The sequence below is a fragment of the Tasmannia lanceolata genome, unplaced genomic scaffold (assembly GCF_043159265.1).
Source record: "Tasmannia lanceolata isolate RefF3 unplaced genomic scaffold, GAP_Taslan_0.1 ptg000003l, whole genome shotgun sequence".
NCBI lineage: Eukaryota > Viridiplantae > Streptophyta > Magnoliopsida > Canellales > Winteraceae > Tasmannia > Tasmannia lanceolata.
The window spans coordinates 20,605,182-20,749,360 of NW_027518680.1; the positions used below are offsets into that span (position 1 = coordinate 20,605,182).

The 144,179-nt window shown below is 37.9% G+C and overlaps 4 protein-coding genes across 15 annotated transcripts; all 4 read right to left on the reverse strand.

Annotated features, from left to right (window-relative positions):
* Nucleotides 1-21,784: 21,784 nt before the first annotated feature.
* LOC143853739 (proline-rich receptor-like protein kinase PERK3) lies at nucleotides 21,785-61,231 on the reverse strand. Of its 7 annotated transcripts, none has more exons than XM_077363497.1 (16): nucleotides 60,491-61,231; nucleotides 53,086-53,308; nucleotides 52,930-52,977; nucleotides 39,718-40,104; nucleotides 38,831-39,629; nucleotides 35,764-35,855; nucleotides 28,363-28,720; nucleotides 28,193-28,278; nucleotides 28,031-28,101; nucleotides 27,820-27,899; nucleotides 26,234-26,384; nucleotides 25,976-26,122; nucleotides 24,689-24,822; nucleotides 22,326-22,476; nucleotides 22,071-22,220; nucleotides 21,785-21,944 (listed from the first exon to the last, which is right to left on the reverse strand). In XM_077363497.1, exons 7-13 carry the CDS (start codon nucleotides 28,641-28,643, stop codon nucleotides 24,715-24,717), a joined length of 924 nt encoding a protein of 307 aa, XP_077219612.1. In that variant the 5' UTR covers nucleotides 28,644-28,720; nucleotides 35,764-35,855; nucleotides 38,831-39,629; nucleotides 39,718-40,104; nucleotides 52,930-52,977; nucleotides 53,086-53,308; nucleotides 60,491-61,231; the 3' UTR covers nucleotides 21,785-21,944; nucleotides 22,071-22,220; nucleotides 22,326-22,476; nucleotides 24,689-24,714. The 7 variants fall into 7 exon arrangements, with proteins under 7 accessions (XP_077219612.1, XP_077219599.1, XP_077219616.1 ...); XM_077363484.1 differs by adding an exon at nucleotides 29,070-29,148 and having other exon boundaries at nucleotides 21,785-22,220; XM_077363501.1 differs by having other exon boundaries at nucleotides 21,785-22,220; nucleotides 26,243-26,384.
* On the reverse strand, nucleotides 29,968-32,445 carry LOC143866987 (uncharacterized). Its single transcript, XM_077376055.1, has 4 exons — nucleotides 31,519-32,445; nucleotides 30,639-31,419; nucleotides 30,349-30,553; nucleotides 29,968-30,247 (listed from the first exon to the last, which is right to left on the reverse strand). The coding sequence occupies exons 1-4, from the start codon at nucleotides 32,443-32,445 to the stop codon at nucleotides 29,968-29,970; spliced, it is 2,193 nt and encodes a 730-aa protein (XP_077232170.1).
* On the reverse strand, nucleotides 48,181-49,053 carry LOC143867003 (uncharacterized). The gene is made up of 2 exons (XM_077376056.1): nucleotides 48,662-49,053; nucleotides 48,181-48,571 (listed from the first exon to the last, which is right to left on the reverse strand). The coding sequence occupies exons 1-2, from the start codon at nucleotides 49,051-49,053 to the stop codon at nucleotides 48,181-48,183; spliced, it is 783 nt and encodes a 260-aa protein (XP_077232171.1).
* Nucleotides 61,232-94,301: 33,070 nt separating the features above from the next.
* Nucleotides 94,302-107,691, reverse strand: LOC143853774 (uncharacterized). Of its 6 annotated transcripts, XR_013237291.1 has the most exons (9): nucleotides 107,462-107,691; nucleotides 107,308-107,353; nucleotides 104,896-104,986; nucleotides 99,945-100,062; nucleotides 99,687-99,833; nucleotides 98,395-98,541; nucleotides 97,038-97,186; nucleotides 94,933-95,023; nucleotides 94,302-94,610 (listed from the first exon to the last, which is right to left on the reverse strand). XR_013237291.1 is itself a non-coding variant. In XM_077363519.1 (8 exons), the coding sequence occupies exons 5-8, from the start codon at nucleotides 99,819-99,821 to the stop codon at nucleotides 94,593-94,595; spliced, it is 447 nt and encodes a 148-aa protein (XP_077219634.1). In that variant the 5' UTR covers nucleotides 99,822-99,833; nucleotides 99,945-100,062; nucleotides 104,896-104,986; nucleotides 107,308-107,353; nucleotides 107,462-107,691; the 3' UTR covers nucleotides 94,302-94,592. The 6 variants fall into 6 exon arrangements, 4 of the variants coding, with proteins under 4 accessions (XP_077219634.1, XP_077219641.1, XP_077219622.1 ...); XM_077363519.1 differs by lacking the exon at nucleotides 94,933-95,023 and having other exon boundaries at nucleotides 97,040-97,186; XM_077363526.1 differs by lacking the exons at nucleotides 94,302-94,610; nucleotides 94,933-95,023 and adding an exon at nucleotides 94,623-94,798 and having other exon boundaries at nucleotides 97,040-97,186.
* Nucleotides 107,692-144,179: the final 36,488 nt, after the last annotated feature.

Consider the following 144,179-nt stretch of genomic DNA (forward strand, 5'->3'; position numbering starts at 1 on the left):
GACATTTGATCCAACAGCAGCTCTCAAAAAGTGAGCTACTGTTGGATCAAATATCAAGGGCGGTACCCCTACCGTATTGTTGTAAGGCCTTACACCATATAAAATCTCAATTGGAGAAATTATATGGTGTAAGGCCTTTGTACGGTGGAACTACCACCCTTTACATTTGATCCAACTACAGCTCTCAAAAAGTGAGATGCTGTTGGATCAATTATTAGTAATTATTTAAAAAAAAACACGAGAAATTTATGAGACCCTAACCCTAGATCACCAAATTTAGTGGAATCAACAAGACAAAATATTAATATGGAGATTAATAACTATTAGTATAGAGAATTTACGAATCGAAGGAATGCAGGCAAATTTCAAAATACAAAATTACAATTAATTGTAAAGGGAGACGAGAAAATATGGAACAAAGATCAATCGATCAAAGGGTAAAAGAAAGCAAAATAAAACTGTAATTCTCGTAAACCTTAACCCTAGAATCACAGGAATTTAGCTAGAAGCAGACATAAACCAACACAGAAGTAAGGAAAGTTTGAGAATTAGGAAAAAAACAAAGAAATTAAAGAGATTATGGTAACAGAAGAAGAAAATAATCTATCAAACTTAGTTGACCACTTAGCTGACCAAAACCTAATCAAATCGTAAACCCTACCAAAATGAAGAGAAGAAACCTAGATTTCACAGGTTTTTGGCGGAACCACATTCGTTTTTTTTCCTCAACCCTTCACATTAAAATTCCAATCAATTGAAAAGGGAGAGACTAGAAAATATGGAACAAAGATCAATCGATCAAAGGGTAAAACAAAAGCAAAATGAAACTATAAACCCTAACCGTAGAATCACAGAAATTCAGCTAGAAGCAGATAGAAGCCAACACAGAAGGAAAGAAATTTTGAGAATTAAGAAAAGAAAAACAACGAAATCAAAGAGATTATGGTAATAGAAGAAGAAAACAATGTATCAAACTTAGCTGAGAAAAAACTGACCAAATCAGAAACCCTACTAAAACAAAGAGAAGAAAGCTAGATTTCAGAGGTCGTCACATTCATTTTTTTAAAGTCACAACTCTTCACATTAAATTCAAAGGTTGATTTTGGGAGAAAGGTGATCAAAAGCCCTTAGGGTGTGTTCGGAATCCACACCTCGACGTGATGCTCATGGCGATGTTGCATCATTTGATGAATGTTGCAAATTCTCACCTCCACGTGATGCTGGTGGCGATTTGATACCATTTCGGGAACAACACTAGATCCATACGCTGACAAGAACACATGTATGAATAAGGAAATCCACAGCTCCAAAGATGGCTAGAATCGCCATTGATTACAGATGGAGGAAAGATAGAAAGATAGAGATGGGACCTACAGAAAATATGGAAGCGAACTTTAAAAGGGTGATGATATAATTCGCACCCGCTGTAAGATGCCTCGCACCCCTTATAACGTGATTTCACGTTAAAAAACTTTATAAGGGGAGCAAATCTTCGTATAGGGGTTGTGAATTTATCACCTCCCTTTAAAAATTTCAATGTGAAAGTGACATCGCTTGTTTTTTGTACTTTTGAGTTTGGCACGTTATCAAATGAGTTGGCCCCCAGAAAAAGACGGAAGAGATTTCCCCCCACTCTAGGATAATGCGCCCCTTGTTAACGTGATTTGACGTCAGAAATCGTTAAAGTCTTCTCACAATTCACTTAAAAGGGGGCGCATCCCAATTAAAAGAAGGTTATTTGCTTTTTGTATTTTCAATTCGGCTGTTTACCAAAAGAGGAGAAATTATATGGTGTAAGGCCTTACAACAATAAGGCTTTTGAACGGTGGAAGTACCACCCTTGACATTTGATCCAACAACAGCTCTCAAAAAGTGAGCTGTTGTTGGATCAAATACCAAGGGAGGTACCCCTACCGTACAAAAGCCTTATTGTTGTAAGGCCTTACACTATATAAAATCGCAAGAGGAGAAATTATATGGTGTAAGGCCTTACAACAATAAGGTCTTTGTACGGTGGAAGTACCACCCTTTACATTTGATCCAACAACAGCTTTCAAAAAGTGAGCTGCTGTTGGATCAAATATTAGTAGTTTTTTAAAAAAAAACTCAAGAAATTTATGAAACCCTAACCCTAGATCACCAAATTTAGTGGAATCAACAAGACAAAATATTAATATGGAGATTAATAACTATTGGTACAGAGAATTTATGAATCAAAGGAATGCACGCAAATGTCAAAATACAAAATTACAATTAATTGTAAAGGGAAAGACGAGAAAATATGGAACAAAGATCAATCAATCAAAGGGTTAAAAAAAACAAAATAAAACTGCACTTCTCGTAAACCCTAACCCTAGAATCGTGGGAATTTAGCTAGAAGTAGGCATAAGCCAACACAGAAGGAAGGAAAGTTTGAGAATTAGGAAAAAAACAACGAAATCAAAGAGATTATGGTAATAGAAGAAAAAGACAATGTATCAAACTTAGCGGACCAAAACCTAACCAAATCATAAACCTTACCAAAATGAAGAGAAGAAACCCAGATTTCAGAGGTCCTTAGCGGATCCATATTCGTTTTTTTCCTCAACCCTTCACATTAAAATTACAATCAGTTGTAGACACCCCATTTTGACCGAGTCTTAATAATTTGGTTTGGGTTGAAACCCTAGTGAATTAAGGTTTTTGAGTCCCAAACTCTACCCTAAGCTAGGTTAGGGTCTCACCAAGATCCCCATAAAATTTCGTCAAAATCCGAGCGCGTTTGTCTAACGAACTAATCGAGACAATGAGCGTAGTGCAATTGCAGTAGGGGGTGAATTTATCCTGAAAGGGGGGTGAACTCATCCTGTGAGAGACGAATTAGTGGGCAGATGGGACACGAGTTGGTCGTGCGCCCATCACTTTCTCCGCGCAACCGCGCGCCAATCAAGCGGGAGTGCCAATATCGATAACCCTATTTGGGTATAAAAAACCAACGAAAGAAAAAAAAGAAAAAAATTCATTTTCGTCGAAAATTTTTAGAGGAAGAGAGAGATCTGAGAGAGAAAATCCTCAAATTTCAAAACCCTAACCCCTTCTTCTCTTCTCCGATCGATTGCCGATGAGATTTTGGCCCGATTTCTTCCATTTTTCGCTGATTGGTAAGCTTTTCTCCACCTTGTTTTCATTCATTTTTCTTGCCTTCTCTGTTTCATTGATCTCAAATCACAAGCACTTGCTTGAAATCTTAGCTTTACCCTTGTTTTGATTGAGCATCATCTTCTTTGGCGAGGAGCATTTTTTCAATCATATTCCCCCAAAATTCTGGCCTAATTTCCATGGATTCGAGCTTCAACAGATCTGAGGTTGTTCATCTTAAATTTTCTGTAATTTGCTGGCTGTGTTGAAGAGAAGATATTCTTGGCGTAGCAAGGATGTAAGATCTCCTTTCTTTCTTAAATGATTTACTGATAATATCATGATTTACTCTATTCCAGCACAGATCTATGTTAATTAGTCGATTCGCATACACTATTTTGATTTTTTAGTTTAGTTTAATTTGTACTTTGTGATGATTTGTAATGGAGTTCTTTCGGTTTTTTTTTAAATTGTTGAGAGTAAACAATTTCAGAATATGATCTTATTTGATGCGTAATCCACGTTATATTTACTAAAATTTTGTTCATAAGTAGTTAAGTGTTGGCATTAATACCCCTATTTTGGATAAAAGCCTGAAATGATGATATCTTGTGTTTTCTTTATAATCTGTGTAAAGTGCTTTGGATTTTGGTGATCATTGTTGTTTAAGGTGTAAATCTTGAATAAGTTTTGAAATGAAATAACTGAATAGTTTGGATTGTATCTATGATATTTGCGATTAGTAAAAGAAAAAAATAATAATAAATATATGTGTAAGTGTTCGTGAGTTCATCTTTGATTAAAATTTTAAAATTTCGTCGGCACCTTAGGCAACATTAGAGTTCCCATTTGGCCCATAAGACTGGATTTGAGTCCTTTCAATCCATTGATATGTGTACTATCTGTATTTGTACATTGAAATGGATATGTATGAAAAGTGTTAAATTCTTGTGGCATAGAATTTATTTGAATTTTTGGGCCATTTTATCAAAAGATGGGATGGGCAGATATGTGTAGTTGTATTTGATATGGCTGATTTCATCCTTTAACTCACCCCTGCGTTTTGTTTAGTACTTTTATGGTTCAGCATGTGTACGTGTACGGTTCAATGTTCATGTGATTCTATGTTTGTTTAGTGCAATGATATGTTTCATCTACTGTATTGATTGATGTTATAAGTCATTTCTTAAAGTTCAATTTATTTGTCTGAATGTTTATCTTTTGTTAAAAGTAAAAAATAAAAAAAAGAAATTGTGATATTCTTGTTAAAATTTTGCCAAGTCCTTGTGCTAATATGAGAGTCAAATCATTGATTTCATTTTATTTAGTTATTTTTTTAAATGCTTACGGGATTTTCTTAACTTGGGCAGTAGTTTAAAGCATGGAATAATGAAAGGTTGGATGAATTAGGCTATTGGTCATGTTGGTTTTCAATTGATAAAATTAATACTATCAGACTTGGGTTTGTTTTGAATTGAATATTTGGGTATGGAAATTGATTTATAAACCTGAGCATTTTCTTTACGGATTTGTGGAAGCTTATGGACAGTAATTGAATCTTGGCAAATCTTTCTCATATAGTGCTGCTAATGATAAGTAATTGAATGTGAATTAGTGTATCGTAATCTGTTGTGCTGGTTTTGATAAAAAATAAATAAATTGGCTTGTCTTTTGGATACTCAATTCAATTCATTAGAAGTTATGACAACCAAAATCTGCATGTATTATTTTCATTCCGTTTAGGCTTTAATAAAGAACCTAAAGACCTTGTTGTATTAGAGTAATGTAAAGAATGAGGCTTACATTTGAGTGTCTGTAATGAAAATGTTATTTTGTTCTACGTCAACTACTCTTTTGAATTCTAGTATATATGCCTGGATAACTTGGACATGACATTATTCCCTGATTTGGTTCTCATTTGTAAAATTTGAGGGGAGTAATACTTCATATTTTTAAGAACATAATGATCACTGAAAACTTTAGTGTTATATGTTACCCGTCAGTGATCTTTATCCATATTTTAGTCGTTGATACAGTTGGTAATAATCTGAAAGAGGTTTGTGACTCTCTTTTTTTTTTTAAAAGGTACATTTGCTATTGTGTATTGATATAAAAGTAGCAATTTAGATGGCCATTGTGAAATTATTATTGGGAGGTAGTGATGTGTACGCCTGATTATTATGGATGCTATCCTACTTATGAAGTTATTTAGGCTTAATTTGCTCTTTGACGGTTTGAAGAAACCATTCTAGAATTTGTCAATATACTTGAACATTCTTAAGTGGCAAGAGGGTACTTAATATCATACAACGACTGAATAGGTTCAGTATGAATATTAGATAAGAATTAAAATCTGTGTATTGAAGAAGATAAATTTCATTACTTTTGTACAGATTTTATCAAAGATAATATAGAAATTTCCATTTGATTCTGAACCATATATACGAAAAGAGAAGTCATGAAGTCTTGATGTTGTATTTAGATGTGCCTTCATTTAGCTTTTATGTTTGAATACATGTTTATCATATTCGTTAGTTCAGTAGTGATTGTTTCACATATAATTGAATGTATTATTTGTATAAGGTCTCATGCTTGTTTTCTACTCATATGATTGAATTAGAATGTGAAGGGATTTTGGTTGCATTGTATTATAAACAGAATTATCATGCTAGTTTTCATAGATACTTTTAATACAAAGCTTTCAATTAGGGGACCACCATGAGTCCTATAAGTTACATCCCTTTTTAGGTTGAGGACTAATTTAGCCTATTAGTTGCTTAAGCCCTTTTTATCATTGTTAGGGCAATGAAAGAGTCATCTAGAGCCCCCACTAGGAGACACCATCTGTCTCATTAAGGCAGTTCTCATTTGGAGACAAGTCTTGTTGTTTAGAGCCTATCCCTTAGGGAGTAAACCTTGACTTTGGTATAGAGTTAACCCTTAGGAGGCATGGCTTGCCTCATGTATAGAACCCTTTCTAAGTTGTACCTCAACTTGTCCCCCTACTAGTTGAATACCAACTTGGTCTGTTAATAGTCTAGCACTCTTGTTTATGTTCTTTGTGCATAGGAGACTTGCCCAGTCTCATTTAGAGCCCTGATTTGTCCTTTTTGTATGTTATTCATATTTTGATAGTACACTCTTTGAGAGTTATTAGGGAGTCTTTGACTCATTTGCTCCTTCTTTAGAGTGTCTTTGACATACTTATACTCCCTCTTTAGTGCGCTTGTTTAGGAATTTATCCCTTAGTTTTAGAGTTTATCTTTTAGATAGGTGTTTGTCTTTAGTATTGTTGTAACTCCTCCATTGCTAGAGACTATCTTAGTCATACTAGAACTTTGCTTGTTTGGGATCTTAGATCATTTCATTGTCTTTAACTAGCTTACCCGGTTTAGGAGTTTCCCCTATTTGCCCTAGGGTTTGGCCCTAGGGTGTTGCTTTGTGTATTCCCTTAGGCCTTTGACAACAGGGTGAAAGCATTTAAAAATCCAAAAAACATCTAAGACATTTAAAAATCAAAAAACATCTAAAACATTTTAAAAATCCAAAAAACATTGGAAAAGCTTTAAAATCTAAAAACATTGAAACGTTTAAAACTCAAAAACATTTGAAAAACTTTAAAAATATCAAAAACACTGAAATATTTGAAAAAGTCAAAAAAAAATTATAGTTTTAGGAGTGTAGTTAGGAGAGTTTGTTTTCGAACTACGTTGGCTTGATCCTCTTTCACGAGGTACATAGTGTAGCTTGGGATCTTTATCTCAAGTTCAGCCAAACTTTTGAAAATAACATTTAAATTTTTTTTGAATAAACAACTTTAAAATCTTGTTTTCAAAAAGCTCTTCCTCTAGAGTTAGGAGTTTGTTCTAGATAAAGAGTTTTAGAGTTAGGAGTTTCTCCTTGATTTGTTGTGTGTTTGTGTTAGAGTTAGGAGTTTGTTGCGCCTCCGTCCGGTCAGTTGGCGATTCACATCGCCGACTGATGACTAGGTCTAGGATGTGTTAGTGATTCCATTGTTTTTCTTAGGACACATTGCCTGGTTACACATAGGTTGTAGGAACCACTTGCACTAGCTTAGGACTAACCTGCATTTAGTTAGGGCATATAGGGTGTCCTAAAATCCACAATCCACTGGAATTTAAATAATCGCACAAGAAGCTTTAATAACTAGCCCGGTCTTTTAAGTCGAGTTTAGGATAGAGGTCTAGATGTCTTAGGCATCATAGTTTAGAATAGGCGCGAAGAACTGCGTGACACTGATTCTCGTGGAGGCGGGGATACGTAGGCGGCTTGGATGAACATCAGACCATTCAAGAGTCGAGGAGTACGTTTAGAGTTTAGGATTTGTCATATGTGATGTCGAGTTGTGTTATATATTTTGTTATGTTTTCTTACTTTCCTCTACAGACCTTATACCTTTAGCTGTAGCATGCATGTGTTTGTTCATCAGAACTTAGACATCAGTTAGGCATGACACTTATAATCTAGCTGTGCTTAGGTGACACTTCTTTCATTATTTTGTGTGCGCTTATTCTTCCATCCCCGAGTCATGCATGTTTAGGTATACGTCCACTCGGATGTATTTGTTCTCATTTCACATGATTTTCGTCCGAAACTCTTCGAGGTTAATAATAAATGACATAAGAGACCAAGTGCTTGCACTCGGACGAATTGGGGGTGCTCTTCAGACCTTCTCCATTCGTAATCAGGCACGAGCCCATATATATTTCTGGTTATCTATTGCACAGAGAATTAGTTTTTGGGGTTCCATGGCCCATCCATGGATGGCGATTCTAAGTTTGTTTTAGGTACGTCTTGGTTTGAGGATTTATCCTTGGATCAAGAGGTATCTCATTTCTCGTCACTCGTGCTATGCTACGAGCGTGGGATCCGTTTCGAGAGTTCCTTGGTAGAGCTCTCCTTCACATGTGAATGATCCAGAGGCCGTTGGGGGCTCGTCCCCTACCTCTCCCTTCGGATCGGGGTCCACATCAGTTTAAAAGGGAGAGGCCAGAAAATACGGAACAAAGATCAATCGATCAAAGGGTAAAACAAAAACAAAATAAAACTGTAAACCCTAAATGTAGAATCACGGGAATTTAGCTAGAAGCAGATAGAAGCTAACACAGATGGAAAGAAATTTTGAGAATTAGGAAAAAAAACAACGAAATCAATGAGATTATGGTAATAGAAGAAGAAAACAATGTATCAAACCTAGCTGACAAAAAACTACCCAAGTCAGAAACCCTACTAAAACATAGACAAGAAACCCAGATTGCATAGGTCCTCACATTTGTTTTTTTTAAGTCTCAACCCTTCACATTAAATTCGAAGGTTTTTTTTTAGAGAAATGTGATCAAAAGTCCTTGGGGAATGTTTGGAATTCTCACATCGACGTGATGCTCGTGGCGATATTGCATCATTTGACGTATGTTCGGAATTCTCACCTCCACTTGATGCTAGTGGCGATTTGGTACCATTTCAGGATAGCTATAATCGCCATTGATTACAGATGGATGAAAGATGGAAAGACAGAGATGGGACCCATAGAAAATACCAAAGCGAACTTTAAAAGGGTGATGATATAATTTGCACCCGTTGTAAGATGCCTCCCCCCCTTATAACTTGATTTCACATCAAAAAGACTTTATAAGGGGAGCAAATCTTCGTATAGGGGGTGTGAATTTATCATCTCCCTTCAAAAATTTCAATGTGAAAGTGACCTCGCTTGTTTTTTGTACTTTTGAGTTCGGCACGTTATCAAATGAGCCGCGCCTAGAAATGTACGGAAGGGATTTCGCCCCACTCTAGGATAATGCGCCACCTGTTAACGTGATTTGACGTAAGAAAGCATTAAAGTCTTCCTACAATTCATTTTAAAGTGGGCGCATTATCTTGTAATGGGGCGAAAAAATAATTTCCAAATTAAAAGAAAGGTTATTTGCTTTTTGTGTTTTGAGTTCGGCCTTACAACAATAAGGCCTTTATACGGTGGAAGTACCACCCTTGACATTTGATCTAACAACAACTCTCAAAAAGTGAGCTGCCCTTGTATCAAATATCAAGGGCGGTACCCCTACCTTATTGCGTAAGGCCGAAGCACCATAGAAAATCACAAGAGAGATGAGCCCCCACAAAAGTAATAATTTGGCTCCCCACAGAAGTAATAATTTTTAATCTCCGTTAAAAGTTTGAATGTTAAAATGGAATTGCTAGCGTACATAGCAGAAGGCATTTCTAGGTTCGTAGAGTTTGTCTCCACTCACGAGGTGGCTAGTCTGACATGCGACACACCAGCTGAGAAATGCCTTTTGCAATGGACCCTAGCAAATCCCATGATTGAAAAGGTTAATGATTGCTTTTTTGTGTTTTGAGTGCGGCACGTTCTCAAAGGAGGTGGGTCCACAGAAAGTGATTACTTTTTGTATTTTCAGTTTCGGGTGGTTATAAAAAAAGGTGGGCCCACAGAAAAGTAGGGAAGGGATTTTAAAAAGTTGAATGTTAAAAAGGGAGATTATGCTTTTAAATTAGTCTCTGACCTTCATTTAAAAGCAAAAGCCAATCAATTGGACTGTTAACCTATTTATGAAGAATATTTTTGGGACATAACCTATTTACGCGGTGGCTCTACAAATGGACGGTTTGGATCATCCTATGAAATAGGCCGTACAGTGCTTTTTGAAAAATAATGCTTTATAAAGCCATCTATCATATAAAATCTCATGGTTTAACATTCCAATATTGGTGATAATATATATCATTTACCTTTTTTAATGACGCCCCGTCCATCGCACCGGTTGCCAATATTGCTATTTCTTTTCATCTTCAAAAGTGGTCCTTTATTCACCGCCCCGTACATCGGACGGGCCTGCAACTAGTTTATTAGCAAGAGAAAATTTAGCACCGGAAAAAATAATCAGTCCCTACCGATATTAGTAAGATGGAAAAATTACAAATCTGCATGGGGAAATTGTGAAACTCCCCGTTACTCCAAAAGCTTAAGCAGTTGGAGAAGGCGTTATTTAATCTTTTATACTTTAACACCAAATGTTTTATCGACAGAATAAAAAAGTCACTAAGAACATATTATTTGCATATTAAAATATTAAAAAAATAAAAAAGAACATTTTGTGATAGTTTTTTAAAATCCATCTTTAATAATATCCAGCATGAATATGAACATTTTGTGATGGTTTTTGAAAATCTATCTATAATAATATTTTAGGTGACAGATTCGAAAAGTTCATTGCTAATTTTTCATTAGTGGAGATCGACGGAACTAAATTCGGCCGCTAAAAATCCTTTCTTGCTATGGATTTATCCGGACGGTCCATAAATCTGCTGATTTGACTAGTCAAGGGCTTGAAAGGATGCATTTGAATATCCAAGGGCTATAATTATCCGATCATGGTTGTAAGGTGGAGATGAAGTGGGTTTCAGTGATTCAATTTAGTTGACGTGGATGAATCTTGAGGGGACTAGGTGAGCTTTCAAGCAATGACACCGACACTATGAAGTTTATATTTTTAGGGGACTGATATCCGCACTTCCATATTTTGATATTGAGACTACTCTGTTTTACAGTTTTTCAATTACCTTTCGGGGACTTGGTAGGCAATTTCACGGAAAGCCATTTTCGCGGCTGGCTTTTTTGCATGTGAGAACTGCCATCCCATATGAATTAAATGAAGGGAAAATCATTAAAAAAATGCAAAGTTTATGCGAAATTGTGAATAAAGGGTAGTGATTTGAAAATTATAAAAAAGGTGTTGTCATGTGAGAGAAGATGGCTTTTAGGACAAATATATCCCTTCTAATGGTTCCGAGGTATAAAATGTGGTTCCCTAATAGTTCCGAGGTATAAAATGTGGTTCCCTAGTGGTTCCGAGGTATAAAAAGTGGTTCCGAGGTAGAAAATGTGGTTCCCTAGTAGTTCCGGGGTATAAAATGTGGTTCCCTAGTGGTTCCGGGGTAGAAAATGTGGTTCCCTAGTGGTTCCGGGGTATAAAATGTGGTTCCCTAGTGGTTCCGGGGTATAAAATGTGGTTCCCTAGTGGTTCCGGAGTAGAAAATGTGGTTCCGGAGTATAGAATGTGGTTCCGTAGTGGTTCCGAGGTATAAAATGTGGTTCCCTAGTGGTTCCGGGGTATAAAATGTGGTTCCCTAGTGGTTCCGGGGTAGAAAATGTGGTTCCCTAACGGTTCCGGAGTAGAAAATGTGGTTCCTTAGTGGTTCCGAGGTATAAAATGTGTTTCCCTAGTGGTTCCAGGGTAGAAAATGTGGTTCCCTAGTGGTTCCGAGGCATAAAATGTGGTTCGGTAGTGGTTCGAGGGTATAAAATGTGGTTCCATAGTGGTTCCGAGGTATAAAATGTGGTTCTGTAATGGTTCTGGGGTATAAAATGTGGTTCCGTAGTGGTTCCGAGATATAAAATGTGGTTCCTTAGTGGTTTCGGCGTATAAAATGTGGTTCTCTAGTGGTTCCGGGGTAGAAAATGTGGTTCCCTAGTGGTTCCGGGGTATAAAATGTGGTTCCCTAGTGGTTCCGATGTATAAAATTTGGTTCCCTAGTGGTTCCGGGGTAGAAAATGTGGTTCCCTAGTGGTTGCAATGTATAAATTTTGGTTCCCTAGTGGTTCCGGAGTAGAAAATGTGGTTCCCATGCCGGGACCCGTCTCGACCCGCGTGTCACCCGAATTTTTGCCGTATTTTTTAAGATGTTTTTGGGAAATGTTATCCGCACTACCGTATTTTGATGAGGACACTCCTCACTTTATTAAAAGTACGGTGTGGCCTTGCACCATAGGATGATCCAAACCGTCCATTAGATGGGCCACAGCCTAAATAAGTTATGCCCCAAAAAGCATTTCCGTAGGTTTATCCTAACCCTCTGATCAGAATGTTAGAAGGTTGGTCCTAACCCTCTATAAATCGGAGGGTTAGGATCAACCTGTGGAAATGATTTTTGGGACACAACCAATTTAGGTTGTGGCCCATCTAATTGACGCTTTGGATCATCCTATGGGGGGCCATACCGTACTTTTAATTAAATGAGGAGTGCCCTCATCAAAATACAGCAGTGTGGATAACATTTTCCTTTTTTTGTATGAGAATTTGCTAGCCACCTTTGCCGAGGCAACTTCTCGGCTTGTGGCCCATCCTTTGATGCAAAGATTAGCAGAAGTAATATGGGTGCAAAGGTGGCTAGCAAAAGCATAATTGCAAAAAATAGTAATCATTAATTGAAAAAAAATAGTAATCATTAAGGATTTGTGGCTGAAGTGCTAAGTTTTAAAGCAAAGTATTAAAATTACGAAAAAAATACCAAAAGGATGCACTAACATATGACAATTACCGAACTACAAAGTTTGACTGTCTTCCTTCGGAAGTCCGAACAAACCTTCGGACTTCCAAATGGAACCAATATTTTGGTTATATATACTGGCTTCCATTCAGAAGTCCGTAGTTTTGTTCAAACTTCCGACGGAAGCCAGTAGAATAGGGATAATTCCAAAGATTTTTATTTTCAAATTGAGTAAAAATTCGAAGGATAATATGGATATACATTGTGATCTTAGTGTCATGCAGACAACCATAAATTGAAGCTTGATTTTGATGTTTTAGAATAAAAAAATACAAAGAAAATGGATTTATCTTGAAGATGGGGAAAATAACAAAATTCAGTTTTAAGCTCAAAATTTATTTTCTTTGCATTTTGTAACACTCCTTCGATAAGTTTATCATGAATAAACCCTCATGATTACCAAACCCTGTTGTAAATGGCAACCTTCAAAAACCTTCCATGGAGTTTTCCACGTTAGAAAAGTCTTGAGGAAAAAGAAGGTGGTAGGTGAGAAGGTAATAAGTGCATAGAGATAGGTGCAAAAAGGTGGAGAGAAAAAAGAGGTAAGAGGGGTATATTTGTCCTAAAAGCCATCTTCTCTCACCTGACAACACCTTTTTTATAAATTTCAAATCAATACCCTTTGTTCACAATTTTGCATAAACTTTGCATTTTTTTAATGATTTTCCCTTAAATGAATAAGACAAAATCTGCCAAAAATTCAACAGTTATTCTCACATGCAAAAGCCAGCTGCGAAATGACTTTCCACGAAATTTCCTAGCAAGTCCCTACCTTTGGGCTGTACTCGAGATGCTATCAACATCTAATGAGAAAAGTATAACACAAAGTGAGTAGTGCCATTATTGAATTATGATAGCGGAGATGCAGTCCTTTATTTTTAGTTAAAACTTACAATATTTTGGAAAGCCTACTCGAATTGGCACTACCATATTTTGATAATTGCACAAATGAAGCTTGTCCTTTTTTAACTGGCTTTTGAGAGCTTTTTGGGAACGGTGATAACCCTTCACATGTGTTTAAATAATAAAGAAAAATACAGATACACACCTCTAGTTTCTGACACATTCAACTCTAACCCCGACTTCCAAAACGTGACAAGTACACCTCCTGAGGTTTTTTAACGTGACGAAGTAAAAGGCGAGGCGGAAATGACCAAAATGCCATCTTCTTCCCCAACTGAAAATTAGGATTTTTATATTTGAAAATTGAAATTTTGGGTTTGATTCAAACCCTTGTTTATTTATGAACATAAACCCTCAATTTAAGAGTTTTATTCGTCTTCATTCACATCATTATCATGATTTCCACATAAACCCTAATATTATAGGTTTTATTTTTGTTTTTATCAATATATTGTTTTTTTCTTGAAATGCGGGTTTGATATAGCCATGGGATGGGGTTTCATTGTCTGTGGTGGAGGTGACGTCGGTGGTCGGAGATGGCGGCGGCGGCTGAAGGTGCGACGGTGGCATAACCCTAATCCCTTTGCAAATGAGGGTATTTTTGTGCTCAAAATATTACCCATGGTTAGTTTCAATCTTTCCGTCAGGTTAACCTGACGGACCGTTGACGGAGGGGGTCTACCTTATACAAATTGAAACTTGAGGGGGTGTGCCTCTCTCGTTTTGAAAGTCAGAGTTAGAGTTGAATGTGTCAGAAATTAGAGGTGTAAATGTAATTTTCCCTAAATAATAAAAGACAACATGAGTTAGTGCAATTATTAGAACATGGCAATGCAAGCCTTATGGAAAACGACATCAATTCTACTGTGGCGAAAAGTGATAAATTTGTGAGGGTTCCTCATACTAACGTCCAGTGTAAGCTTCTAATGGGTATATATCTCTACCGTACCTGTGGGTTTGAACTGAGCTAAAGAAGCCCGATCCCCCTCTACGTAGACTTCCAACGTTAGGATGCCCACGAGATTTAGATTTGGATTTCTCACATTTGCAGTTGAGATTTGGAAGATCCTTAGATTTCCAAATCAGCTACAACAGTGAAAAAAAATCCAATTTTCAAATATGTTCAGGGCATTATTAGGAAGTCAATAATTTGTGGCAATTACCTTCACCCCCCCCCCCCCCCCCTCTCTCTCTCTCTCTCTCTCTCTCTATAGATGAGCATGAGGATGATTGATGTATTTTATATCCAAAACTCAAATCAAAATATAAAAACATGAATCATGAGGTATCCAAACGTGGCCTTACTGAAACTAAAAAAACAAGGGGACATAACAAGATCAATGATTGACATAATTTTAGGATCTCTAAAATTATCAGATGGACACTTCAGATCAAGCAACGGGAGTGTCAACTGTGCTGTAGTCAGGCGTGCCCATTTTATTACAATGAATTGGCCCCAATTTCTGTGTTTTCATTCAAGAGAGATGGTTTCACCACCATTGCTACTAAGGTTTGCCGGCTCCAAATCAGCCCCTCTACTTTCTTATAAAGGGCTTTGATTGAAAAACCTATTTCCAGTTAAAATAATCCCAAGCATTCACCAAAAAATGAATTGGCTTATATGAAGGGCTGAAATTGGAACAGGATTTTTAGTGAGACTAATCTCAGCCCTTCATGTTAGAGTGAAAGGTTGATTACCTTACAAAGTCGTGGGCATTATTCAGGTCATTGTTGTTGTGAAGCTAATGAATATTGTGACATGCATGGTCATAAGGAGTACTATAATAAGAACTAAATGGAAGTTCAAAATGCTTAGAGCTATGACATAAATGATACTCGGGAGGCTTGTGACATGAGACGAGAATATGAGTGTCAATCCAACCATAGGCCATAATAGTACAGCCAGTGAATTTCCATGAGTGTTTAACCTTGGCCAAATCCAAGTGGCTTATTTTTCCCGGGGCCGTGTAAAAATAAAATTGTCTATAGGAAAAAAAATTCCAATTTAAGCTATCCTACGACAACTTGTGAAAAGATGAGCAACAATGTCAACAAGAAAGCCACATAAAACACAATCCTGATCCACACTCCTGATTAATTGATCCTAGTAAGAATTTTTTATAAAGTGAAGTCAAAAAAAAAGCCACTCTTGGTGAAGCCAATGATTTCCAAATGTTGGGAAATCACAGTCCATACAGTGGAGTTGAAATTTGCATAGAAAGGCTTCACCTAGATAGTTAATTTTTTCTAAGGTCTAAATCAACTTATTTAAATTTGCATAGAAAGACTTCACCTAGAAAGAGTCTATCTTTTTCTAGGTCCATATCAACTTATCATCAAAGTCAACGCATGAGAATTAATGACTGATAATCCTAGTTGAAAGGTTTGAAAAGCTACTGAGAGAATCTCCTTCACTTAAGGAGTGATTCACTCTACTTCTACCAGATCCATCTACATAATCTGCAGCCAAGGCGCAAAGGTTACAAACCCTACTTAGTAACCTAAGGTCACCACACCACCTATCCAGTCAAAAAAGACATTTTCCTTAGCAACACTCCATAAGATAAAAGGCCCTTCTAGTTCTTCCATAAGTGGGACTCGACCATAACACACTCCCACTGTAGTTTTCATGAAACATTACTTATATGATTTCTACTTTCTTCGAGTTCCCCAAAAAATATCGTGTAAATCTATTGAGAGCTTTGAATTTCCATATTTCTACACTTTCTAATTCCAAAATCTCCAGAATTCACAGACCTATCCCAAAACCTTACAGAAATATTATACAGTACAGAGACATCAAGAAGCAGAGAGACGAGAAGAAACAAACTGTTTTACCTGAGTTAATCAAAACTTTTGACTTTCCTTTGTTTTGACAACATCAATCAAGTACTCGAGTTGAGTAGTATTTCCTATGGCCATGTTTTGACCTACATTAGCATTTTGAAACAATTACTTTTTCATTCCAAGTTAAACTTTCCTTCAAAAGGAGAAGTGCAAATTCTGATCACCCACATGAAGGTCAATTCATTTTCTTCAACAAAAGTCATGAACATGCTAATATCTACATAGAAAAGAAGAAAAATACAAACCCTAATCCACCTACTGAAACAAACCCTAATAACAGGGTCCAGATTAGAAATCAACAACAACAACTACTACTACAATCAAATATAAGCTTAAGAGAGTACAAACCCTAAAAATAGGGTCCATATTAGAAATCAACAAAAGAACAATTACATTCAAATACAAGCTTCCATTAATGTGGGCACATCTTTTTCATCCTTATCTTCCTCAAACCCAATGATGATATTCCTCCCTAATCTCCAACCCATGTAACCAATCCACACAGGCCTTCAAACACTCTTCTGATGTTTCGTTTCTTTATGAGTCCAAATGGGAAACAATTTTATTTTGATTTTATTTCCTCTTTCTTTTAGGATTCAGTTGCTAAAGAATTGTTATTTTTATAAGTTTGAATTTATCTTTTGAATATCTTTAGTAAGTGGTATCTTTAGGAGTTGGTTGTTTTAGGAAGATATCTCACGATATCTTTGGGTGTCCAATTTTAGGAGTTGGCTGTTTTGAGAGAAGAATGAAAACGAATTGTAATGATCATCTTTTGAGAAATACAAAAACAATTTAATGAGGGTACCCCCCTACGTGGGATTTGTATAGCAATTCTTGCACTCTTCTTCAATTAGCCTTATCATTGGCATCAGAGCAGCCATCCTAACCTGTGAAGGGAGGTGATAATGGTGGAATGGAATAGAGCACAAGATACTAGACGCCTCGAGGAGTCAATTAAGCTGCTTCGAGAGAGTTCGGAAAAACAAGATCTTAGAGAAAAACAAGCTGAAGCTATGACAGAACTTAGGCAAATGGTAGCCGCCATGAATCTAAAATACGATCAATTGGTGACGAATAGTTCTTCATCCCGATACGCGAAGATTGATTTTCCTTGTTTTAATGGTGTGGATCCCAAGGGTTGGACATATCGGTGTGAGATATTCTTCGACTTCAATCATATAGAGGAAGCTCACAAGGTACAACTAGCCTCTATTCATTTGGAGGATAAAGCCCTGGAGTGGTTCCGTTGGTATTAGAAGACTAATGGATCAGTAAGATGGTAGGAGTTAGTGGAATCCTTATGCCTCCGTTTGGGCAAACGGCGTATGAGGATTCCATAGGGGAATTGACCAAGTTAAGGCAGATCGGGTGAGTAAAAGCATATCAAGAGAGGTTTGAGGAGCTATCTAATCGCATTCACGTCTTTGTGAGCTGCTTCGTTAGTGATCTGAGAGATGAAATCGGGGCGAGGGTTCGCATGTTAAAACCCACAATAATCGACCAGGTCATCGGCTTGGCATGATTGCATGAGGAGAGTATAGAAGTTGTCGGTAGAAGGGCAAGGGTTTCTGATGAGCATATTTATGTGTGAATTGTAGGTAGGAAAGGCATGCATTTTTCTCATTTTAAGTGGTGCTACTAAGGTATCTTCCTTGTTTTTTGGTGTTTCAGGATTCTAATTGGAGTTTTGAAGGAATTGAAGCTAAAAAGATAAAAAGGGCATCGGTTTGGTCGAAAATCAAGAAGTTGGTATAAATATCACTTCTCTTATACAATGATGGGACCCATTTACACATCAGCTCTCATCATCCTCACCCACGTCGCACCAAGGGCCCACAACGAACTAGTCCCATTTGCTATTTTCATCTTTGATGCAGGGACAGTTCTGTCACAATATTGCTGGTCCGTTTTTCAACCACATTTTTACGGTATTAAATGGCAGAATTAGGGAAAGTGGTAAACTACAAAATTTTAGGTGTTCTCAAGATCTTTCCAACAAGTACTTATGGCCAAGATTTGGAGCAGCGATTAAAAAGTTATTGCTGATTTAGTAAGCTGTCTGTGTGCAATTATTGGACGGTTCGGATTACCCTATGAGAATGATTTAGGGGCGTCATTTATTCATGGTCCACTAATTAGACGGCTGAGATCATCGTATCATGTATGCCATACAACGACCTTCTCTTTCTTCTCTTGTTCACTAAAAAAGAGCTTACCAATTTGAGTGGGTACGCAATCATTGGAATGTGAATTTTGTCTAACTTGGATTGGGCCCACTACGAACAATATAAATTTGGGGAGAGAGAGACATGTTCGGTTAAGGTTGAAGGAAGGGACCCACCCTTGGATTTAAAAATTCAATTTTCTAATCTTAGAATGGGTTGTACTCTTTCTTTTGGATGGTTTGGATTTATTCTTGATGAGCAATTTTGTATTATGTAACAATAAACCCATACACTAACAAAGAGAGCACAAGGCTTGCATGGATTTGATGAGATCAATATGCATGGAAATAGTGTAACCGAGCATGCAAGGCAAGAAAAAAGAATAACCTACTATACTTGCATGGGGTGGATAACATGCATATGCATACAAGTGGCAGCATGGACATTTGATAATAGAAGGTTGATTTTTTTTAGTAACAAATGTTGGTCCCACTTGCTATTTTGTCTCTTTAGAAAACGTGGGGTCCACTATGATGAGAAATTTGGAAAGAGGTTTTCATGGGCAGCAGCTCTTCACTTTAGGAATTGTTGAAATTAGCAACCAAAACGTGTAAGCGTGCAATGGCAACTGAATTGGGGTGTTGCCAATTTATAAATTCTACTAATGGCAACTGGATAAGAAACAGTAGTTTTTAAATGGACAAGCAGACATGTTTTCAACAAAGTGGGACCCACTTGGAAGCTGGAAATGGAATTGTTGCTGAAATTTCCGAGAGCAAGTTGTAGAAATGGCCGAATTTAAAAGTCGCTGGAATTCAAAGAATGCTGAATTAGTAATGATGTGGCGTTTTTCTTTGGAATGTAAAGATACATTCGGTAGTTTTCTTATTTTAAAGGAATTGGGGAAGAAGAGACAATCAAAATAGTAGGATGTAAAACCCACCATGGTATGTGGCTGCCAGGTGTCAAATATTTTTGGAAAAAAATAAGGGACGGTCGGTTGCTAAAAAATTTCACCAAGTTATTTGACCTCCTTGTTACTATTTTCAAGGATATAGGATGAGTGGCAATTGATATTTTGAGGATAACCAAAAATATATAAATTCAAGAGTGTCAACCAACTCTTCTCTCTCTCTCTCTCTCTCTCTCTCTCTCTCTCTCTCTCTCTCTTCTCTCCAGCCCTCTTGAATTTTCCGTCCCGTTCTTTTCCTCTCCCTCTCTAATTTTCGTTATTTTTTTCTTCCCATTGGCTTTGAAATTTTCACCCACTTCTTTCTCACTCCTCACATTCTCTTACATACTCTCTCCCTCTCAACTTTCTTACAATTAGATTTCTTCTACCCTATTCTCTCATATCTTCTTTTTATTCTTTTCATCCAATCATAAGATCCTACCGTCCACAATTCGATCCAAGGTGACACCAAGGCTTGAAGCAAAGCGATCAAGGATTCAACTATTGCGAAGAGGAGAAAAAGTCTAAGTATTCTTTAATTTTTGTTATTTCTTTCAAATCTAGTTCAATGTATTTTTGTTTAATTTCAATTGAAAGAAAAAGTACTTTGTGTATTATTTTACTTTTCAAGTTTTTAATGACAATTCTCTACTCTATTCTCTCTATTTTCTATGTTTCTTTCCCCTTCTCCGTGAGTAGCTAAAGCCACTATACTTAGGGTTTAGATGAAGCCATGAGGAAGGAGAAAGAGAAGTAATTAAAACAAGTGGTTCATATAACAAATTATGTAGGATTTTATTTTTGTACAAATCTCAAGCATCCATGCCATTGGCTTTCTCCTTTCGTATGGATGATTGTTGATTAACAAAGATTAAATTCTATATAATTAATATAAATTAGAGGGTTAATTTGATTAAATACTCATAAATAATGACATCTTTTATATCTTATTATTTATTGACTGTTTAGTTGGATTTTAAACCTAATTCAAATGATTGTTTTAATTAATCAATTTTATTCAAACCCATGGTGGATTCTAACCCTAAGTACTCTTTTATATTGAATTAAGGATTTCTCAATTCACTTAAGCCCTTAGAATTTGATTTTCTAATTAAATTAGATAAGTAGTTAATAGAGATCATTAAAATTTGGTACACTTTGCCTAAATTAGGTTTTTAAATAAAAAATATCTTAGTTGAATTTGATTCTTAGATTGAATAGAATATACGCTTATATATAGTGTTGACTCCGAGATCTAAGTCCACAGAAATCCTAAGTTCATTCCAGGCAACATTATAACATAACTAGTATTCTAATCGGTAAAATAATAGGATTGACAACTAGATTTCTCTTCCCTGAGTTCGACCCGTATTTACACAATCCGTGCACTTGCGGTTATTTAATAAATCAAACATTTTCCTCCAAATCGCAAGATAACATTAGCATCAAATCCTCCCCTTCATCTTTTTTACCCCCTCAAGTTTGAAATTCCGGACAGAAATTTTGTAACACTTTTTTTAAAGGCATTTTCTCGAAATTTAGAACCGAAATTCTGAAATTTGGTAAATGGCAAAATTTCTAATTTTGCCAAATTTCAGTTTCGGTCCCCACCGAAATTTCAGATTTCAGTTGAAATTTAAAACCATGTTACCCCTTATACGAGAAGATCACGCAGACGCAAATGGATGAAAGGAGGGCAAAGGGGCTACGCTACAATTGTGGTGAACGATATACTATGGGGCACAGATGCAAACGACAACAAATTTTCTTATTAGATGAGGAAGCGGAGGAACCACCTGATGATTCAAAGAAAATTGAGGAGCCGCCCACAGAGGCACTTGAGATTTCAGTACATGCCTTGGCAGACTGTACGTCCCACACCGTACCATGCGGATCAAAGGGTACATAAAAAAATGTCCCATTGCAATACTAATAGATTCTGGATGTACCCATAATTTCCTAGATCCGGAAGTAGCCAGGCGAACCAGGTGCAAGGTGCATCCAACCAACCCTCAGGATGGGGGGGATTTTCCACGCCAGCATGAAGAGTGAAACCCCCATCCTGCTATATTATAATGTATAGATTTGGGATTTGCTAGGGAGCATCGCATAAGGCATTTCACAGTTGGGCTCTCAGATGAATTAAATGAATAGCTCAGAATCTGAGGCTGTGGCTGCTCTCCCATGCAACATCCCAGCCGCGAAATGCCTTCTCTGATGGTCTCTAGCAATTCTCTTAAAATTTACAGTCAAAATGACAAAAAGCATTTCATTTTCTCCTTTTTTGTTTTGATTTTATCATGATTTTATTGCAAATTGAACCCAAATCGACCCAACCCTAAAAAAGATACACTTTTTCGTATGTTCACTATAACTATTTTTGTCCCAGTCAAACCTTCAAACCTAAACGGATACTAGGTGCAGAATGTCAGAATAAGAAAGAAAGAGGGTTTAATAGATAATACATGTGGCTTTGTTCGTCTCCAATACTGACGGCAGCGATGTTTAGAGGCAAAAAAACTTAGTATCTCTAGATGTTGAGGCACCTGACGCTGTAATGCCTTCATTCAGCTGGTTTAGGGACAAATTCCCTTCTAGAAACCGAACAATCGGCACAATTTTAGATTACAGAAGGAAGATGTTTAAAAAAATATTAGAACTCTAAATGCTTGAAGGATTTATTTCTATTTACCTAGTTATATATTTATTTTTTTTCATACCTTACTCATTGTCGGTCTACCTTGACGTCAAAGATTCATGCAAGGAGCTGCACAGTTGACAAAACACCTCATCTCTCTAGCATTGTAGTGAGACTTCAACGTTGGATCGACGAGCTTCTTGTAGTTTTGAGCTTCCAGTAAGGGTGTTGCCTGCAATGCCATGCAATTAATCTGTCAATTTTCCACGACACATAGCTACCAAAGCTGATAGGAACTAGAGACATGCAAGGAAAGAGAATCATTTAAGATACTAACCCAAAACACCAAGTTATCTCCTGGCGGGGAGGAATCAGCCCAACTAAGTGCCTCTCGTCCAGAAATAAGCTCTAGAAACACTACCCCAAAGGAGTACACATCTGACAGCTCAGTGAATCTTCCAGTTGAAGCGCATTCCGGGTTCATGTACCTCTCATTAGTAAGCACGTTATTAAATTAAGAAACTGAGTGTCGTCATTAGATATTTGAATAACAAGACATTGCAGATTAACAACCAATCACTATAAGACATGCACGTTTATGGTTTTCGCATAAAAACTCGACCTGACATGACCCAAGACAATTTCTCAAGTAGGGTAGGCTTCTGGAAAACTTGACCAGCCTGACCCAAGTTGCAACCCTATACCGAATGGATGAAATCTGGAAGGGTGTCTGCATCATAAGTGTCCATGTGCATGTGTGTGCGTCAATTATTTAATAGTTCTACTGTGTGTCGTACCAAAGTGCTTATCGTAAGTTAACCCTAATTATGTTTTGGGTAATCTTCATAATTTTTAGTTTGAACTTTGAAGGTAACATAGGTAATAAGTATTGATTCACGCAGTCCACGACAGACGAGTTTTTTTTATGCATGGTTGAAAATATGTGTAAGTTTCTCGGGAGTTTCTATAGAAAGAAGAGATGAAAAAATTTCTGTCATACTTATAAACAATCTAAAGTCAAATATTGTAGCTGGTTTGGTAGAGCCTCAAATCCTAATTATCTCTACCAAACTTTGTAACCTCTGGGTAGTATATAAGAGCTCCATTTACTACTAATGTCAAAGTCAAGTGCTGTTTAACCGGAGGACTTGAGTTCCCTCGAAGCAGCCAAGAAATTTACTCTGTTTCTCTTTATTTGATCTGCAAATCAGCAAGACAGGGAAGGGTTCTGTCACTATACCAAAGTGGTATCAGAGCCTAGGGATGGATCCAAGGGTTGAGAAGCTAGAGCAAGATGTGAGTTCTCTCATGACCGGGCAACAAGAAATAATGAAAGACTTACAGAGCTATTTGACAGGCTGCCTGCTCAGGAGGTGAGAGAGAATTCTCAAGCTCAGCCAAGTGGCAATGGCGGAAAATCGGGAACTAATGGTGGATCTCAACACAATGGTTCTCGTCAGTCCTACGTTCCTAAACTAGTGAAGTTGGATTTTCCCCGTTTCAATGGCGGAGAAGATACTACGAGCTGGGTGTGTCGGGCTGAACAGTTTTTCAATTTCCATGAGACACCCGAAGAAGAACGAGTAGCCTTGGCATCCTTCCATCTTGAGGAAGATGCCCAGTTGTGGTACCAGCTCCTCAAACAAGAGAAGGTACGAGTAGCCTTGGCATCCTTCACCTCTCTCTCTCTCTCTCTCTCTCTCTCTCTCTCTCTCTCTCTCTCTCTCTCTCTCTCTCTCTCTCTCTCTCTCAAGATGAGCATGAGGATGATTGATGTATTTTATATCCAAAACTCAAATCAAAATACAAAAACATGAATCATGAGGTATCCAAACGTGGCATTAATGAAATTAAAAAAACAAGGGGACATAACAAGATCAACCATCACAAGGATGGGTGGAAATCAATGATTGACATAATTTTAGGATCTCTAAAATTATCAGATGGACAGTTCAGATCAAGCAATGGGAGTGTCAACTGTGCTGTAGTCAGGCGTGCCCCATTTTATTACAATGAATTGGCCCCTATTTCTGTGCTTTCATCGAAGAGAGGGTTTCACCTCCATTGCGACTAAAGTTTGTCGGCTCCAAATCGACCCCTCCACCTTTTTATAAAGGGCTTTGATTGAAAAACCTATTTTCAGTTAGAATAATCTCAAGCATTCACCAAAAAGTGAATTGGCTTATATGAAGGGCTGAAATTGGAACAGTATTTTTAGTGAGACTAATCGACTAATCTCAGCCCTTCATATTAGAGTGAAAGGCTGATTACCTTACAAAGTCGTGGGCATTATTCATGTCATTGTTGTTGTGAAGCTAATGAATATTGTGAAATGCATGATGATAAGTAATACTATAATAAGAACTAAATGGAAGTTCAACATGCTTAGAGCTATGACATTAATGATACTCGGCACGCTTCTGACATGAGTCGAGAATATGATTGTCAATCCAACCACAGGCCATAATCGTACAGCCAGTGAATTTCCATGAGTGTAACCTTGGCCAAATCCAAGTGGCTTATTTTTCTCGGGGCCGTGTAAAAATAAAATTGTCTTTAGGAAAAAAAATCCAATTTAAGCTATCCTAAGACAATTTGTGAAAAGATGAGCAACAAATGTCAACACGAAAGCCACATAAAACACAATCCTGATCCACACAAATATTTCTCGTGATTAATTGATCCACCTAGTGTCAATACCTGTGGGTTTGTTAGTCATGCGATGCTTAGACGCTAAAAAAATGTGTATCTCCAGATGTTGAGGAGCCACCTGACGCGGCATTTCCTTCATTCAGCTGGTTGAGGGACAAATTCCCATCAAGAAACTGAACAACCTGTAATGAAATGGTTTTAATAATCTTGCTCAGTAGTCGGCTAGAAATCTTTTCAATAAATTTCAAATTTTTTGAAAAGATAGAAAATATATTTTGAAATTTTCCATAACAGTTCCCAAGATAACTGCACTATTCGGGTCTTGCAGGTGGTAGGAGTTCCTGTTACTTTGAATGGAGTTCTGAAGAACCAGTTTGTCGAAACCAATGTTGGTTTTGATACAATATGCAAGGTATGTATCGTAAATCATGACAGTGATGTTATTAGAGTTTTTGCTGAAATGATTACTATTTCAAACTTTATGTCACTACGACAGTACCTACAATATTCTGCAAAGACACATATTTTCCGTTTTCTGTTGCATTCATATTTTAAACCTGTACTTGAAACCTCTTTGCTCCACATCACACCATTCTGCCACTGTTCTATGCTCTGTAATTTTTACAAACTTGATCACTGAAAAAATTCAGATGCGGTTTGTATGCACTTGCAAACAGGTTGTTGTATAGATGCTAGATATGAATGGGATCTCGTCATTAAATATTTATCTGGAGTATGGGCTGTTTTTTTTTTTATTTACACATTTCAAATGATCAAATTATATATTGCCTTGAAGCATGGTTATTTGTTCTCACCTTAAAAAAAAACACGGTTATTTGTTCTCAATTTTTGAATATGTTGTTTCACACCTAACAGCAAGAATCATTTTGTACTGTTCCTGGGACCTTGTCCATCCGAGTAGTGTTTCAGGGTGGCAACAGGTTTGTCACTTGGGGCTATCCATGACACAAATTAATTCTCTGCAGTTATTCACAAGACCTGGAAAATGGTTTCTGATATGTCTCTCTTTTGTTATAATTGTTTTAATATGCAATTTTACACTCTGTTCATGGACATTAAATCTTTGTTTTTCCTTGTTTATTTTACACTCTTTTGTATGTTTATTTTACACTCTGTTCATGCAATTTCACACTGTTTATTTTACACTATTTTGTTTCTTTTTGAAGTCAGTATTGGGATTGTTAGTATGAAAAAAGAGTCCTTCGTCAAGTAAGTTATTATGCTTCGTTGATCATTTTTATTAGAAGTGTAGCCTAATTAGAACTCTAAATGCTCGAAGCTAATTTGTTTAGTTATATATTTTTTTTTTCATACCTCACTCATCGCGGGTCTACCTTCGCGCGAACGCCTCACGCAAGCAGCTGCACAATCGACAAAGCGCCTCATTTCTCTCGCACTGTAGCGAGACAACATCAGATCAGCGAGCTCCTCGTACTTGTGACCGTACATTAAGGGTCTTGCCTGCAATGCCAAGCAATTAATCTGTCAATTTTCCACGACACATAGCTACCAAAACTGATAGGAAATAGAGACATGCAAGGAAAGAGAAAATCAATCATTTAAGATACTAACCCAAATCACCAAGTTACGTCTTGACCCAGGGGAATCAGCACTACCAAGTGCCTCCCGTCCAGAAATAAGCTCGAGCAGCACTACCCCAAAGGAGTAGACATCGGACAACTCGGTGAATCTTCCAGTTGCAACGCATTCCGGGTCCATGTATCTGTCATTAGTAAGCGCATTAATAAATTAAGAAATTGAATGCCGTCAATAGATATTTGAATAACAAGAGATTGCAGATTAACAACCAATCAATACAAGACATGCACGTTTATGGTTTTCCCATGAAAACTCAACCAGACATGACCCAAGACAATTTCTCAAGTAGCGTAGGCTTCTGGAAAACTTGACCAGCCCGACCCAAGTTGAAACCCTATACCGAATGGATGAAATCTGGAAGGGTGTCTGCATCATAGGTGTCCATGTGCATGTGTGTGTATCAGTTATTTAATAGTTCTACTGTGTGTCCTACCAAAGTGCTTATCGTAAGTTAACCCTAATTATGTTTTGGGTAATCTTCATAATTTTTAGTTTGAACTTTGAAAGTAACTTAGGTAATAAGTATTGATTCAAGCAGTCCACGACAGATGAGATTTTTTATGCATGGTTGAAAATATATGTGTAAGTTTCTCGGGAGTTTCTATAGAAAGAAGAGATGAACAAATTTCTGTCATACTTACAATCTAAAGTCAAATATTGTAGCTGATTTGGTAGAGCCTCAAATCCTAATTATCTCAACCAAACTTTGTAACCTCTGGTTAGTATTTAAGAGCTCCATTTATGACAAATGTCAAAGTCAAGTGCTATTTTGAATTTCATTAATGGAGATTTTTATATTTGTATTTTTTGTTGGATTCCACTTCCTACACTGCAGTCCATATCGAAGAGTACTATTCCATATCAATACACCTATACCTATACATAAGCATACATTACATACATGCATACTTATATAATGAGCATATCCACATGGTGTAAACCAATCTAGGCATTTCATTTGGTGGGTCAATCGTGGACATGACTTTATAAAAAAATACCGGATGATTGTGACTTTTATTTAGGTGATAAACCTTTCTTTAGATGCTGACAAAATGGCCTTAATCCATCTTCAGATCTTTTGTATGTATTTTCCTTCTCTATTTGGTGCTAAAATTCAGACATAGAAATCAAAATACCCATGTAACAATAACACCCTGATATTAAGCAGTGAAATTAGAAAAGACAAGAAGCTTTTCTCATTAGAAATTATTGTTGTCCAATAGGCCAAATTCATCTCAAATAAGCAAGATACAAAATCCACCCTTTACAGTATCTACACTTCCTTCAACCATAGTCTTGTATTACCAAACCCAATTATGGATTCCTCTCAACCAGCACTGCAACTTCTTCAAAAACATATAGAACAATATCCTACTGCTAACTTCTTCTAAACAGGCTTTCTGCATAAGGGCAATCTCCTCTAAATTTAGCAGTTCAGCCAAGATATAAGAACGCCAGAATTAGAGAATTTTTCTGCTAAACAACTTGATCCATTAAATCCTTGAGCAGTTGAACCAAACTCCTTGATATGAGAAGTATTTGAATGGAAATTATCTTACCCGACAGTTCCCATTAGCCTGGTGCCATCAATGTAAGACTTGCCATCCGGAAAAAACTTAGCCAGACCGAAATCTGCAATCTGCATAATAACTTCTATTCATTATATGAACCACAATCTGCATAATAACTTCTATTCATTATATGAACCATAAAAAATAAAAGCCGAGGAAAAGAAAAACTATAAAACTGTCAGACAAATGTGAATCCTACCCTAACTTCAAAGGTATCATCCAGAAGAATGTTGTCCGGCTTTATGTCATGGTGAATGATCTTGGGGTGGCCTTTACAAATTAAGAACATATGTAGGAATTAGGATAGAATTCAATTATGGTCTATAAATAAACAGATCTAATATACTAAGGGAGAGCTTACAATCATGGTGTAAATATGACAGTGCTCTTGCAGCACCCACAGCGACTCTTACTCGTTTTGACCATTCCATAACTGGTCTCCCTCTGCCTGTGAATATCTCAGTAGAGTAAGGAACTCGGATTAAATCATAAGCCTTTTAATCTGGAGAAATAAAACAACAAAAACACTTTCCATGCAAGTGGAATTTCAGCGACTGGTTCGAAACAAACTCGTACACCAGAATTCTTTGTCTCTTGCTGATGCAGTAGCCAACTAGGGATACGAGATTTCTGTGGTGTACTCTGCTGATTATATCAACTTCAGCCTGAAATTCAGCTTCACCTTGCCCGCTTCCGGATTTAAGCTTCTTAATAGCTACTTGAACACCATTTTTAATTGTTCCCAAATAAACATGCCCAAATCCACCTTCCCCAAGGCACTTGGCCTCTGAGAAGCCATCTGTAGCATCCATCAGCTCTTCGTAGCTGAATATAGTGAGATTTGAGAATTTTGGTTGTTGTTCCAGTCCTCCATTGGAATGGGCATTACCTGGACAAATTACAGGAAAAAGGGTGGAATGTAATGACTTGGGGAGACGAACCAAAGGAATGCACGCAAATTTCCAAGCCAAGATGAAAGACATTCCATGGGCAGTCACAATGAAAGTTTCTAGTTCAACAAATCATGAGTTTTCAATAGGAATCATTTCATGGATCAAAAAGAAAGCAAAATGTAGGCAAGAGAAAAAACTTACATAGATAATGACTTCCAAGGCTGCCTTAATGTTTCTTTAACAAAGGAGTGAGTCGTAAAAAAGAAAGAAAAATGTAGCTGAAATTGTAGTTGTAGAAAGAAAGAAGAAAAGAAAAAAAAAAGTTATAACCTTACAAAGAATTACCTCTTGGCTCACAGTGAGTAGGCAAATCCGCAAGCTTTACAATCCCTTATTTCAGTAATGGCACTCCATTTTTTTTGTACTGCTTAGATAAGTTCCCAAGGGCTTGTATGATTTTTGGAACAAAGAAACATGTAGTAACAGAAAAAATGAGGAAAACATTGACAGGTATTGTACAGTACAGTATAAATCCTCAGTTGTTTCTTATTTTTTATAGATCAAATGGTTTTGATCATACAACGTACTTAGGAAAAAGGAAAACCACAATTAGAAAAGATTGTGAAAAAAATTAAGTCAACTATAAATACTGAAAAAAGACAATTTCTTTAAAAAAAAGATTAAAAAGAATGCACTAAAAATGAAAGGAAAAAATAAAGTAGTCTAGAATTTCTTGCATCATCTCATTCTAGTAAGTGACGGTAAATCTATGGCAAAATCAAAAGAATGCTAAAATATTATCAAATACCCTAATGCTTGTAAGGAACCATTCTCGCAATTTCAAGAGGGAGATTTGTAAAGTAAACAAAATAAAGAGCTGAAAGGCATATCAGAAAACAGAAATACACTCGATGCTTACCTGCCAACCTAGTTATAAATTCGGTTCCGGTCGCCGTTCCGTTTTGGCTACCGGAACGGAACGTTCCGGTGTTTCGGCCGTTTCGTTCGGCATTCCGGTCGAAACTTTCCGTTCGGGTCGAAAAAAATAGTTAAAAATATGAAAAAATCCAAAAAAATTAGAAATTGTTAGAAAAATATAAGAAACACTTAAATGAACTAAAAAACATCTTTATTACTTAAAAACCAAAGTTTAATACAACTAAGACATAAAAAAGTAGAAAATAGAAGAACAAAAGCCAAATACATAATGCCAGCCACATCTCATATCATCTCTAAATCTAAATCAAAATGGTGGTGAATCTGGTTGAAGATCATCATACTCAACCGACTGGTAGCCCTCATCATCGCCTTCACCACCACCTCTTGGAGGAGTGTCCTCAAGGTTTGCGTCCTCATCCTCGTCGTCGGCCGCATCAACTCTCGAAGGCACTTCAATATTTTCCCATCCAATGTCGTCTGGTGTCAGAATGACATCTTTATCTTCCGCAACCCAATCCATCATAACATCTAGGTGATCTACACTCAGTGGGTCGCTAGTGGTAGAAGATCTTCTGTTTAAGTCCCTGAAAAGAATGTCCAACATAAATTAGTAAGTAATACTCAAAATTTAAAGGCACGTGATGAAATATGAGAAAATTAATTCCAATTCAATTAAGTAGCATACCTTTCTCGAAACTTGAGGTTGTAATGGACAAATACCAAGTCATTCAACCTCTGGTGCTCCAACCTGTTTCTTTTTGCCGAGTGGATGTGCTCGAAAGTGCTCCAGTTCCTTTCACATCCAGTAGCACTACAGGTTTGGCTGAGAATTCTGACGGCGAAACTTTGTAAGTCCGGGACGTCATTTCCAAACTGTTTCCACCATGCAACTGTAAAGTAAACAATAATAGTTAAGCATTTAGCTGTGGAAATTTTAAATAAAATATACTTAATTAAATGAACAAACCAATATACCTAGTCTCAATCTGCCTCGGTTGCGGATTGCCATCTTCATTGCAAACATGCCAGTGGACTCTCGATAGTTCTCAATCTGACTGGTGATGGTGTCCTGTGTAACTTCATCAGGTACTAGTCGATTAATACATTCAATCAAACCTCGGGTGACTTCATGATGCTTGGAGAATGTAAGACTGAAAAAGAGAGCAGGGTTAAGAAAGTATCCCGCTGCATGGAGGGGGCTGTAAAGTTGTTTGTCCCATCTTTGGTCAATAATCCTCCAGATGGGAGCATAATCTGACTTCTTGTTCTTTAGCCTAGCCTTGATGTTTTCCTTGGCCCTATCCATGGCCTCATATATGTAACCCATTGCTGGTTTGTCTTGCCGGTCTACCAAACGCAGCACCCTCACCAATGGCTCGCTGATGTTTAGAATATGCTTGCAGTTGTCCCAAAATTGTTTATCCAACACTGTACTCACAATCTCTTCACTCAATCCATGTCGAATGTACCTACTAGCAGCATACTCATCAGACAGGAACATCTGTTGTAGGGCTTTCCTATGAAGCACCAGACTTTGTATAATAAAGAAATTTGTAGCAAATCTAGTCCACGCAGCACGACACAAGTCCCTCCCACCCGTGAATTTCTGTCTCATCAAGTTCAATAGAGCTGCATGGTTGTAGATAAACCTCGTAATCTTCCGAGCCCTGTCAATTGTGCTTCCTATGAGAGGAAACACATCTGGTTTGCCCAAGTGCTCTAAAATCAAGTCTAAACAATGGGCTGCACACGGAGTCTAGAAGAATGTGGCATATTTGATCTCTAACTTCTTCCCCGCAGCTTTATAACTTGGCTCACTATCAGTTATAAACTACACCACATTTTCCGGACCTACCTCCAAAACAATCTCATCAAAAATTGCAAACAATGCCTCAGCATTCTTCACTACGCCAGATGCATTAACAGATTTAAGGAAAACTACTCCTTTAGGACAGTACACCAAAAAGTTAATTAAGGCACGTTGTTTGGTGTCTGTCCATCCATCCGCCATAATGCTACAGCCACTAGTTTTCCATGAATTCTTAACTTCCCCCAAGTAGTTGTTTACATCTTCTACAGTTTTCTTCAATACCCCCCCCCCCCGTAAATCGTGAAAAGAAGGCGCTTTATAACCTGAGCCTACTGCATTTATGGCATCAAACATTGGCTGCCAATATGGTGAATTAGCAACATTGAAAGGCAGGTTGGCATTATAGCAAAGCATACCAACTGCCATATTTGCCCGATCAAGTGTTTCTTTTGTTGCTAAAGCACTCTTAATGCTTGGTTGGGATCCAAGGGTTGTTCGTGGTGCAAAGAAATCTCTTAACCCCCCTACAAGACCCTTCTTTTTCCTCTTTGCCCCATTCGGTTTTACAACAACTGCTTTCCCCTTATTCCTAGGCTGAGGTGGTCCCATCGGTTCGTCGTCCTCATCCCCCTCCCCCTCCTCCACATCTTCTTCTTCTGGTGCGGCATAAAAACTACCCACCTCTGCCCTTGATACACTTTTCCTAGCCCTTTCTTTTCTCATTTCGCCTAACATTTGTGTCATTCTCCATTTTACATCGGCATTGACTTTTTTACATGCCGCTACATCGCCAGGAACACCCGTTAGATGTTCTTTAAACCGGGTTATACCTCCACCCTTTATTAGTTTTTCACAAAATGTGCATTTAACACAGTTTTTTTGACCCGGAATTACTAGGCCATAAGCCCATGCCGGGTCATCCGATCTAGTGGGTGCGGAACCAATAGATGAGGCTCCTCCAGAAGAACTCATTTTTTAAGTTGAAATGGAGAGAAAGAGAATAAGGAATGAAAGGAAATTAAATCAAATAAAGCTTTAACTTTCCTTACGCCTTTTGGATGAAAGAATAAGTTGAAGCCGCCTTAGGTTGTAGAAGAGAAGCCCTTGTCTTTAGTATAGTAGAGCTTGTTGTTGTAGGAGATAAAAAAAGCCTTTGATCTTCTTGAGCTTGTAGTGGAATTGGTTGGAATTGAAATAATAAAAGCCTTTGAGATGATCTTTGTTGTTGTAGGAGAAGTAGATGTAGTTGTATGTAGTGTAGTGTAGGAGATAAAAAAAGTTGTAGTTGTAGAAGAAGATTTGAAGAGGAAATGAGTTGTGAAAAAACAATCGTGAAAAAACAATGGTTAGAGGGCTATTTATAGCTTTTGGGGTGAAAAATGACGCAAAATGCCCTCCCAACAGCTATAAAACGGTCATAAAATGAGGTAGAAGTGTAAAAAAAGTCCCCAACAGCTATAATGGCATTTCTGTAATTTTTGAGATTTTTATTTTTTTTTTTCAATTTTTTTTGCAAAAAGACGAAAAATACCCTCCTAACAACTATAAAACGGTCACAAAATGAGGACAAATGTGTAAAATACAGTCCCCAACAGCCATAAATGAATTTATGTAATTTTTTGGATTTTTTTTTTTCAAATTTTTTTGAAAAAAGACGAAAATGCCTTCCCAACAACTATAAAACGGTCATAAAATGAGGGCAAATCTGTAAAATACACTCCCCAACGGCCTTAATGGCATTTTAGTAATTTTTTGAATTTTTCTGAATTTTTTCCGCCTTTCCAGACCGTTCCGGCCGGAACAGGGAATTCCGCCCGTTCCGGCCAGAATTCCGCCCGGAACAACCACTACGGACCGGAATTCCGGCCGGAACGGAAAATATGCCTATTTCGTTCCGGAATCCGGTCCGTTCTGGCCGAAACGGAACGGAATTTATAACTATGCCTGCCAACGCCTCGTGAAAATATATACAAAATATTATAGAAAAAAATGATTCAAAAAAGTATGCTTGTATTTTTTCTTTTTTTTTTGGATGTACCTAAAGAAACGGAAAATATGGCGGATAAAGAAGCGGTTCATGGTATTTGTAGGAGAAAATAGAAGTCTTCTCTACAACAGTGGTGCAAGCAAAATGGCAATTGAGATACCAAGAGAGGATTCCATGAGATTTAGATGAAAAATTAAAGGAATTGATAGAGTTTTTTGGGATATAACTACTAAATTAATGAAAATACGTTTAGAAAGGAGAGGAAAAACGACAATTGAGATACCAAGAGAATATTTTATGAGATTTAGATGCTAAATTAAATGGTCAGTTGCATGTGAGAGCAGCCACACAGGATCACTTTTTCAATAGATTTTGTCTTTATTCATGCAGTGGCTGCTCTCACATGCAACAAGCCATCTGCGAAATGCCTTCAGCCATGGACGCTAGCAAATCCCCAATAATAGATGTTAAAATTGGATTATTGACATTTCTGTTGAATGACAAAGAATTAAGCGACGTTAGGATGCCCATGAGATTTAGATTTGGATTTGTCACATTTGCAGTTGGAGATTTGGAACTGGATCAGATCCTTAGATTTCCAAATCAGCTACAACAGTGAAAAAAATCCGATTTTCAAATATGTTCTGCAAGGCATTATTAGGAAATCAATATTTGTGGCAATTACCTCTCTCTCTCTCTCACACACAACATGAGCATGATGATGATCGATGTATTTTCTATCCAAAACTCAAATCAAATACAAAAACATGAGGTATCCAAACGTGGCCTTAATGAAACAAAAAAAGAAGGGGAAAGCCAACCCATTGAGATGATCACGGGACAGAACAAGACCAACCATCACAAGGATGGGAGGAAATTAATGATTGACATAATTTTAGGATCTCTAAAACTATCAAATGGACAGTTCAGATCAAGCAATGGGAGTGTCAACTGTGCTGTAATTAAGCGTGCCCCATTTTATTACAAAGAATTGGGCCCTATTTCTGGGTTTTCATTCAAGAGATGATTGAAAAACCTATTTTCAGTTAGAATAATCTCAAGCATTCACCAAAAAGTGAATTGGCTTATATGAAGGGCTGAAATTGGAACAGGATTTTTAGTGAGACTAATCTCAGCCCTTCATGTTAGAGTGAAAGGTTGATTACCTTACAAAGTCGTGGGCATTATTCAGGTCATTGTTGTTGTGAAGCTAATGAATATTGTGACATGCATGATCATAAGGAGTACTATAATAAGAACTAAATGGAAGTTCAACATGCTTAGAGCTATGACACAAATGATACTCGAGAGGCTTCTGACATGAGACGAGAATACGAGTGTCAATCCAACCATAGGCCATAATAGTAGAGCCAGTGAATTTCCATGAGTGTTTAACCTTGGCCAAATCCAAGTGGCTTACTTTTCCCGGGGCCGTGTAAAAATAAAATTGTCTATAGGAAAAAAAAATCCAATTTAAGCTATCCTACGACAACTTGTGAAAAGATGAGCAACAATGTCAACAAGAAAGCCACATAAAACACAATCCTGATCCACACTCGTGATTAATTGGTCCTAGTAAGAATTTTTTATAAAGTGAAGTCCAAAAAAAAAGCCACTCTTGGTGAAGCCAATGATTTCCAAATGTTGGGAAATCACAACCCATACAGTGGAGTTGAAATTTGCATAGAAAGGCTTCACCTAGATAGTCATCTTTTTCTAGCTAGGTTCTAAATCAACTTATTTAAATTTGCATAGAAAGACTTCACCTAGAGAAAGAGTCTATCTTTTTCTAGGTCCATATCAACTTATCATCAAACTCAACGCATGAGAATTAATGACTGATAATCCTAGTTGAAAGGTTTGAAAGGCTACTAAGAGAATCTCCTTCACTTAAGGAGTGATTCACTCTATTTCTACCAGATCCATCTACGCTAAGGTTACAAACCCTACTAAGTAGCCTAAGGTCACCACACCACCTATCCAGCCAAAAAAGATATTTTCCTTACTAACACTCCATAAGACAAAAGGCCCTTCCAGTTCTTCCATAAGTGGGACTCGACCATAACACACTCCCACAGTATTTTTCATGAAACATTACTTGTATGATTTCTACTGTCTTCGAGTTCCACAAAAAATGTTGTGTATATCTATTGAGAGCTTTGAGTTTCCATATTTCTACAGTTTCTAATTCCAAAATCTCCAGAATTCATAGACCTATCCCAAAACCTTACAGAAATATTATGCATTACACACACATCAAGAAATCAAGACGCAGAGAGACGAGAAGAAACAAACTGTATTACCTGAGTTAATCAAAACTTTTGACTTTCCTTTGTTGTGACCACATCAATCAAGTACTCAAGTTGAGTAGTATTTCCTATGGCCGTGTTTTGACCTACATCAGCATTTTGAAACAATTACTTTTTCCTTTCCAAGTTAAACTTTCCTTCAAAAGGAGAAGTGCAAATTCTGATCACCCACATGAAGGTCAATTCATTTTCTTCAACAAAAGTCATGAACAAATTGAATATGAAAATGCTGATATCTACATAGAAAAGAAGAAGAAAAATACAAACCCTAATCCACCTACTGAAACAAACCCTAATAACAGGGCCCAGATAAGAAATCAACTACAACAACAACAACAACAAACCCTAAAAATAGGGTCCATATTAGAAATCAACAAAAGAACAATTACATTCAAATATAAGCTTCCATTAATGTGGGCACATCTTTTTCATCCTTATCTTCCTCAAACCCTTCGATGATATTCCTCCCTAATCTCCAACCCATGAAACCAATCCACACAGGCCTTCAAACGCTCTTCTGATGTTTCGTTTCTTTATGGCTCTGTTTGGTTGTTTTTGGGTGTTGGGGTTTGGGTGGAATTAAAAGTCAAACTGGATTTGGGTGAGATGTCAGTCAAAAAGGAGAAAGCTGGCATCTTTGAAAAGTGGTGTTTGGTTGTAAAGGCAAAAGGTGAAAGTTTGCTGGAAATGACAGACATTCCTGCATTTGGTTGCAAGAATATGTTGAGGAGAGGTGTGGGAAAGATCTAAAAGTGGCATTTGGTTGACGGAATTTGTAGATGAGCTTTGAGGAGAAGTTGTAAAAGTTGCATTTGGTTGGTTGAATATAGGTGGGAGACTATTCAATGTTATGTTTATTTTCAGTGCTTGGGCTTGGTTATATGAAAAAAATATCGGCCACACTAGAGGATGATCCAGGCTGTCCAGTTGATGGGCCACACCATAAATAGGTTGTATGTTATGCCCAATAATTCATTTGTATAGGACAATCCTAGCCCTCCCATCTATAAATGAACAACATATTATGGAAAGTTGGAAACATATTAAAAATGTATCGGACGGCTAGGATCATCCTATGAATTAAAAGTTTTGGCGAGAACCTATTTACGCTTTGGCCCAATAATTCATTTGTATAGGATGAACCTAGCCCTCCCATCTAAATTTAAGATCAATATTATGGTTTAAAACTACACAAAATTTATGGTTTTATTCTCCCATTTGATGCTGCTGTATTGGCAAATTTGTTTTGTTTCATGAATTCGATTCCTTACACATCATGTTGATCTGTAGTTTGTAATTTTGTATTACATTAAGAAATCGAGGTCCTATTTTGTGATCTGAACAGCACTCTCAAACATGCACAGCTACACATGTTGGTTAAGACAGTTTTGGATAATTGTTTTTGGAGAATATCTGAACCAGATAAGAGCAATCTAGATATTGCATTTTTTACATGATAACTATTGCATTTTTCCTCTAGCTATCTTGAGATGGTCCTCTGATTTAATTCTATTTGTTTCCTGATTCCATTTCAAACTGATTGGCATTTCACTTCTCTTTCAAACAGGGGTATCTGAACCAGATAAGGGCAATCTAGATATTGGAGATAAGAGTCTCTATATGCGTGATATCGAGGTTCATCTATCAATGAAGCTTTTGAGTAAAAAATGACAACATGCCCGTATGTAAGATCATGTCAACAAAATCCGAAGATTTTGGGGTCGGGCCCTGCAGCAACTTAGAGTACATGATGAAACATTTCAGTCTATAGCATAAAAAATGTGATTTGATTTTTCTATTATAGTTCAATTTTGCCTTGAAACCTATGTTGTAATCATGCAGGTGACTTGTTTTTCAGTAAATTTTTAAGCTTGGTTAATTAGCAACCGATACTGAAATGATCAATTGTCGAATATGTTTTGATTGGGCTTTATGTATAAGGAAGTGATGTCCGCCCTTCTTTTCATAATGGCATTCCTCACATTTCATTGAATACTTCAATCGTTAGCTGTCCATGGCTTTTAGGGAATAGTTTATCAGCTTACTAGATAGGGGAATGATGAATCTGCCTTATATTTTTCAGGCTAGCCACCGCCTTATAGTTATGAAAACACTAAAGGTCCTGTTCGTTTCAAAATGTGCAACCGATTGTGAGGCTCCCATTAGATTGTAAGGACCTCTTCCTGATTAAATGTAATTCTGAGTGATGAGTGTCGCCACCACCTTATAGTTTGCAGTTCATTTCAGTTCCGTGATCCCCAGGAAACTGAAACTGCTATCATTGAACAATGTATTGCGAACAGGAAAAAAAAGATATTGACAGTCCCATTGCAATCCATTGATGCAAGGTCACTGGGAAATACGATTTGGTGGCAGTCCCCACAGTTCAAAAAAAAAAAAAAATGCAAGTGAATCGTTCATTCAAATTGACCATCAGAATTTAAGCCAGATACTATGCAAACGAGCAAGGGCCCATGTTTCCGGTGGTAGGGAATAAAAGTGGGATTTTTCAAATGGAAAATTTTAGCATTACAGAAGCTGGATTGTGCAGATTTTAAAAGCATAAACCCAGTTGCATTACAGAACCTGGACTGTGCAAATTTTAGTATTACAGAACCTGGACTGTGCAAATTTTAGTATTACATAACCTGGAGTGTGCAAATTTTAGTATTATAGAACCTGGATTGTGCAGATTTTATAAGCATAAACCCACTTGCATAACAGAACCTGGCAGGGAATAAAAGTGGGATTTTTCAAATGGAAAGTTTTAGCATTACAGAACATAGATTGTGCAGATCAATCACGAGGTAGACACACTGCCATAGTAAACTAATATTTCTAACAGACCATTTCATATGCAAGTTGACAGAGGATGATAGGTTTGAAAATGGAAACTATGACAGTGGGTTCCGCTGGCAATGAGAAGCAAATCCACATCAAGTACATACGAGTTCAATGGTACACAACAAATAAATGGAGCCCCAAACACAACATGGAATGAGGCGTACAGCAAATCAGAAGCAAATCCACATAATACATAAACAAGTTCCATGCATAGTACCTACGAGTGCAAATCCACATAATACTTAAAAATGTTCCATGGCATATCCAAACAAACAAAGCATGATAAACAACATCTACTGATAATAGCAGCATCATAGACCATAGTCGGAGGAATGGCGGACAGTAGAGCGACGATGAAGGAAATTGTTGACAAACAATACACGCATGTCCTTCGGGCGGTTCAGAAACCCACGACCCTCTTTTCCGTTTACAACCAAGTAGTCGTAAATGTCACAAATGTCACCACGGTCAAGGCCCTCTATCTCCTGTAATGTTTCCATCACCTTCTGGCATTGGATATCAGCCTTCTCATTCCTAGCATGAAGGGCGGAAGCCATGTCCTTCACGCTTTGAGTGAAATCCAGTACACACTCCTTCATGTCAAACACACCTCTCTTCTTCCTCTTAGAAGAAGCAACAGATTGACTTCCACCTGCAGCGGCACTTGTTTCCATTGGAGTACGTGTCGGAGTGCGCTGCGACCGCTGCCCGACCTCAGGTGGCGAAGTCCTACGAGGGGAAGGTACCTGAGGCATTTCTTCGGTTGGAATATAACTCGGCATGTCGTCGTACTGAGACCCAGTACCAATAAAATCAAATTGAGACGAAGTGTGTTCAGTGTATTCACTCTCCTCATTGGCCATGTTGACGACGTAGGCCTCCTCCTTAGAAGGCCGCGTAACATTCTTATTTGTTTTTTTGTACGTTCCATGTGCATATTCATCTCCAAATATTTCAGCCATCTCCTCATAAAAATCATGACGCTAACTGAAGTACCACTTCCTGTTAGGATAAGACTAGGAATAAAACAGAAGCAGATCAGTTGAAAGCTAGCGGTTTGCATTATATAACTAAAAAAACCATGGATATGCTTATAATTAATACCTTCAAGTACTCCATGGCAACGTCCCTTGTAACTACGATTTTCTTTTTCTCTCCATCCCATCCAAAACCACTTGTGGCAAGCATCTCAGCCACAATTCTGTAGTTGGCTTTCATTGTCTTAACGTGGTTTTTCACTTGTTCAAACGTCAAATCGGTACCACATGCCTGATTAACTTCAAGTAGTGCATACTTATACGCACTCTTCTTGAAGCCGTTGGGAATTTTGCCCCCCTCTATGGCCTCATGCCTAAGGGCCTGTAATAACACCAAGTCCATCTCAGATGTCCAAGACGCATTTTTTCCCTTCCCTTCATCAACCGCATATTTTCCCTTCCCTTCATCAACCGCATATTTTCCCTTCCCATCATCAGCCGATGTTTCCATTCCCTGCCTCATGTAACAATATCATATCATAATCCATAACAACATTCATATTACCTCAAAGAAACACATAAAACCTTCCACTGGAACAATAAAAACAACAGTTTACAGTACCATAAGTAATAAGATAAAACTTAGACAACCACAACAGTTTACAGTACCATAAGTAATAAGATAACACTTGGAGAACCACAACAGTTTACAGTACCATAATTCCCATAAGATAAAACTTAGACAACCACAACAGTTTAGTGTTTGCAGGACCATAACAATACTTCACTTAAGAGTATCAAATTAACTACACAATCCAAATCTCAAAACAAAATAAACAGTTCGACATCAGTCGGCCGCGCCGTAATCATTCCACATGTCACTACAGATCTGCTCCCGAATCCGATTTCCTTCCCTAGCATCGGCTGTTCGGCCCAATCGTGGTACACTTTCACGTTCTTCTGCCTCTGAATCATCTTCATCGGGAGCTTCTCGGCGGCGGCGGCGGGCACGTCTACCTTCTACTTCAGCTACTTCCCTATCAACCTCAGCAATATACGCATCATTCGCATCACCCCTCGTAGGAAGTTGTGCACAGCACAACATGCCATAACAATGTCAATTTGCCTTCCATAGGCGTACATTTGTTCGCATGTTAGGATGGGGAAACGCTTTTTCAGAACACCAAAAGCACGCTCAATAACATTTCGGGCTGAGGAATGCCTATAATTGAAAAGCTCTCTCTTTGTCCGGGGTGCGCGACCTCTCTGTTCACTTAGATGGTACCTTGTAACGCGGTAAGGAGTGATAAAATTGCTTAGTAACGGGAAGCCTGTGTCTACAAGGTAGAACTTCCCAGGGTGGCGGGTAATTCCAAAGTCGTCAGCGATGGCGTCCCCTAAGATCCTAGAGTCCGACGCAGACCCTTCCCATCCCGCGACAACAAATGTGAATTTCATGTCAAAGTCGCACGCGGCGAGTACATTCTACGTTGGGTGGCCCTTACGACCACTAAATCGCTTCTTCATTTCGGCCGGTACTTTTGCAGGGATGTGTGTCCCATCTATCGCGCCGATGCAGTCCTAAACAATTACAAGTGACGGTGTTACTGTTATGTGTTACACTAGAAATTAGAGATAATTTTAACGGAAGGAGGTTACCTTAAAATAAGGGTACCATCTTGGATTTTCCGCAATCTGCGTAGGTGTCTCCGAAGAAGGTGGTATTATAAATTGGTCTACCATAGACAGAATGGCACGGAGAACCTTATTAAAGTAACGACTTATGGTTTCTCCAGACCTTCGACAATACACTTTCATGCAATGGTTCCTCAGGTTGTGTGCAACTGTGTGCAGGAAAATCGCAACCTGTTCGTCAACATTGCAGTGGATAGTGTCCTTTAGGGTGCCGCTCTCCTTAAAAATATTCACGAATCGTCTAAAGCATTCGACGTTCATCCTAAGGAGATTATAACAATGCTCATCGCTCTCTACTACATAGTTCACGAAACCGCGATCAGTGAGATAGTGGTTCTGGTAAGGACCCCTTTCTATGAAAAGCCCTTCTTCGCCCATTACCGTCAATAAAAATAAACACGCACCAACACAAACAACTGAAGCCACTTCGTCAACCAAATCATCTTCATCGTCACTGCCTCCACTTCCCTCGGTATAGACATCAGCATCTATTTCCCAGTCATCGTCCTCCATCCTGATGTCTTATCGCAGTTGGATCAAGTCTAACATAAATAATTCCGTCAAAATTACTGTCGTGTTAGTAACCATTTCATGAATCAAAATCCGAACCCAACATAACCGTGTCGTGTAACAGTTGCAAAAAATCAGAAAACCACAGCTTCCCGTGTGTTGGATTCATTGATTAAAAATATAAAAAAACATGTAAACAATGCAATTCATGTGCACATTCGCATCAGAAGAGCCCTAATACCACAAACCAAACTGATTTCCTTATTACGGTTGAGGAAATGCGAAAAAATCTAATAAACAATACCATTAAAGCCCAAATAAAAAATTTCATTTCATCACAAGCCAAACAGAGGGGATATGAAGAAACAGTCTTATCAAATAAAGAGAAAAAAAAATTATATACATAATGCAAGGAATGGACATAAACGATCTACAAAAATAGTCATCAGTTAACAAGTTTTTTATTTTTGATGGGCAAGTTAACAAGTTCAGAGATTGAAACAGTAATAATGAAGCAACCATCTAGTAGAGAAGTTGGATGAGAAGAAAAATGTAAAAAGAGAAGAAATGATTACCCCAAAACTCCATTCAAATAGTACTGGAACAGAGGAAGAAATGCGGAAAAATAGACTAACAAATAGCAGAAAACCCCAAATAAATAAATGCATTTCGCCATTTTAGGGTTTAATATGCGGAAAAAACCCGAGAAGAGCGGGCACGACTTCGCCATTTCGACCAAAAAAACCCCACAAAGCAAACTGATTTTTCTCACTAGGGTTTCAGATACATCGAACAATAAAACCCCCAAAAAAAATTAAACCAGTCGAATATCAGACATGCAAACCAAGTTACAGCAAGGGTTTGGTCCTTTTTTTTATGGGTAGGGTTCCAGAGAACAACAAAAAACCCCAAATAGAGAACCCAACACTTCACAATGCAAGAAAGCCCTCAAATAGATCTAACATCAGAAAGCTTTGATTCAAAGGGGGAAAAAATTTTGAAAAAGACGAACTTACCGGACTGGCCTTCCGTTTTTTGCTCCTCGACTTCAATGGAGAGGGGAACGAAGAGGAGTTTGAGGAAGAGAGAATGGTGGTTGTGGCCATGAATGGTCTCCTCTGTTAATTTCTTTTTTTTGCCCTCACGTCCTCTCGGAAATGCCTCGGGCAGTAAGAAGGAATCTTCAGTCAATCGAAATCCCATTCCCATCCCTTCTTCTAAAAAAAAACTCTCATTTCTGGGTTTGCCATTCGGCATGGTGGAGAAGGCCACGTGGGCCAACAAGCATCCAACCAGCCCGGTGGTCAAACAGAGTTTAAAAAAAAAAACACATCCAAACGGTGGTGTGGAACTTCATTTGGAAATAAAATCCCACCCTAATGCCACATTTCTATGCAACCAAACAGAGCCTATGAGTCCAAATGGGAAACGATTTTATTTTGATTTTATTTCCTCTTTCTTTTAGGATTCAATTGCTAATAGAATTGATTTTATTCCACAACTGGTCTCCCTTTGCCTATGAATTCAGTAGAGTAAGGAACTCGGAATAAATCATAAGCTTTTTAATCTGGAGAAATAAAACAACAAACACGCTTACCATGTAAGAGGAACTTCAGCGAGTTGTTAGAAACAAACTCGTACACAAGAATCCTTTGTCTCTTGGTGATGCAATAGCCAACTAAGGATACCAGATTTCTATGGTGTACTCTGCTTAAGATATCAACCTCGGCTTGAAACTCAGCATCACCTTGCCCGCTGCCGGATTTCAGCTTCTTGATAGCTACTTCAAGACCATTTTTAACGGTTCCCCTATAGATGATGTGCATCAGTACGAATACGAGTGTCAAAATCCGACACGGGTATCGAGTGTTGCCAAATATTTTTATTGTAGCATGCTTGTCTCGGCTAAATAAGGGTTATAATTGCTTGCTGAGTTGTTAGTTCACTCTTTATATAATTGTTCTTTTCAAATGATCAGGAGGTTTAGGATTGCCACGGCATGACGATTACACATAGGAGTCCATTTCGAGAAATAAAGAATTTGACCGTTGTAGTTAGTTTTATTTACTTTAAGTGTTGAGAGGAATTTACTTATTTCATATGGGAATTATGTAAGACATTATTTTAAGTACTTGATGGCCTTTTTTATATTAGTTGTAGGTAACTATATTAAATTCTTGGTATGGAATTTATAATTGTGTTTCGAGACCTTGCTTGTTTGTGGTTCCTCTATGGGCACGCGGTCGCTGTCGCGTCCTCGTTTCCACACTTCCGGGTTGGGGGCGTGATAGTCTACCTTATCCTTTGAATCATTCTGTCAGGTTAAAGTGACGGACGGTCAACGGGTTGAATCAATTCAGAATTGGAGAGGGTCTACCTTATACTTTGAATCATTCTGTCAGGTTAAAGTGACGAACGGTCAACGGAGGGGGCCTGCCTTATACACATTGAAAAGTCAGGGGGTGTAGTTGATGAGCTTGAAACTATAGGGTTATCAATAAATGTGTCAGAGAGTTGATGGGGTGTAACTGTAATTTTCCCTAAAATTTATAGTCAAAATGACAAAAAGCGTTTCATTTTCTCCTTTTTGTTTCGATGACTATTCCCAAATTTAGTCAAAATGACCAAAAAAAACATTTCATTTACATTGATATTCACGAAGCAACAAGTTGGAGAACGTTCAGGCGCTACAATAAGTATCTTCTTGAAAGAAAACAGTCTTCCTTCACAAAGTTTTTCTAATATGTCGGCTGCCATGTGACTATGATTAGGACTATCTATCGTACACGTACGATTGAGCTAAGGGTGTGGGCTCAACCCAATTTTGCCTCGAGTGTCCTCTGTTGGGTTGAGGTTGGAAAAATCCTACTCGGTTATCATGATTTGATTGCAAATTGAACCCAAATCGACCCAACCCTAAAAACGATACACCTTTTTTGTATGTTTAACTATTTTTGTCCCGGTCAAACCCAAACCTAAACTGATACTATTTGGAAAATTGGTTTAGACTAGTTAATTTAGGGTTGAGAGATTCAGAGGCAGGTTGGGTTAGGGTCAACCCTTTTCAATCCAAGGCTCGGGTTGGACCGATTAAAGTTAAGGTAATGCTACCTTAGTTAGTGTAATCTCCTCACCCACATACTAAAATAAAGAGAAATCTCAAGTTGGTCATAAGCTTTCTCAACATCACTTATAAAGGAATCTACCAGTTTCTCTCTCCCTGTTTTTTAGCCTGATATGATTTCCTGAAAGTTTAGTATATTATTAGAATATTTTCTATTAGGAAAAAATAAAGATTGATTCGCGGTGTGAATTTTTGGAGGTGTGGTCTTGTACTATTAACCAATATTTTTTAAATAATTGTGTTACAATGCATAAGCTTACTGGTAAGAATTTGTTAACTTAAAACACCATCAGCACCTTTCGGGATTAGTTTAATGTAGATTTAATTGGCTTGAGTGGGCATGATGTCCGGATTCGAAGAAACTCTTAGCAATTGTGGCCACATCTTGACCAACAATGTTCCAGAAGGAAGGTTGTCCATCGACTTTGTAAGGTGATCAATGCTTCAAGGAAAGTTCGGTTTGTATAAGAAATCGCTATGTTCCGTTTGAGATTTGTAAAGGGTTCTGAAAATATTTGATTGAGATTTCCTGCAATTCTTGGTCTTCCTATGTGTATGAGCCCAACTCAGTTTTGTCTTTGGATTTTGTTTCCATTTCTCCAACCAAAAAAGAAGTGGTATGAAAACAACTATTGTTTTTATCTCCCTCTCTACGTCACAGGACTCTGGATCATTATCTCCAATGAGTTTCTCACATGAGAAGCTGTTACTAAAACATCTTTTGGTGCTTCTTACTTAAACAGAAATCACTCTACTTTAAAATTCAATTGAAATCAAACCACACAATAACATACTAATTCTCCAGAAACATTTTTAATGCGAATGTTAAAAGTAAACTGTAAAAATTTGTTTCTTTGGCCCTAATCATATTCTCTCTCAAATTCGGTCTTGCCCAAATCACTCAACCACACAAGATTACCCGAACAGAACTTTTCAATCTATCTACATTCATGGTAATTCAAAATTTGTTTCTTTGGCCCTCATCAGTTTTCACGGGTTTGTTAGCCTCCACTACTCAAGGCAGCGAAGTCTGACTGTAGAGGCTAGAGGACTCAATATCGTCGATGTTGAGGCACGCGAAACTGTAGTGCCCTCGTTAAGATTGTTGAGAGACAATTGCCCTTCCAGGAACCAAACACTTTGTACAGTGTCAGATTACAGAAGGAAGATGTTTAAAAAATATTGATGTCATAAAAAATACAGAGATGGCAATTTCAATAGATTATCCCCACTTTGTTTATACTGGACACCTGCCATATGTAATGAAAAAAATATCAAAAAAGCTAAAGCCACTCAATACGTACATCAGTTTTCAAAAGCTTGCTAATCAAATAGGAACTTGGCCGAGTCAGCTTGCATCGATCATGTTCTGAGTAATCAAGTCTAAATCTAGACTCTTCAAAAGGCCAAGTTGGCCTAGATTGATTTATAACTTTGATTTTGAACTTTGCAATGATCTGAATCAGTAATGTCCAAACTCCAAAATGAAAACCAAGTTTTTTAAACATGTAATAAATTTAAGGTGCTGTTTGGATATGCAGATTTCACTTTCGGTATATTTAAAATCGATGATTTTGAACAAAATTGTTATTTAGATGGAAATTTCCACCGATAGAAAAGTTGGTTATCCTGGATTTTGGTTAAGAAATCATTGATTGTGAAATTGAACCTCAACGGTTGGATTTCAGATTCGTTGAAAGGGAAACCCTAGTTTATCAAGTAAGAAAAATATCCTACTCTCGCATCTCGGTTTGACTCTACCTCTGCCCTCTCGAACAGCCCCCTCTTTCATAGTTGTCATTTGCCTCAACTCTCGCTCATCGACCGTTCTTTGCATATGTCGCCTCTCTCTCAGTTGTCTTTGCGTCTAGCTCTAGCTCATCAAATGTTCTTTGTAGTTGCAGCCTCTCTCTGTTTATCTGGTGGTTTCATGGACATTACTGACAACCAGAAAGTTTCCCTCTCGCTTCTTCTCTCTGTCCCTCCCTCCCTCCCTCTTTCTCACTCATTCTCTCTATTTTTGCATAGCTCGCTCGAAGGCCTTTCTTAGACTATATCAACCACTAAATATAGCAAAGTTGCAAGCATTATTAAGTAAGCACTATGTTTTCAACATTTTTAAAAGATGTTTAAAGCATAGTAGCTGGACACTCCTTGGGCAGGTGGGAAACCTGTTTCCCCTAAAACGCGTTTCGGAAAGGTAAGAAACTCGTTTCCCCTAAAACATGTTTTGAAAACGTTTCCCAAACATGATAAAAAATTAGGGAAATGTTTCCAAAATGCGTGGGAAACATATAAGTAACTTGTGTGAAACACATGAAAAATGTATGGCAAACCTGTAGAAAACATATGTGAAACGTGTGGACAATATGTGTGAAACTTACAAAAATCGTTTTTAAAAAAAAACACATTTCTCATATGATTTTTTATCGTTTTCCCGTTTCTCGTTTCCCTTCTATTTTTCCATGCATTTCCCGTTTCCGTTTCCCATTTCGTTTCCCGAATTCATTTCCCACCATAGCAACTGTGGTTTAAAGTGGTTTTAAAAGACGCTTACCCATCCTTTTTTAGTGGAGAGTTTATGGCTATATTTTCAAGGTTTTTAAAAGACATTTGAAGCAGTTTTAAGAAGTCCCCATTTGAAGATGGTGGTATGGTCTGTTGAAGTATCATAACTTCAAATTGTTCAAGTGACTGTTCATGACTGCTTATGTCAATTTTCACATTCGTGTTTATATAATAATTCATTGTTTTGAATATGGAATTGAAGTTGATTTATTTCTTTTTGAAGTCAGTATTAGGATTGCTAGTATTAAAAAGAGTCCTTTGCTGAGTAAGCCTATTATGCTTCGTTGACATTTTTTACTAGAAATGTAGCCTAATTAGAACTCTCTCTTTTTTTTTAATGGTGAAAATTTCATTAAAGAAAAGGAGAAGACCGAAATGGTCGAAACTCCAAATTACATAAGAAAGAAACAAAACCAAGAAGAAAATAGCATAATGAAACAATTTATGGAGGAAGGAAATCAAACTCTCCCGACCTACTCCTTGCCACATCGTTTGCCGATCTCCTGATATGCTTGAAAATGATAGAAGAGTCGCCAATTTTGTCTTGGATCTCATAAAAAAGGTGAGCAAAATGCCAAAAAGGTACAGAAACGCCTTTCAACCAAGAACAAAAGGAGAAGACCGAGATGGTCGAAACTCCAAATTACATAAGAAAGAAACAAAACCAAGAAGAAAATAGCAGAATGAAACAATTTATGGAGGAAGGAAATCAAACAAAATCAAACTCTCCCGCCCTGCTCCTTGCCGAGCAAGGCGATCCGCCACATCGTTTGCCAATCTCCTGATATGCTTCAAAATGATAGAAGAGTCTCCAATTTTGTCTTGGATCTCATAAAAAAGGTGAGCAAAACGCCAAGGAGGTACAGAAACGCCTTTCAACCACCGAACGACTTTCAATGAGTCACCTTCCACAATCGTCTTGTCCAAGAGATCTCTATTTAAGCTTTTTAAACCCTGATGAGCAGCCCTAACTTCCGCTTCACTAGCGTCAGCCGTCCCAACCGGACCCCAAAAAGCCCATATAGTTTCACTGCTAGAAGCCCTCAAGACACCCCCAATTCCAGTCGGGCCAGGATTGCCCATGCTGGAACCATCAAAGTTAAGCTTAAACAAACCATTCGGAGGAGCTTTCCAAGCCTAAACAATTGTATCCCTTTTCTCCATACTAGTGCACAGCTCTTTCCACCCCTCCCATAAATTGAAAGCTGGAGTGAATCTGAATAGAGGAAGGGTCTTCACCAACGATATAACCAAAGCCATAGCTTTAATAAATAGAAAGTACGGAGATTTAGCTATACTTTCAAACACCCATGAATTCCTTTCTTTCCAGAGGACCCATAACACTGCCAGAAGAGAAACATTCCACAACACCATTCCTTTTTTCTTCCATGGTGCAACCTCCCATCCAACCACCAGCTCAGTAAGCGTGGAAGGAAAGACCCATGATATACCAAAACGCGATAATATACCACTCCAAACTGATCTGGCCACTTTGAAATGAACAAAGATATGGTCTATTGTTTCACCAGCTTCAATACATAGTGAACAATGGTCCACCAACCACATCCCTCATCGACGCAGAAAATCAATCGTCTAAATCCGACCTCTGAGAGCCGCCCAAACAAAAATACACACTCTAGGAGGAGCCTGAATTTTCCACACCCTTGCTTCAATGGTAGGTACTCAAAGAGGCAGTAAATTATTATAGAAGGATTTTACAGAGAAAGTACCAGAAGATTCCCAGATAAAGATCCTTTTATCCTCCCCGGAACCTCTGATGTAGCACCTGTGCAGCACCTATCTTTTCGATATGCCATTATAAATAAAGAAGTAAACAAAAATTTCAATGGAGAGAGCGCGCACCAAACATCCTCCCAAAAACTAATTTGATCACCAGAATAGGCCCTAAACCTTGTACCCAAATTAAATCGGTGAGATATTCGCTTTATGTCGCACCAAACAGTACAACCTTATTTACTAAAAATATTGTCCGACTCCCAATGACCCGGCTTCACCCCATATTTACTTACTATGACTTTTGCCCACAATTGAGACTGTTCTTCACCAAATCTCCACAACCATTTGCCCAACAAAGCCAAATTTGTTTCCTTTATTCTACGAATTCCCAGACCTCCCCATTTTATAAGCTTGCATACATTATTCCACTTCACCAAAGGTATTCCTTTCCTTTCATTAGAACCTCCCCAAAGAAAGGAATTCCACTCTAAATGCTATTTATGCTTTTAATTTGTGCTTCTTCATGTAAAGTAAGCTGGTTTGCTAAACAAAATGCCAACAAACATTAACAAATGTTGAAAGAATTTGTCGTATTAATAAGGAACTAATTTGTTTATTTCTATTTACCTAGTTATATTGTTTTTTTATCAATGTTACCGATTTTGCTAGTTAAGCTAGGAGAAAACTGCAGCCTCAAGGTTGCAATCACTCATAATATCATACCTTACTCATGCTCGGTCTACTTCGAAGAGAGGGCCTCACACAAGCATATGTGCAACCAACAAATTGTAACAAATTGTCTCATCTCACTAACACTTTGGTTTGACTGCAACCTTGCATCAACAAGCTCGTTGTAGTTGTGAGCTTTCAATAAAGGTCTCACATGCAATGCCATGCAACTAATCCGTCAGGTTCAAGACACATAGCTGCCAAAACCGATAGGAAATGGGAGACAAACATAAACAAAAGTAAGAATAGGCTATTTTATGACCTACAATGTCTTGGACTCATAGGATTCTAGGGTAGGAATGGTATTGTAAATGAAGATTTGTGCAGCTCTATATTCAATACATGCAAGGAAAGAGAGAATCAATGATTTAAGATACCAACCCAATTTACCAAGCTATATATGGCTCAGAGGACTCGGTCCTAATAACAGCCAAGGTTTTTAACTTTCGGTTTCGGTGTCGGTTTCGGCCACCACCGAAACCAACATGTTTTGGTTTCGGGCCGAAATTTTGGCCGAAATCATGTAAAAATATGATTATGATTTCATTTATTTTTTTTAATTTCGATTGAAATGTATAAAATTTCGGTGTCAATTTCGGCAATTTCGATTGAAATTTCGGCTATTTCGGTGGAAATTTCATAAATAGCGGTGGAAATTTTGTAAAAAGTCCAAAAATGAAATTTCAACATAAATTTCTGCTACAGTTCAGCGAAATTTAGGTAAAATTTCGGCTAAATCTTGTAAAGAAACGACTTCATGTGAATTTCGTTTCAGTTTGCGCCGAAACCGAAATATTTCGGCCGAAACGAACATTTCAGCCGAAATTTAAAACCATGATAACAGCTTGGTGTCCAGTAATCAGCTCAAAGGAGTAGACATCTGATTTGTCGGTGAATTTGCCAGTCGAAATACATTATGTACACGTCAATAGTAGAGAATGAAAAAGGTATAAATGATTAAAGCAAGAAATGGATTGTTGTCATTGGATATTTGAAAATGATTCTGTTTCCTATGAATTTGAGGAGCGAAAAACGTTCTTGATCCAAGTACCTCCCATTAGTAAGCATGTTAATAGAGAAAAGTAAAAGGTATGGATGGTTAAATTAAGAAACGGAGTGTTGTCATTGGATATTTGAAAATGGTTCCCTTTCCCATGTCTGACTCTATAATAACATAAAAAAAAACTTGTTGACCTTAGGTTCTCGATCCCAGCTTACCTACGAAAAAAAAGATCGAAAAAACTGGCAATTTTAATGAAACCCTTCAGTACAGGTTTTCATTCTAAGTAGGACTTTAATTATTATCTAAATCCTGTTTTCCGTTCCATCAGTATATTAGTTAATTTCCATTAGTCCTAAAAAGTAAAACCCAACATATTCATAAGGCCTACTTCTCCAATCCTTTTGGTTAGCCACTATAAGTTTCATGCATGGTTTAACACAATCTAGCAATAATCTAATACAATCGGGTCACTTGACCTGAAATCAGGGGATGAAAAAGCATGCCCAAATAAGGTTTAGATTCATTTTTTTAAAATTGTTTTTGAATTGATGAGAACGGTTTTGGATGCTTTTGTATAGTAATATTTTGTGAAACACGGAATACATAAAGGTGCGGTGTACATTAAATCAAATTTAATGGAAGAAAGAAGCGGGATTTTGTAGAGTAGGAATTGAAACTATGCAGGCTCTATCCCAGTTTCAAATTTTAGATGGAAAAAAAGGACATTAGAAACATTTGGCACATGCACATCCGTTTCAATAGAACATCAACCGGAATAAGAAAATCTGATTCAAGAAGATAAAAACAAAAAAAGAGTTTGGATTAAACACATGTAGAAGACGGCACCTCCAGATCCAATCATGGAAAACAAAATATACCAAAATTCAATCTCATACAGAATCATTTCCTTGGGTCACACGAATTTGATATGGAATCATTTCTCTAGTCAAATTATCATAGGTACTATGGTTTTCGAAAGGTATATACCGGATAAATTATCAAGTGCAAAAAAAAGAAACTCTATAAAAAACAAAAGGAGATACCAATTGAGTATGATTATACAACTAGGAAATCATAATGTTTTTTTTTTTTTATGGCTATACATGTTCTTAAAGGGTTAAATCCAGAGAAGCACACCCATAGCGGCAGTTGTAGTTACAAACAAATATAGACATCAGTACCTTCACCACAACAGAATCTTATATATTCATAGATTTCTTGGTAGAAAATCATGCAAAACTAATGTTTTTTCCATAATAAGCGTTGAAAGTGAGAACTATTAGAGAAGAGATTCTTATTAAAAATTACGAGCAATGGAAATAGAACAACCCCAGCAAAGACAATCGGGTGTGAGTACTGAGTACTTTAAGAAATGATTTTATTACATTAGAAATTACGAAACCAACACTGTTGGAGTTATAAAAAATCTGTTCCCATGTCTACTAAATCATTCTTATCACATTCTACATATTATTCTTTAAAAGTGGTAATGTCACGAACAACCACAATCACAGGTCTAGCCCATTCAAGGTGGTCACTTTGATGATCTAAGAACCTAAAAAAAAGTCATTTTTAGTGACCCACCAAGAGAATCTAAAACATTAATTTTTGCTAGCCTTGATCTTGAGATGGTGTGTACACAAGGTGAGGATCAAGATCATGTTAGTCACCCACAAAAAATCCACTAAATCAACGGTCTCACGTATAGTATGTGAGACCCAAGTTGATAACTAACTATTATCATATCTTAACTGTGTAAGTCATATATTTAAGCTTGCACTATCATGGTATCTATTTTTACCTTATAAAAAGTTAGTATAAAAGCATATAATTTTTGCACAAGGAAATTCATGATTAAATATGAAAGGAAAGTAGACATGTACGTAAAACATATAATTTACGCGTTAATTGAAACAAGCAAATTCATGAGCATCCAAAGATTAAAAAAGAAAGGACTGAAAGTAGAAGTGTACCTTTATTTTTTTTGTTCCTATATCACCTGATCCATAGACCTAGTTAGCCTGTAATGCACATATACACAGTGAAAAGAAGGAAGGAAGATAGTATTTTAACCTTCTTTTTTCCTAACAACTTCCCTAATAAACTCAAAGAAGCAAGGAAAGGTTTACCTGTAGCCTTGTCTATTAGAGGAGGTGGTCTGAACTCCATCTTACACATGGCAAGAGCTTTTTGGAATAAAAGCAGAGATTGAACGATAAGGCTAAGGAAGAAAGAGTATCTCTTTTGGTTAGCCACACGCCCTGTTAAATTCTCCCGTGAGTAGCCGATCACCAGAACCGCGCCAAAAGTAGTGGTGCAAAGATACTGTCTCTCTCTCTCTCTCTCTCTAACCTGAAAGAGAGCAGCTCTCAAAGATTCATTATTAAAAACTAGTAAGATTTAAAACCTTAATATTTGAATTTAAATTTAGTAATGGGAAAGAATTTATTTGAATTAAGCAAGAGGGGATCAAAATCTAGTTGTTGAGTCTCTACGAGGTCAATGAAAGTTTAATTTTCAATCTCAGAGTATATATGCATTTTTTTTATTTTTGAAGGGTTCTTAGAGTATATATGCGTGTTTGATCAAAATTCATAATTTCATATTATGAGGGCACAAGATTTGTATAAACTGATATGACAGATAAAAATATTCAACGATATGCCAGCAAAATGCATGGTTTTAAATTTCGGCCGACATATTTCAGTTTCGGCAGAAAAAAAAACGAAATGCACATAGTTTCAGAAAAGTACAAAATTTCGGCCGAAACGCTCGGTGAAACGTTTCAGAAATTTTGGTGAAATTTCGGTGAAATGTTTCCGTTAAGTACGAAATTTTGGTAAAACGTTTCGGAAATTTCAATGAAATTTTTACAAGATTTCGTCCAAATTTCGTACCGAAACCGAAATGTTTCGGTTTTGCTGATGACTGAAACCGAGATTTAAAACCTTGGTAAAATGTAGGGAGACATATAGTTAGAGGCTAGCAAGTAAAATCAAAGGTCAATGGAATAATGTTTACACTGAGTATTCTGTTTACACAAAGTTTCAATTCAAGGCTAGCACCAAGCATAAGTAACCAAAGAATAAATGAGAGAAATATTGAGTTATAAAAAAAATTCTTAAACAATGAAAGAAGACAGATTAGAGCAGTTCATTTTTTACCTCCACAGTTCGAAGGGTTAGGATGATCCTATGGAGCTGATTTTTTAGGCACACCCTATCTATGTGAGGACCTAGGAAGCACGGATACTCTCCCGAGGCTCCCGTACCCATACCCGACATGTATTGGGTGCGGGTACGTTCGGGTACGCCCCGGGTACGTCCTGGGTACGTACCCCAATTTTTTGTTAAAAAAAATCCCAATTTTGGTTGCTGGGTGCGTGTCGGGTGCGTACCCGACACCTCCTGCTTCTCCTGTCTGGTGTAAATCCTTCCTGTGCTTCTTCTCTCTCCTCTCCTGTACTCAGTATTTACATGTAAACCATTAAACCATTTAAGTAAATGTCTTTACTATTTTATTGTCCATTTACGTAAACCATTAAACCATTTAAGTAAATGTCTTTACTATTTTATTGTCCATTTACGTAAGATTTGCATGTAAATAACGGAATACCCCCCATTTGGATTTATTAAAAATAGTTTCAAGACCCAAATCTAAAAGGAAAAAAAGTCAACTCTCCTGTTCTAGTACAAAATCCAAAGAAAAAGGGATGGGTCAAAATTTTAACTTTCTTAACTTCCAAACGGTTGGGTATTTTTCAAATTTATAAAATTTATAAAAAATTTAAATTTATAAAAATTTAGTCCGGTATAAAAATTCTCATAATTTAGTCTCTAAAAATTATTCATCTTGTCAGGCACTGGTCAACACACTAGTCAACACACTGGCGACAGACTTTTTTTCTTATGAATGATGTATTGATGCCTCATGTTATGAAATATGGAACTTAATCACTTATGAAATTAAGAGTAATATTAGAATTTTCCATTTTGGTGATGTTATTGTTATTTGATTGCTCTCCAATTATTATTTTTTAATTTTTATAAATATATAATAAAATATTAAAATATATTATTATATTCGGCGTACCCGAAAGTGCCCGCACCCGGTTTTTTTGGAAAATCACGTACCTACGTACCCGAGTCGTACCCACACCCCGTACCCATACCCGTGGTTCATAAGTGAGGACCTATCAAATGAATGGTTTGGATTACCCAAACAATGTGGGCCCCTCCCACTGTGTTTTAAGTCGACGGAGTAGATAACTTATCTACACGATCGTGTAGGAACACTTCTCTCTCTCTATCTCTCTCTCTCTCTCTCTCTCTCTATATATATATATATATATATATATAGAGAGAGAGAGAGAGGGCGTGGTTTCTGAGCTCTAGCTCAGGCTGAGCTAGAGCTTAGAATACACCATCTCCCATAGTAGTTTGACGCACCAAACCCATTCATTTTATACTACCTCACATAGATATGGTGTTCCTAACAAACCAGCTCCATACCATAATCCTAACCATCCGATCTATAGGACCATAATTTGTAGCCATCCATTCTAAACCTCCACAAATCATAACCCTAACCATAACCCATAACCCTAACCCTAAGCATAACCTATAAACTAAATGGGTTGGATGACTCAACCAACTATGGGAGTAGTGGTTTCTGAGCTCTAGCGCAGGCTGAGCTCGAGCTCAGAAACCTTTTCCTAATATATATATATATATATATATATATATATATATATATATAGGACCCGGGCCCGAGCTGAGGCTTTAGTGGTAGACGATAGGATCGTGAAGGCCCCTCACTACACGCTGCCACTGTTGTGGCCTTAGTCTCCACATAAGGAGCTCTGTGTGGCTATTAGTGTCGAACACTCTCGCAATATGATCAATGGCGTGGGATACTATCCAATCTGGGGTCTAAGTAATCCAAAATCGAATCGTATCGATGATTTCCCCACATGGATCGGAAATCCGATGGGGAATGAAGGAAAAGAGTCGCCACTTAGGATGAAGGAAATAGGACCCTATATGAGACTGTGCTAAAAGACTGATCGATGTCCCCACAATGATGGGTCCGTGCCTGGTTATGAGTGGGGAAGGGTTAGGTACCCCACTCGCCCGAGGAACCTCGGTCGCCTATGTCAATTTTATTAGTTAGGATAAAATGGAAACAAACATCCCAAGTAATCAATCCACACTATCAAGTGGAGCCACTTTGACGAATCTTCCTTTGAATGGCTTTACTATCTAAAAGATCAAACAATCAAACACACAAACAAGCCACCAATCAAGGAGGACTGGGCAAGGTCGGCCCATCTACCATCAAATCAACACTAAGATAGGCATAAGAAGGGTGGTAATAGGGTTTGCCTCACTTTCCTAAGAGACCCACGGAATTCTGTGGGATTTCTCCCTTGAAAGCCTGGATGAGGGTCAATGAAGGGGAAGCCTTATTCCCAACCTTCTCTAGCCACGGATGGCCTAGGTTGCTGTTGAAAGGGACCCATTAGCTGCTCCTGACATGTACAGCAGCCCATCATGTGCAGGACCAGTAAAGGCATTTCATCACTCAGTCTCCCACTCAGAGGTAATTCAAATTAAAGAGAAAAAAGAGCATGTAAAGGTCAGAATGCCTGGCTTAGTGGGGGGCCCAGATTCTGTAGAAAAAGAACTAGCAGATTGCCGAAATGAAAATTCTCATCTCTCTGCCTTTTCCAGCCACTTGTGCCTCAAAAGTCAAACAATTCATAATTGCTGCTCCTCGAAATCTGCTAGACAGATTGTAAAAGACCTGCAAACAGTAAAAGACAGTTCTATTGTGCTGGAAAAGCAAAATGAAATTAATGAGGGAGGTGCCTTTGAACCTATTCCCTTATTAAATGTCCTACCAGTAGCTCCAACGGACAAAAATATAGCTGACCTGGGGAATCATGAAAAGGGGATTGACCTGCTACCTTCTTATGATCTCCCCCTTGCCAGCTCTCCTAATGATCCCTGCCCTTCTAAACCATCTTCATCTTCTAGCAGCCAGTTTGTCTCTGCTTTTGCTGAGCCTCGACCTACCTTTAGCACTATCCCTCTGAATACCGAGTCTGTCTCAGCTAGATCAAGTGATTTTCCTGGAAAGTATGCAAGATCATCCGACCCTCTTGATGCAAATTATCCTCAGATATCTTCAAATTTCGACCTCTCCACTCCTCCTCTGAGAGCTGGATTCTCTCCTAATTTCAAATCAGATCCTCTAAAGTCTGGAAGAAATGATGTTGTTGAAACAAAGTCAAATGCTTATGATAAGGAAATTGCTTCAGCTCAGCCTGGAAATGATTGGAAAAGTCTCTTAATCAATCAACCGAACATCCCTGCTACCCCTAGCACCCCTGCTCCAACTAATCTTAAGCACATCTCTCCGGGAGAGGAGGAACAAGCAAATTTGGCAATTCTTTTCCAGGATGAAGAAATCAAAAAATATGAATTCCAGTGGTCCATTGCCTTGTGGGTTACTTCCTTGGGAGGCGACCTTTTTTCTCCATGCTCAAGGATACCCTTTCTCGTAAGTGGAATCTAGTTGGTTCCCTTCAGCTGCAAACTTTGGGAAATGGTTTCCTTCTTCTCAAATTTTCTTGCTCAGATGAATGTACCGGGGCCCTTGAAGCTAACAATCTCCATTATGGGGGCAAACCTCTTATTTTATAGAGATGGGATGCAAAAACCTCTCTGGAAAAGAAAAATCTTCCTACAATCCCAATTTCGGTTCGGCTTCCCGGTCTCCACCTCAAATTCTGGAATCCTCATTGCTTGAGTCGAATTGGAAGCATGATTGGCAAACCTCTTTATATGGACAGTCACACTGCTGAAGCCTCTAGGCTACATTTTGCTAGAATGTGTATTCAAGTTTCAGCTGAACACCACCTCCCAGATTCTATTAAACTTTGTACTTCCACTGGTGAAATCACTAAGGAAATAGTATATGACTGGAAGCCAAAGGCTTGCTGTACTTGTAAGGACTTTAGCCACCTCTCAAGTACCTGTCCTTTAACCTCAGCTCAGCCTCCCCCTCAGCCAAAGAAGGTATGGAAACCTGTTCAAAGGACCATTGAGCCTATTCCTGTAGCAGATAGGAGCCCTTCTCCTCTACAGCATCCACCTAAGCCCTCAATTCCCAGTAGTCCTTCCCCTCAGATCCGCTCAAACAGATTTGCTGCAATTGCATCACAAGAAATCGCTCCATCCTCTGATGGTGCAGTTATCTCGATCCCTATTGAAGTTCATCCTATAGACAAAGGTCTTTGACAATTGGCTCTGCCCCATGCCGATCAAGAAAGTGATTGGCAATTGGTTCATAAAAAAAGAGGAAAACCACCTGCAAGCTTCTTTCAACCATCAACCTGTTTTGCCTTCTCTCCATAAAGGCTCGTTGCGAAAAATCTTGCTCATGGGTGCTTTGGTGCTGGTCTTCCATGCTTTCGTTTCCCTTGTTGCTGCCTCTCAAACTGCTGCTTATTTGGGTCCTTAGCTAGGTGTTGATTGGCTTTGTTTTCTATTTTGATTGTATGCTTTTTGGTCTTGTTGCTGTGCTCAGCTTGTCTTGAGCTTGTCCTCCCCCCCCCCCCCCCCCCCCCCCGCTCTTTTGCTAGGGTTGGGGGCTGCTCCATGTTTTCCCTGTTGTATCTTTCTATCCTTATTAATATATCCGGTGGGGGTCTTGCCTAACCCCAGCTTACCCATAAAAATAAAAATATAACACTCATGATAAAGAAGTAAACACACTAACACGCACCTAACTACGCAGAAGATAATGCAAAGCAGTAAACAACCAGAGCAGCAGAATAAATACACTAGCATGCGAACCTATGCAAGAGATAATGCTAAGAAAATAGTAACCAATCATATGCTAGAAAAGTAAGCAAGCTGAAAGTAAACACACAAGAAACCAAAGACAAACACGCAACAAGTTAAAAGATGCAAGGAAAGAAAGAAATCGGGAAATCGGCGGTATCCGATGACCAAAAATGCCCAAAAATGCCAGGGAAAAGAAATGGGGACATACGATAGGCTCAGGAAGCGATTCTAAAGGAATCAAGCCCAGCGATTCTGATCGCCTAAAGTTCGGATAAATCTCAGTCTCACGGTCGTCATAGCCTATCGTTGGGCTCAGCGAGGACAATCCTTGTGAAGGAGCCACGCTACGTCACCGTCCGTCCCAAAACCAGATAAAACATCGGAAAACCGATGAAAATCGAAAAACCACAATCAAAATCGGAAATTGAATGAAAAGAGGGATCCGAGTGACCTGGCAATCACCATCCTTGTCCATTTTTTAGTTTTTGTATTTTTCATGTTTTTTGTGTTTTTGTTGTTTTTATCCCTTTGATAGAAATGGGGTTTTGGCTCAGGAGATTTCCGTCCGTCGTCGCCATAACCCGACAAGACGTGTTCCCATAATCGATGGGGATCCCAAAATGCAAAGAGGCCGAGGAACTGTGAAAAGTGGACCCGAAGAGAGGAAGAAACCCCTAACCCTGGGAAAACCCTGAGACATGAGAATAGACAAGAATGGGAAGAACAACCCTGGAGGAGGAAGGAACCCCTAACTCTATGAAAGCTCTAGGACAGAAAGAAGACAGGAAGGGAAGGGGTTGGCTCAAGAATCATTCTGTCATCGCCTCGACTCGAGGAAACTACGAAGAAGGTCCTTAAAAGGGAAAGAAGGAGAGAAATCTGAATTCTTAGACAACTAATTGTGAAACCCAAGCTTCACTCCTATCCCTTTTCAATTTGTCAAAACGAAAGTCTAACTCAGAGATCCACATAAGACGGAGATCAAAATCCATGGGGACTTGATCAAAAGTCTACAAACCCTCTTTGGTTGGATTTCCTTCAAAAGCCTATACAAGGAACAAAATCGGAGTAGGTTGAAAACTAATGGAACGTGACTTACTACCTGTGCCATTCAAATATTCTTTCAAAGAGGCATAATGACCATGACTAAATTGACGCAATAGATAACATCCAATCATAGTGCTATCAAATACTCGCACTCTTCTGGATTATCAATATTGACATTACCATTGCTTGATAATTACACTAATTCATCTGTCAAGATGCTTCCATGTAATTAAGAAAACATGGTAGAGCTGATATTGATATCCACTTCGCAAAGACTTTAACATTGGTATTACCATGCTTCGAAAATTCTCTTGACTTGTTTTTCTTCACTAATCAAACAACCACAAATGAATGTAAACATTTCAATTCTTCAAACAGTAACAAGTCAGCTCACTAGTATAATCATTAAAGTATGGTTATACCAACATTAGCTCTTAGGAAAAATAGAAAAGAAAGATTTCTTCTCGGTCTTATATCTGTAGTTTGAGAGTTAGGATCAAAATTAGAATCTAACTCTTTAACTTTTGCAATCAAAGCATCAACATGAAAACAACGACTCAACCACAAGAAAGGCAGCGAAGAACATTAGTTAAATCACACCCACTGGAATTTAAAGCAAGGGAGTAGAAATTACCTGTATTTATCAACAAGGTCAGGATAGGCCTGTGCAATGATGGCTCTCGACGGATTTGATGGTGGTAATATCTCAGCGGAATTGCCGGAGTTGCGGAAATGAGTCAATGGTGACTGGAATCGCGATCAAGAGTTGTAGGGGATGGCCGGATCTAGCTGTTTTCCTTCTTTTCTTCTAGCTCAAACAACCCTAGCAGAGCTATTTCTCTATTGAAACCCTGTAAAAGAGATTCTTCTTTGTAATTTGTAAACCCAAAATGGAGAGAAGAAGCGGTCTTCACCGGTTAGGTTGAGGTGGTAGTAGATAATGGGTATGGGAGATAGAAATGGGTTTGGATCTAGTGATGGAGATGGAAAAAGGTTTTTGATGATGAGGTGATTGGAAGATAATGGAGAAGATGATGGTGAAATGGGTTTGTAAAGATGCGTTTTGGTTCAGCAAAACAGAGAAGCGAAAATGGAGGAGGTTGTAGAAAGGAGGGTCGGTGGTGGTCAATGGAGGTAGAGGTTGAGGAAAATGGGTTTGATAGTGAGAAGATGGTCTGCAATAGAAGCAAGAGGGTGGAGGTAATGGCGGTGGAGATAGAAGATAGTGGTGTGAAGGTGGTACAATGGCCGAGGATGACGAGTTGCAGCCCTACCTCCCCCTCTCTCTCTCTCTCTCTCCGTTTTTCGTTGGAAAAATGAAGAAGAAGACCCCGCTCTAGCCCTAATCCGATCTTACGTCTTATAACAAGGGGCGGGCAAATGTTAGCACACCCATTTGGGTCCTTTCTTTCTTTGGTAATTTGTACTTGGGTCTGATATTGACACACCCTTACCTCAATAATTTCACCCCCCTTTTGTCTAGATACGTAAGGGAATTGGTAAGGACACCCTCTTGCTTTGATAAGCTACCGTTTTATCTAGATGCGTATAGGAATTGGTAAGGGCACATTCTTGCTTTGGTAAGATACGCTCCTTCGAAAATGATATATTCAGGCCCTTTTCCTTCCCTTGGATAGCTCACTTAAATGAACAAAATGATTCATTTACTCCCCCATCTTTTCTTCGGACAGCCCTATCTCGGATAATTGACTCCCTTGTTATATGAGAAATGATAAACTCAACCCCTTCTCTTATTTGGACAACCCCCTTGTAGCTATTTGTGAGTTGCTTTTTCTTGGAAACAAGGTGGTTTTGGATATTTCGAGACTTGGATTTTGGGAATTCGGGAATTCGGGATCTTATTCGATTTCGGAATTTACTCAACTTTGAGACATTTATTCAATTCTGGAGCTTTACCCGGTCAAAATAGGGCTGTCTACACCGCCCAATGCACCCGTCCAGTGGAAGCCTCCTGGAATATGTGACGTCATCATGTCTGGGATTACTTTCGCCACCCAATTAGGAGACCACGCAACATCTTGTCTCTATCCAGTGCTGCTACTACTGGTGACCATATGAGATCCTGCCTCCACCTTACAAGATCTTGCATTGTTCAGCTGCCAAGCTGTCACCACTTGGAGTGACACAACGCATGTCCCATCACATTGCAACTCGGGACGAGCGGGTCGGGTTTTCCAATACCCTACCCTACCCGACCCGACCCGAGAACCTACCTCAAACCAAGCTGGGATGGGTTTTTTTTTTTTTTTTTTTTTTTTTTTTTTTTTTTTGGGCGGGGGTGGGGGGAGACATGGGATTCATAAACCCGGCCCTACACAAGATAGTTTCTTGGGTTGGGTCGGGTCAGGTTTTTTAACAGTCTCAATGGATGCACCATAAATCCACTGTGAAGACTGTATTAATACTAAGAAAATATCTCAATTGGGAACATTTTACGTGAAAGTTTTTTTTTTTTTAAGTCAAAACAAAAACTCCATTTTTTCTTGCATGAGAAAGTGTTACAGTTATGAAAACTATTGCATGAAGGATACTAGTTCTAATAATTGTTAAACGGTTATGAAAACTGCATTAGAAGTAATATAAGTTGGCATTCCAAAACTGAGATGGGCCCAAATCCGCCTTCCCCAAGGACCTTGGCCTCTGAGAAGCCATATGTAGCTTTCACTAGCTCTTCGTAACTGAATATAGTGAGACTTGAGAAATTTGGTTGTTGTTCCGGTCCTCCATTTGAGGAACTGGAATGGGCATTACCTGGACAAATTAGAGGAAAAAGGTGTAATGTAATGACTGGGGAGTCGAGAAAATATGGAACAAAGATACTAGAATTCTCCTAAACCATCGCTGAATTTTCATTCCAATAAAAGATGAACCACTAGACTCTAATTTTAATTTCAAAGTCCATCCTTTAATCATTCAAATATTGAAAAGTTGAAACTTTAAAATCTAGTTTTCAAAAGAAAAACACGAGAAATTTATGAAAACCTAACCGTAGATCACCAAATTTAGAGTAATCAACAAGACAAAATATTAATAGGGAGATTAATAACTATTGGTACAAAGAATTTACGAATCAAAGGAATGCCTGCAAATTTTGAAAACCCTAATCCAAGAAACACAAAATTACAATCAATTGAAAAGGGGGAGACGAGAAAATATGGATCAAAGATCAATCCATCAAAGATCAATCAATCAAAGGGTAACAAAATAAAATAAAATAAAACTGGAATTCTCGTAAACCCTCGTTGAATTTTCATTCCAATAAAAGATGAATAAATGGATAAATAAAGTTAATAAACTCACCGTGAAGATAAGTATATGTTGTTTTGTTCTTATCTGATTTGATAAGTTAAAAGCATACGAGATAAAGATTAATGTCAATAGATTTTAAAGGACATGTATCTAACAACCCTAACCTAAGAATTACGGGAATTAAACTAGAAGCAGACAAAAGCCAACACAGAAGGAAAGAAATTAGTCGTTTAAAAAAAACAAAAGAAATTTATGAAACCATAACCCTAGATCACCAAATTTAGTGGAATCAACAAGACAAAATATTAATAGGGAGATTAATAACTATTGGTACAAAGAATTTACGAATAAAAGGAATGCATGCAAATTTCTAAAACCCTAATCCAAGAAATACATAATTACAATCTTGAAAAGGGGGAGACGAGAAAATATGTAACAAAGATCAATCCATCAAAAGGTAACAAAAAAGCGAAATAAAACTGGAATTCTCGCAAACCCTTGCTGAATTTTCATTACAATAAAAGATGAATAAATGGATAAATAAAGTTAATAAACTCACCGTGAAGATAAGTATAAGTTGTTTTGTTCTTATCTGATTGAATAAGTTAAAAGCATACGAGATAAATATTAATGTCAAATAGTAATAACCAATAAGGAAAATAGATTTTAAAGGAACCCCAACCCTAGAATCACAGGAATTTAACTAGAAGCAGATATAAGCCAACACAGAAGGAGAGAAATTAGTAGTTTTAAAAAAAAACACAAGAAATTTATGAAACACTTATCCTAGACCACCAAATTTAGTGGGATCAATAAGACAAAATATTAATATGGAGATTTGTAACTATTGGTACAGAGAATTTACGAATTAAAGGAATGCAAGCAAATTTCAAAATACAAAATTAAAATTAACTGAAAAGGGAGAGACAAGAAAATATGGAACAAAGATCAATCGATCGAGGGTTAAAAAAACGAAAAAATAAAACTGCAATTCTCGTAAACCTTAACCCTAGAATCACGGGAATTTAGCTAGAAGCAGACATAAGCCAACACAGAAGGAAGGAATTTTTGTGAATTAGGAAAAAACAACGAAATCAAAGAGATTATGGTAATAGAAGAAGAAAACAATGTATCAAACTTAGCTGACCAAAACCTAACAAAATTATAAACCTTACCAAAATGAAGAGAAGAAACCCAGATTTCAGAGGTCCTTGGAGGAACCAGATTCGTTTTTTCCTCAACCCTTCACATTAAAATTACAATCAATTGAAAAGGGAGAGATTAGAAAATATGTAACAAAGATCAATTGATCAAAGGGTAAAACAAAAACAAAATAAAACTGTAAACCCTAACAGTAGAATCACGGGAATTTAGCTAGAAGCAGATAGAAGCCAACATAGAAGGAAAGAAATTTTGAGAATTAGGAAAAAAAAAAACCAACGAAATCAAAGAGATTATGGTAATAGAAGAAGAAAGCAATGTATCAAACTTAGGTGACCAAAAACTAACCAAATCAAAAACCCTACTAAAACAAAGAGAAGAAACCCAGATTTCAGAGGTCCTCACATTCATTTTTTTAAAGTCTCAACCCTTCACACTAAATTCAAAGGTTTTTTTTGGGAGAAAGGTGATCAAAAGTCCTTGAGGAGTGTTCGGAATTCTCACCTCAACGTGATGCTCGTGGCGATGTTGCTTCATTTGACGAATGTTAGGAATTTTCACCTCCACATGATGCTGGTGGCGATTTGGTACCATTTTGGGAACAACACCAGATCCATACGCCGACAAGAATACTTGCAAGAATAAGAAAACCCACAGCTCCAAAGATAGGTAGAATCGTGGAGGAAAGATGGAAAGACAGAGATGGGACCCACAGAAAATATGGAAGCAAACATAAAAAAGGTGATGATATAATTCGCACCCGCTGTAAGTTGCCTCGCACCCCTTATAACTTGATTTCACATCAAAAAAACTTTATAAGGGGAGGGAATCTTCGTATAGGAGGTGTGAATTTACCATCTCCCTTTAAAAATTTCAATGTGAAAGTGACATCGCTTGTTTTTTGTACTTTTGAGTTCGGCACGCTATCAGAAGAGCTGGGCCCCATAAAAGTACGGAAGGATTTCGCCCCATTCTAGGATAATGCGCCCCACTTTTAACGTGATTTGACGTCAGAAAGCGTAAAATTTTGCCCTGTGGGACCCGATCCCGCGAGAGGGGTGGGGCGCGAGCCGCCACGCTCTCTCTCTTGGTCTCTCGTACCCACACGATTGGCGTGTGCATTTTTATTATTGATTTTAATTCATCTTTTATGTGAACTTGGGATCACTAAGGCAATCCGAATTCCACACAAAAGAGACTGACAGAGTCGCCACCTAGATTTGGGATCTAGGACCCATGATTAACCAGAAATCTAGACTCGCTACCTGGTTACAAGAATGGAAGGTATGGGGATTTATCCACCACATGCACCATTCCTGCCCGATAATCGGTCTTCGATTCCAAAAGCTAACTCTTTTAAATTTATTTTAAATGGCTCATTCAACTCTCTATTAATGTGCTAACTACGGGACATGCATCCTATGATCTAATTTCAATGTGAATCCTAAATGTGTATCTTGATTTCTTAATTTGTCTGGATTCAATCTAAGTGAAAGTTCTCTTAAAATTCTAATTTCATGAAAAATCCTAAGTGATTTGATTAAGCATTTACAAGAAAATTAATATACAAAACACCACAATTTGTTGTGGTGCCGACTCGCGGTTGGTATGCCATCAGACATCCAAGCTCCCTACGTACCCAAGCCTCACTGGGATCAGAGTCGACGTAGTTCGGTGCACCTAAGCTAAGCTACTTATGCCTAACTCAACTAAGACACCGACCTAGACGTGATTGACTGTTTCAACAGTTTTAAGAGGAGTTATTTAATTCAAGTTGAGGATTTTATTATCTTAGGATTTCATCTAAGATGCTATATGATTCTTATCTAAATGCAAGTTGTTCCTTAGACTAATGCAGGTTAGCCTACATCCTAGTTTACTAGGCTTGTCCTAGGGAAAGATTGGGTGACTAGTGCAACTAGACCTATGGCACGGTTGCTATACATAGCAAACATCCGTGATGAGGCTGGACTCCTAACTCTAGGACTCCCTAAAACCTAAGACTCCCTAACACCTAGGACACGACCTGACATAAGTGTTCCTAAATTGGGCTCTAATGGTTCCTGTGATGGAAACCGTGATCCAACGGTTCCAACAGACACGAGATGAATCGATTTCAGTTCTTGAAGTTAGTTAATTTCAGATTTTCAAGATTTTCATTTTTTTTTTGGACATTTAAGGATTACCAATGGCTCTAGGGTTCACCAATTTCGGCCCAGAATAGCATCCAAGGAAGGGAATCGTGCGCTCTTTCCTTGTGCAATTTAATACTTAGGTTATAGCATCTTATTGCCTGGCATATCTCAGGATTTCCGTGGACAGTGAACCTCGGAGCCAACAACATGCTATAGCTTAAATATTCAAATTGTCAAAGATCGAGTGCAATTGGGATACGATTATGGATGCACTGGCCATTTTTCCAGGGAAATCTAAAGACCCTAAAATTTATGTTTTAATGGATTAAGGAGTTAATATGTGACAGAGATTTAAGGTTCTTTAGAGATTTTCAGATGATTTTTAATTAATTTTGGATTTTCAATGAATTTTATCAATTTTAAACATATGAGTGACTTTTACAAGTGGAACTGTTGCAAAAGAATTCGAAATGAGGTGAAACTTCTACAACAGCAATATATGATGAAATGTAGCTTACTGGAAGATTTTTACAGATTTTTACATTAAGCTCATATTTAATTTTGATTTAACAATTAATTGACCAGATTGTAAAAATAACACAGAAACTACTAGAAATAGAAATCGAAATTCAATTAAAATTCTTCAGAAATAAGATATGAGTAAATATAGCATGCTGTGAGAGTTTCATGAATTTTGAAAACTATTTACTATCAGTTTCGGATTTTTCAATTTTCAGACCAGATTATGAATTAACACTACATCCCATATGAAACAAGATCTAAATTACTTGAAACGTTTACAGCAACTAGAAATATGGAATATAAGACTACTGTAAAAATGTTGGGAATTTTATCTGTGATCTGATGTCTGTAAAAAGTCTCCCAAAATCTGATAATTTTCAAAGAAAGCATAAAATAATATACCAAACCAATTCCAAAAATTCTCAAAAATTCATGGTAGAATATACCAGTATCATATTATTTTTCCACGAAATTCCATTAATTTTCGAATCCGTTTAGTATATAATTTATTTTTCTTCGTCAAAAAGATATTTTTGAAGAGTTTTCTATTTTTAAAACACGATTTTCGAGAAAATTACGAATCCGAAAAACGTCCTTTAATCTTGTTCTGATATGATGAACACAAGAAAAATTTTAAATTCCAAAAAATAGATCATCCTGAGATGGCTATTTTTTCGAATTTTGTAATTTCTCAGCCATTATTTTAAATAAAATTCCACTCATCACTCAATTTTCGAAATCCTTTGATTCAATGTCCGATCCAATCCGATGGTTATTTTAGTCTATTTAAATAGATCAGTGTATTAAATTTCGGGACGAATGGGAATTGAAACACTCATGTAGATCGTGATTTTGAGCACACACATACAATATTGAATTAAATTCAATTAAATGGTAAAACTCGTGCAAAAATACATAAAAGAATATCAAATAATCCTGAAAATCTGAGAATAGTGCACCTACTTGTGATGGAGATTTTGGGTATCCTTTGAATAGGACAAGATTTGAAGGCGGGGATATGGAGGATTTCTCTAGTAGTTTTCTTTGAGTCTTCTTCCTCTTTTTTTCCTCTCTTTTGAAAGAAGAGAGCATGGGTATTTATAGGTGAGGGATGAGCCAGGTTGCCATCTTTAGGGCCTAGAGGTGTAGGGTGAAGATTGAGTGATGGAAAAAGGAAGGGGAAAGAATGGCCAAGATCGGATTTTTCTAGAATATTCTCCCTCTTCTTTGGCATCTTCCATTTAAGCCATGGCTATGTTAAAAATGGCAGGCACTTATGCGGCCAGGATCAAGTACTAAAGATTTAGGAACAATTCAAGGTCCAAGATGATGCCATTTGTCCTTGGAATCTTTGTAGATTTTGGAAGCAAATTTCAAGGTAAGGGAAATGTCTAATTTGGTTGCCTTTGTAGAGAATGGCAACGATTTGGATGGTTGCGATTAACTGCAATCTCCATGTGATCAAAAGAACGGGCGAGATCGGGTCTCCAAATATCCTGAAATCTTTGCAATGATATGGAATAAGATTGGGTGGTTGAGATCAATTTCGATCGAAAGAATGGACGAGATGATGCCTCCAAATCTCCTAGAATCTTGTAAAAGATTTTTCAAATATTTTGAATGTAAAAATCGAAAAACGCGGTTTTCAGGAGATTTTGAAGTCCGATTTCGATAATTCTTTCGCCATTAAAATCGTTGATTTTTCCTCTTTCATTTAAGCCCAATGTTGCCATAGAAATATTATTTTCAGAATTTTTGACCAATGCGAGCCGTCGGTTTTTAACAGCGAATCGTTTTTCCAACCGTTGATCAAATTGACGATTCGATTGATCCAACCAACTTAATCAATTTTTGATGAATGATCCTAACATTTGAAATATGAATTTTGACAACAATTAAAGTACTGAAAGCACTGTTGTTGATAATTTGGTTAAATTATTTCGACGGCTCTCGTTCACCCACATTGATCCGTGATTTTTCATTGGGTTTTTGCTCAATTAAGTGACACAATGTTTAATCTGAATTTGAGATTAACCTTGATCGATCCTATTTTGACTAAATGATCACAAATTCTTAGTAAGGAAAGACACCCAGGTTAAGATCTGCCCTTGATCTAACGATTTATGGAAATCGGGTCTCGGAATGGAATCAGGTCCCGGGCTGTGAAGTGACCCTAGCTTATTTTGTCCCGATTGATGATCCGTAAAGTCAGATCGAGATATTAATGACCTAAAACATATAAATCCATGATAGAGGGGCTCTCACATGGATTTAACACACTAAATTCACCAATCAGAGTATTTTTCAATTTTTTGGATCTAATCATCTCACCAGGTACATCTCTTTATCATTTCGGTTTTCAGAAAATTTGAGGATGCATACTTTACCAATGAAATTCCACGGATCAATATATTAGGTTATTGTTGGTTAAAGTGTAGCAAAATGAGGGTGTCTACATGCCCACAATTCACTTAAAAGGGGCGTATTATCCTGTAATGGGGCAAAAAAAATAATCTCCCAATTAAAAGAAAGGTTATTTGCTTTTTGTATTTTGAGTTCGGCTTCATTACCAAAAGAGGAGCGTGCCACAAAAGTAATAATTTGGCACCCCACAAAAGTAATAGTTTGAATCTCTGTTTAAAGTTTGAATGTTAAAAGGGAATTGCTAGCATCCATCACAAAAGGCATTCCTTGGTTCGTAGCTTTTGTCTCAATTCACGAGGTGGCTGGTCTGTCATGCGACAGACCCGCCGAGAAATGCCTTTTGCGATGGACCCTAGCAAATCCCATGATTGAAAAGGTTAATGATTGCTTTTTTGTATTATGAGTGCGGAACGTTCTCAAAGGAGGTGGAACCACAGAAAATGATTGCATTTTGTATTTTCAGTTTGGGGTCGTTATAAAAAAAGGAGGGTCCACGGAAAAGTATGGAAGGGAATTTAAAAGGTTGAATTTTAAAAAGGGAGATTTTATACCATGTAAGCCCTTCTAGTCCCTTTATTTTCCAAAAAGTACCGTACGGACCATATCATAGGATGATCCAAAGCGTCCATGTCAATGGGCAATTCCGTAAATAGGTTGTGCCCAAAAATTCATTTCCATATGATGATCCTAGCCCTCCGATCTATATATCATGGAAACCTCTATTGATCGGAGGGCTAGGATCATCCTACAGAAATGATTTTTTTGAGTTCGATCGTTATCAACACATATGGTAGCCCAAATATAAGTAGGCCTATTTTTGGCAGTGATATATTCACCCCCCTTTTATGATGAATTCACTCCATATTTTTTAAAACGGACTGTACAGCCCAAACTATAGGATGATCCAAACCGTCCATTTGATGGGCCACAACATAAATAGGTTGTACCCAAAAAACCTTTAGCATAGGATGACTCTAACTCTTTGATCTAACGACAGACTCACATTATGGAAACTTCTATAGGTCAAACGGTTGGGATCATCCTATGGAAATGATTTTTGCGGCACAACCTATTTACGTATTGGCCCATCAAATGGACGGTTTGGATCATCCTATAGTGTGGGCTGTACAGTCCGTTTTGAAAAAGAGGGGTGAATTCATAATAGAAGGGGGTGAATTTATCACCATCCTTAAAATAAGCTACACTACCATGTTTTGATAATGAGCCTAACTGACCTTGTCCTTTCTACTTTAATTGATTACTGAGAGTTTTTTGGGAATTGTAATAGCTTTTGAGAGCAGATTAAACAAGGTTGATTTAAGCCCATTATCAAAATACGCTAGTGCCAATACTGATAACCTAAATATATCTCAAACAGTGGAAAAAAGAAAGGTAGATTATAAATAAGCTATTGGCAATACCATGTTTTAATAATTGCAAAAACTCGGCTTGTCTTTTCTGATTTAATTGGCTTCAGACAGCTTTTGGGAACTATAATAAGCTTTGCCAGCTATTTTAAACATGCTAGTGACAAAATTAATAGCTTTATAAATAGGCTATTAAATAAAAGACAAGGTGAGTTAGCGTGAACACTGAATACAAAAAGCCTAGTGATATTGGCACTACCATATTTGGAAAACTGCACAAACTCACCTTAACATAGTTTGGTAGCAATGAACAAAACGGGTGCCAATACGATATCCCATAATATTTTTACCGTTTATACCTGGAGACACCCCATTTTGACCATACCATAATTCTCGAAATAGAATAAAATTTCGAAGCCCAATCTCAAAATTTCTGCAAAACCAAGCCCCGAGTGTGAAATAACCCGAAAAGATGCTCATTTGCATATCACTAGCGAAACCTTTGAGGAACCCAAGTCGCACCCCAACCCATGCCTTGGGTTTAAGTTGAGTGTTTGTGAAAGGTAAAAGGAGGGTGAAACATTTGACATGGGTGTGCTAATACCAATCCCTTTGTATAACAAAACAACATCTAAATGCCACCCTCCTTCCTACCCGAACCACCCCATAGGGTAAAAAAGAGTCATAAATACACATGGGGGGAGCTGTCCAGGGAACAAAAGGGGAAAAAATATCATTTTCTTTTGCTCTTAGGGACCGAACGAGGGTTTCAAAAGGGGTTTTTTTTTCTTCATTTTTCAGATTGGAGGAGAGGGATTTTGAGAATAGAAAAAATTGAGGAAGAGGGAGAGGAAAAACCATTGTCCACCATCTTCTCTTCCCACCATTGCCATCAACCCCTCCCCTCATCTATAAATACGAGAGTTGAGCTCGTGAGAAAGGGATTTTTTTATTTTCGTTTGGGAAATTGACAGAGGGAGAGAGAGAGAGACTCGCATTCGTTCAAGCTGGAGAGAGAGAGAGAGAGAGAGAGAGAGAGAGAGAGAGAGAGAGAGAGAGAGAGAGAGAGAGAGAGAGAGGCGATTCTCAAATCCTAATTCATTTTTTCCGATCAAAGGTCATAATCTCCGACAGAGGCTTGCCGGAATCCGGCAATAAATCTTTGTTGTTTCATTTCAAATCTGAAGAAGGTAGCAAAGGTCTGTTTTGATTGTTTCCTCATCATTTTTGGCAAGATCTGTTGGAATCGGGGCTTGTGCATATCACTTTGCTCTTCTTGTTCATGTAAACTGGTTTGTCCTACTTAGCCTCATTAAACAAGAAGGTAATGATCGCAGGACCTCACTCCAAATAGGTAACACAATTTTTTTTTTATGCTTCCTTCTCTGTGTTGTTGCCAATGTTTATCCATTTTTATTTCAGCTCTGAATTGATTGTATCATTATTCATGGATGCTATTTTCTTTGCAATCTGAATTTGGATCTTCATTTTTATTTAAAAGAAAATAAGAGAACTGGTTTTAGATTCATGGGAACTGTTTTAAAAGAGGATGTTGATATCGATAATGTTTTCATTTGATAATGGCATTGAAAATGATCTATTCTTACCTTGCTGCCTGCAAAGTAAATCCATTGCTTTGATGATATGGATGTGAGATTGGGGATTGTTCTTTGAATTTGATTTTATCTGCAAGCTATTAGGATAATTCTTTCTTGCACACACACACACACACACACACACACACACACACACATATATATATATATATATATATATATATATATATATATATATATATATATATTTGGAGTTCATGATTAGCACAACCAGTTTTGTGTAATTGTACATGAATAGGTTATCTCCCATTTAAGTTGGTGTCTTATAACTCCCTTGTCAATGGTCTTTGAAGTATACTGATAGTAAGAGACATGATAACAATCTGATGCTAGGAGTAGAGATTTTGTGTAATTTGGGATGTTTGCTAGTCAGCTGAAACTTCTCATGTCAGGGAATGTGGTCTGATAAGCATTTCTTTATAGCAAGCTCAAGTGGCTTTGGACACTTACAAAATAACTCAATTTCGCTACCTTCACTCATGACTTTTACATTTCAAAGTTGTGAGTCCTATGGCCTAATTTTCTAATGAAGAGCTAGGATCTAGTATTAAGCATGTGCATAGACTAATGCCCAAGTAATTTAATTCATCCTACAGATGTCATGATCCAAGATATTTCTGTACATCATGTTGGAAGTGCCTTAAATGGATTTGCATGGTTCATTGGTTTTATTTCTTGTTCCCTGTGTCTAAATTGGGTTTAACTTTGTGCATATATTTATGAATTATCTTTTTACTGTATATATAAGTTCAGTCACCAAAGTTTTTACACTTGATGAAATGTTTTCTTTCCTTGTTAGTATAATTAGATCTTTGCAAGGAACTTCTGTTAACTCCTCTAATTAGAAAAGCTACAGCATTATGTTAAAATTTTCATTTAGCTGTATGTCTCATAAAGTAGTAGAACAAAATATAATGGAACTGTGTAGGACCTTCTTATATACTTCAATTAAAATTTTAAGTGAATAACCAAGTTGTTATTAAGCTGAGTGGAAAGGAGATACGAAAAGAAATCATGTCTGAGATTATGTTACATATCACAGATTCCTATAGAATTTTCTGTATTGGTCAAGTTGAATATTATTAGCACTTTAGTGTACATGCTTTGTCCTATGGCTGATCAGGGAGCTGAAGTATATGCTTTTTAATATGGTAAATCTATGAGTGTATGTCTGCTTGTCGTGCGTTAGTTTGGTTGCATACATTTCTTTTAAACGAATACATATAAGTTTGGGCCCCCCTGTAGATGGCCTTTCTTTTCTTTTTTGGGTCAGATTGTCTATGGTGGTCATTTGGATAAACAAATATGGTGTCATTGCAAAGGCGATGGAGGCGTTAGCCTAAGCCCATCCTTAGAGGGACCTATCAGTTTATGGTGGTACCCTCTCTTTTTATTCTTCTTCTTTAGGTGGAATTTTCCTAGTGACCTTTAGACATTAGTAGCCCTTTCATTGCAAAGGCAATGAAGGCGTTGGCCCAAGCCCATTCTTAGGGGACTTTCTCGATCCTAGTAGCACTCCCCTCTTCTATTTAGAAGACTTTCTTAGTCCTTTAGATACCCTCAGACATAGGTTTCCTTGTTCATTGCAAGGGCAATGAAAGAGTCATCTAGAGCCCACCCTTTTAGGAGACAAGCTATGTCTCGGTAGAAAAGTCAAATAATTTGGAGACAGGCTTTGTCTCATCAGTGAGTCAACCCTATAGGAGACATTCAGTGTCTCACTAGAGTTAATTCTTTCTCTCATAGGAGACATGCTTTGTCTCATTGGCTCTAGTTATCCTCTTGTTTTAGGAGACATGCCATGTCTCATTAGCACACCCCTTAGAGTCACTAGCATAGGAGTCTGTCCTTAGTTAGAGAGTCAGTCTCGGGAGTCTGTCCTATCATCATAGGGAGCTAGGATTCTGTCCACCCTTTTATAAAGTCATAAGATTCTGTCCAACCCTTTCAGAGTTAGGATTTTGTCCTACCACTCACAAAATCATGGAATTTTGTCCACCCCTTGCAAAATATAGGATTCGGTCCAACCTTTGCATCATATAGGAGTTTGTCCTACCCTTTTGATGATAGGAATCTGTCATCTTGAATAAAAAATATCAAAAACACTTGAAAAACATCAGAAAATTTCAAATCATTTTTAAATGTTGAGTCTTTAGCAGTGTAGTTAGGAAATTCTATTCCGAACTACGTTGGCTTGATCCCTTTCTACAGGGTACGTAGGCAGCTTGGGATTTTTATCCCAAGTTCAGTCAAACCTTTCAAAATAAACATTTCAAGCCTCCTAAAAATACAAAAAATCTTCAAATGAATCTTTTACACCAGTTTTCGAAAAGATCTTACCCTAGAGTTAGGAGTCTATCCTGATTGTGTTTGTTCTAGAGTTAGGAGTCTGTCCTAGCTAGGAGTAGGTTATGCCTTCGTTCGGTCAGTTGGTGATTCACATCGCCGACTGATGGCTAGGTCTAGGGTGCGTTAGTGATCCCATTATTTTTCTTAGGACATACAGCCTAGTTATACATAGGTTATAGGACCACCTGCATTAGCTTAGGGCTAACCTGCATTTAGTTAGGGCATATAGGGTGTCCTAAAATTCACAATCCACTAGAATTTAAATAATCGCACAAGAAGCTTTAATAACTAGTCCGGTCTTTTAGGTCGAGTCTAGGATAGATGTCTAGATGTCTTAGGCATCATAGCCTAGAATAGGTGCGAAGAACTACGTGACTCTGATTCTTGTGGAGGCGGGGATACGTAGGCTTCTTTGGATGAACATCAAATCATTTAAAGACTCGGGTTTATGCTTTAGAGTCTTAGGGTCTGTTGTTAGCACTTTATAGTTTGTGTTTGTATATTGATTATGATTTCTTGCATAGGATTATGATAGTGTGTGATTCATTTCTTTACTTATTCGCATGCTTAGCTGTAGCATTTATCTGTCTCTTGATCACATGCTTAGATGTAGCTTACACATGCTTAGCTGTAGCTCTCTCATGCTTAGTTGTAACACTTATTTTCTTATTTATCTTGTTCATATGCTTTGTTGTAGTTCTTTATCTTCGCTGACTATTATGGTTGTTATCATCTACTGATGTTTGTTTACTGTGCAGGTTATCACTTTAGATATAGAGGTGCATCTTTCATTTAATGTTTTCTAGATGGGATGTGTTAGGATTTTATTTTATATTAGGCGTTATGTATTCGCCCAAATGTAGATAGGAGCTATGTGTTTGCCCTTAGGTTTTTATTTTATTACTGCTTATCATATCTGACATTTACTGCTTTCTAGATGGGATGTGTTAGGATTTTATTTTATATTAGACGCTATGTATTCGCCCCAATGTAGATAGGCGCTATGTGTTCGCCCTATGTTTTATTTTATTATCTTTTTATCTGCTTGTCATTTTTGTTTATTCTTTATTTTGTTTACTGTATTCTTAATTCAGTTCATGATTAACTGCTAGTTTTAGATTTCTCATCTTGTGCAAACCGTATACCTTTAGCTGTAGCATGTATGTGTTTGCCCATCAGAACTTAGACACTAATTAGGCATGACACTCATAACCTATCAATTCTTAGGCGACACTTCTTTTATTTCTTTTGCGTGTGCTTATTATTCATCTCCGAGACATGCTTGATTAGATAGACGTCTTCTCGGAGATATATGTTCCCATTTCACATGATTTTCATCCAAAACTCTTCAAAATCAATAATAAATGGCATAAGAGACCAGGTGCTTGCACTTGGGTGGATGAGGTGCTCTTTGGACCTTCTGAATTCGTAACCAGGCACGAACCTTCTATATATCTCATGTTATCCATTGCAACAGAGCATAGTATGGGATCCAGGGCCTACTTCCTTGGATGACGACTCTTCTTTGTTTAAGGTACGTCTCGAATCCGGGCTAGTCCCCGAATCGAGAGGTATCTTATTTTACATCACCACTCATGCTGTGAGAGGCACTTTTTTTAGAGTTCCTTGGTAAAACTCTCCTTCACGTGGATGATCTAGAGACTTTCTGAGATTTCGTCCCTCGCCTCTCTCAGATCGGGGTCCACAATACCCAGAATGCCCCCTTCCAATCTTTAACTTTTATACGCAAAATACACTCTCAAAGTTTTTCTATCCCCTTCATTGTAGGCTGCGAAAAATTCTCTACAACAAATCAACAAAGTGGTGGACTGGTGATAACGTGAGGTACGTGATACATCATTATCAGAACAGGGGTTAAGGATATCATTTTTTTAATAACCATAATAAATCCAATTTAATTAGCATTAATTTTGGGGAAATGATATTTTCCACCCTGAAACAGATAAAATCCTCCCCCCCCCCCCTTAATGATTTCTGTGAGAATAGTTCAATGCTTGAGGATAAATTCACCCCCTTTAACGTTTTTCTTTGCCTTTAAAACTTGACGAATAATGTTAAACGGGGGGATTTTATCCGTCAGAGGGGGGGATATTATTCCCATTTAGCAAAATGAGCAAAAGAGATCCTCTGCCGACACTTGTTGCCGAACCTATATCCAAACCTAGAACCTCTATATATCCGAAGCAATTACCGAATCTAAATCCGAACCTAAATGTCTTCCAACTTTCTCCACATAAATCTCTTCCTGCTTTCATGGAGAGAGAGAGAGAGAGAGAGAGAGAGAGAGAGAGAGATTTTCATATCTGAGCGATTTTTGGAAGTTCAGATCATGGAAAAGTTGTACGATTGCTTGAATTTTCTTAACTTGAGCAGAATTTGATAGTTTTGTTGGTCATAAGAGTTGTATGAGCTCATTACTGGACTCTCTGAAACCAGTTCGTGTGAAATCTGCGATCTGAAATCTTGATTTTGAGGAGAGCACTCGCGTTTGGTGAGGCGTTTCAAATTTCGAAAAGGCTCGAGCTGTTTCTGCTTTCAACAAGGAATTGCAGAGCTTACGGTAAGAAACCGCAAAAAAATAAGCTTTTTTGGTACACTTAAGAGGATTAGTCATCTACTTTTTCGTAGATAGTTGATTTTACCCGTAAATCGTTTCTTTGATAGTTGAAAATCGTCCGATTAGTGCAGCCACCTCTCGAGGCTTAGTTTCGATGTTTTGGTTATAAAATTATGGAGGTTAGATGCTTTTACCTAATTTTTTTGTTCAGATATTTTCTAGTTTTCATAGGCTTTTCAATTTTTTTCAGAGAGAAAATTTAAATTTAGGCCGTATGGTCTCCACTGAAAATTCGTTTAAAGTTAGGGCGTTTCTGTAATTTTGGAAGGGATCTCCTTCTTCAATTTCTTGAACATCGGTTACCGACTCTTTCAGATGTTTGTCTTTCTGTAATAATCTATAGAAAATCAGTGGTATATTTGAGAAGCCATCGGCAGCGTTCGTCAGCTCTTCGTAACTGAATATAGTGGACTTGAGAAATTCGGTTGCTGTTCCAATCCTCCTTTTGTGGAACTAGAATGGGCATTACCTAAACAAATTAAAGGAAAAAGGGTGGAATGTAATGAATGGGGGAGACTAGAAAATATGGAACAAAGATACTGGAATTCTCGTAAACCTTTGCTAAATTTTCATTCCAATAAAAGAAACCACTAGACTCGAATTTTAATTTAAAAACCCTTCCTTTAATAATTCAAATATTCAAAAGTTGAAACTTTAAAATGTTGTTTTAAAAAAAACACACAAGAAATTTATGAAACCCTAACCCTAGATCACATAATTTAGTGGAATCAACGAGACAAAATATTAATAGGGAGATTAATAACTATTGGTACAAATAATTTACGAATCAAAGGAATGCACGCAAATTTCTAAAACCCTAATCCAAGAAATACATAATTTCAATCAATTGAAAAGGGGGAGAGGAGAAATTATGGAACAAAGGTCAATCCATCAAAGGGTAACAAAAAAAAGGCAAAACAAAACTGGAATTCTCGTATACCCTTGCTAAATTTTCATTCCAATAAAAGATGAATAAATGGATAAATAAAGTTAATAAACTCACCATAAAGATAAGTATAAGTTGTTTTGTTCTTATCTGATTGGATAAGTTAAAAGCATTAGAGATACAGATTAATGTCAAATAATAATAACCAATGAGGAAAATAGATTTTAAAGGAACCCTAACCTAGAATCATGGGAATTTAACTAGAAGCAGATATAAGCCAATGCAGAAGGAAAGAAATTCGTAGTTTTTTTTTTTAAGAACACAAGAGATTTATGAAACCTGAAACCTAGATCACCAAATTTAGTTGAATCAACAAGACAAAATATTAATATGGAGATTAATAACTATCGGTAAGGAGAATTTACGAATCAAAGGAATGCACGCAAATTTGAAAATACAAATTACAATTAATTGTAAAGGGAGAGATGAGAGAATATGCAAGAAAGATCAATCGATCAAAGGGTAAACAAAAAACAAAATAAAAGGGGGCGCATCAAATTTGAGTTCGGCAAGTTATCAAATGAGCTGGCCCCCTGAAAAGTACGGAAGGGATTTCGCCCCTCTAGGATAATGCGCCCCTCGGTTAATGAGATTTGACGTCAGAAAGCATTAAAGTCTTCCCACAGTTCACTTAAAAGGGGGCGCTTTATCCTGTAATGAGGTGAAAAAATAATCTCCCAATTAAAAGAAAGGTTACTTGCTTTTTGTATTTTGAGTTCGGCTCGTTACCAAAAGAGGAGAAATTATATGGTGTAAGGCCTTACAACAATAAGGCCTTTGTATGGTGGAAGTATCACCATTGACATTTGATCCAACAACAGCTCTCAAAAAGTGAGCTGCTGTTGGATCAAATATCAAGGGCGTTACCCCTACAATATTGTTGTAAGGCCTTACACCATATAAAATCTCAAGAGTAGAAATTATGTGGTGTAAGGCCTTACAACAATAAGGCCTTTGTACAGTGGAAGTACAATAAAACTGCACTTCTCACAAACCCTAACCCTAGAATCACAGGAATTTAGCTAGAAGCAGACATAAGCCAACACAGAAGGAAAGAAAGTTTGAGAATTAGGAAAAAAAAAACAACAAAATCAAAGAGATTATGGTGATAGAAGAAGAAAATAATGTATCAAACTTAGCTGACCAAAACCTAACCAAATCATAAACCCTACAAAAATGGAGAGAAGAAACCCAGATTTCAGAGGTCCTCACATTCGTTTTTTTTAAGTCTCAATCCTTCACATTAAATTCAAAGGTTTTTTTTGGGAGAAAGGTGATCAAAAGTTCTTGGGGAATGTTCGGAATTCTCACCTCGACGTGATGCTCGTGGCGATGTTGCATCATTTGACGAATGTTTGGAATTCTCACCTCCACGTGATGCTGGTGGCGATTTGGTACCATTTCGGGAACAACATCAGATCCATACGCCGACAAGAACACAAGCATGAATAAGGAAACCCACAGCTCCAAAGATAGCTAGAATCGCCATTGATTACAGATGGAGGAAAGATGGAAAGACAGAGATGGGACCCACAGAAAATACGGAAGCGAACTTAAAAAGGGTGATGATGTAATTTCCACCCGCTGTAAGATGCCTCGCACCTCTCATAACTTGATTTCACATCAAAAAGACTTTATAAGGGGAGCAAATCTTCGTATAGGGGGTGTGAATTTATCATCTCCCTTTAAAAAATTCAATGTGAAAGTGACATCGCTTGTTTTTTGTACTTTTGAGTTCTGCACGTTATCAAATGAGTTGGCCCCCAGAAAAGTATGGAAGGGATTTCGCCCCACTCTAGAATAATGAGCCCCTTGTTAACGTGATTTGCCGTCAGAAAGCATTAAAGTCTTCCCATAATTCACTTAAAAGGGGACCCATTATCCCGTAATGGGGAGAAAAAATAATCTCCCAATTAAAAGAAAGGTTATTTGCTTTTTGTATTTTGAGTTTGGCTCGTTACCAAAAGAGGAGAAATTATATGGTGTAAGGCCTTACAACAATAAGGCCTTTGTACGGTGGAAGTACCACCCTTGACATTTGATCCAACAGCAGCTCTCAAAAAGTGACCTTCTGTTGGATCAAATATCAATGGCTGTACCCCTCCCGTATTGTTGTAAGGCATTACACCATATAAAATCTCAAGAGGAGAAATTATATGGTGTAAGGCCTTACAACAATAAGGCCTTTGTACGGTGGAAGTACCACCCTTGACATTTGATCCAACAACAGGTCTCAAAAAGTGAGCTGCTGTTGGATCAAATATTAGTAGTTTGTTTTAAACAAAAACACAAGAAATTTATGAAACCTTAACCCTAGATCACCAAATTTAGTGGAATCAACAAGACAAAATATTAATATGGAGATTAACAAATATTGGTACAGAGAATTTACGAATCAAAGGAATGCACCCAAATTTCAAAATACAAAATTACAATTAATTGTAAAAGGAGAGACAAGAAAATATGAAAGCAAAATAAAACTGCACTTGTCGTAAATCCTAACCCTAGAATCATGGGAATTTAGCTAGAAGCAGACATAAGCCAACACAGAAGGAAGGAAAGTTTGAGAATGAAGAAAAAAAAACGAAATCAAAGAGATTATGGTAATAGAAGAAGAAAACAATGTATCAAACTTGGCTGACCAAAACCTAACCAAATCATAAACCCTACCAAAATGAAGCGAAGAAACCCAGATTTAAGAGGTCCTTGGTGGAACCACATTCGTTTTTTTTCCTCAACCCTTCACATTAAAATTACAATCAATTGGAAAGGGAGAGACTAGAAAATATGGAACAAAGATCAATCGATCAAAGGGTAAAACAAAAGCAAAATAAAACTGTAAACCTTAACCGCAGAGTCACGAGAATTTAGCCAGAAGCAGATAAAAGCCAACACAGAAGGAAAGAAATTTTGAGATTTAGGAAAAAAAACACAACGAAATCAAAGAGATTATAGTAATAGAAGAAGAAAACAATGTATCAAACCTAGCTGACAAAAAACTAACCAAATCAGAAACCCTAGTAAAACACAGACAAGAAACCCAGATTGCAGAGGTCCTCACATTCGTTTTTTTTTTAAGTCTCAACCCTTCACATTAAATTCAAAGGTTTTTTTTTTTGGAGAAAGGTGATCAAAAGTCCTTGAGGAATGTTTGGAATTCTCACCTCGACGTGATGCTCGTGGCGATGTTGCATCATTTGACGAATGTTCGGAATTCTCACCTCCACGTGATGCTGGTGGCGATTTGGTACCATTCAGGATAGCTAGAATCACCATTGATTACAGATGGAGGAAAGATGGAAAGACAGAGATGGGACCAACAGAAAATACGAAAGCGAACTTAAAAAGGGTGATGATATAATTTGCACCCGCTGTAAGATGCCTCGCACCCCTTATAACTTGATTTCACGTCAAAAAGACTTTATAAGGGGAGCAAATCTTCACATAGGGGGTGTGAATTTATCATCTCCCTTTAAAAATTTCAATGTGAAAGTGATCTCGCTTGTTTTTTGTACTTTTGAGTTCGGCACGTTATCAAATGAGCTGGCGCCCAAAAACGTACGAAAGGGATTTCACCCCTCTAGGATAATTCAACCTGCTGGTAACGTGATTTGACGTCAGAAAGCGTTAAAAGTCTTCCTACAATTCATTTAAAGTGGGCGCATTATCCTGTAATGGGGCGAAACAATAATTTCCAAATTAAAAGAAAGGTTATTTGCTTTTTTTGTTTTGAGTTCGGCCTTACAACAATAAGGCCTTTATACGGTGGAAGTACTACCGTGGGATTTGATCTAACAATCACTCTCAAAAAGTGAGCTGCTGTTGGATCAAATATCTTAGACGGTACCCCTACCGTATTGTCGTAAGGCCTTAAACCATAGAGAATCTCAAGAGAGAGGAGCCTCCACAAAAGTAATAATTTGGTGCCCCACAGAAGTAATAATTTTGAATCTCCGTTAAATGGAATTGGTAGCATCCATCGCATAAGGCATTTCTAGGTTCGTAGTGTTTGTCTCCACTCACGAGGTTGCTAGTCTGACATACGACACACCAGCCGAGTAATGCCTTTTGCAATGGACCCTAGCAAATCCCATGATTGAAAAGGTTAATGATTGATTTTTTGTATAGTGCCCATTGGATGAACGGTCCATATCATCCAACCCCCTCTAATTACGTGTACCTTAAAATAGAATTGCCACCCACTTGCAAACCAAGGAAATACGTCTAACATCTAGCAAAACTCTCTGAACATAAATCTCTCTCTCCAATCAATTTGGTTACAACATAGCCTGAATATGCTGTCTCTTTTTGAGATTTTATATGATGCATGGCCCTGTAAACAATTATTTTTCATTTGTAAATAGGTTGTGCCTCAAAAATCATCTGAATAAATTGTCTGTAAACAATTGTCTCTTTTTGAGATTTTATAGAAAACGGTTCCTACACACATGTGTAGATAAGTTATCTACACACTAGCTTAAAATATAGTAGGGGCCATATTATTTGGGTGATCCAAACCATTCATTTTTAAGGCCCTCACATAGATAGGGTGTCCACAAAAAATCAGATCCGTAGGATCATCCTAACCATTCGAACAGTGGAGGCAAAAAATGGACTAATTTGTGAAGGTTTAAAGACATCAATTTTACCTCCACAAATCGTAGGGTTGGGATAATCCTATGGATCTGATTTTTTGTAGACACCCTATCTATGTGAGGGCCTTTAAAATGGATGGCTTGGATCACCCAAACAATGTGGACCCCAACTGTATTTTAAGCTAGTGTGTAGAGAACTCTCTACACATATGTGTAGGAACCATTCTCTCTCTCTCTCTCTCTCTATATATATATATATATATATATATATATAGAGAGAGAGAGAGAGAGAGAGAGAGAGAGAGAGAGAGAGAGAGAGAGAGAGAATGGTTCCTACACATATGTGTAGAGAGTTCTCTACACACTAGCTTAAAATACAGTGGGGGCTCACATTGTTTGGGTGATCCAAGCCATCCATTTTAAAGGCCCTCACATAGATAGGGTGTCTACAAAAAATCAGATCCATAGGATCATCCCAACCCTACGATTTGTGGAGGTAAAATAGATGTCTTTAAACCTTCACAAATTAGTCCATTTTTAACCTCCAAAAATCAAAGGGTTAGGATGATCCTATGGAGCTGATTTTTTGGGCACACCCTATCTATGAGAGGGCCTTAAAAATGAATGGTTTGGATCACCCAAATAATGTGGCCCCCACTGTATTTTAAGCTAGTGTGTAGATAACTTATCTACACATGTGTGTAGGAACCGTTCTCTCATATATATATATATATATATATATATATATATATATATATATATATATATATATATATATATACTAGTAAAAAACCCGTGCGATGCACGGGCCGACAAAGAACCGTACGGACGACATCAACGATTGATCCAAACCGTCGATGTGATGGAACACAACATGAATAGGTCGTGCCCGTACAATTAGTTCCATAGGCTGCTCCTAGCCCTCCAAGCTATAGAGGTTTCCATAGTGTTCCTCTTCAGGTGCCCGGAATTCGTAAATTTTTTGCAAGTTGTGCGGGAGTGGTATATCCCCAAAAACTTCGTCAGGAAAAGTAGTTTGTTCGTAATTGTCATTTTTTGATACCAACTCTCTGTAGTTTTTTTTCGTAATTGTCATATACAGGCACCTATGATCCGTAATTTCCCTACAAAACTTTAATAAGTAATGATTATCATCGGTAGCTTCTTTCGGTACTTATTATTGCTAGCCACCTTTCCAAACACTATTTCCGTGAGGTTTTTCAAGACGGCTAATAAGACAAATCTCTGAACACACACAATTGCAAAGGACAGGCGAGATGTAGCCTCCGGAGAAGGTGGGTAGCAGATAATGACCAAATCATGGGTGGAAAAACCTTTCCAATTTTTTTTCTTGGAATAGACGAATGACATTTTAGAATCCTACACGCTTAGTATATATTACTAGTAAAACACCTGTGCGATGCACGGGCCGACAAAGAATCATACAGGCGACATCAGCGGTTGATCCAAACCATCGATGTGATGGAACACAACATCAATAGGCCGTGCCCGTAAAATCGGTTCCATAGGCTGATCATAGCCCTCCAATCTATAGAGGTTTCCATCATATGGTGTTCCTCTTCAGGTGCCCGGAATTCGTAAATATTTTGCAAGGTGTGCCGGAGTCGTAATATCCCCAAAAAAGTTATCAGGAAAAGTAGTTTGTTCGCAATTGTCATAATTCGATACCTTCTCTCTGTAGTTTATTCGTAATTGTCATATACAGGCACCCATAGTCCGTAATTTCCCTACAAAACTTTAACAAGTAATGATTATTATCGGTAGCTTCTTTCGTTACTTATTATTGCTAGCCACCTTTCCAGACATAGTATTTCCGCCATGTTTTTCAACACGGCTAATATGACAAATCTTTGAACACACACAATTGCAAAGGACGGGCGAGACGTAGCCTTCGGAAAAGGTGGCTAACAAAATGGAAAAACTTTTCCTAATTTTTTTTTCTTGGAAAAGAGGAATGACATTTTGGAATCCTACATGCTTAGTATGTATTAGGGTTGCAACAGGGTCGGGTTGGGTCGGGTTTTTCAAAACCCTAGCCCAACCCTAGATCCCATTATCTCGGCCCTGACCCACCCTGACCCTGAGTCAGGGCTGGAAAACCTCAACCCATTACCCGCCCTACAGGGTATTGTGCTGGCCCTGGCCCACTCTCATTGGCCCTGATTGGGCAGGGCCGGGCCGGCCCTAATTGACCCTAGTGCAAATACCTGTTAAGAGTGCCAAAAATAAAGCAACAACTTATCATATGGAACAAAATGGTCAATAAACAGAGAAATGGAACAAAATAAAACAATATGAATTCAACAACATGACGGGCTACAGAGACAATTAATAATAATAATCTAAAGAAACATCAATCCAAGATAATAGAAAACATTAGCAAAAGAAACATGCACAGATGGTTCAATTCTATAATAGAAAACTCAGGGTTGGGCCGGGTCAGGGTACCCGAGGCATTAACCCAAAACCCGCCCGACCTGAGTCAGGGTCTAAAAAAATGAACCCTAACCCGCCCTCAGGGTTAGAAAATCCAGCCCTGACCCTGTTCGGGCTCGGGATGGGTCACGGCTGACAGGGCCAAACTTGCACCCCTAGTATATATTATAGATAGATAGATAGATAGCTTAGTATATATTATAGATAGATAGATAGATAGAAGACACACACACACACACACACACACACACACACACACACACACACACACACACACACACACACACTAGTAAAAAACCCCATGCGATGCACGGGCCGACAAAGAACTGTACGGACCACATCATAGGTTGATCCAAACCGTTCATGTGATGGAACACAACATCAATAGGTTGTGCCCGTAAAATCATTTCCATAGGCTGATCCTAGCCCTCCAATCTATAGAGGTTTTCATAATCTGTTGTTCGTCTGACGGTGCCCGGAATTTGTAAATATTTTTACAGGTGTGCAGAATTAGTAATATCCTCAAAAAATTAATAAGAAAAAGTAGGTTTTTTGTAATTGTCATATTTTGATACCTCTTCTTTGTAGTTTTTTTTTCCGTAATTGTCATATCTAGATACCCGTTGTCCGTAATTTTCCTCTCAAACTTTACTACGTAATGATTTATTATTGCTAGTAACCTTTCAAGAAATAGTATTTCCATGCATTTTTTCATCACATCTAAAACGACAAATCTCTGAATACATACAATTGCAAAGGATGGGCGAGACATAGCATTTGGAGAAGGTGGCTAGCGAACATTTATACCATTTTTACCCTCACATAGGTAGTATGTACCGATATGTGGGGAGGGCAATCAGCTCCATAAGATCATCCTAACCCTTCGAACCGTGGAGTAAAAAAATGGACAGATTTGTGAAGGTTTATACACGTCCATTTTACCTCCACAAATCGTAGGGTTGGGATGATCCTAAGGAGCTGATTTTTTATGGACACCCTATCTATGTGAGGGCCCATCAAATGAATGCTTTGGATCACCCAAACAATGTGGGCCCCACTGTATTTTAAGCACGTGTGTAGATAACTTATCTACACGTGTGTAGAAACCATTTTCTCATATATATATATATATATATATATATATATATATATATATATATATATATCTACTACTATAAGCTGGGAGGAAAAGCCCAGGCTTTTCTGATTTTCTTGAAAATTCTGTGGAATTTACACCTCAGCTGAAACAGCTAAATGCCTTATATGCCCTCAAATTCATACTTCTCAAAATTTTAAATACCTCATGTGCCCTCAAATTCTTCCTTTATTATTATCTTGCATTTCTGCCGTCATTCATTTCCCTCCCCAAAAAAGACCTTTTTTTCTCCCCTTCTGAAGATTATCTGAATTAGTTAAGATTTTTACTCTTTTTTTTCTCCTTTTTAGGGTTTGTGTAGAGAATATGGAATCAAAAGCACTGAAAGGGAGTTTTTTAAGACCGGAAAAAATGGCCGGAAATGGGGTGTTTTCCAACAAAGTTTGGCCGGCGGTGAACGGAGAAAGGGAGGATTTTTTTGTGGATGATTATTTTGATTTTTCTAATGAAGATTTTGAAGGGTTTGGTAGAGGAGATGAAGAGGAAGAAGAAGAAGAGAAGGGTTTTAGTGGGTCTTCTTTTTCTGATTTGAGAGATGAAAGCTCTAACTTTAGTGTTTCTGTTAAAGAGGAATTTGAGTCTGAACTTGATGTTCCAGTAAGTTATTTTTCTTTGTAAAAATTGCATTTTTGATACCTCTGTTTTTTTGTTTATTTTAATATTTGGGGTTTGATTTCTCTTTGTTAAAGACCGCATTTTTCTTGGGTTTTTGTTATCTGGGTTTGATTTTTCTCTGCAAAAACCCCATTTTTTTTAATGGCAAAAAAATATTTAAATAAAATAAAAAACTAGGATTTTTTGATTTTTTATTTATGTTTGGTGTAGCTTCTTTTTCTATTTATTTAGGATGTGAATTATGCTGGGGATTTAGGTCTTCCAAGAGATTTAAGGTTTTTCTGCAAAGGGGATTTAGGTTTTTTTCTCTTTTGAGAGGATTTAGGGATATCCTGAGTGTCTAAAGTTCGATTCTGTTAATCAGAGCTACAGCTGCTGGTTTCACTCAAGCTAACCATGCACACACGATCTGTGATGAATTTAGGTAAAAAGCCTGTGACAGATTAACTTTTTTTCTATTATTTGCAAACATATAAAATGCCTATGATAGATATGGCTTTTACAACCTTCGTGATTGTTTCATCTCTGTTAATAATCTACAGAATGCACTTCAGAGCTTATTTCTGAACTGTGGCTGATCTACATGGGCTGATCTTCATGAGCTTTTATGGGCTTATAAACAGGTGGAAGAGCCAAAAGGCTTGCAAGTATTAGCTGACCTCAAAACGGATCCTAAAAAAAAACATTCTCCTCCAATTGTGGTTCTTTGCTTCATATTAGATGTATGTACGTCTCTCATTCATTTTACTAAGTGTGGGTTGTTCATGTATTCATTCGTTTTCTCAGTGATTGATTTTCTTTTAACTTCCTAAATATGTATAAAACAAACCATATTATTTTCTATGATATTTTATTCATGAACCTGTTCAAATGGTGTGACTTGCTTTACAGGATGAAGTTGTTATCACCTCATGCGCGTGCTATAAGAGATATGGAGGGTGAGGAGCTGCCAAGTTTCTTCTTAGAATTTCACCATGGCAAGTAATATCCGATGATTGCTTTGCAGCCTTTTGATTAATATATTGTGTTTTGGCCTAGCCTAAAAGTCTAATGTTGGGTTTTTTTTTCCCCGCGATTTGTAGTAATAATTATTGGAAGTTCGATTGGAGATGAGCTATTCTATCGAGCAATTATATAGGTTTCGCCTCATAAATGATGACCTTCAATTGCTTCTACAGTTTAAAAGCACGTACTTATATGTTATTTATTTACAACAATAATTGAGAGATCTTGGATAAATGAAATTTACTTGAGGCACAGAGCATGCTTGATTTGCTTTACTTTTGCATTGTACAACATATAATGCAAATTCATAATGCTTAGTTTTGATGCTTTCTTAGTGTATATGTTTTTTTAGTTATTTTCTATTGCCTCTGATTTAGTTAATTTCTATTGCCTCTGATTCTTGCAATGCAGCACATCTTGAGAGAGTCAATGTGCTTTCATTTATAGTTTTGTTGTTTGATGATTTTGCTAAAGTGCCAATTTCTACATCAAAACAATGACTCTTAAGGTCATATTTGCCGACCACGAAATTTTACATCACCGAATATCACCTTACCAAGTGTTGATAAACTGTTGAGAAAGGGAGAGGGAAAGAAATTGGATGGCATGAGTGAGGAGATGGTAAAAAGTGGCTGGGAAAATAAATATAGCAAATTATTTTCATCTCTTACCTTTGTTGGTTTATTTGTACTGAGAGCTATTGTTAATACATCTTTTGCAATGGAAACATCTTTTGTTCACAGGAACTATAACATGGGTTGCATGCCTTGGACATATTTGAAAAGAATGCATCTCTTGAACTTTGCATTGACAAACTTGCATGATAGATGTCTTATTGCTATTATCGATTCAGTGTTTTGACCAATTAGAAGCTCAAAATACCCTTTCTTTTTCCTTTTATCCTTCCTGAAAATCTGGAATTTTCCTTTTGATTAAAAGCACCACCTTTAATGTTGAGTAGTCACACGGTTGAGTCATTCTGCGACTTTAGTATCCTTTTCTTCTTCTCCTTTCCTTTGTTCACCTCTTTTTTCTCCCTCGATCAACTTAATTCTATATTTAGCCTCTTCGGGTCATGAATCTAGCTAAATTCATGATTGTTTTTTAAATTCAGTTCAGGGTTATTTCTTAGGAATCCTGGATATTGGCAGGGGGAGTTTTCCCAAACAGACAAAACAGACTGAAGACTCGGATGATTCTTAGATACCGATGTCGAGGTTTACTACGAAAAGAGCACCGATCCTGCAAAAAGACATTAGATGTCGTTCTACATGTTCAAATAAATGTCAAATTTGCCAATGAGTCATCCACTAAGCACCCTCAAAATTACCCTCAAAACTCAGTTACCTGATTGCAAATGATAATAATTCTTTAAACTTCTTTTTTATTAGGCATGTCGCTGCAAATGTCCCCTCTCTAGATCACTTCAAGTTGTGCGGAGCCATTCAATAGAACTTGCCGAATTTGATTAAAAGATTGCGAAGTTGTCAAACATGATGGCACATAAAATTTTCTTGGTGGGCTTCCTCTACTGTAATGTTTAAAATTCTTGCTTCTATCTGCATTTTGCAACATGCTTTTTTTAACTATTTGTATTTCTCATCTTCTTAATTTTTTTTTAACTATAAGCCGTATAACAATGTTTTCTCTTTTCGGTCTTATACTCAGTACATTTTAAGTTTGTATTTGAATTGATTCTTGGGTCACTCGAAAAATATATAAATTTTCATGCCGCCCCGTGCATCGCACGGCGGGTCTTTACTAGTATATATTATAGCAGAAGAGAAATTAGAGAATTTTTTGGATTATTTGAAAAATCTGCCCATTTAACACGTCAACTTTCCAAAATGTCATTCGTCATTTCAAGGAAAAGTTCTGTCTTTTCCAGGAAAAGTTTATCCCGTACAATATTTTCCGTCCAAAATGGCCTTCGTCTTTTCCCGCCAAACAGGAAAAGTTTTTCCCCGAAAGTAATCCCCTCTCAAAAGTCAACAATTGGGGCTGCTTTTTTAATGCACAAGTACGAAACTGTTGTGTTAATTACATAATATTACGGATTGGGACGCTTTTCAAAATATTGATGAAATCCAATTATTTTAAATACGGATTGTGGGCACCTATCAAACTATCGACGAAAACATGTAATCTCACCACTTTAAACCCATGCATAGTATGCATCGGGTGGCCTGCGGGTCCACCCATGCATAGCATGGCCCTACCATTTTACATGGGCTTCTTTAGTGGATAGGGCCCACCTTTTGCACATCATTTTTGTTACTTTGCATCTCACCACTTTAAACCCATGCATAGCACGGGTGACCCGGGGCCCAACCATGCATGGCATCGGCGTACCATTTTACATGGGCTTTTGTATTGGATAGGGGCCACCTTTTCCGCATCATGTGTTATAAGGTTGGGTCTAACCACTTCAAACCCATGCTATAAATCCCCGTGCCTTTTTAACAAAGGCACCCATTAAAGCCACAAAATTTCAATCTTACCCCCCTGCTTTATGGTTTTTTAATAAAAATCTATAGGGCGATCTTAACCATCCGATTTAAGAGGAAGTATGAAAACCTCTATAGAATGGAGGGCTATGATCAGCCTATGGAAATGATTTTTGGGGCACAACCTATTTATGTTGTATTCCATCACATTGACGGTTTGGATCAACCTATGACGTAGTCCGTACAGTTCTTTGTCGGCCCGTGCATCGCACGGGGTTTTTTACTATATATATATATATATATATATATATATATATATATATATATATATAGAGGATGATTGGAGGGTTGTAAAATAGGATGATCCTAACCTTCTGATCTATATAGTACCACAAATTATGGAAACATGTACAGATTGGAGGGTTAGGATCATCTTATGTAGATGATTTTTGGGACATAACCATTACTTTTTGAAAAATAATGGTTTATACAGCCATCCATCATATAAAATCTCATTTCTTCAAAATTATATGGTTTAACATTCCAATATTGGTGATAATATATATCATTTACCTTTTTTAATGACGCCCCGTCCATCACACGGGTTGCCAATATTGCTATTTCTTTTCATCTTCAAAAGTGGTCCTTTATTCACCGCCCCGTACATCGCACGGGCCTGCAACTAGTTTATTAGAAAGAGAAAATTTAGCACCGGAAAAAATAATAAGTCCCTCCTGATATCAGTAAGATGGAAAAATTACAAATCTACCTGGGGAAATTGTGAAACTGCCCGTTACTCCAAAAGCTTAAGCAGTTGGAGAAGGCATTATTTAATCTTTTATACTTTAACACAAAATGTTCTATCGACAGAATAAAAAACAGTCACTAAGAACATATTATTTGCATATTAAAATATTAAAAAAAATAAAAAATAACATTTTGTGATAGTTTTTGAAAATCCATCTTTAATAATATTATTAGCATCAGATTTCAAAAACCATTGCTAAAAATATAATATTTTCCAGCATGAATATGAACATTTTGTGATGGCTTTTGAAAATCTATCTATAATTATATTTTAGGTTCACAGATTCGAAAAGTTCATTACTAATTTTTCATTAGTGGAGATCGACGGAACTAATTTCCGCCGCTAAAAATCTTTTCTTGCAATGGATTTATCCGGACGGTCCATAAATCTGCTGATTTGACTAGTCAAGGGCATGAAAGGACGCATTTGAATATCAAAGGGCTATAATCATCCGATCATGGTTGTAAGGTGGAAATGAAGTGGGTTTCAGTGATTCAATTTAGTTGACGTAGATGAATCTTGAGGGGACTAGGTGAGCTTTCAAGCAATGACACACACACACACACTATGAAGTTTATAATTTTTAGGGGACTGATATCTGCACTTCAATATTTTGATATTAACACTACCCTGTTTTACAGTTTTTCAATACCTTTCGGGGACTTGCTAGGCAATTTCGCGGAAAGCCATTTCCGCGGCTGGCTTTTTTGCATGTGAGAACTGCCATCCCATATGAATGAAATGAATAAGACAAAATCTGCCAAAAATTCAACAGTTATTCTCACATGCAAAAGGCCAGCTGCGAAATGACTTTCCACAAAATTTCCTACCAAGTCCCTACCTTTGGGCTGTACTCAAGATGCTATCAACATCTAATTAGAAAAGTATAACACAAAGTGAGTAGTGCCATTATTGAATTATGATAGCGGAGATGCAGTCCTTTATTTTAGTTAAAACTTACAATATTTTGGAAAGGCTACTCAAATTGGCACTACCATATTTTGATAATTGCACAAACGAAGCTTGTCTTTTTTTAACTGGCTTTTGAGAGCTTTTTGGGAACGGTGATAACCCTTCACATGTGTTTAAATAATAGGGAAAAATACAGATACACACCTTTAGTTTCTGACACATTAAACTATAACCCTGACTTTCAAAACGTGACAAGTACACCGCCTGAGGTTTTTTTAATGTGACGAAGAAGAAGGCGAGGCGGAAATGACCAAAATGCCCTCGTCTTCCCCAACTAAAAATTAGGATTTTTATATTTGAAAATTGAAAATTTGGGTTCGATTCAAACACTTGTTTATTTATGAACATAAACCCTCAATTTAAGAGTTTTATTCGTCTTCATTCACATCATTATCATGATTTCCACATAAACCCTAATATTTTAGGTTTTATTTTTGTTTTTATCAATATATAATTTTTTTCTTGAAATGCGGGTTTGATGTAGCCATGGGATGGGGTTTCATTGTCTGTGGTGGAGGTGACGTCGGTGGCCGGAGATGGCGGCGGCGGCTGAAGGTGCGACGGTGGCGGTGGGAAATGGCGTAACCTTAATCCATTTGCAAATGAGGGTATTTTTGTGCTCAAAATATTACCCATGGTTAGTTTCAGTCTTTCGGTCAGGTTAAACTGACGGATCGTTGACGGAGGGGGTCTACCTTACACAAATTGAAACTTGAGGGGGTGTACTTGTCACGTTTTGAAAGTTAGAGTTAGAGTTGAATGTGTCAGAAATTAGAGGTGTAAATGTAATTTTCCCTAAATAATAAAATACAACATGAGTTAGTGCAATTATTAGAACATGGCAGTGCAAGCCTTATGGAAAACGACATTTTAACTTATTCACAATTCTACGGTGGCGAAAAGTGATAAATTTGTGAGGGTTCCTCATACTAACGTCCAGTATAAGCTTCAAATGGGTAGATATCTCTACCGTACCTGTGTGTTTGAACTGAGCTAAAGAAGCCCGATCCCCCTCTACGTAGACTTCCAACGTTAGGATGCCCACGAGATTTAGATTTGGATTTCTCACATTTGCAGTTGAGATTTGGAATTGAATCAGATCCTTAGATTTCCAAATCAGCTACAACAGTGAAAAAAAATCCAATTTTCAAATATGTTCAGGGCATTATTAGGAAGTTCAACATGCTATGAGATGAGAATACGAGTGTCAATCCAACCATAGGCCATAATAGTACAGCCAGTGAATTTCCATGAGTGTTTAACCTTGGCCAAATCCAAGTGGCTTATTTTTCCCGGGGCCGTGTAAAAATAAAATTGTCTATAGGAAAAAAAAAATCCAATTTAAGCTATCCTATGACAATTTGTGAAAAGATGAGCAACAATGTCAACACGAAAGCCACATAAAACACAATCCTGATCTACACAAATATTTCTCGTGATTAATTGATCCTAGTAAGATTTTTTTATAAAGTGAAGTCCAAAAAAAGAGCCTCTTGGTGAAGCCAATGATTTCTAAATGTTGGGAAATCACAGTCCATACAGTGGAGTTGAACTTTGCATAGAAAGGCTTCACCTAGATAGTCATCTTTTTCTAGGGTCTAAATCAACTTATTTAAATTTTCATAGAAAGACTTCACCTAGAAAGAGTATCTTTTTCTAGGTCCATATCAACTTATCATCAAACTCAACGCATGAGAATTAATGACTGATAATCCTAGTTGAAAGGTTTGAAAAGCTACTGAGAGAATCTCCTTCACTTAAGGAGTGATTCACTCTACTTCTACCAGATCCATTTACATAATCTGCAGCCAAGGCGCTAAGGTTACAAACCCTACTTAGTAGTTTAAGGTCACCACACCACTATCCAGCCAAAAAAGACATTTTCCTTAGCAACACTCCATAAGATAAAAGGCCCTTCCAGTTCTTCCATAAGTGGTACTCGACCATAACACACTCCCACAGTATTTTTCATGAAACATTACTTATATGATTTCTACTTTCTTCAAGTTCCCCAAAAAATGTTGTGTAAATATGTTGAGAGCTTTGAATTTCCATATTTCTACACTTTCTAATTCCAAAATCTCCAGAATTCACAGACCTATCCCAAAACCTTACAGAAATATTATACAGTACAGAGACATCAAGAAGCAGAGAGACGAGAAGAAACAAACTGTTTTACCTGAGTTAAGCAAAACTTTTGACTTTCCTTTGTTGTGACAACATCAATCAAGTACTCGAGTTGAGTAGTATTTCTTATGGCCGTGTTTTGACCTACATCAGCATTTTGAAACAATTACTTTTTCCATTCCAAGTTAAACTTTCCTTCAAAAGGAGAAGTGCAAATTCTGATCACCCACATGAAGGTCAATTCATTTTCTTCAACAAAAGTCATGAACATGCTGATATCTACATAGAAAAGAAGAAAAATACAAACCCTAATCCACCTACTGAAACAAACCCTAATAACAGGGCCAGATTAGAAATCAACAACAACAACAACAACTACTACTACTACTACAATCAAATATAAGCTTAAGAAAGTACAAACCCTAAAAATAGGGTCCAGATTAGATATCAACAAAAGAACAATTACATTCAAATATAAGCTTCTATTAATGTGGGCACATCTTTTTCATCCTTATCTTCCTCAAACCCAATGATGATATTCCTCCCTATTCTCCAACCCATGTAACCAATCCACACAGGCCTTCAAACACTCTTCTGATGTTTCGTTTCTTTATGAGTCCAAATGGAAAACAATTTTATTTTGATTTTATTTCATCTTTCTTTTAGGATTCAGTTGCTAAAGAATTGTTATTTTTATAAGTTAGAATTTATCTTTTGAATATCTTTAGTAAGTGGTATCTTTAGGAGTTGGTTGTTTTAGGAAGATATCTCACGATATCTTTGGGTGTCCAATTTTAGGAGTTGGCTGTTTTGGGAGAAGGATGAAAACGAATTGTAATGATCATCTTTTGAGAAATACAAAAACAATTTAATGAGGGTTTCCCCTTGACGTGGGATTTGTCTAGCAATTCTTGCACTCTTCTTCAATTAGCCTTATCATTGGCATCAGAACAGCCATCCTAACCTGTGAAGGGAGGTGATAATGGTGGAATGGAATAGAGCACAAGATACTAGACGCCTCGAGTCGTCAATTAAGCTGCTTCGAGAGAGTTCGGAAAAACAAGATCTTAGAGAAAAACAAGCTGAAGCTATGACAGAACTTAGGCAAATGGTAGCCGCCATGAATGAAAAATACGATCAATTGGTGACGAATAGTTCTTCATCCCGGTACGTGAAGATTGATTTTCCTTGTTTTAATGGTGTGGATCCCAAGGGTTGGACATATCGGTGTGAGATATTCTTCGACTTCAATCATATAGAGGAAGCTGTACAACTAGCCTCTATTCATTTGGAGGATAAAGCCCTGGAGTGGTTCCGTTGGTATGAGAAGACTAAAGGATCAGTAAGATGGTAGGAGTTAGTGGAATCCTTATGCCTCCGTTTGGGCAAACGGCGTATGAGGATTCCATAGGGGAATTGACCAAGTTAAGGCAGATCGGGTGAGTCAAGGCATATATAGACAGGTTTGAGGAGCTATCTAATCGCATTTATGTCTTTGTGAGCTGCTTCGTTAGTGGTCTGAGAGATGAAATCGGGGCGAGGGTTCGCATGTTAAAACCATAACAGTTTCCAAGATAAACTGCACTATTCGGGTCTTGCAGGTGGTAGGAGTTCCTGTTACTTTGAATGGAGTTCTGAAGAACCAGTTTGTTGAAACCAATATGTATCGTAAATCATGACAGTGATGTCATTAGAGTTTTTGCTGAAATGATTACTATTCAAACTTTATGTCACTACGACAGTACCGACAATATTCTGCAAAGACATATATTTTCCGTTTTCTGTTGCATTTCATATTTTAAACCTGTACCTGAAACCTCTTTACACCACATCACACCATTCTGCCACTGTTCTATACTCAATAATTTTTACAAACTTGATCACTGAAAAAATTCAGATCCAGTTTGTATGCACTTGCAAACAGGTTATTGTATAGACGCTAGTTATGAATGGGATCCCGTCATTAAATATTTATCTGGAGTATGGGCTGTTATTTTTTTTTATTTACACATTTCAAATGATCAAATTATATATTGCCTTGAAGCATGGTTATTTGTTCTCACCATTAAAAAAAACAAATGGTTATTTGTTCTCAATTTTTGAATATGTTGTCTCATACCTAGCAGATAGAATCATTTTGTACTGTTCCTGGGACCTTGTCCATCCTAGTGTTTCAGGGTGGCAACAGGTTTGTCACTTGGGGCTATCCACGACACAAATTAATACTCTGCAGTTATTCACAAGACCTGGAAAATGGTTTCTGATATGTCTCTCTTTTGTTATAATTGTTTTAATATGCAATTTTACACTGTTCATGGACATTAAATCTTTGTTTTTTATTGTTTATTTTACACTCTGTTCATGCAATTTTATACTGTTTATTTTACACTCATTTGTTTCTTTTTCAAGTCAGTATTGGGATTGTTAGTATGAAAAAAGATTCCTTCGTCAAGTAAGTCTATTATGCTTCGTTGATCATTTTTATTAGAAGCGTAGCCTAATTAGAACTCTAAATGCTTGAAGCTAATTTTTTTATTTCTATTTACCTAGTTATATTGTTTTTTTTTTCATACCTTACTCATTGCGGGTCTACCTTCGCGCGGACGCCTCACGCAAGCAGCTGCGCAATCGACAAAGCGGCTCATTTCACTCTCATTGTAGCGAGACAACATCGGATCAGCGAGCTCCTCGTACTTGTGAGCTTCCATTAAGGGTGTTGCCTGCAATAAGCAATTAATCTGTCAATTTTCCACGACACATGTACCTATTTTTGGAGATTTTTATTTGCTTCCCTTAGGAGGGTATGATGTGGTATTGGGCACCCAATTGTTGCGAACACTAGGCCCAATTGTTTGGGATTTTTCAAAGTTACAGATGAGTTTCAAGGTGAACAACAAGGAGGTCACTCTTCAAGGCTTATCAGTTCCTGAAGATAAGGTGGTTGGAGACCCACAATTCAGCCGGTTGGTTAGAAAAAGGCAGCAAGGTGTATTGCTTCAATTATTAGTGTGGGGCCTCCAAATCCAGTACCAAAGGAGACTATCATTAACCCGCGATTGCAACAAGTCTTGAAGAAATTCCAGGATGTGTTTGAAGAGCCTTCTGAACTACCACCTCCACGTTGGCAAGACCATCAGATTCCATTGATTCCTGGGAGTGCTCCAGTGTGTGTAAAGTCATATAGATACCCTCATTTACCAAAAAGCTGAGATTGAGCGGCTCGTAGCAGAAATGTTGTCATCAGGGATGGTTTGCCACAGCCCTTACTCGTCGCCGGTGATCCTAGTAAAGAAATATGACGGGTCTTGGAGGTTGTGTATTGATTATCGCGCCCTCAACAAAATTACCAGCAGAGGACAAATTTCCAATTCCGATAATTGATGAATTATTGGACGAACTGAGTGGTGCAAAATTCTTTTCGAAGCTCGACCTACGCTCTGGGTACCATCAAATCAGAATGTTTCCTAAGGATAATCAGAAGACGGCTTTCAGAACACATCATGGGCACTATGAGTTCTTAGTGATGCCGTTCGGGCTCACCAACGCACCTTCGTCTTTTCAAGCTCTTATGAACGAGGTATTTAAAAATTACCTAAGAAAATTTATCCTCGTTTTTTTTTTTTTACGATATTTTGATTTATAACAAATCATGGGACGAGCATCTTCATCATTTGGAGATAACAATGTCCATTCCTAGATCTCATAAGCTATTTGTGAAGAAAGAGAAATGCCAGTTCGGTCAGAACGAAGTTCAATATCTTGGTCATGTCATCACTGAAACAAGGGTAGCCGTAGACCCTGAAAAAATTGCAGCTATGATGGAGTGGCCAAAACCCAACACGCTGAAGTCATTGCGAGGTTTTCTTGTACTGACCGGCTATTAACGAAAATTCATTCAAGAGTTTGGTAAAATAGCAGGCCCACTTACTCGTATGTTGAAGGACTGTGGGTTTGAAGGCAGTGACACTAGGAGGCTAAAAAAATTTGTATCTCCAGATGTTGAGGAGGCACCTGGCGAGGCAATCCCTTCATTCAGCTGGTTGAGGGACAAATTCCCCTCAAGAAACCGAACAACCTGTAATGAGATGGTTTTAAGATGCTTGCTCAGTAGTCGGCTAGAACTATTTCCAATAAATTTCAAATTTTTTGACAAGATGGAAAATATATTTTGAAAATTTCCATAACAGTTCCCAAGATAACTGCACTATTCGGGTCTTGCAGGTGGTAGGAGTTCCTGTCACTTTGAATGGAGTTCAAGAACCAGTTTGTCAAAACCAATGTTGGTTTTGATAAAATATGCAAGGTATGTATCTTAAATCATGACAGTGATGTTAATAGAGTTTTTGCTGAAATGATTACTATTTCAAACTTTATGCCACTACGACAGTACCTACAATATTCTGCAAAGACACATATTTTCCGTTTTCTGTTGCATTTCATATGTTAAACCTGTACCTGAAACCTCTTTACACCACATCACACCATTCTGCCACTGTTCTATACTCAATAATTTTTACAAACTTGATCACTGAAAAAATTCAGATCCAGTTTGTATGCACTTGCAAACAGGTTATTGTATAGATGCTAGATAGGAATGGGATCCCGTCATTAAATATTTATCTGGAGTATGGGCTGTTATTTTTTTTTTATTTACACATTTCAAATGATCAAATTATATATTGCCTTGAAGCATCGTTATTTGTTCTCACCATTAAAAAAACACGAATGCTTATTTGTTCTCAATTTTTGAATATGTTGTCTCATACCTAGCAGATAGAATCATTTTGTACTGTTCCTGGGACCTTGTCCATCCTAGTGTTTCAGGGTGGCAACAGGTTTGTCACTTGGGGCTATCCACCACACAAATTAATACTCTGCAGTTATTCACAAGACCTGGAAAATGGTTTCTGATATGTCTCTCTTTTGTTATAATTGTTTTAATATGCAATTTTACACTGTTCATGGACATTAAATCTTTGTTTTTTATTGTTTATTTTACACTCTGTTCATGCAATTTTATACTGTTTATTTTACACTCTTTTGTTTCTTTTTGAAGTCAGTATTGGGATTGTTAGTATGAAAAAAGATTCCTTCGTCAAGTAAGTCTATTATGCTTCGTTGATCATTTTTATTAGAAGCGTAGCCTAATTAGAACTCTGAATGCTTGAAGCTAATTTTTTTATTTCTATTTACCTAGTTACATTGTTTTTTTTTTCATACCTTACGCAGTGCGGGTCTACCTTCGCACGGACGCCTCACGCAAGCAGCTGCGCAATCGACAAAGCGGCTCATTTCACTCTCATTGTAGCGAGACAACATCGGATCAGGGAGCTCCTCGTACTTGTGAGCTTCCATTAAGGGTGTTGCCTGCAATGCCAAGCAATTAATCTGTCAATTTTCCATGACACATTGCTACCAAAACTGATAGGAAATAGAGACATACAAGGAAAGAGAAAATCAATGATTTAAGATACTGACCCAAATCACCAAGTTAAGTCTTGACCTAGAGGAATCAACAATACCAAGTGCCTCCCGTCCAGAAATAAGCTCGAGCAGCACTACCCCAAAGGAGTAGACATCGGACAACTCGGTGAATCTTCCAATTGCAACGCATTCCGGGTCCATGTACCAGTCATTAGTAAGCACATTATTAAATTAAGAAATTGAGTGCGGTCATTAGATATTTGAATAACAAGACATTGCAGATTAACAATCAATCAATACAAGACATGCACGTTTATGGTTTTCCCATAAAAACTCGACCAGACATGACCCAAGACAATTTCTCAAGTAGGGTAGGCTTCTGGAAAACTAGACCAGCCCCACCCAAGTTGCAAACCTATACCGAATGGATGAAATCTGGAAGGGTGTCTGCATCATAGGTGTCCATGTGCATGTGTGTGCATCAATTATTTAATAGTTCTACTGTGTGTCGTACCAAAGTGCTTATCGTAAGTTAACCCTAATTATGTTTTGGGTAATCTTCATAATTTTTAGTTTGAACTTTGAAGGTAACTTAGGTAATAAGTATCGATTCAAGCAGTCCACGACAGATGAGTTTTTTTTATGTATGGTTGAAAATATGTGTAAGTTTCTCGGGAGTTTCTATAGAAAGAAGAGATGAACAAATTTCTGTCATACTCATAAACAATCTAAAGTCAAATATTGTAGCTGGTTTGGTAGAGCCTCGAATCCTAATTATCTCTACCAAACTTTGTAACCTTTGGGTAATATTTAAGAGCTCCATTTACTACTAATGTCAAAGTCAAGTGGTGTTTAACCGGAGGACTTGGGTTCCCTCGAAGCAACCAAGAAATTTACTCTGTTTCTCTTTATTTGATCTGCAAATCAGCAAGATAGGGAAGGGTTCTGTCACTATACCAAAGTGGTATCAGAGTCTAGGGATGGATCCAAGGGTTGAGAAGCTAGAGCAAGATGTGAGTTCTCTCATGACCGGGCAACAAGAAATAATGAAAAGACTTACAGAGCTATTTGACAGGCTGCCTGCTCAGGAGGTGGGAGAGAATTCTCAAGCAAAGCCAAGTGGGAAAGGCGGAAAATCGGGAACTAATGGTGGATCTCAACACAATGGTTCTCATCCGTCCTACGTTCCTAAACTAGTAAAGTTGGATTTTCCCCGTTTCAATGGCGGAGAAGATACTACGAGCTGGGTGTGTCGGGCTGAACAGTTTTTCCACTTCCTTGAGACACTCGAAGAAGAACGAGTAGCCTTGGCATCCTTCCAACTTGAGGGAGATGCCCAGTTGTGGTACCAGCTCCTCAACCAAGAGAAGGGTACGGGTACGGTTTCATGGCAGGAATTTCGAGATGGGCTCCACTCTAGGTATGGTCCCACTCAGTTCCATGATTTTTTCGGAGAACTAACCAAGCTTCAACAGACCGGATCTGTTGGTGACTATCAAGCAGAATTTGAATTTTTTTTAGCAAAGGTGGGTCTCACCTTCCACAAGATAGACAAGTTAGCTGTTTTGTTAGTGGGTTGAAGGACAGCATCAAGGCGGATGTTTTGGCCAGGACGCCCAATTCCTTATCAGCAGCAATCGGGTTAGCTTGATTGTATGAAGCCCGCAATTTGTCCCAACGTCGAGCTACGCCTTCAGATCCTAAGAAAACCATCCCAACTAATAATGAAAGAATTATCAGCCGTCCAAAACTTCCAGTTCGAAGGATGTCTCCAGCAGAAATACAAGAGCAGCGTGCAAAGGGACTATGTTATAAATGCAATGAAAAATTTAGCCCAGGACACCGTTGCAAGAAATTGTTTGTGATTGAAGCTTGTTATGAGGAGGACGATGGTGATGTCATTATGGATGAAGACGATGCCATCAACGAGGATGCCGGAGGAATGCCAGAAATATCACTCCATGCGATTTCTGGGGCACGAGCACCTGAAACTATGCGAGTTAAGGAACTGTTGGAAACATGGTTGCTACGGTCTTAGTAGATTTAGGTAGCACTCATAATTTTATGACTGCAAGGTTTGGCTGAGAAGGTGGGCTTACGACCAATCATGGGTGGTCGATTCGAAGTGGTGATTGCTGGGTGAGAAATTGTCTAGTCCGGGTAAGTGCACAAATGTGAAATTAAATTTACAAGGTGTACCCTTAGAAGGGTATGATGTGGTATTGGCCACCCAATGGTTGCGAACACTAGGCTCAATTGTTTGGGATTTTTCGAAGTTACAGATGAGTTTCAAGGTGAACAACAAGGACGTCACTCTTCAAGGCTTATCAGTTCCTGAAGATAAGGTGGTTGGAGACCCACAATTCAGCCGGTTGGTTAGAAAAAGGCAGCAAGGTGTATTGCTTCAATTATTTAGTGTGGGGCCTCCAAATCCAGTACCAAAGGAGACTATCATTAACCCGCGATTGCAACAAGTCTTGAAGAAATTCCAGGATGTGTTTGAAGAGCCTTCTGAACTACCACCTCCACATGGGCAAGATCATCAGATTCCATTGATTCCTGGGAGTGGTCCAGTGTGTGTAAAGTCATATAGATACCCTCATTACCAAAAAGAAGAGATTGAACGGGTCGTAGCAGAAATGTTGTCAACAGGGATGGTTCGCCCTAGTAACAGCCCTTACTCGTCACCGGTGAAGAAATATGACGGGTCTTGGAGGTTGTGTATTGATTATCGCGCCCTCAACAAAATTACCATCAAGGACAAATTTCCAATTCCGATAATAGATGAATTATTGGACGAACTGAATGGTGCAAAATTCTTTTCGAAGCTCGACCTACGCTCTGGGTACCATTACATCAGAGTGTTTCCTAAGGATAATCAGAAGACGGTTTTCAGAACACATCATGGGCACTATGAGTTCTTAGTGATGCCGTTCGGGCTCACCAATGCACCTTCGTCTTTTCAAGCTCTTATGAACGAGGTATTTAAAAATTACCTAAGAAAATTTATCCTCGTTTTTTTTTTTTACGATATTTTGATTTATAACAAATCATGGGACGAGCATCTTCATCATTTGGAGATAACAATGTCCATTCCTAGATCTCATAAGCTATTTGTGAAGAAAGAGAAATGCCAGTTCGGTCAGAAGGAAGTTCAATATCTTGGTCATGTCATCACTGAAACAAGGGTAGCCGTAGACCCTGAAAAAATTGCAGCTATGATGGAGTGGCCAAAACCCAACACGCTGAAGTCATTGCGAGGTTTTCTTGTACTGACCGGCTATTACCGAAAATTCATTCAAGAGTTTGGTAAAATAGCAGGCCCACTTACTCGTATGTTGAAGAAGGACTCCTTGTGGGCCACAGCGGCTGAGGAGGCATTTCATAAATTAAAGGAGGCCATGACAAGGGCTCCTGTCTCCTGTTCTAGCTCTCCACGACTTCTCAAAAAAATTCATTGTTGAATGTGATGCGTCTGGATCGGGTGTTAGTCTGTTTTGATGCAAGATCGGCCCATTGCATTTTTCAGCCATGCACTACAAGGGAAGCATTTGCTACTGTCAACCTATGAAAAGGAGATTCTTGCCCTTGTGTTGGCCATTCAAAAATGGTGTCCTTACTTGTTAGGGCGGCAATTCATTGTGAGATCAGATCAAAAAAACCTCAAAATCTCTCCCAAATATTATGGGCCATTCAAGGTTATAAAAAGAATAGGAGCTGTGGCTTATAAATTGGAGTTACCGGCAGACTCTCGGATTCATCCAGTTTTTCATGTATCCTTGCTCAAGAAAAAAATTTGGAGAGAACACTCCAAAATCAACTTCCAATGGTAAGGGATGAATATGAAAGACTATCCTAGGCCTCAAGCAGTTCTGGATCATCGAATGTGCAAGAAGAAAGAAATCCTAATTCACTGGCAATGCCTTTCACCTGCTGAAGCTACTTGGGAAGACCTGGAGCATATGAAGAAGCAATTTCCAGATTGTGCCCTTGAGGACAAGGGCCAAATTTAAGGGAGGAATATTACAACCGCACCAAGGGGGTTCTATTTTGAACTTCCTCAAATCATGCTATTCCAATAAGGGCTGTAGGTTAATTGAGTCATTGAGATTCTTTTGGATAAGCTAGAGTCCAAGTTGTTAGTCTAGGTTGTTATTAGATTCCTAATAATCTGCAAGTGAACGTTAGAGTCCTATTTTGTTGCTAATTGATTCCTATTCTGTAGGTGAACGTTGTAAGTTGTTTTGTTTTAAATATGGCTATCAATGAGTAATAATTATCTTTTGCTAATCAAGAAAACACAGTGTGTTTAACCGGAGGACTTGGGTTCCCTCGAAGCAACCCAGAAATTTACTCTGTTTCTCTTTATTTGATCTGCAAATCAGCAAGATACGGAAGGGTTCTGTCACTATACCACATACCATACAGTGGAGTTGAAATTTGCATAAAAAGACTTCACCTAGATAGAATCATCTTTTTCTAGAGTCTAAATCAACTTATTGAATTAGCATTGAAAGACTTCACCAAGAAAGAGTCATCTTTTTCCAGGTCCATATCAACTTATCATCAAAGTCATCAATGTCAATGCATGAGAATTAATGGCTGCTAATCCTAGTTGAGAGGTTTGAAAAGCTACTAAGAGAATCACCTTCACTTAAGGAGTGATTCACTCTACTTCTACCAGATCCATCTACATAATCTGCAGCCAAGTCGCTAAGGTTAACAGCCCTACTTAGTAGCCTAAGGTCACCACACCACCTATCCAGCGAAAAAAGCACACTACCACAGTATTTTTCATGTAACATTACTAATATGATTTCTACATTCTTCTAGTTCCCCAGAAAATGTTCTGTATATCTATTGAGAGGTTTGAGTTTCCATATTTCTACACTTTCTAATTCCAAAATCTCTAGAATTCATAGACCCATCCCAAAACCTTACAGAAATATTATACAGTACACACACATCAAGAAGCAAAGAGATGAGAAGAAACAAACTGTTTTACCCGAGTTTATCAAAACTTTTCACTGTCCTGAGTTATGACCACATCAATCAAGTACTCGAGTTGAGTAGGATTTGCTATGGCGTGTTTTGACCTACATCAGCATTTTGAAACAATTATTTTTTTCCCTTCCAAGTTAAACTTTCCTTCAAAAGGAGAATTGCAAATTCTGATCACCCACATGAAACGGAATGGAGGATAAAACCGTAGTAATATCACATATTTTGCAAGAGAGAACAATTGATAACTTCATTTCCTTTAACTCATAATAACACATCTTTGGCAATATAAAACAATTGGAAAACTTCATTTTCTTCAACTAAAAATACCACATCTATGGCAATATAGAACCGATTGGTAACTTCATTTTCTTCAACTAATAATTTCACATCTTTGGCAAGAACAGATTGGTAAATTCATTTTCTTAAACAAAAGTCATTAACAAATTGAATATGAACATGCTGATACTACATAGAAAAGAAGAAGAAAAATACAAACAAACCCTAATCCACCCACTAAAACAAACCCTAATAACAGGGCCCAAATTAGAAATCAACAACAACAACTACTACTACTACTACTACTACAATCAAATATAAGCTTTAAAAAAATACAAACCCTAAAAATAGGGTCCAGATTAGAAATCAACAAAAGAACAATTGCATTCAAATATAAGCATGGGACGAAATCAATGATTGACATAATTTTAGGATCTATAAAATTATCAAATGGACAGTCAGATCAAGCAATGGGAGTGTCAACTATGCTGTAGTCAGGCGTGCCCCCATTCTATTACAATGAATTGGCCCCTATTTCTGTGTTTTCATTCAGGAGGGATGGTTTCACCTCCATTGCGACTAAAGTTTGTCGGCTCCAAATCAGCCCCTCCACTTTTTTTATGAAGGGCTTTGATTGAAAAACCTATTTTCAGTTACAATAATCTCAAGCATTCACCAAAAAGTGATTTGGCTTATATGAAGGGCTGAAATTGGAACAGGATTTTTAGTGAGACTAATCTCAGCCCTTCTATTAGAGTGAAAGGTTGAATACCTTATAGTAATATTTTGTGAAAGACGGAATACATAAAGGTGTCGTGTACATTAAATCAAATTTAATGGAAGAAAGAAGTGGGATTTCGTAGAGTAGGAATTGAAACTATGCAGGCTCTAACCCAGTTTCAAATTTTAGATGGAAAAAAAGGAGATTAGAAACATTTGGCACATGCACATCCGTTTCAATAGAGCATCAAGCCGGAATAAGAAAATCTGATTCAAGAAGATAAAAACAAAACAAGAGTTTGGATTAACCACATGTAGAAGACACACCTCCAGATCTAATCACGGAAAACAAAATATACCAAAATCCAATCTCATACAGAATCATTTCCTACTCTAAAGGTATATGGTTTTCGAAAGGTATATACCGGAGAAATTATCAAGTGCAAAAAAAAGAAACTCTAAAAAAAACAAAAGGAGATACGATTTGAGTATGATTATACAACTAAGAAATCATAATGTTATGCTTTTATGGTTATACATGTTCTTAAAGGGTTAAATCCAGAGAAGCACGCCCATAGCGGCAGTTGTAGTTACAAACAAATACAGACATCGGTACCTTCACCACAATAGAATCTTATATTTTCATAGATTTCTTGGTAGAAAACCATGCAAAACTAATGTTTTTTCCATAGTAAGCGTTAGGGAAAGTGAGAACTATAAGAGAAGAGATTCTTATAAAAAATTAAGAGCAATGGAAATAGAACAACCCCAGCAAAGGCAATCGGGTGTGAGTACTTTAAGAAATGATTTTATTACATTAGAAATTACGAAACCAACACTGTTGGAGTTATAAAAAATCTGTTCCCATGTCTACTAAATCATTCTTATCACATTCTACATATTATTCTTTAAAAGTGGTAATGTCACGAACAACCACAACCACAGGTCTAGCCCATTAAAGGTGGTCACTTTGATGATCTAAGAACCTTAAAAAAAAGTCATTTTTAGTGACCCACCAAGAGAATCTAAAAAGTTAATTTTTGCTGGCCTTGATCTTGAGATGGTGTGTACATAAGGTGAGGATCAAGATCATGTTAGTCACCCACAAAAAATCCACTAAATCAACGGTCTCATGTATAGTATGTGAGACCCAAGTTGATAACTAACTATTATCATACCTTAACTGTGTAAGTCATATATTTAAGCTTGTACTTTCATGTGGTATCTATTTTACCTTATAAAAAGTTGGTATAAAAGCATATAATTTTTGCTCAAGGAAATTCATGAGCATCCGATGATTAAATATGAAAGGAAAGTTAACACATACCTAAAACATATAATTTACGCGTTAATTGAAACAAGCAAATTCATGAGCATCCAAAGATTAAAAAAGAAAGGAATGAAAGTAGAAGTGTACCTTTATTTTTTTTTCCTATATCACCTGATCCATAGACCTAGTTAGCCTGTAATGCATATATACACAGTGAAAAGAAGTAAGGAAGATAGTATTTTAACCTTCTTTTTTCCTAACAACTTCCCTAATAAACTCAAAGAAGCAAGGAAAGGTTTACCTGTAGCCTTGTCTATTAGAGGAGGTGGTCTGAACTCCATCTTACACATGGCAAGAGCTTTTGGAATAAAAGCAGAGATTGAACGATAAGGCTAAGGAAGAAAGACTATCTCTTTTGGTTAGCCACACGCCTTGTTAAATTCTCCCGTGAGTAGCCGATTACCAGAACCGCGCCAAAAGTAGTGGTGCAAAGATGCTCTCTCTCTCTCTCTCTCTCTCTCTCTCTCTCTCTCTCTCTCACCTGAAAGAGAGCAGCTCTCAAAGATTCATTATTAAAAACTAGTAAGATTTAAATCCTAAATGTTTGAATTTAAATTTAGTAATGGGAAATAATTTATTTGAATTACGCAAGAGGGGATCAAAATCTAGTTGTTGAGTCTCTACGAGGTCAATGAAAGAATAATTTATAATATCAGAGTATATATGCGTTTTATTTTTATTTTTGAAGGGTTCTCAGAGTATATATGCGTGTTTGATCAAAATTCGTAATTTCATATTATGAGGGCACAAGATTTGTATAAACTTATATGACAGATCAAAATATTCAATGATATGCCAGTAAAATGTAGGGAGACATATAGTTAGAGGCTAGCAAAATGTGTAAGTAGTTCCTAAGTAAAATCAAAGGTCAATGGAATAATGTTTACACGGAGTATTCTGTTTACACAAAGTTTCAATTCAAGGCTAGCACCAAGCATAAGTAACTAAAGAATAAATGAGAGAAATATTGAGTTATAAAAAAAATTCTTAAACAATGAAAGAAGACAGATTAGAGTAGGGTCACCATTTTCTTAAGATGCTTTCTATTATAATTTTCTTATGTCTGCAGCAGAATATGTTGATCAATATATTGATCAGGTGAAGTGGATTTATTTGAGCCAACGAAGGCGGCCCAGTACATGAGGCTCCCGCCATTGCGTGACCTAGGGAGGGCTAGACGTACGCAGAAACAAGTATACATATAAAAATCCATATAAGGGATTTGCTAGCGACCATCACAGAAGACATTTCATGGATGGGTTGTCGCACGTGAGAGCAGCCACTTCGTGAATGAAGACAAAATCTGCTGAAAAGTGAGCCTCTGTGGCTGCTGTCACATGTAACACCCCATCCGCAAAATGCCTTCTCCGATGGAAGCTAGCAAATCCCTATATATATATATATATATATATATATATATATATAGTAGAAGAGAAAATAAGAGAATTTTTTGTAGAATTACACATCACTCTTTTTGACCTTTTTTAACAAAGGCACCCATTCAACACACATATTTTCAATCCTACCCCCTCCTTTATGCTTTTAACAAAGGCACCCATTAAAGCCAAATAATTTCAATCCTACCCCCCTCCTTTATGCTTTTTTAATAAAAAATCTATAGGGTGATCTTAACCATCCGATTTAAGAGGAACAACATATTATGGAAACCTCTATAGATTGGAGGGCTAGGATCAGCCTATGGAAATGATTTTTGGGGCACAACCTATTTATGTTGTGTTCCATCACATGGACGGTTTGATCAACCCGTGATGTGGTCCGTACAGTTATTTGTCGGCTCGTGCATCGCACGGGGTTTTTTACTAGTGTATATATATATATATATATATATATATATATATATATATATATATATATATATATATATATTATGAGTAAAGTGTTCCTACACAATCGAGTAGATAAGTTATCTACTCTGTCGGCTTAAAATACAGTGGGGGCCCACATTGTTTGGGTGATCCAAACCATTTATTTGATAGGTCCTCACACAAATAGGTTGTGCCCAAAAAATCAGCTCCATAGGATCATCCCAACCCTTCGATTTGGGGAGGTTAAAATGGACGAGTATAAACATTCACAAATCTATCCATTTTTTACCTCCGCAGTTCGAAGGGTTAGGATGAACCTATGGAGGTGATTTTTTGGGCACACCCTATCTATGTGAGGACCTATCAAATGAATGGTTTGGATCACCCAAACAATGTGGGCCCCCACTGTGTTTTAAGTCGACGGAGTAGATAACTTATCTACACGATCGTGTAGGAACACTTCTCTCTCACTCTCTCTCTCTCTCTCTCTCTCTCTATATATATATATATATATATATATATATATATATATATATATATAGAGGGCGTGGTTTCTGAGCTCTAGCTCAGGCTGAGCTAGAGCTTAGAATACACCATCTCCCATAGTAGTTTGACGCATCCAACCCATTCATTTTATTCTAACTCACATAGATAGGATGTTCCTAACAAACCAGCTCCATACCATAATCCTAACCCTCCGATCTATAAGACCATAATTTGTAGCCATCCATTCTAAACCTCCACAAATCATAACCCTAATCCTAACCATAACCCTATGTCCCTAAGCATAACCTATAAACTAAATGGGTTGGATGACTCAACCAACTATGGGAGTAGTGGTTTCTGAGCTCTAGCTCAGGCTGAGCTCAAGCTTAGAAACCTTTTCCTAATATACATACATATATATATATATATATGACCCAGGCCCAAGCTGAGGGCTTTAGTGGTAGACGATAGGATCGTGAAGGCCCCTCACTACGCGCCGCCACTGCTGTGGCCTTAGTCTCCACATAAGGAGCTCCGTGTGGCTATCAGTGTCGGACACTCTCGCAATCTGATCAATGGCGTGGGATATTATCCAATTTGGGGTCAAGTAATCCAAAATCAAATCGTATCAATGATTTCCCCACATGGATCGGAAATCCGATGGGGAATGAAGGAAAAGAGTCGCCACTTAGGATGAAGGGAATAGGACCCTATATGAGACTCTGTGCTAAAAGGCTGATCGATGTCCCCACAATGATGGGTCCGTGCCTGGTCACGAGTGGGGAAGGGGTTAGGTACCCCACTCGCCTGAGGAACCTCGGCCGCCTATGTCAATTTTATTAGTTTTAGAAAACATTTAGGGGGAAAAAGGATAAAATGGAAACAAACATCCCAGGCAATCAATCCACACTATCAAGTGGACCCACTTTGACGAATCTTCCTTTGAATGGCTTTACTATCTAAGATCAAACAATCAAACACACAAACAAGCCACCAATCAAGGAGGATCGGGCAAGGTCGGCCCATCTTCCATCAAATCAACACTAAGATAGGCATAAGAAGGGTCGTAATAGGGTTTCCTCACTTTCCTAAGAGACCCACGGAATTCTGTGGGATTTCTCCCTTGAAACCCTGGATCAGGGTCAGTGCAGGGGAAGCCTTATTCCCAACCTCTAGCCACGGATGGCCTAGGGATGTGGAATCACAAGACAATAGAAGCTATAATCTAATCACTCACTCAAGCGAACAAACACAGAATAAAGGGAGGGCTGATATCAACCCTATGCAACCCTGGTTGAAACACTAGAGTCCGTCGTCTCCTCCTTATTGAAATACATTAAAATAGCAGGGGAGGCGAGGGAAACAAATGAATCTCTAACGTTACAAAATCTTAATACCTATGTCCAACTACAACTATATGATATAATATAACAACTAATAATATGCTAAAAATGCAAATAATCGAATAAGTAACAAACAAAAGAAGAATCCACGTGGAAAACATGAAATCCAAGAGATGCAAACAAACAAACAAACAAGTAACGAACAAAAGAAGAAGAATCCAAACGGAAACCGAGAAATCCGATAAAGGGAAGAATGAAGAGGGAAAAGGAAAGGAAAGGAAGGATAGGCTCAGGAGGATGATTCCAACGGAACCAGAGCCCAGCGTCATCATCGCCTATCGTCGGGCTCAACAAGAATGATCCTAAAAGTAGGAACAGAGTAGCAATGTCATCACCCAGCGGATCGGCAAGAATGATCCCTAGAATGGGAGTCAGACTCGCCATGTCATTGCCGAAAACAACAGTTGCTTTAAAACACTTTTGTTTTTTGTTTTTTATGTTTTATGTTTTTTAAGTGTTTTTTAGTTTTTTTTTGAAAAAAAAAATGGGCTCCGTGTAGCCTCATCATAGCCAAGGTTTTAAATTTCGGTTTCGGTACCTATTTCGGACCCCATCGAAATCCAAAATTTCGGTAAAATCTGAAATTGGCCGAAATTCGGTAATAATTAAAAAACATTATTTAATAAATTTCGGCCGAAATTTTGTAACAGGTTTTTTTCCTTAAAAAATAATTACATTAAATCAAAATTTCGGACCAAAATTCCGAAATTTGGTAAAGGGTGAAATCCAGAATTTCGGCAAATTTCGGTTTCGGTCCCACCGAAATCCAAAATTTCGGTCCGAAATTTTGGGATTTTAGCCGAAATTTAAAACCATGATCATAGCCCAATATCTCCTCCCAGGTACTAAAACCCGGATAAAATCGAATTGAAAACCCAAGTTCTACTCCAATCCACTTGTAACATCCGAAAAATCATATGGAAAATGATTTTTAAGGTCAAGATACCTTGCTGTGGCATTCAAGGGTGCAGACATTGTTCAAATTCATGCCTTAAAAAAAAGAAGTCCAAGTAAAGCCAAAGCTAGTGATCGAACCCTATCACTGTGTTCCCTAAATATACACCTCAAATAACCAAAAATTGAGATTAAATCAAAACTGCTAACAAGACCTCCTCCTTGTCTTTTACTTAAATGAAGTCATTCTAAATTTTGAATGGAATCAAGAAATGGAAATGAGAGAGGTGAGTTGGGTACGGTCGGTTCTAAAACAGGATTAAAGGGGAACTGTTTGGGTTTACAGAACCGAGAGTAGGGGTGGGTTCAAACACCATCTCCATTAATCAACTCCACCAAGTTAAAGAACAGAGGGGTTGTCTGGTCATTTCAAGAATAGGGTCACGGTATTTGATGATCAAAACACAAAAAATTCACATTATTTGGTGATCCAAACAGAGTGAGCCTACAATATTGTGAGTCCATGTTATTTGATGATCCAAACACAACGGGCCCACCTTATTTGATGATCCAAACACAGCGGGTTCACACCATATGATGATCCAAAAAACACAAGCCCACATTATTTGGTGATCCAAATATGGCGGGTTCGATGATCTGAACCTTTCATTCGTTGCCCATTTAACATTTACCCAAAAAAATCTCTTCTGTAAGACAATGATATAGTAAGCATACCTCGTCTATGGGGGACTAACGAATGATAATGTGAACCCTCCCATATTTTGGGCTTCATGATCTTAAACACATGGTTTGTGAACCAATTATGAGTAAATCCAACACAAGCAAGAATTATTAAAATCAAACAAGAAGCCCTTCTTCTCTACTCTCAACTCTTAGATACACCATTAGAACTAACACAGCACCCAATCTTCATGAAAAATATACTAAAAGAGATTGTGAACAAACTCTAAGCTGGAAAAATGCTTGAACTCTTGTTGGACTGATTCTTGATGGGGCCTTCAGATTCACTTCCTACGGAATGTCGATGAACGCGGTGAGATCGGATTCCGGATTCTGTGAAAGTCACCGAAAGAAGATAGAGGTGCTAGGAGGGAGTTTCGATTCCTCCTCTTTTTTTCAGTTTCGGTGACAAGTGGAGATTGGGAATGGCGATTGTGAGAGGGATAGTTGAAGTTGGTTTCCAAAAATATGAAGGAATGGGTGGAGATGGTAGAAGAGGTTGCCGAGGAGGTGTGGCTGTGGGAGGGGGGAAATGGTGGACACCAAAACCCTAATCTCCTCTCTCTCTCTCTCTCTCTCTCTCCGAAAAGAAAGATCTCTCCCTTTGCAAAACGTTAATGCCTCTCTCCCTTTATACTCTAAGTTAATCTCCCCAATTGATCTTAGTCTTTGATTCATAAAAATCTTTCTCTTGGACCGTTAGGATCAGCTTTCATTCCCTACTAGAGTAAACCTCTCCACTCAATCCTAGCCATTCATTTAATAAACCTAGGGAGTAGTTGATGACCTTGAAACTATAGGGTCTATAAGTTGAATGTGTTAGAAAGTTGACGGGGTGTAAATGTAATTTTCCCTTTTTTTTCGAGTAAGTGGCACGGTTTTGTAAATATATCCGGTGTTTGTCTTCTTGGCCACGAGCTTCCCGTGGATAGTTAGTATACCTTTGGGTAATGGGTTTTTAGGGCACGAGATTCTCGTGGGTGGATGGCTTTAGTGTACTTTTATGCTGGGAATCTTGCATTGGGCTTTTAGGGCACGAGCTTCTCGTGGTCTTGGGTGGCCAGGCAGATAAATAGGATGGTCACCAGTATCATAGGACAATGATTCTACGAGGCATAGCAATTCCAATTCTAATTGGTTTCACAACAAATGTATGAAGGGCCCAAATGTAATTTGGTTTCACAACAAAAAATGCAAGCAACTGATGTTGGCACTACATGTTTTGATAATTGCACTAACTCATCTTGTCTTGTAATATTTAAACAGCAGTCAAATATCATTACGATTCCCAAAAAGCTCTCACAAGCCAATTAAAAAAAAGACAAGCTGAGTTTGAGCAATTATTAAAACATGGCAGTGCAAAATGTGAGTCGCCAAAATGTAATCTGAACCTTCTTTTTTGACAATGTGTCTATAGGTTGAGGAAGGCGTTAGAAGGAAATGAATAGAACTTGGCTCCGCAACGTTGTGGATGAAATTCCTCCGCAATGCTCTAACATCAAGGGGAACAAGGGGTGTGGAAATATCAGTTAGCGGATTGAAAATATCAAGCAGGAATGGAATTGATATTTCCACACCCCTTGCTATTAGAGGGTTGCGGAAGAAGTCCTCCGCAGCATTGCGGAACCATGTTTTGTTGGAAGGAAATGACCTTGCTGTAGTAAAATATGGTGGACCAATTGATAGGCCTTGTTGGGGGGTAAAAACGGACGACTAATGCTATGCCCACTCATGGCTCAACCAGAAAGGCGAGGCCACTCAACTGGATCAGGTGCTGAGTGATTCCTTTGAGCGGTTTGCCACAGGGAGGCCCTCAGTCGACTGACCCCGACCTGAACCCAGTATGGATACTCGCCCGTGGACCCGCAATCTCGGACGGTGGGGACGGATCCCCTCATCCTCGATCTCCACATGAAAAGGAAAGCTCCACTAAGGCTCTCAAAATATAGCGCCCTCACAGCATGTGTCATGGGGCGTGCGATACCTCTTGATTCGGAGTAGAACTCGGAACCAAGACATACATAAATATAAGGAAGAGTCGTCATCCAAGGATTAAGGCCCTAGAACCCATAAAATACTCTGTTGCAACGAATAACCAGCGAAGAAAGGGTTTGTGCCTGGTTACGAGTAGGGAAGGTGTTAGGCACCCCACTCGCCCGGGCGAACTCGGTCTCTTATGCCATTAAGATGCCATTTTTTATTATTTTCGAATTTTTTTGGGCAAAAATCATGTGAAATGGGAACGGGCATCCCCGATGAGACGATCTACCTAAAACATGCATGGCCCGGGGATGGGCAAAGAAAAGGAAAAAACATCCATGCCCTAACTCATGACATCTAATCCTAACTCATCACATCTAAGAAAGCGATAAACATACACATGCATGCTACAGCTAAATAGATAAGCAAGATAAGATGAATAAGTAAATGCTACAGCTAAGCATGTGAATAAACAAGTAGACATGTGATCAAAGGCAATAAAAACAAGTAATGCTACTGCTAAACATGTGAATAAGCATGTGAAACTGTACAAGAGATGTATCTAAAGAGTAAACACTCAAGATAAATAAGTAAACACACTAACATGCACCTAACTATGCAGAAGATAATGCAAAGCAGTAAACAACCAGAGCAGCAGAATAAATACACTAGCATGCGAGCCTATGCAAGAGAAAATGCTAGGAAAATAGTAACCAATCACATGCTAGAAAAGTAAGCAAGCTGAAAGTAAACACACAAGAAACCAAAGACAAACACACAACAAGCTAAAAGATGCAAGGAAAGAAAGAAATCGGAAAATCGGCGGTATGCGATGACCAAAAATGTCAGGGAAAAGACAAGGGGACATACGATAGGCTCAGGGAGCGATTCTAAAGGAATCAAGCCCAGCGATTCTGATCCCCTAAAGTTCGGATAAATCTCAGTCTCGCGGTCGTCATAGCTTATCGTTGGGCTCAACGAGGACAATCCTTGTGAAGGAGCACGCTACGTCACCGCCCGTCCCAAAACTAGATAAAATGTTAGAAAATTGAAAAAGCACGATCAAAATCGGAAATGGAATGAAAAGAGGGCTCCGAGTGACTTGGCAATCACCATCCTTGTCCATTTTTTAGTTTTTGTATTTTTCATGTTTTTGTGTTTTTGTTGTTTTTAGCCCTTTGATTGAAAGGAGGTTTTGGCTCAGGAGGTTTCCGTCCGTCGTCGCCATAACCCTACAAGACGTGTTCCCATAATCGATGGGGATCCCGAAATGCAAAGAGAATCCCGAGGAACTGTGAAAAGTGGACCCGAAGAGAGGAAGATACCCCTTTTTTTTCTTTTTTTTTAAATGACGAGATATATTGATTAAATGGAACCGAGATGGTCCACAGAATACAAAGGGAAAGAAGAAAGAAGAGAAAAACTCATCAGAGGAAGAAACCCCTAACCCTGGGAAAATCCTAAGACATGAGAATAGACAAGAGAGGGAAGAACAACCCTGAAAGAGGAAGGAACCCCTAACTCTATGAAAGCTCTAGGACAAAAAGAAGACAGGAAGGGAAGGGGTTGGCTCAAGAATCATTCCGTCATCGCCTCGACTCGAGGAAACTACGAAGAAGGTCCTTAAAAGGGAAAGAAGGAGAGAAATCTGAATTCTTAGATCACTAATTGTGAAACCCAAGCTTCACTCCTATCCCTTTTCAACGTGTCAAAACAAAAGTCTAACTCAGAGATCAACATAAGACGCCTCAATTTTCCTATACTGGAGATCAAAATCCATGGGGACTTGATCAAAAGTCTACAAACCCACTTTGGTTGGATTTCCTTCAAAAGCCTATACAAGGAACAAAATCGGAGTAGCTAGAAAACTAATGGAACGTGACTTACTACCTGTGCCATTCAAATATTCTTTCAAAGAGGCATAATGACCATGACTAAATTGACGCTATAGATAACATCCAATCATAGTGCAATCGAATACTCGCACTTTTCTAGATTATCAATATTGGCATTACCATTGCTTGATAATTACACTAATTCATCTGTCAAGATGCTTCCACGTAATTAAGAAAACACGGTAGAGCTGATATTGATATCCATTTCGCAAAGACTTTAACATTGGTATTACCATGCTTCGAAAATTCTCTTGACTTGTTTTTCTTCACTAATCAAACAACCACAAATGAATGTAAACATTTCAATTTTTCAAACAGTAACAAGTCAGCTTACTAGTATAATCATTAAAGCATGGTTATACCTACATTAGCTCTTAGGAAAAATAGAAAAGAAAGATTTCTTCTCAGTCTTTATATCTGTAGTTTGAGAGTTAGGATCAAAACTAGAGTCTAGCTCTTAAACTTTTGCAATCAAGGCATCAACATGAAAACAACCACTCAACCACAAGAAAGGCAGCGAAGAACATTAGTTAAATCACACCCACTAGAATTTAAAGAAAGGGAGTAGCAATTACCTGTATTTATCAACAAGGTCAGGTGAGGCCTGTGCAATGATGGCTCTCGACGGATTTGATGGTGGTAATATCTCAGAAATGATGACCAGAGCTAAGTTGAATCGGCGGAATGCCGGAATTGTCGGAGTTGCGGAAATGAGTCAATGGTGACTGGAATCGCGATCGAGAGTTGTAGAGGATGGCCAGATCTAGCTGTTTTCCTTCTTTTCTTCTAGCTCAAGTCAAACAACCCTAGCAGAGCTATCTCTCTATTGAGACCCTGTAAAAAATATTCTTCTTTGTAATTTGTAAACCCGAAATGGAGAGAGAAGAAGAGGTCTTCACCGGTTAGGTTGAGGTGGTAGTAGATAATGGGTATGGGAGATAGAAATGGGTTTGGATCTAGTGATGGAGATGGGAAAATTTTTGATGATAAGGTTATTGGAAGATAATGGAGAAGATGATGGTGAAATGGGTTTGTAAAGATGGGTTTTGGTTCAGCAAAACAGAGAAGGAAAAATGGAGGAGGTTGTAGAAAGGAGGGTCGGTGGTGGTCAATGGAGGTAGAGGTTGAGGAAAATGGGTTTGATAGTGAGAAGATGGTCTGCAATAGAAGCAAGAGGGTGGAGGTAATGGCGGTGGAGATAGAAGATAGTGGTGTGAGGGTGGTACAATGGCCGAGGATGACGAGTTGCACCCCTACCTCTCTCTCTCTCTCTCTCTCTCTCTCTCTCTCTCTCTCTCTCTCTCCGTTTTTCATTGGAAAAATGAAGGAGAAGAACCCCCTCTAGCCCTAATCCGATCTTACCTCTTATAACAAGGGGTGTGCTAATGTTAGAACACCCTTGACTTGGTAATTGCACCCCCTCCCAATTGGGTCCTTTCTTTCTTTGGTAATTTGTACTCGGGGCTGATATTGACACACCCTCACCTCAATAATCCCTCCCCTCTCTTATCTAGATGCATATAGGAATTGGTAAGGGCACCATCTTGCTTTGATAAGCTAAGCTTTTTATCTAGATGCGTATAGGAATTGGTAAGGGCACCTTCTTGCTTTGATAAGGTACCCTCCTTTGAAAATGATATATTTAGGCCCTTTTTCTTCCCTTGGATAGCTCACTTAAATGAACAAAATGATTCATTTACTCCCCCATCTTTTCTTCGGACAGCCCTTTCTCGGATAGTTGACTCCCTTCTTATATGAGAAATGATAAACTCAACCCCTTCTCTTATTTGGACAATCCCCTTGTAGCTATTTGTGAGTTACTTTTTCTTGGAAACAAGGTGGTTTTGGATATTTCGGGACTCGGATTTCGGGAATTCAGGATCTTATTCAACTTCGGAATTTACTCGACTTTGAGATATTATTTGATTCTGGAGCTTTAGCGTTCGGTCAAAATGGAGCTGTCTACACCACCCAATGCACCCGTCCAAGTGGAAGCCTCCTGGAATATGTGACGTCACCATGTCTGGGATTACTTTCGCCACCCAATTAGGAAACCACGCAACATCTTGTCTCTATCCAGCGCTGCTACTACTGGTGACCATATAAGATCCTGCGTCCACCTTACAAGATATTACGTCTTCTAGCTACCAAGCTGTCACCACTTAGAGTGACACAACGCATGTCCCATCACATTGCAACTCGGGACGGGCGGGTCGGGTTTTCCAATACCCTACCCTACATGAGAACCTACCTTAGACCAGGCCGGGATGGGTTTTTTTGGGGGGGAGACATGGGATTCATAAACCCGTCCCTACGCAAGATAGTTTCTTGGGTTGGGTCAGGTCGGGTTTTTTAACAGTCTCGATGGATGAACCATAAATCCACCGTGAAGACTGTATTAATACTAAGAAAATATATCAATTGGGAACATTTTAAGTGAAAGTTTTTTTTTTTTTTTTTTTTTAAAGGCAAAACAAAAACTCCATTTTTTTCTTGCATGAGAAAGTGTTACAGTTCTGAAAACTGTTACATGAAGGATAATAGTTCTAATAATTGTTAAACGGTTATGAAAACTGCATTAGAAGTAATATAAGTTGGCATTCCAAAACTGAGATGGGCCCAAATCCGCCTTCCCCAAGGAGCTTGGCCTCTGAGAAGCCATCTGTTGCTTTCGTCAACTCTTCGTAACTGAATATAGTGAGACTTGAGAAATTCGGTTGTTGTTCCAGTCCTCCATTTGAGGAACTGGAATGGGCATTACCTGGACAAATTAGAGGAAAATGGTGGAATGTAATGACTGGGGGAGATGAGAAAATATGGAACAAAGATACTAGAATTCTTCTAAACCCTTGCTGAATTTTCATTCCAATAAAAGATGAACCACTAGACTCTAATTTTAATTTCAAAATCCATCCTTTAATCATTCAAATATTCAAAAGTTGAAACTTTAAAATGTAGTTTTCTAAAGAAAAACACAAGAAATTTATGAAACCCTAACCGTAGATCACCAAATTTAGAGTAATCAACAAGACAAAATATTAATAGGGAGATTAATAACTATTGGTACACAGAATTTATGAATCAAAGGAATGCTGGCAAATTTTGAAAACCCTAATCCAAGAAACACAAAATTACAATCAATGGAAAAGGGGGAGACGAGAAAATATGGAACAAAGATCAATCCATCAAAGACCAATCAATCAAAGGGTAACAAAAATAAAATAAAATAAAACTAGAATTCTCGTAAACCCTTGCTGAATTTTCATTCCAATAAAAGATGAATAAATGGATAAATAAAGTTAATAAACTCACCATGAAGATAAGTATAAGTTGTTTTGTTCTTATCTGATTTGATAAGTTAAATGCATACGAGATAAAGATTAATGTCAATAGATTTTAAAGGACATGTATCTAACAACCCTAACCTTAGAATTACGGGAATTAAACTAGAAGCAGACAAAAGCAAACGCAGAAGGAAAGAAATTAGTAGTTTTTAAAAAAAACACAAGAAATTTATGAAACCAAAATCCTAGATCACCAAATTTAGTGGAATCAACAAGACAGAATATTAATAGGGAGATAATAACTATTGGTACAAAGAATTTACGAATCCAAGGAATGGACGCAAATTTCTAAAACCCTAATCCAAGAAATACATAATTACAATCAATTGAAAAGGGGGAGACGAGAAAATATGGAACAAAGATCAATCCATCAAAGGGTAACAAAAAAAAGCGAAATAAAACTGGAATTCTCGTAAACCCTTACTGAATTTTCATTCTAATAAAAGATGAATAAATGGATAAATAAAGTTAATAAACTCACCGTGAAGATAAGTATAAGTTGTTTTGTTCTTATCTGATTGGATAAGTTAAAAGCATACGAGATAAACATTAATGTCAAATAGTAATAACCAATAAGGAAAATAGATTTTAAAGGAACCCCAACCCTAGAATCACGTGAGTTTAACTAGAAGCAGATATAAGCCAACGCAGAAGGAGAGAAATTAGTATTTAAAAAAAACACAAGAAATTTATGAAACCCTAACCCTAAACCACCAAATTTAGTGGAATCAACAAGACAAAATATTAATATGGAGATTAGTAACTATTGGTACAGAGAATTTACGAATCAAAGGAATGCAAGCAAATTTCAAAATACAAAATTACAATTAATTGAAAAGGGAGAGACAAGAAAATATGGAACAAAGATCAATCGATCAAAGGGTAATAAAAAGGCAAAATAAAACTGCAATTCTCGTAAACCCTAAGCCTAGAATCACGGGAATTTAGCTAGAAGCAGACATAAGCCAACACGGAAGGAAGGAAATTTTGTGAATTAGGAAAAAAACAACGAAATCAAAGAGATTATGGTAATAGAAGAAGAAAATAATGTATCAAACTTAGCTGACCAAGACCTAACAAAATTATAAACCTTACTAAAATGAAGAGAAGAAATCCAGATTTAAGAGGTCCTTGGATCAACCACATTCATTTTTTCCTCAACCCTTCACATTAAAATTATAATCAATTGAAAAGGGAAAGACTAGAAAATATGGAACAAAGATCAATCGATCAAAGGGTTTAATAAAAACAAAATAAAACTGTAAACCCTAACTGTAGAATCACGAGAATTTAGCTACAAGCAGATAGAAGCCAACACAGAAGGAAAGAAAATTTGAGAATTAGGAAAAAAAAAACCTACGAAATCAAAGAGATTATGGTAATAGAAGAAGAAAACAATTTATCAAACTTAGCTGACCAAAAACTAACCAAATCAGAAACCCTACTAAAACAAAGAGAAGAAACCCATATTTTAGAGGTCGTCACATTCATTTTTTTTAAGTCTCAACCCTTCACATTAAATTCAAAGATTTTTTTGGGAGAAAGGTGATCAAAAGTCCTTGGGGAGTGTTCAGAATTCTCAACTCGACGTGATGCTCGTGGCGATGTTGCTTCATTTGACGAATGTTCGGAATTCTCACCTCCACATGATGCTGGTGGCGATTTGGTACCTTTTCGGGAACAACACCAGATCCATATGCCAACAAGAACACTTGCAAGAATAAGGAAACCCACAACTCCAAAGATAGCCAGAACCGCCATTGATTACAGATAGAGGAAAGATGGAAAGACAGAGATGGGACCCACTGAAAATACGGAAGCAAACAAAAAAAAAGGTGATGATATAATTTGCACTCGTTGTAAGATGCCTCGCACCCCTTATAACTTGATTTCACGTCAAAAAAACTTTATAAGGGGAGGGAATCTTCCTATAGGAGGTGTGAATTTACCATCTCCCTTTAAAAATTTCAATGTGAAAGTGACATCGCTTGTTTTTTGTACTTTTGAGTTCGGCACGTTATCAAAAGAGCAGGGCCCATAAAAGTACGGAAGGATTTTGCCCCCACTCTAGGATAATGCGCCCCCCTTTTAACGTGATTTGACGTCAGAAAGCATTAAATTCTGCTCACAATTCACTTAAAAGGGGGCGTATTATCCTGTAATGGGGCAAAAAATAATCTCCCAATTAAAAGAAAGGTTATTTGGTTTTTGTGTTTTGAGTTTGGCTCGTTACCAAAAGAGGAGGGCCCCACAAAAGTAATAATTTGAATCGCTGTTAAAAGTTTGAATGTTAAAAAGGAATGCTTGCGTCCATCACAAAAGGCATTTCTCGGTTCGTAGCTTTTGTCTCTAGCCGAGAAATGCCTTTTGCGATGGATCCTAGCAAATCCCATGATTGAGAAGGTTAATGATTGCTTTTTTGTATTATGAGTGCGGAACGTTCTCAAAGGAGGTGGATCCACAGAAAATGATTGCATTTTGTATTTCTGCAGTTTGGGTTTGTTATAAAAAAAAGAAAAGGAGGGCCCATGGAAAAGTATGGAAGGGAATTTAAAAGTTTGAATGTTAACAAGGGAGATTTTATACCGTGTAAGCCCTTCTAGTCCCTTTATTTTCCAAAAAGTACCGTGCGGACCATATCATAGGATGATCCAAAGCGTACATGTGGATGGGCCATACCGTAAATAGGTTGTGCCCAAAAATTCATTTCCATAGGATGATCCTAGCCCTTCGATCTATAGATGATCCAAAGAGACAATGTGGATGGGCCATACCGTAAATAGGTTGTGCCCAAAAAAATCATTTCCATAGGATGATCCTAGCCCTCCGATCTATATATCGTGGAAACCTCTATTGATCGGAGGGCTAGGATCATCCTATAGAAATGATTTTTTTTTTAGTTCGGCTCGTTATCAAAACATATGGTAGCCCAAATATAAGTAGGCCTATTTTTGGCAGTGATATATTTAGTCCCCTTTTATGATGAATTCACTCCATATTTTTCAAAACGGACTATACAGCCCAAACTATAGGATGATCCAAACCGTCCATTTGATGGGCTACAACGTAAATAGGTTGACCCAAAAAAACCTTTACCATAGGATGACTCTAACTCTCTGATCTAACGACGAACTCACATTATGGAAACTTCTATAGGTCAGACGGTTGGGATCATCCTATGGAAAAGATATTTGTGGCACAACCTATTTACGTATTGTCCCGTCAAATGGACGGCTTGGATCATCCTATAGTGTGGGCTGTACAGTCCGTTTTGAAAAAAAGGGGTGAATTCATAATAGAAGGGGGTGGATTTATCACCACCCTTAAAATAAGCTACACTACCATGTTTTGATAATGAGCCTAACTGACCTTGTCCTTTCTACTTTAATTGCTTACTGAGAGTTTTTTGGGAATTGTAATAGCTTTTGAGAGCCGATTAAACAGTAAAAGAAAAGTTGATTTTGGTCCATTATCAATATACGGTAGTGCCAATACTGAAAACCTAAATATATCTCAAACAGTGGAAAAAAGATTGGCAGATTATTAATAAGCTATTGGCAATACCATGTTTTACTAATTGCAACAACTCAGCTTGTCTTTTCTGATTTAATTGGCTTCAGACAGCTTTTGGGAACTATAATAATCTTTGCCAGCTATTTTAAACATGCTAGTGCTAAAATTAATAGCTTTATAAATAGGCTATTAAATAAAAGACAAGGTGAGTTAGCGTGAACACTGAATACAAAAAGCCTGGTGATATTGGCACTGCCATATTTGGATAACTGCACAAACTCACCTTAACATAGTTTGGTAGCAATGAACGAAACGGGTGCCAATACGATATCCCATAACATTTTTACCGTTTATACCCAGAATGCCCCCTTCCAATCTTTCACTTTTATATGCAACATACCCTCTCAAAGTTTTTCTATCCCCTTCACTGTAGGCTGCAAAAAGTTCTCTACAACAAATCAACAAAGTGGTGGACTGGTGATAGGGTGAGGTACGTGATACATCATTATCAGAACAGGGGGTGAGGATATCATTTTTTTAATAGCCATAATAAATCCAATTTAATTAGCATTAATTTTGGGGAAATGATATTTTCCACCCTGAAATAGATAAATTCCCCCCCCCCCCTAACGGTTTCTGTGAGAATAGTTCAATGCTTGAGGATAAATTCACCCCCTTTAACGTTTTTCTTTGCTTTAAAACGGGGGGATTTTATCCGTCAGAGAGGGGGGTATTATTCCCTTGATTTAGCAAAATGAACGAAAGAGATCCTCTGCCGACACTTGTTGCCGAACCTAGATCCAAACCTAGAACCTCTATATATCCGAAGCAATTACCGAACCTAAATGTCTTCCAACTTTCTCCACATAAATCTTGATGCAGGTGCATCCCTCCAAGTGGCAAAGTCGACGGTCCAGAACGAATCCATCACGAAGTCTTATTTTTAGCAAATAAAAGAGCCTTAATTTGTTAAGAGTTTTAAAAAGGAGAGTTTTACGGTGATAGAAATCATTCCCTAAGTCTTGTACGAGGGAAGTTGGAGTCTTTTTAGGAATCTAGTTTATCTTTAGAAGTTTTATAGTTTTAGGAAGTTTCTTTTTAAGTTTTCATTGTTTTAATAGAAGTGAGATTCTAATTTAAGTTTGTTTAGGATTTTTCTTTGCAAAGTCTATAAATAGGCTATCACTGTAATTCGTTTCATCATCTTATTTTTTGAATAAAATCTCAGTTGCCTTTTGTTGCCTCGGAATTGTCCCTCGGAGTTGCCGTTGCGGCTTGCCGGAAAAGTTGCTTACAAACAAGCCACCCGCTGCTTGTTTTGTTTGTTCTAGCAAGCCATCTGCTGCTTGCGTTGCCACGGATCGAAGGTTAGTTATCACCCCCTTGCACTATCTTTCTTAGCCGCTCCCCCATCTCCAATCCTAGCCCTTTTAATCACAGTTCTAATATCCCTTATCACCACTTCGATTCAACCCAAATTTTACTCATCCGATCACAATTCTTTTGTACCCAGCCGATTCCTTCTATTATTCCCCAAACCCAAAACCAGTCCCAAAGCCTTCTTATTTCAGCCCATTCTGCCCTTATCAATAGCCATCAACTACTTGATTTTAGGAACCTACAGCCGATCTTATTAGCCCCAAATAAAACCTGCAAAATAAAAATACAAAACCTGTTAATTAATCACCCCATCCGATCAACCTGACCCATACTTTCTTAGTTCCAAAACCCATCTCTCATTTACTACACCCACAATTGCATGCTCCCAGAGATCTCCCCAAATTCTATTAGGTAATTATTTTTACAACAATTAAAACAGCCACCATAAACTTTCTTATCCCCTCTAATTTCAGCTCTTTTACATCCTTTTTTCTCCACCTCCCAGTGCTTTCCTTTCGCTACCCTATCTGCATATTTGATATCCAAGCTTCCGCTGTATGCCCATGCGTTATTTGGTATCAGAGCTAAGGCTTGCAGGGTTTCTTAACTATGCAAATCTTGGATTCTATTGCCCACCATAATCATGCCGCCAAAAAAGAACGAAGAAGGAAGTTCAGCCCCTACTGACCCCGTGTTAGTGGAGCTACTCAAGAGATTTACTGAAATCCAAGAACAACAACGTGTTCGAGATGAACAACAATGGATTCGTGATCAACAGTTCCAAGGTCAGATTACCGCACTAACGGAGCAAGTGAATCGTCTATCTGTTAGACAAGAGGCGAGGCTTGATGGAGTAGATCGACGAGTTGAGGAAATTAGTGTGAACCGAGTACCATCTAGAGTCGATCATCTTGTGGAAGGTGTGCAGATTGATCCACCGGTGCAAGGACAAATACCGCATCAACGTACAGTCGTTAGAGCCGATTCTCCACTGCGGAATAATTACAAATGGGACTCTGGGATTAAATTGGAAATACCATAATTCCATGGGATGCTAGGACCCGAGAATTTATTGATTGGAGCGCCATTGTTGAAGAAGCCTTAGAGCTTAAGGATATTCCCGAGGACAAAGTGGTGCCTCTCATAGCCCTTCGCCTACGAGGACGAGCCGCTGCTTGGTGGCAAGCCCAAAAGTATCAGCAACGCCTAGCAGGAGAACCACTTATCACTGAGTGGGAGGAGATGCGTAAGGAGTTTCTGCCCTTCAATTACAAGCAGGTAATGTATCAGAGACTTCATCGACTTGTCCAAGGAAGTCGATCTGTATCACAGTATACGGAGGAGTTCCAGATGGCTTGCGAAGGGCGACAACAAGTAGCAGTGGACTCGTTTTCAATGATAACAGGGGGTGGCTATCACATCGGGACACGTGGATCAAGAAGCGTTGTCTTGTATCCTTCAGTATTGGAGATCACTACAAGGATCGTATTTGGTGCGGCATAATTTCTATGGATGCTTGTCATGTTTTACTTGGTAGACCATGGCAATACGATATGAGCGCCTTGTACGATGGCCGCGAGAATACATATTCCTTCCACCACAATGGAAAGAAGCTCGTGTTGACCCCTTCAAAGGATGAGGATCGATCACAAGCATCAGAAAAGAAGCATTCTTGCTTATCCCGATACGATACCAGACAGTTCAAGAACGGGCAAAGAATGCGGAAGAATCTTGGATACAAGTATCCCTTCTCAGGAGACGCACCTCGGTTAATACGCCCCTCGGTTAACGTGATTTGACGTCAGAAAGCATTAAAGTCTTCCCACAATTCACTTAAAAGGGGGCGCATTATCCTGTAATGGGGTGAAAAAATAATCTCCCAATTAAAAGAAAGGTTACTTGCTTTTTGTATTTTGAGTTCGGCTCGTTACCAAAAGAGGAGAAATTATATGCTGTAAGGCCTTACAACAATAAGGCCTTTGTACGGTGGAAGTATCACCCTTGACATTTGATCCAACCGCAGCTCTCAAAAAGTGAGCTACTATTGGATCAAATATCAAGGGCGGTACCCCTACCGTATTGTTGTAAGGCCTTACACCATATAAAATCTCAAAAGTAGAAATTATATGGTGTAAGGCCTTACAACAATAAGGCCTTTGTACAGTGGAAGTACCACCCTTGACATTTGATCCAACAGCAGCTCTCAAAAAGTGAGCTGCTTTTGGATCAAATATTATTTAAAAAAAAACACAAGAAATTTATGAAACCCTAACCCTAGATCATCAAATTTAGTGGAATCAACAAGACAAAATATTTAATATGGAGATTAATAACTATTGGTACAGAGAATTTACTAATCAAAGGAACGCACACAAATTTCAAAAAACAAAATTACAATTAATTGTAATGGGAGAGACAAGAAAATATGGAACAAAGATCAATCGATCAAAGGGTAAAAAAAAGCAAAATAAAACAGCAATTCTCATAAACCCTAACCCTAGAATCATGGGAATTTAGCTAGAAGTAGACATAAGTCAACACAGAAGGAATGAAAGTTTGAGAATCAGGAAAAAATAACGAAATCAAAGAGATTATGGTAATAGAAGAAGAAAATAATGTATCAAACTTAGCTGACCAAAACCTAACCAAATCATAAACCCTACAAAAATGAAGAGAAGAAACCCAGATTTCAGAGGTCCTTGGCGGAACCACATTCATTTTTTTCCTCAACCATTCACATTAACATTAAAATCAATTGAAAAGGGAGACACTAGAAAATATGGAACAAAGCTCAATCGATCAAAGGGTAAAACAAAAGCAAAATAAAACTATAAACCCTAACCGTAGAACACAGAAGGAAAGAAATTTTGAGAATAAGGTAAAAAAAAAAAACGAAATAAAAAAGATTAGGGCTGCAACAGGGTTGGGTTGGGTCGAGTTTTTCAAAACCCTAGCCCAACCCTGGATCCCATTATCTCAGCCCTGACCCTGAGTTAGGGCCGAAAAACCTCAACCCATTGCCCGCCCTACAGGGCTCAGTGCTAGCCCTGGCCCCCCCTGATTGGGCCGGCCCGGCCCGACCCTAATTGACCCTAGTGCAAATACGTGTTAAGAGTGCCAAAAATAAATATAGAACAAAATTATCAATAAACAGAGAAAGGGAACAAAATAAGACAATATGAATTCAACAACATGACGGGCAACATAGACAATTAATAATAATAATCTAAAGACACATCAATCAAAATTAATAGAAAACATTAGCAAAAGAAACATACACAGATGGTTCAATTCTATAATAGAACACTTAGGGTCAGGCCGGGTCACCGTACCCTAGGCATTAACCTAGAACCCGACCCGACCTGAGTCAGGGTCTAAACAAATGGACCCTGACCCGCCCTCAGGGTTGGAAAATCCAGCCCTGACCCTGTTCGGGCTCAGGGCCGGTTAGGGCTGACAGGGCCAAAGTTGCACCCCTAAAAGAGACTATGGTAATAGAAGAAGAAACAATATATCAAATTTAGCTGACAAAAAACTAACCAAATCAGAAACCCTACTAAAACAAAGAGAAGAAACCCAGATTTTAGAGGTCCTCACATTCGTTTTTTTAAGTCTCAATCCTTCACAATAAATTCAAAGGATTTTTTTTTTTGGAGAAAGGTGATCAATAGTTCTTGGGGAATGCTCAGAATTCTCACATCGACGTGATGGTCGTGGCGATGCTGTATCATTTGACGAATGTTCAGAATTCTCACCTCCAAGTGATGTTGGTGGCGATTTGGTACCATTTCGGGAACAACACCAGATCCATACGCCGACAAGAACACATGCACGAATAAGGAAACCCACAGCTCCAAAGATAGCTAGAATCGCCATTGATTAAAGATGGAGGAAAGATGGAAAGATAGAGATGGGACCCACAGAAAATACGGAAGCGAACTTAAAAAGGGTGATGATATAATTCGCAGCCACTGTAAGATGCCTCGCACTCCTTATAACTTGATTTCATGTCAAACAAACTTTATATGGGGAGCGAATCTTCGTATAGTGGGTGTGAATTTATCATCTCCCTTTAAAAATTTCAATGTGAAAGCGACATTGCTTGTTTTCTGTACTTTTGAGTTCGTCACGTTGTCAAATGTGCTGCCCCCCAGAAAAGTACGGAAGTGATTTTGCCCCACTCTAGGATAATGCGCCCCCTGTTAACGTGATTTGATGTCAGAAAGCGTTAAAGTCTTCCCACTATTCACTTAAAAGGGGGCCCATTATCCCGTAATGGGGCGAAAAAATAATCTCCCAATTAAAAGAAAGGTTATTTGGTTTTTGTATTTTGAGTTCGGCTCATTACCAAAAGAGGAGAAATTATATGGTGTAAGGCCTTCCAACAATAAGGCCTTTGTACGGTGGAAGTACCACCCTTGACAGTTGATCGAACAACAGCTCTCAAAAAGTGAGCTGTTGTTGGATCAAATATTAGTAGTTTGTTTTTTAAAAAAACACAAAAAATTTATGAAACCCTAACCCTAGATCACAAAATTTAGTGGAATCAACAAGACAAAACATTAATATGGAGATTAATAAATATTGGTACAGAGAATTTACGAATCAAAGGAATGCACGCAAATTTCAAAATACAAAATTACAATTAATTGTAAAGGATGGGAAAATATGAAAAAAAGATTAATCGATCAAAGGGTAAAAAAAAAGCAAAATAAAACTGCACTTCTCGTAAACCCTAACCCTAGAATCACAGGAATTTAGCTAGAAGCAGACATAAGCCAACACAGAAGGAAGTTTGAGAATCAGGAAAAAAACAACGAAATCAAAGAGATTATGGTAATAGAAGAAGAAAACAATATACCAAACTTAGCTGACCAAAACCTAACCAAATAAATCATACCAAAATGAAGAGAAGAAGCCCAGATTTTAGAGGTCCTTGGCGGTACCACATTTGTTTTTTTCCTCAACCCTTCACATTAAAATTACAATCAATTGAAAAGGGAGAGACTAGAAAATATAGAACAAAGATCAATTGATCAAAGGGTAAAACAAAAGAAAATAAAACTGTAAACCCTAACGGCAGAGTCACGGGAATTTAGCCAGAAGCAGATAAAACCCAACATAGAAGGAAAGAAATTTTGAGAGTTAGGAAAAAAAAAACAACGAAATCAAAGAGATTATGGTAATAGAAGAAGAAAACAATGTATTAAACTTAGTTGAGAAAAAACTAACCAAATCAGAAACCCAGATTTCAGAGGTCCTCAAACTAGTTTTTTTTTAAGTCTCAACACTTCACATTAAATTCAAAGGTTTTTTTTTGGAGAAAGGTCATCAAAACTTCTTAGGGAATGTTCGAAATTCTCACCTCGATGTGATGATCGTGGCGATGTTGCATCATTTCACGAATGTTCTGAATTCTCACCTCCACGTGATGCTAGTGGCGATTTTGTACCATTTCGGGAACAACACCAGATCCATACGCCGACAAGAACACATGCATGAATAAGGAAACCCACAGCCCCAAATATAGATAGAATAGCCATTGATTACAGATGGAGGAAAGATGGAATGACAGAGATGGTACCCACAGAAAATACTGAAGCGAACTTAAAAAGGGTGATGATATAATTCGCACCCGCTGTAAGATGCCTCGCACCCCATATAACTTGATTTTACTTAAAAGAACTTTATAAGGGGAGCGAATCTTTGTATAATTTATCATCTCCCTTAAAAATTTCAATGTGAAAGTGATATCGCTTGTGTTTTGTACTTTTTAGTTCGGCACGTTATCAAATGAGTTGACCCCTACAAAAGTACGTGTAGACACCCCATTTTGACCGGACCCTAATTTTCGAAATCGAATAAAATTTCGAAGTCCAATCTTGAAGTTTCCTAAGAACCTAGCCTGGATTGCTGAAGAACCTGAAAGATCCGAAAAATGTCCATTCGTAAATCATTTTGAAGCCTTTGCAGAACCCGAGTGATTCTTGAACTCCATGGATATGCTATGTTCAGTTACTCGTGATCTCCTCTCTCATTTCTTCGAAATTGGCAAAAATCAGGAAATGCCCTTGAGTTTTTGGTATTGACACCCCTTTTGCTTACATCCCTAAGTTTCAAATGCTTGAATACAACCTAGCTTAGATATTTTTACTAGTCCATCTTATCCGTTTGTGAGTGAGATTTTACCCAAAGGGTTGTTGCTGTCCTTGAAAGATCTGTACAAAATTTCGCAGAAAATGGGTAAGAAATGGGGAAAAAGATGGGCTGAATATATGCAAATATCAAAACAGGTTGTGCAGATGTCATTTCCAATTTTTTTAAAAGGGCAGTGACAAACATTTCAAGGTGGCTGTATGTGGACCCCGATCCGAGAGAGGCAGGGGACGAGCCCCCAGAAAGTCTCTCTGGAATCATCCACGTGAATGGTGAGCTCTACCAAGGAACTCTCGAAAGAAGTGCCTCTCACAGCATGAGTGGCGATATAAGGTGAAATACCTCTTGATTCGGGGACCAGCCCAGATTCGAGACGTATCTTAAACAAAGAAGAGTTGCCATCCAAGGAAGTGGGCCCTGGATCCCATACTATGTTCTGTTGCAATGGATAACCAGAGATATAAAAGAAGGTTCGTGCCTGGTTACGAATTTGGAAGGTCCGAAGAGCACCTCATCCGCCCAAGTGCAAACACCTGGTCTCTTATGCCATTTATTTATTGATTTTGAAGAGTTTTGGGCGAAAGTAATGTGAAATGGGAACATATATCTCCGAGAAGACGTCTACCTAATCATGCATGTCTCGGAGATCAATAATAAGCACACGCAAAATAAATGAGAGAAATGTCACCTAAGAATAGCTAGGTATGAGTGTCATACCTAATTGGTGTTTAAGTTCTAGTGTGCAAACACATACATGCTACAACTAAATGTATAAGGGATGCACAAGAAAGTAAGAAAACACAATAAAACACACATCATAATCTAACTCCACACAATTCGACACGACGAACCCTAAGACTCTAATGCAATACTTGACTCGGACCAGGATGGCATCCATCCTGGCTGCTCTACGTATCCCGGCCTCGAGAAGAATCAGAATCAACATAGTTCGATAACCTATTCTAAACTACGATGCCTAACCATCTAGAACCGCTATCCTAGACTCGATCAACTAGACTCGACTGTTTTTTAAAGGTTTTTGTACGATCGCTTAAGTTCAAGTGAATTGTAATTTTTAGGACTCTCTATATGTCCTAACTAATGCAAGTTGGTTAGCCTTAAGCTAATGCAGGTGGGCCCTATATCTTATGTATAACTTGGCGGTGCATCCTAAGAAAAACCATGGGCTAACTAAATGTTTCATAGTCTAGCCATCGGTTCAACTAAATGTCTAACCAACCACGACTCGAGGCCTCCTAACTCTAGGGACATTCACACGACAAGACACACCATATCAATACAATCAGGACGGACTCCTAACTCTAAAACACCCCAAATAGCTAGGACAAACTCCTAACTCTAGGGGAAGATCTTTTTGAAAAGATTTTGAAGAATTTTTGTATTTTTGAAAGGTTTGGAATGTTTATTTTTAAAGGTTTGGCTGGACTTGGGATATGGATCCCAAACTGCACTACGTACCTCATGGAAGAGGATCAAGCCAACGTAGTTCGGAAAAGACTTTCCTAACTACTTCTAATGACTCAAGATTTTTGAGATTTTTGATTTTCAGATGTTTTTTGAAGTTTTGACTTAAGAGGACAGCATCCTATCATCATAAGGGTAGGACAGGCTCCTGATATCTCACAAAGGTTGGACAACATCCTATACTTTGCGAGGAAAAAGAATCGCAACTCTGTAAGGGTTGGACAACATCCTATTCCTTACAGATGTTGGATAAAATCACATGACTTGATGAGAGGATGGACAGAATCCTAAACTCTATGATGATAGGACAGACTCTTGAAAGGCTAAAGAACTGACTCCTAGTGCACAACCCTAAGAGGAGAGTGATAATGAGACTAGGCTAGTCTCCTAAAAGAAAAAGGAGATAAAGAAGGGTGCTAGTGAGACTTGGCAAGCCTCCTAAACACCGAGGTGGGCTCCAAGTATCCTTATCATTGCCCTTGCAATGATAAATTGGATTGGGCAACTAATGGACCGAGTTGGTCTTCAACTAATAGGGGGTACAACTCGTGAGACTTTGATAGTCTCCTAAACGGTTGACTCCCTAATGAGACAAAGCCCGTCTCCTAAGAGGATATGATTTTGTTTACATGAGACATAGCTTGTCTCCCAAAGGTGCGACTTTCTATCGAGACATAGTTCGTCTCCTAAAAGGATGGGCTTGGGCTAATGCCTTCATCTCCCTTGCAATGAATGGGCGGCTTCTAATGTACAAGGTTACATGACTTAAAAAAAGACTGGGCAAGTCTTATAAATAGAGAGAGGAGTGCTACTTGGACCGAGCAAGTCCCATAAGAATGGGCTTGGGCTAACGCCTTCATCGCCCTTTCACAATGAATAGGGAAACCTAATGTCTTAAGGGATATACATCTAAAAGACTAGACAAGTCTTATAAATAAAAGAAGGGAGTGAAGGACACAAATTAAAATCTGGCACTTAAAACATGAAGAAATCAACTGGCACATCATTCTAGCATACACAAAATGACGAGCATTCTCATGTTAATACACTCATGTTGAATCAAAACACATAACAATCAGCAAAGCAATTATCTGGGAGAAAAATAACCCTTTAGCAAATATGAGGACAAATGAATATTAAGAAATATGAATAATATTCAAATTTTAATGAACTAGGAATGAACGAATTTATTATGATAACCAAGATAAATATTAGCTAACCACATTCACATACTGTTAGTCTATTAATAAACCCTTATCGCACATTCATTCAGTTAAATGGGGAATGACAATTAATGAAGGCCATTATCAAAGTGAGAATATTCTAGTGCAAAACTGGTTCCAGTGCAAAACTTGCTTTAATTACATACATCATTTGACGAAATAACTACACACCTAATATTTTGAAGATGCTACATTATATGAATTTTAAGTACATGAAGCAAAATAACAATCAACGTACACATCAGTTAACAACAACCATGTTCTATTAGGCCCCAATCATAAACGCATGCAAGATGTGATATAACAGATGATTGAGCATGGAGTATTTAAAGATATTGGCCCCCTACAATAATTCTGTGATATGAGTTTCACACCAGTCACTTGTTAATGATTATTTCGGAACCCAACAAAAGAAACCACCAAAACATATGCCATATGACATAGCAAGTAATTGGGGAGGTTATAATTATGCAGGATAAAACAAAGGTAAGCATTGCTTTCAAAAAAACAACCCTGTTCAGTCATAATTGATTACCATCATAAAGCCAAGCAAAATAATCTATGAATCCAGATGATATATGAGAAGGCAGATAAATGAACATGCAATTAATGATCTAAATATCATGTCAGGGACAAATTTGGAAGATTTACATATCATAACTCTGCATAACGATGAGCAATAAGTAAAACAATCAACAAAAGATCATAAACCATTTCCAATGTTCCGAATATTTCCACTATACATTAATAACACTCTTAGACATCAAACTAAAAAAAAAAAAAAATCTTATACATATTGATAGGCCATATTGAATCCCCAGACATAATCAAGTGTGAGAATGAAATATTGAATGGAATATGATTACGTGAGAGAAAAATAATAACACTCCATTTGGATAATAACCCTCTTAGCTACAACATCAACAAATGTACCAAAATACAACTATGTTAAGAACAGTATCGTTACTTGCCATGTTTTGGTGTCGACACTATTATCTATAGTATTATTTTGTTTCCCAATGCCTGAATACATCCTTAAAACTCCTATCCTATATGTCTTTCCTTTAAATTAAATTATCAGTTGAATGAACAATGCTGATAGAAATTTAACTTTATATGAAGAGCACTTGTAACATACGAGAAATGAGGCAAACACAACAAACTATTTATCAACAGATTACAGAGACCTAAATTGGCTATCTATCCAAATAAATTTATTCAAAAATATTTTTATACCCAGCTAAACAATTCACAGCATACCTGAAATACAAGCTATTCTTTTGATTTATTTACAGCTCATGCCTATACAAAATTTTAAATAGCATAACCTCTTCTGTGATGAAGATGACTCACAATCGGGAGGCATTGGAAATGAGAATGAGCCCTTAATTCATGTACTAGCTGAATTAAACGTGAAATTGAAGCACAATGGTATTGTCCAGATTTGTAAATCTAGGATGGAGCCCATTTCGAAGGGACTGCTAAATGAAAAATTTATATTCCGCAGGTGCACAAAGATCTCAACATGTGGGCTAATACTTGGAATTTTATCAAACGCATAACAAGAACTAATCTTTATCATGTATAGGTTAAAAAAAATGAGCTATTCCATTAAAGGACAAAAGGAAATTGTTTAATTGAATTCAACCTTATATGACCCTATTTCAACATATGTACTGACTTATTGTGAATTTCCAAAAGACTTTAAAAAATCTCCTACAATTCTCTATACAAGCTCAATATGAGCAACATAAGATAATGTAACTCAAAATCTTGTTTACACGCACAGCTTAAGGGTTTAGATAATAAAGCCATAAATCTCTTTTACATGTTTCCATGAAAACAATAATCCTCACCAGTGAGCATAATTGTAGACACCCCATTTTGACCGATCCCCGATTAGGTGGTTTAATTAAAAATCCTTCCAAATTAATGATCTAGAGTCCCAAATCTTACCCTAGGGTAGTTTAGGATCCTAGGAAGGTCCCTTCAAAATTTCATCTGAATTCGTCGCAGTTTGCCTAGCGAACGAGCGTAACAAGTAGTGTAGTGTAAATATAGTGTAGGAAGAAGAGGCGTGTATTATCCCGACCAGGAGGTGGCTTGGTAGAAGTAAAACGTGTGTATTTTACAGCAGGAGGGTGTCCCTGGGTGACCAGAGAGGCACGAATTTTTTATTTTTTATTTTTACTAAAGCAATTTTCTGTGGGCCACCCGTGGCTATACAAAGCAAGTTAAAATGAGCAAAGTGGGGGTTGTCTAAGGTACATTATAGGGGGTGAAATTTATTGAAAAAAAAACTATAAATAGAGGTCATGGCTTCTCTTAGAAGCTAATTGTTTTTTGAGGGTTTTCATTTTTGCTTGAGAGAGAGAGAGAGAGAGAGAGAGAGAGAGAGAGAGAGAGAGAGAGAGAGAGCTAGAGAGAGATAAAGGGGATCTCAAATCCTAAACTCTAATTTCATTTTCTCCGGTGAGATCTCGCCAGAATCCGGCCGTTCTGCCAGAGATCTGACCGCCGGAGTTTCTCCGCATAACCTCCTTCACATCATCTCCCCTTTTATGGTCATAAAAACCCTAGATTTACATCCCAGAGCTTTAGATTTACACTCCAAACCTTAGAACAAATCCTAAATTTTCATCTTCTCCGGCGAGATGTTTGTCGGAATCCGACGGATCTTCATGAAATCCAGCGATTCACCATTGATTTCAGCTATTATTGCTTCTCCATTATGCATAAATTCTAACATAGTTTATCCTCCAAGACTCTCAATACATCCTTTCAACATCATATATCTATAAATCTGTTTGCAAAAGAGAGGTTTCTTCTTTTAATTTCGTCCAAGGGAAGGTGAGAGGGTGAGAAGCTAGTGAGGAATTGGAGAGGCAGAAGAGTTCCATTTTCAAGATTGAGAGAGAAAGTAAAAAAAAAAAACAGAGTACAGAGATTGAGTGAGAGATCGAGAGGAAAATTGCAGGTTATATAGTGAAGAAGATTGTTATTTCTGGATTCGAGGATTGAAAGAAGACAAAGGAGAGTATTTGCAGAAAATAAATCAGGATTTAAGAGAGGAGAGCTTCGATTCTTGATTTTTTTTCCCTCTTCTCGGCCAACTATTGTTCACGTAATCGTTTCTAACAACATGTTCCAACGAGCTCATCTTCTCTAACCGCCCTCTTTGCACAACTCAAGAAGGAGAACGATTCATCTTCTTAGTTCCAGCAGAACTTTGAGAATTCGATCAAGACCATAAGGTTCATATTTTTATTTCTACTTCAACAGAACTGATTCTAAGGTAAGTCATTGCTCTCAGTTTATTTAAGTTTCTTTAGAATGTGAATGCCTCTAGGTCTATATTTTAGCTCTGAGAAGGTGCTTATGGTTTGTGAGATTAGGTTGTCAGAATTCTTTCTTAAGTTAGTTCATATGTTTTCCTGTGTTTCCATTGGAATTTGCATGTTAGTTTCCTTGAAAGTGATTTCTTGACTGATTTATGTTTGTAAGCTAGAATAAGAATTTGAAATGAATAGGAAAAAAAATCAAAATTTGCCAAACCTCTTTGGTCGGTTGATTCTGTGATGCTAAAATCATACAGAATGGACATTTTTGTGAAATCGACAAGCAAATCCCATGTACGCTACTGTGTGGTTCTCAGAATGAGAAGGAAATTTAGTGCCGTTGTAATTGTTTCATTTTTCTAAAAATTATTTCTCAAGTCCAATTTCCAAAGCAGCCCTCATTTTGTTGGCTGAGCATGATGATATCCATGGCAGCCACTTCTTCATTTTGGTAATGGCAGCACTTACACTCTTGGTGCTAATAGCCCATGGCCCTTTACAATGGCAGCCCCACATTGTTTTAACATGTGCTGCCCCGCCTTGTTTTAGCATGTGTAGCCTCCGCCTTGTTGTAACAAGTTTTGGCCTCAATTCAGCCCCCAATTTAAAGCACATTTCTGCCCCTGTTTGAGGCACGATTCTATCCACAATTTAGTCAATGTTGCCGTCCCAGTTTTGGCACAAATCTGACCCTATATTCAGCCATGTTTAGCATAAAAATCTGTCCACAACTCACCCCTGTTTTGCGCACAATACTAGTCCATTTCAGCCATCTGTTTTAGCACAGATTCAGCCCCATTTCAGCCCTCTGTTTCAGCACAGATCCAGCCCCATTTCTGCCCTTGTTTCAGCACAGTACCAGTCCATGTTGCTGCCCAGTTTCCCACACAGATTCATCCATATTGCAGCCCTCTCACCACCCTGTTGCTGCCCCTTGTTTTAGCACAATTATGTCCATAAGTCAGCCCTGTTTTATGCATTTTTAAGAGCGAATCTGTCCATAATCAACCCCTGTTTTGGCCTAGTTTTGTCCATGCATTCAACCCTTATTTTGGTGCACTTTATGTCCACAAATCAGCCCTTGTTATTACCCCATAACAGCCCCTGTTTTACACAATGGGCCCAATCATTTGTAATTTAGTGCATATAATGCTATTGTGTGAGTTTGATCCTGTATGTCTGTTGAGGATAATGATGGCTTTCATGCTTCTTTATATTTTCTATGCCATTTGTCGCATAATGACGGCAAGATCATGATTGAACGTAAAGCGGTTACGATTAAGCTGCTGTTTGGAATCTTTTTAATTGGGTTATAGGGTTTAAAATAAGGAGTCAGGGCATATATTGTGGGTATCAAGATTTGTGTCTCTTTAGTGTTGGTGAATCAAATGGAATGACTCCTTGGACAACTATACTGTTATGAAGATAGGATTGCCATTAGTTTATGAGCATTTGAGTTCCATTCTTGGGTCCATTTAGCACCTAATCTGAACTGGTCAGTAGTACATAATTTGAGCGAATCAATAGCGCAACCTGGAATCAGTTGCCAAAACCTGGAATCAGTTGCCGCAACCTGGAATGATCTGCCAAAACCTGGAATCAGTTGCCAAAACCTGGAATCAGTTGCCGCAACCTGGAATGAGCTGCCACAACCTGGAATCAGTTGTCATAACCTGGAATCAGTTGCCGCAACCTGGAATGAGCTGGCACAACCTGGAATCAGTTGTCATAACTTGGAATTAGCTAACAAGTAACCTGAAAATAGTTAGCATCTGAAATCAGTTCTCCCATTCGTATTATAGTTCATATTTTGAGTGTTTGTGAAATCATCTCATTTGTTTGAGGTTTAATTCATGTTCTATGTATGTGTGATATGTGTGCATATGTGTGTGTGTGTGTGCATATGTGCGTAGATGTGTATGTACCTATGCGTGTATGTGAGATGATCTTCATGCCTCATTGTTACTTGGACAGTGATGGTGGCTGGTTTTTAAAATTAAAAAATTCATCGGGTGTTAATGGGATTAAGGTGAAGGAGATCTCAGAGTAGAAGTTTGAGAGGGGGTAATGGACGTGTTTGAGAAAGTTTCATATGCTGAACAGAGTGATCAATCATGTATGATGAAATAAAGGATTTCATGGAGTGATTGGACCAATGGATGTTATTAAAGCGATCCATGAGCATTGGCAGCATAAGAGGCAGAGTCAAGCCATGTCTTTGATCCGACAATTTCAGCCTCCATTGTGGGAGTTGTACCAGCAACAAGTAAAAGAATGAGAGCTGGAAAATGCAAGTTTTCTTTTTCCAATAGATGCAAAGGCGGGAATCCTTTTTGGAGAGTCCAATATCGTAGATGTGACCCAACCCAAGAGCAATGGAGCAACTGCGTTACATCTTGCTGTTTGCGAAGGGAATTTAGAAATAATCAAGTTTTTATTAGACCAAAGAGCTGACATTAGCAAACATGATGCTCATAATTGGAGTCTGAGAGATCTCGCAGAGCAGCAGGGCGATGAAGGCGCTAGCCCAAGCCCATCCTTAAGGGATTTGCTCATGTCCAAGTAGATCTCTCCTTCTTTGTATATAGGAGACTTGCCCGGTCTCATCAGAACCTTTGTTTATGTCATTTGTTTCTTAGAGACAAGTCTTGTCTCATATAGAGAGTTTCCACTTTAGGAGGCTTACCTAGCCTCTTATTAGAGTGGCCTCCTCTTTTAGAGCGAATCTTTTACTTGGTAGTGTCATTAGAGAGTCTCTGACTCATTTGTACTCCCTCCCTAGTGTTATTAGTTAGGAGTTTTTCCATTAGAGACTAACTCAGTCATATAGAGCCTTCCATGCTTGGGACTTTAGATTGTTTTCTCTGTTCTTGGGGTGCTAACTTTCTTGTTGTGGATTGTCTCTTTGAGACGCTGGTTGCTTATTCGGGGTTTCCCCTTTAGCTTTAGGGCTTTGCCCTAGTTTGTGATTGTACTTGCGTGTTCCCTTTAAGAGTGAAAACATTTAAAGGTCCAGAGCATTGGAAAAGCTTTAAAATCCAAAAACATTAGAAATTTGAAACTCAAAAACATTTGAAAATTTTAAAAATATCAAAAGCATTTGAAAAACTTTAAAAAACCTTAAATCAGCTAAAATGTTGAGTTTTATAGCGTATTAGGAGAGTTCGTTTCGAACTACGTTGGCTTGATCATCTTCTACGAGGTACGTAGTGTAGCTTGTGATTCACATCCCAAGTCCAGCCAAATTTTGTAAAATAAATCATTCAAACCTTTAAAAAATACAAAAATCTTTTATACAACATGTTTTCGAAAAGCTTTTCCTCTAGAGTTAGGAGTTTCTCCTAGATAGAGAGTTTTAGAGTTAGGAGTTTCTTTGATAGGTTGTTTGGTTGTTTGTTTGTTGTGTGTTTGTTTTAGAGTTAGGGGTTTGTCCTAGAGTTATAGGAGCGCCTCCGTCCGGTCAGCTGGTGATCCACATCGCCGACTGATGACTAGAATAGGATACGCTAGTCCACCCTTTGTTTTCTTTAGGAAACACAGCCTAGTTACACATAGGTTGTAGGAACCACCTGCATTAGCTTAGGGCTAACATGCATTTATTTAGGGCATATAGGGTGTCCTAAAATCTACAATTCATTTAAATCTAAATGATCGTTCAAGAAGCTTTAAGAATTAGTCCGGTCTTTAAGGTGGAGTATAGGATAGAGGTTTAGGTGTCTTAGGCATCCTAGTTTAGAATATGTGCGAAGAACTACGTTGCCTTGATTCTCGTGGAGGTGGGGATACGTAGGCTTCTTTGGATGAACATCAGACCATCCAAGGACTCGGGCTGAAGCATTAGAGTTTTAGGTTTTGTTGATAGCACTCTAGGGTTTGTGTTTGCATTTTGTTGATGATTTTCGCGTAAGATCATGGCAGCGTGTGTGCATTTCCTTGCTTACTTACGTACTTAGCTGTAAAATTTACCTGTTTATGTGTTTTACCTAGTTGCTTAGTTGTAGTTCTGACCTGCTTAGCTGTAGTTCTGTAGACACCCCATTTTGCTCTACCTTAATCGATAAAGAAATTAGGGTTTGTTTTCCGTCGGTTTTCCAATGTCTTTCTTTCCCGCATCCGTTTGTTACATTTCTAAATATTTTTGGTCATTTCCGTCGTGTTTCGCATTTTCCCGCTAAATGTTGAGAAGGATTATTCAGAAAAATCTAAACTAGGGAGAATTTGTACCCGTTTGTGTGGGACCCGCTGGTGTGGGACCTGCTAGTGTGGGACCTGCTAGTGTGGGACCCGTTTGTGTGGGACCCGCTGATGTGGGACCCGTTTGTGTGGGACCCGCTGATGTGGGACCCGCTTGTGTAGGGCCCGCTGATGTGGGACCCGCTTGTGCGGAACCCGCTGATGTGGGACTCACCATTAGCATGACTTAACTTTCTCTACCATTTCCACTAACTTCATTTTTCCCTTTAAAATAACACCATTATCTCCATTACCATTATATATTCCATTATCCCCACCACCATTCCCACCATTACCATTATATATTCCATTATCCCCACCACCATTCCCACCATTACCATTATATATTCCATTATTCCCACCACCATTCCCACCATTACCATTATATATTCCATTATCCCCACCACCATTCCCACCATTACCATTATATATTCCATTATTCCCACCACCATTTCCACCATTACCATTATATATTCCATTATTCCCACCACCATTCCCACAATTACCATTGTTTATTTCCATTATTCTCCACCACACCCACCATTCACATTATATATTCCATTATTCCCCACCACAATTCCCACCATTACCATTATATATTCCATTATTCTCCACCACACCCACCATTCTCATTGTTTATTTCCATTATTCTCCACCACACCCACCATTCTCATTGTTTATTTCCACCTCTCCACTAAGTTTTTCACTATATAAAGAGAGGTGATGAGAGGAGGAAAAAAAAAAACAACACATTATTTTTGGATAGTTTTCTCTTTCTCTCCCTCAATATCTCTCACTCTCTCACTCTCACACTATCATTATCTACTTTCTCTCCTTATTTGTTTCTCCCCATCTCTCTCCCTTGTTCCATATAAAAAAAAATATAAAAGAAAATAAAACAAAGAAAAAGAGAAAGAAAGCGGAAGCGGATCAAGCGGCGATGCGATTTTCGAATTTTTCGGCTCTCGGATTCGGCGAGGATTTCGATCACAGGTAGGTACTTAATTTTTAGATTTTTCTAGAATTATTTGGTATATTTGCATGATTTTTAGTATTTAATTGGATTTAGTTGAAAATTAAATATGTATGCTCAAAATCATGATCTCCATGAGTGTTTCGAAAATAAAATATATACTAAATGAATTCCAAAATTAATGAAATTTCGTGGGAAACTAATATGATACCAGTACATTCTACCATGAAATTTTGAGAATTTTGAGAATTTGTTTGGTATATTATTTTATGCTTTCTTTGAAATTTACCAGCTTTTGGAGGAATTGTTACTGACATCAGATCACAACTAAAATTCTTAAAATTTTTACAGTAATCTTTAATCTCACATTTCTAGTTACTGTAAAAGTTTCAAGTGATTTGGATCTGTTTTCATATGGGATGTAGGGTTAATTCATAATCTGGTCTGAAAATTAAAAAATCTGAAACTGATAGTAAATGGTTTCCAAAATTCATGAAAATTTCTCAGTATGTTATTTTTACTTATATCTTATTAATTTAGAAATTTCATTGAATTTAGATTCATATTTCTAGTGGTTTCTGTGTTATTTGTGCAATCTGGTCAATCAATTGTTAAATCGAAATTAAATATGAGCTTAATGTAAAAATCTGTAAAACTCTTTCCGTAAGCTACATTTCATCATATCTTGCTGCTGTAGAAATTTCAACTCATTTCGAATTCGTTTGCTACAATTTCACTTGTAAAATCACTCATATGTTTAAAATTGATAAAATTCATTGAAAATCCGAAATTAATTGAAAATCATCTGAATATTTCTAAAGAACCTTAAATCTCTGTCACACATTAACTCCTTAATCCATTGAAACAGAAATCTTAGGATCATTAGAATTCCCTGGAAAAATGGTCAGTGCATCAATAATCGTATCCCAATTGCAACCGATCTTTGACAATTTGAATACTTAAGCTATAGCATGTTGTTGGCTCCGAGGTTACTGTCCACGGAAATCCTGAGATATGCCAGGCAATAAGATGTTATAACCTAAGTATTAAATTGCGCAAGGAAAGAACGCACGATTCCCTTCCTTGGATGCTATTCTGGGCCGAAATTGGTGAACCCTAGAACCATTGGTAATCCTCAAGTGTCCATAAATCGAAAATCCATGAAATCTGAAATTAATTAAAGAATTTGAATTGATTTGTCTCGAGTCTTCCGGAACCATTGGATTATGGTTTCCAATCTAAGAACCATTAGAGCCCAATTTAGGAACACTAGTGTTGTGTCGTGTCCTAAGTTTTAGGGAGTCCTAGAGTTAGGAGTCCAGCCTCATCACGGACGTTTGTTATGTATAACAACCGTACCATAGGTCTAGTCACACTAGTCACCCAATCTTTCCTTAAGACGAGCCTAGTAACCTAGGATGTAGGCAAACCTGCATTAGTCTAAGGAACAATTTGCATTTAGATAAGAATCATATAGCATCTCAGATGAAATCCTAAGATAATAAAATCCTCAACTTGAATTAAATAACTTCTCTCAAAACTGTTGAAACAGTCAATTCTGTCTAGGTCGGTGTCCTAGTTGAGTTAGGCATAAGTAGCTTGGCTTAGGTGCACCGAACTACGTCGACTCTGATCCCAGTGAGGCTTGGGTACGTAGGCAGCTTGGATGTCTGACGGCATACCACCCGCGAGTCGGCACCACAACAAATTGTGGTGTTTTGTATATTAATTTTCTTGTAAATACTTAATCAAATCAGTTAGGGTTTTCCATGAAATTAGAATTCTATGAGAACTTTCACTTAGAATGAATCCAGACAAATTAATAAATCAAGATACACATCTAGGATTCACATTGAAATTAGATGCTAGGATGCATGTCACTTAGTTCACACATTAACATAGAGTTGAATGAGCCATTTAAAATAAATTTAAAAGAGTTAACTTTTGGAATCGAAGACCGATTATCGGGCAGGAATGGTGCATGTGGCGGATAACTCCCCATACCTTCCATTCTCGTAACCAGGTAGCGAGTCTAGATTTCTGGTTAATTACGGGTCCTAGATCCCACATCTAGGTGGCGACTCTGTCA

Excerpts from the sequence above, each read along its gene's own strand:
- LOC143853739 (XM_077363494.1), bottom strand. The coding sequence starts at position 28,643 with ATGGATGCTACAGATGGCTTCTCAGAGGCCAAGTGCCTTGGGGAAGGT. Across the intron at positions 26,123-26,233 it reads GACGTAACTTGGTGATTTGG|GCAAGACCCTTAATGTACGG; the intron begins GTTAGTATCTTA and ends TTGGCATTGCAG. Across the intron at positions 24,823-25,975 it reads GTAGACCCGCGATGAGTGAG|GTTGTTCAGTTTCTTGATGG; the intron begins GTATGAAAAAAA and ends ATTTCATTACAG.
- LOC143866987 (XM_077376055.1), bottom strand. The coding sequence starts at position 32,445 with ATGAGTTCTTCTGGAGGAGCCTCATCTATTGGTTCCGCACCCACTAGA. Across the intron at positions 30,554-30,638 it reads CCGAGGCAGATTGAGACTAG|TTGCATGGTGGAAACAGTTT; the intron begins GTATATTGGTTT and ends TTTACTTTACAG. Across the intron at positions 30,248-30,348 it reads AACCTCAAGTTTCGAGAAAG|GGACTTAAACAGAAGATCTT; the intron begins GTATGCTACTTA and ends CATTCTTTTCAG.
- LOC143867003 (XM_077376056.1), bottom strand. The coding sequence starts at position 49,053 with ATGTGGTTGGTGGACCATTGTTCACTATGTATTGAAGCTGGTGAAACA. Across the intron at positions 48,572-48,661 it reads TGGGAGGGGTGGAAAGAGCT|CATGGGCAATCCTGGCCCGA; the intron begins GTGCACTAGTAT and ends TGATGGTTCCAG.
- LOC143853774 (XM_077363513.1), bottom strand. The coding sequence starts at position 99,821 with ATGGAAGCTCACAAGTACGAGGAGCTCCCTGATCCGATGTTGTCTCGC. Across the intron at positions 98,542-99,686 it reads GTAGACCCGCACTGCGTAAG|GTTGTTCGGTTTCTTGAGGG; the intron begins GTATGAAAAAAA and ends ATCTCATTACAG. Across the intron at positions 97,187-98,394 it reads CACAGTCCTTCAACATACGA|GCAACACCCTTAATGGAAGC; the intron begins GTAAGTGGGCCT and ends TGCTTATTGCAG.